Below are 144,179 nucleotides of genomic sequence, written 5' to 3'. Positions count from 1 at the left end.
ACATCAACTTTAGAGACACGATTTCTACTAACATTAGACCGATTAACACACTGGTTTATAGCAGTATTTAAAGCATAACAGGGACTTGTCTGATGTAGATCAGACTTTGTGGAAAGAAAACAAGGAAAATACGACTGAGACTGTGGTGAAACCAGCTGATATAACCCATCTTTAAGCACCCCTTGAAGCAGCACCTTCTTTGACACCTTGTCCTTCACCAAACAAAAACCAGCATAAAATTCGATTAGTATGTTGTTGTCATTTGTTAGTTTAGAAATACTAATCAAATTTTTGGCTATATCAGGAACCAACAGCATATCTTTCAGCACCAGTTTATTTCCTATTTTAGTGTTTAGAAAACCATTTCCAACATGTGAAATTCTAAGTTTATTACTGTTAGAATATTAGCTGTATATTAGGTGTAAAAGAATTAGGGTAACTTGTATTTAGTAGTTTCCTATTTTGTTGGTAGTTTCCTATTTCCTAGTCTCCTAGCTTTGTATATAAATATGTACTATTCTATGAAATAAACACACAATTCGAATCACTATTTACTACATGGTATCAGAACATTGTGATTCAAAATTCGAAATTCGAAATTAGGGTTCTGAAAAGAAAAAAAATTAGGGTTTGAGTTTAGGGTTGTTTTTTCGAAAATCCTATTTGGAGTGAACATTGTTTCTCACCGCCCACATAGGAGGACTGCCCAGCCGCCGATCTACCAACCCCCGAAGTCCGGTCGCCGGATTCCTCGCGCGTGGGGCTCACGCGCCGCCTGAAGCTTCTGCGCGTGGGGCTCACGCGCCGGCGCGTGGAGGCGCGTGTGACGGCGCCTTCGACGGCGTTCTGTTGCCGATTCTTCACTGGGTTCTTCTAAGCCCACTCGCATCTGTTCTAGGTTGTAATTCGGTATTTGTTTGTCTTCTTCGTGTTTGGGTGTTCATTCTTTGGTGTTCTTTTGTTCTTTTTCTCTGTCTTTGTGTTTGCTTTTGAGATTATGGCAGAGATAAGATCAGATTCAAAATCAGTTGTTGTTTCTGATGTTGTTCCCGTAATGTCTAAAATCACGGATCATAAGTTGATTGGTTCGAATTATTTGGAATGGAGTAAGACGATTCGGCTGTATTTGAGGAGTATTGACAAAGATGATCACTTGACTGACGATCCTCCTGAAGAAACAAACGATTCAAGGAAAATATGGCTCCGTGAGGATGCTCGCTTGTTCCTTCAAATTCGAAATTCTATCGATATTGAGGTAATTAGTTTGATTAATCATTGTGAATTGGTTAAAGAACTAATGGGTTACTTGGAGTTTTTGTATTCTGGCAAAGACAACATATCTCGCATATATGATGTTTGCAAAGCTTTTTATCGCGCGGAGAAACAAGATAAGTCTCTTATGAATTATTTTATGGATTTCAAGAAAACATATGAAGAACTTAATGTGCTATTACCGTTTAGTCCTGATGTAAAAGTTCAACAGCGCCAACGAGAACAGATGGCTATTATGAGTTTTCTTGCAGGACTCTCATCTGAATTTGACTCTGCAAAGTCACAAGTTCTCTTCGGTTACGATGTCTCCTCTTTACAAGATGTGTTTACTCGTGTTCTTCGCACAGAGACTACCTCTTCAACTCCTCTGAATAGCGCCTTGGTGAGTCGTAATAATTACGCACGGAAAGAAACTCTACTCCAAGTGGATTTAAAGGAGGTAATTCACAAGGACACCGATAACCGCACACCAAATTAGGGAGCATCATGTGCAATTATTGTAAGAAACCGAGCCACACCAAGTTTGAGTGTAGGAAGTTACAATTTAAGAATCGACAACAACACTCGCCAATATTGCAAGCACTAGTGATGCATCCGACAAATCGGTCCTTATTTCGCCGATGAATTTGCCAAGTTCTCAAGGTATCGTGAAACACTTAAGTCTTCATCTTCTTCGTCATCGCGATTGCCGATTCGGGTAACTCTAATGCTGCCTTCTTTCCAAATCCTCAAAATGGGTCATTGATTACGGTGCCACGGATCATATGACGGAGTAATTCCCGTCTCTTTTCCACTTTTCGGTCTCACGGTCCACTTCGTTGTCACCTTAGGCGATGGGTCAACGGCTTCGTTCTTGGATCCGGCACTATTGTTCCTACACCTATGCTATCTTTATCATCGGTCTTACATTTACCCGATTTGTCCTTTAATTTGCTTTACGTTAGTCAACTCACTCGTAATCTAAATTGTTGCATCTCATTCTTTCACGATCATTGTTTGTTTCAGGATCTTATGACGAAGAAGATTATTGGTAAAGGACATGAATCTGGTGGCTTGTATGTTCTTGACCCACTTCCGCCAACCGCTATTGCTTGTTCGAGTGTTGCTTCCGCTTTTGAGGCTCATTGTCGATTAGGTCATCCATCCCTTCCTTTGCTCAAGAACCGTGTCCCCAATATAGTAGTTTATCTTCGTTAGAATGTGAGTCATGTCGGTTTGCCAAACATCATCGTGTTAGTTTGATTCCACGTGTCAATAAACGTGCTAGTGTTCCTTTTGAGTTAGTTCATTCGATGTTTGGGGTCCTTCTCCTATTTTGTCTCAACTCGGATTCGGGTATTTTGTTACTTTTGTGGATGATCATTCTCGTTTAACTTGGTTATATTTAATGAAAAATCGTTACGAGTTGTTTTCTATATTCCGTGCTTTTTGTCGAGATTCAAACTCAATTTAATGTATCTATTCGTACTTTGAGAAGTGATAATGCCAAAGAGTATATGTCTGCTCAATTTCAATCTTATATGACCTCTAATGGCATGCTTCATGAAACTTCTTGTGTTGATACGGCACCTCGAATGGTGTTGCGAACGTAAAAACGGACATCTTCTTGAAGCGCACGTGCTCTCTTGTTTCAAATGAAAGTCCCTAAACCTTTTTGGGCCGATGCGGTTTCCACGGCATGCTTTCTTATTAATCGCATGCCCTCTTCTCGTTCTTAATGGTGAAATTCCATTTAAAATTCTTTTTCCTAATAAGTCATTATTTCCAGTTGCTCCGCGAGTATTTGGCAGTGTTTATTTTGCTCACGATGTCTGTCCATCTGTCACCAAATTAGACCCTAAGGCACTAAAGTGTGTCTTTCTTGGTTATTCTCGTCTTCAGAAAGGGTATAGGTGTTATTGTCCTGATCTCAACAAATATCTTGTGTCTATTGATGTTACTTTTGTAGAAAATACACCTTATTTTTCATCTTCCACTACTTCTACTAGTCAGGGGGAGGATAATGATTTGTTGGTTTATTCCGTCACATCCTATGCGCCCGCTCCATGTTACGCGGGTCTCTTGTTCCTTCACCTGCCTCGGTCGTCACCCCCACAATGTCTACACCTCCACCACCTCCACCACCTCCACCACCTCCACCACTCCCTCGGCCTCCTATAGTGTACACCAGGCACCCCCCTCCTCCACCTCCAGTTTCATGTCCTGCACCTGCATCTTCCTCATCAGATCCAAAACTCACAGATGATCTTCCCATTGCACTACGTAAAGGTAAACGTCAATGTACTTTTCCTATTACTTCTTTTGTGTCTTATAATCATCTCTCCTCTTCTTCTTGTTCTTTTATTGCTTCTCTTGATTCTATCACTATTCCTAAAACTGTTCGAGAAGCGATGTCTCATCGTGGTTGGCTTGCTGCAATGATAGAAGAGATGAATGCTTTGGTTGCGAATGGTACTTGGGTCTTGGTTGATTTACCTTCGGAAAACGAGGCCATCGGGTGTAAATGGGTGTTCACGGTTAAATTCAATCCGGACGGCACGCTTGCTCGCTTAAAGGCCCGTCTTGTTGCCAAGGGTTATGCTCAAACCTATGGAGGGGACTATTGTGATACTTTTTCTCCTCGTTGCTAAACTCACATCCGTTCGACCGTTCATTTCCATGGCAGCTACTCATCATTGGCCTTTGCATCAGCTTGATATTAAAAATGCTTTTCTTCATGGAGATCTTGAGGAAGAAGTATATATGGAGCAACCTCCTGGGTTTGTTGCTCAGGGGGAGTTAGGGCGAGTTTGTCATCTTCGCAAATCTTTATATGGATTGAAACAAAGCCCTCGTGCTTGGTTTGGTAAATTTAGTCGTTTGTTGAGAAGTTTGGTTTGTTGAAAAGTAAGTCGGATCATTCTGTGTTTTATAAAAGATCAACTCGTTGGTATCATTTTGTTAGTGGTGTATGTTGATGACATCGTTATTACTTGGAAATGATGCGAAGGCATCTCATCCCTTAAGTCTTTCATTCACACCCAGTTTAACACGAAAGATTTAGGGGAACTCAAGTATTTCTTGGGGATTGAAGTTACTCGGAGTAAACAAGGTATTTTTCTGTCTCAAAGAAAGTATGTACTTGATTTGCTAACTGAGACAGGGAAATTGGGATCAAAACCTTGCAATGCTCCAATGAATCCAAACTCGTGCATCTTACACGTGATGGGAAACCATTTGAAGATCCTGAGAAATATCGCAGGTTAGTTGGAAAGTTGAATTATTTAACTGTGACTCGTCCAGATATTGCATTTCCAGTTAGTGTTATCAGTCAGTTCATGTCTTCCCCAACAATTCATCATTGGGCAGCATTAGAACAAATTTTATGTTACTTAAAAGGAGCACCAGGACGAGGTATAGTTTACAAGGATCATGGACATACCCAGATTGAGTGTTTCTCGATGCAGTTGGGCGGGCTCCAAGGTAGATAGACGATCCACTTCGGGATATTGTGTATTTGTTGGGGGCAACTGGTCTCTTGGAAGAGTAAGAAACAAAATGTTGTATCTAGATCCAAAGGTCGAATCGAATATAGAGCTATGGCCCAGTCTGTGTGTGAGGTAATATGGATTTATCAGCTTTTGACTGAATTCGGGTTTAAGACTTCTATTCCAGCAAAATTATGGTGTGATAATCAAGCTGCTCTTCATATTGCCTCGAATCCCGTATTCCACGAGCGAACTAAGCACATTGAGATCGATTGTCATTTTGTTCGTGAGAAAATTCAACAAGGTCTGATCTCCACAGGATATGTGAAAACCGGAGAACAACTAGGAGATATTTTTACAAAAGCTTTGAATGGGGTGCGGATAGACTATCTTTGTAACAAGCTGGGCATGATTAACATCTATGCTCCAGCTTGAGGGGGAGTGTTAGAATATTAGCTGTATATTAGGTGTAAAAGAATTAGGGTAACTTGTATTTAGTAGTTTCCTATTTTGTTGGTAGTTTCCTATTTCCTAGTCTCCTAGCTTTGTATATAAATATGTACTATTCTATGAAATAAACACACAATTCGAATCACTATTTACTACAATTACCATTACCCACTGTGACCTTTCCTTTACCATTGTAGTCTTGTTTCTGACTCATGGTTGAAGCATCCGAAGTAATGTGATTGCTGGCTCCACTGTCGGCAAACCACGCGTCACTCTCCAATATCTCAGGGGTAGCAATGAAGGCATTGTGACTGTTTTGAGGTTGTTTGCTTAGAGGCTGAGAATTGTTGGGGTCAGAACCCATAAAACTTTCATCAAAGCGATTGTAACACACAGCAGCAGTATGTCCATACTTGCCACAAACTTGGCAAGTGGGTCTTGGACCATTTGTACGTCCTCTGCCTCGAGATCTTCCAGGATTACCACCTCTGCCAGAGTATCTACCTCCTCCTCCACTGTAGTTTTGATTTTGATGAGAGAAAACACCACGACCACGTCCAGAAGAGTGCCCTGAGTTGGTTTTCGCAGCCATGTTTGCTTGTGGAACAGCACCAGAGGCTTTGTTGTTTGAGTTCAAGGTCTGTAGTCTTTCGATTTTACTGTCAAAGCTGAGGAGAATATCCTGCAGCTCTTGCCAAGTTGTTTTGGGTCGAGCTTCGATTAGAACAACAATGGAAAGGTACTCAGCGTCAAGGCCCGATAGCACATTAGCCACAAGGTGTGCTTCGGGATAGGGGTCTCCAGCAAGCGCGAGTATGTCGGCTCAGTTCTTTTTCTATCTTAAGTATTCCGTCATGGGTGTCGATCCCTTTCGAACCGTCTGAATCAGAGTTCTGGTGTCGTCCATCTTCGATTTTGAGTATGGTCCATATAAGCTTTCCAGGTCACGCCACAAATCTGCAGCAGAGGCTGAGCCCATTACTTCGGTGGCTATGCTTTCTGTCATGGAGCTGTAAAGCCAGCCCATGAGCAATTGATCATTAATGATCCAGTGTTCGAATTCAGGGTTAACTTGTATGATTTCTCTGGAGACGCCATCGACAGTGACGGTTTCAGTTGGTAGAAATTCCAGAGGACATGGCTGAGTGCCATTTAAATGGCCATGGAGTCTGTGACCCCGAAGGATCGTGGAAACCATAGTCTTCCACAGGGTGTAGTTATTTCGATCGAGTTTTAGGGAAAAGGGCTGATTGAGGGTTGTGAGTGGAGGAAGATGTGTGTGTGTGTTTTGAGAAGACGAACCACCATTTATGTTGAATGTAGGTCCCTGGACTGCAGAGCTTTCTTCAGAAGCAGCAGTCGGAGCTGCGTTGTTTCCTCCATCTGGATTGGTATGGGTAGACATGGCACGGGCCTGGGAGCTCTGATACCAAGTTTAAATTTATGCAGGGATTGTATTTAGTAAATGCAGCTCAAGGAAATGGCTGCTCAGTATTTCATTTATATAGGAAAAGATGAATACAGAGAAAGGAGCCAAACGGCTCTATACAGCTGGACACAAATACAGAGAGAATATTCTAACAACCTTGATCCTATAATGATTACACAATCATAAATCCTAACAGAATTGTACAGGTCAGCAATCCTTGAGGAGAAGGAATTTGCACACGTGCTGATGCTGATGAAAAACAAGTTGCTGGTGCAGGATATAGAGCAGAGGTGCACTGTAGGTAATTTGCTATTCCTTAACAGATTATTGTGACATCTTCGATTTCTTATTTCTTATTTCTAACGTTGTCGAAGTAAATAAAGAGAAGAATTGGGTGTCCTTCTAAAACACAAGGACCTATTCCTATTGCGGCCGCCATGTCCACCTCTACCACCACACCTGATAATCAGGTCGCTTCCAATAAAGATGGGTCAACCCACAACCCCAATCGCCATTGCAGGTACCTTTGTTTTTTTTCTTTAACTTCTAACTATTAATTCAACTGCATTTCAATTCGTATTTTCATGGGTCTTTCTTATATGCTTGAATTAGAAATGGGGTTTCTTCCTCTCTTTCAATAATTTGGTTTCATCTCTTTTAAACTTAAAACTATTGCAAATGTTACCCTTTATCTGATTTGTTCTTTTTTTATTATTTGTTAATTCAAAATCATGTCTTTCCTTTTGTTTATGGTCTATGTATTCCTAAAATCTGGCTTCAGAATTTACAAAATTTCACGTGTTCTTGATTAGGTTTTTATATTAACTATCTGGAATTCTGCATAATACAATAAATTTTAACTAGAGGCTCAAAAATTTTGGTTGGCCACACCAAATAACTGTAATGTTATCCACTTTGCTAATGCATTAAAGTCTCTGATTTACAAGTCAAATCAAATTCAAATTATGAGAGAGAAAATTAATATTTTCCTTTTGTTCTTAAAAACAATCCAATCCTAATTCACTTGAAAAGCCTTTTCTTGATCCTTTGATATCATCAATACAATTTGAATCTCTTTAAGTATTTCTAATGTACTGACTATTATTTGCTTACAATTTTAGATATATATATAAATTGAAATTGTTTGAGTGCGTCCCGACTGTTTGAGTGCTGATTAAATACCTTAATTTATTTTTACAAATTTTCATTCATGAATTTTCTGACTAAATGATGAAATATTCAACTCATAAGTTTGGTCTTTAGGCCGATTTATCGTTTTGTTGTTGATTTTGTTATTGGGTTAGATAATTGGATAGGGAGGACCACTTTTTGTCACTCCTAAAAGGGTAATCTTTATGCATTTTTATATTAGAGGAGAATACACATATTGATGGGTGCTGTAGTTTTGACATATTGCCCTTCTTTTTTAGGAATAAAGATCTTGAATTTTGAGGCCATGCTTGGATAGAATATGTTAAAGAAAATAAAATTATTTTAGCTTTACTAAAAGAGAATTAAACCTTTTATTTACTTGGTCTGGTTTGTTACAAAAAAAAAATAAATTAATTAGTATTTTGATATTCATTTGTAGACATGTCTAATGCATTAAAGTCCTTTTGAATTGAATCACATCTAATCTCAGCTTTCATTTACATTCGTTTGTGTGATAGCAATTAACATAGGCAAACAAAAGTATGGTCCAGTGATGTTAAATGATGCTTACTTTGACTGTTTGTGACATAAACATGAAGTTCTTTTAACAAAGAAAATCAAAGAAAATATCTTTTAATCAATGAATCAAAATTTTGACACAGAGCACCCCTTTTTTCAGTTCAGTGTTGTGCTTAGATTTAAGGAAGAAAAAGCAACACATGATTATTTTTTCTTTTTTTTGGAAGCAGCTGCTGTAAATTGACCTTTGTATGGAATCAAAAACAAAAGCAGCTTTTGAAATTTCACATGGGTGATTAATTGATTTCAGGTGATTTTGGATGAAGCGATTACAAAACTTAACCCCGATTTCTTCTGGTTGGGTGGCGGCGAGGTTGATCTGAAGCTCGAGATTAGAACCTTTGAATTATTGACTGTGTGAAGCTTTCCATTGAACGCTAGCTTGGAATTGGTAAGCAACTTAAACTTTATTTCCTTATATTTTATAAATCCTAGAAGAGTTTGAATATCCTAGATATTCATTGATAGTGAAGTAAGTTTCGGGATTGCATGACTGCGGTTGGATGGGTGGTTATTTTTGTACTGTTAATTATTGTTTTGTTTGTTTGTATTATTGTTGATGTTTTATTAGATTAATTGCATGTCTAAACATGAATAACTCTTCTTCATTTAGTTTTTATTTTAATTATACTTTAAAAGTAATGATTAATATTTTTTTATCTTTTGTTTTACAGTTTAAGTCAGACGCTCCCTATAGTAACGAGGAGATCAATGCAGTACGGGATGAGTTGGCCGAATTTGTGAAGCCTTTGATTATAGATTAAGTACAAGGTTATTATTTTTGTTATAATACATGAGTGACAAGTCTTATGATTGCTGTTAACTTTTGCATATGTAATTAGTTTAATTTAGTTTACGATATACATGGAATATAAGTTTTAGGATCGATTATATTAATAATTTTTGTATTATGTGAGTAGTTAAAAGAATCGATTACTAATTTTATATAAGTTTTAAAAATGTTATTTTAACTTTTTTGTATTATGTATTTACTATTATATAGAATTTTTCTAAAATTTGATAATGCAGGTGGGGAAAATTGCATGAAAATTTACAATTTTCCCTTACCTACATTTGTGCTTCATTTTATAAGTGACGCAATAGGTAAATAAAAAAAAGTATTTTGACAATTGATATGACATTTTTGAACCGACATAATAAGTTTTTTGTGACAGTTTTAAAATGTCATGAAATATTTAGCGTTATTTTTTAACCGACGCATGAAATAAAATAGAAAAGTAAGTATTTAGCGTCAGTTTATAAATGTCAAAAATTATTTTTAGCATCGTTTTGAAAATGACGCTAATAGAAAACTATTTGCGACTACGGTATATACGTCGGTTTTATAAGCTGACGTAAATTCTTTAAGTGACACTAAAAACCGACATGAATTATACTTTTTGTAGTAGTGATGCATTCATAATAGTAGGTCTAGCTATAAAAGTTACGTAGCTTGGTCGAAAGACTATCTTATACCTGTTGAAAAATACTTGGTATACTTAACTTATTGTGTTTATTGATTAATGACAATGCTAAATTTATTATTTTTGTTTCATATACATAAACACAACCACCCACCAAGAAACTTCAGGAGCAAGACAAGCCTCTAAAGATTTACTCGATCCTCCAACACGGCCTCCAAAACACCCTGAGAGACTGAGTAAGCCAACAGGCTATGGTCGTTCTATCCAACCACGACAAACTATCTCAATCATTACCTTTTGGAACTCCATCAAAAGGTGGCCGAAGTCATCCATAATCCAATTCCAGGTTGCTTATGATCTATTTGGGGTTGATGATAGCTCTATTTGGCTTGTTTAAAAATGATATTCATGAATTGTGCACCATGTAATACTTAGGAGCCCAGCCGATTGGAGTGTTGTACAAGTATGATTTCTAACTCTTAATAATAAACTTGATAATGGTTTTTTGACAACGAAGATTATTACTTATGACTTTTTATCAAGTGCATGAAAGAAAGATTATTGGACATCAATGGTTTGAACAGAGTATATGAATTTTTAAATCCTAGTACAATTGCTACCTAAGCAAGGATTAATCGTAACCGTTGTCAAGCACTAGCCACTCGTATGACTAGGATGACCAATCTAGATAAATGGATTATTGGCCCATACAACAATTGGTATATATAGATTTAAAATAAATAATTTAGTATTTATAATAACTCTTCATAATATTTATTATTATGTATTAACAGTTTTATACATATTTGTTCGTGTAAGAAAATATTTCACTAGATGCCTTTACTCATCCAACCAAGTACGTAGACGGTGGCATACTTGGATTCAGGCAATGGCGACGTACCGAATGATTTGAAATTCATCATTTCCACGTAAGTTCTATATCCAACATCCCAATACGTAAGCGTGTTTTATATTTATAAATTTATATATGCTAACTTTACTTTTTGTGTGTAGATCGTTCACCATATACAATCAAATGATAAGACAGTCGGATAGAATTATCAAGTGGATAACTCCTATATGTCCTAAATAATCTGATGGTAAACAATGTGGATACTACATCATGAAATACATTAAAATTTTCATGACCGTAGAAGATCCAATACACGTATTGACACAATTGGTATAACAATTAATAAGTATTAATATAAATATTATTATTTATTTAATCGCATATGATAATAGTATACAAATGATGTACACTTTATTTATTTATAATTGGAATTTAACTTTTTTTTAATAAATAAATACAATTATTGACACAATCGGTATAACAATTACAGGATAGGTTGTCCACTTCGTACACAAATAATAAGATAAATGTTATGCGTGATCGGTGGATTCTTTACGTGAAAGCAAAAGCGGAGCGACAACAGTCATGTACATATCCAAAATGCTTGTATTTTACAATTCTTTCGAATTGTTCATACTGAAAGCGCATAGATGACATGGATTATTGTTGCTGATGATGAGCTGGATCAATTATGATGGTGTAATTCTGTCATGATAATTTAGGAGATATATTTGGCAACAATGCAAATTTATATATAGTTGTAAATCTTTGTAACCTGTGTGTGAGATTCAAACCACATTTGCTTGAGTGAAAATCGTGATTGTGTAAGGTAGAGTTTGAACTAGAGAGAGAAACTTTTTCTCATAATCTTTGAGAAGTTTGTAAAGATTCTTGTAACCTTGTCAACACTGATATCAATAAAGATATGGTTGCTGCTGTTCCAATTGAGATGTAGAGCATTGCACAAGTCTCCAACTCGTTAAACCTAGTGTTGTTGTCTTCTATTTTACTGCTTAATTCATTATCTTGAATTCTTGTGATCTCTTAGTATTTTGATTCTTTTTTGTATTGTGTGTTTGTTGGTAATGTAAACTATATAGTAAGTCATTAATTGTTCTGTTTCACACAACAAATATAATAATCATTACAATGTAATGGATTACAAAATTTAAAAAAAGAAAGCAAACAAAGTAATGAGAATTTTAATTACCATTACAATTTCTATTCTTATGAATCAAACATCCCCTAAGATTATGTTCCACTTCAATATATTCCACGAATACGTATTCAAAGCTCCAAAAGAGTTAAGAACACTAATTGCACTGAACAGATTTTGTTCTTAGCAGAATGTTTAACTGTCTAAAAAATATCAGTCACTTTATTCTTAACCTTACTAGGACCAGGTTGTTCTTCCTCTTGTATCACCTTCTCATCCACCTTAGCTTTAGGAACTCAAATCTTCCTTGTAATTGGTTTCTCAACCCCTATATTCTTCCTACACTTAGTTGATAAATGCCCAATAAATACATACCGATGACTTCCATTCATAAAGAAAACTCACTTTCATTACCTTTCATGTTCATTCTCAAACTCAATAACATTTAAACTTTATTTTTACTACATAAGAGATAAAAAAAAAAAAAATTATGCCAATCTAAATTAATGTAAATTCTAATAATAATTAGTTTCTTCTTTTAAAAGAATAAATAAATAGTTTATTATTAAATTTAATTATATTATATTATGTTATATTTTACATTTTTTATATTGGTGTTGTTTGGCGTAGCTTTTAAAATTAAAAATATATATATATATTCTTCTAGTAGTATCTGGATAAAAAATAAAAAGTTTTATATTAATTTAAAAATTCTTTTAGAAACAGTTAGGATTTGTAGTTTTTTCCAAAATACTTTTGAAAAGTTATTTTTAAAATTAAAATAATTTACATAATTCTTAATTTACGTACAAAAAGATCTTTTCTTAATAATATTCAAACACCTATGATTTTATTCAAATTCAAATTCACAAACAATCGAAATTAAGGATATCAATGACTAAAGGTCTTGTCTTTTGACATGAGTGTGGTGTGAGCATGAGTGTGAGTTTTTTCTCAGTTTTTCTTTGTTTGTGTCAGTTGTTTTTGCAAAAGGGAGAATCTGTATTTTTATATTTTTGTCTTTGTCATGGCTTCTAGCAGCACTTTACCACAAGACTTTGAAGATAGCTATTTGAATATCCAACTGGAAGAAGAAGAAGAAGAAGCTCTGTTATGTGATTTGGCAGAAGATGTGGGTCAGCCAATTGAAGACAAATGGTGTCTAGTGGGTAAATTCCTAACAAGCAGAGTCCTCGACTTTCTGTCCATGCAACACATAATGGCATCGCTATGGCAACCTGGAAAGGGTATGTTTGTGAAGGAACTTCAAACAAATTTGTATCTCTTTCAATTCTGCTATGAAGCCGATATTGAAAGGGTCATAGAGGGAAGTCCCTGGACTTTTAACAAGTTTCAGTTGGTTTTTGAACGATTGAAGAATGGAGAGGATCCTATGTTAGTGAAGCTCTGTCGTCTAGATATATGGGTGCAATTGCATAGCCTAAGACCTGGGTTTATGTCTGATTCTATAGTCCATCGAGTTGCTAATTACATCGGCACGTATGTCAAATCGGATCCTAAGAATTTTAATGGCATTTGGAGAAACTACTTGCGTGTCAGAGTTAGTATTAATGTTGAAAAACCTCTGAAGAGGAGAATGAAATTGAAGAAACCAGATGGTGATTGGTTGTGGATTGATTTCAAATATGAGTTCATTCCCACCTTTTGCTTTATATGTGGCATTATTGGCCATTCAGAGAGATTTTGCTCTCGACTCTATGATACTCCATTGGAACTAATTAAAAAGCCTTATGGATTGTGGATGAAAGCTGAACCCCGGAGAAAGAATAAACTGATCGGAGCTAGGTGGCTTCGAACCGGCACGGCGGCTGATGCTCAGTTTGTTGAGGGTGATGATAATGGCATTAATGCTTCTGTCATTAATCCCACAAGAAATCAGGGATTGAAGGATAAAAACAATGTTGTAGAAGTTGACTTTGCAATGGATAGCACGAATCAAGGGATTGGTCTTCACAAAGGAATAGCCATTGATCAAGGGATTGCTCTAATTAATGTTGATAAGGAGATATCTGAAGAAAACTTCCTTACTGAGTCCATGATTTTCATTGATTCCAAAAAAAGAAGGCTAGGACAGAATGGGAAACAATTAATGGAGGAGGATGAGGTGGAAGGAATTGTTCATGAGCTTGTTGGATCAAAAAACGGGTCTTTGGTGGGTCTTGGTTCTCAGGCCCACCTAGGATTATGAGTGTTCTGAGTTGGAATTGTCGTGGGCTGGTGTTAGGTTATAATTAGCCTATGTTCCGGGTCTTTAAAGTTAGCATTATCTCGTCTATTGGTGTCTTTTGGAGCAGTTTTATGCTTGATATTCATTGTTTCAGGTTCCCGGGGTGTTAAAGTATGAATTCAGTCATATGGCAAAAAATTGGGACAAACTTGGAAAAAATTGGAAAATTCGGCTCCAGACGCATCAGTAGTCGCGACCTCCAGAGAGCCAGGTCGCGACCCTTTTTCCTGGTCGCGACCCTGGTCGCGACTTCGAGAATTGGCAGAAACTCGGTTTTTCGAGTTTAGCCTGTAGTCGCAACCAGCTTAAATGCTACTCGCGACTTGGTACGGAAATCGCAGATTTGACCTAATTTTGATTTTTATCTCAATTGGAGGCACACTTCTCATCCCTATATAAGGAATACGACACTGAAGGTCAAGGCAAGCAGAAATAGACCTAAATAGTGGAGGCAAGTGGAGAGGAAGCTATCTTGAAGACCCGGAGCAATCTCACCTTCTAGTTTCTTTCTTTTACCTTTAATTTCTTCTTTATGTTTGTTTTTGTTTTTGAACTAATCATGGATGTTTTTAGAGTTATGTTGAACTAAATTTCCCAATAAGGGAGGATGATGAATGTTGTTTAAGTTTATGCCTAGTTAATAAATAATTGCCATTCCTTCATCTTATGTGTGAATACTATCTATATTTGTGTTTAAATCCATGTGCAAGCTTGATCACCTTTTACATGTTTAATGATCTCAATTCGAAATCTGAAAAGTGAGAATTGAGAATGCTAAAATTTGGATAGTCTAGGTTTTGATGTGAAACGAAAGTATTTACATAGCCTCAGTGACAAATAGATTATTGCTTAATGCTGATTTTGTGTTGATTTAATTAAGAAGTTAATTAGAGAAGATATTATTTAGAACCTAAAAGATCTGAAAAGAGTTAGGTTAATTTATAATCTGTCATTCACATTGAGATAAGGATAGCAATTAGGTATTAACATTGGTAGCTTATCAACAGGATTCACCTCCCTAACCTCTCATCTTGATTAATCATCGTTTATTTTCTTTTTAATTTTCTGAGTTATTTACTTTTTAAATTGCAAAATTATTATTTTACCAAATAGAATCATAAATATAGTTTAGTAGTACTTAATCCAATTCCCTGTAGTTCGACCTCACTTGTGTGAGATACTACTTGATTGCATAAACTTGCGTAATAAACATAAAATACGTAACAAGTTTTTGAACCTACGGGCCTTACAATTCCTTCAGGACCTTGTTGTCTAAAAGAGACCCAATTTTGTTTTCTTATGTGAGACTTTATGTAAAAAAGAAACGATAGAAAGACTTTGGGCCCAACTAAAATTTGATGGAGTAATTTCAGTCGATACTCAAGGTAGAAGTCGAGGAATAGAATTGCTTTGGAGGACTAAGGATGAGGTCACTTTGCTTGGTTATACTCATGACTATATTGATGTTCAAATTCAATCTGCTGAAGGAAACAAATGGCGTTTAACAGGCTGCTACGGAGAACCTAATCGAAGCCTCAGAGCTAGAACATGGAACTTGTTACGCACACTTTCAGTTGACAACAACATGCCATGGTGTGTTATTGGGGACTTAAATTGTAACACCCTAACTAGCATAGGCGTATTACGTGATTTTTAAACATACTGTGCAGCTCGTTGCTAATCAACGAGGTTTATGGAAATCGTGATTAATTAAAATTTTTGCTTTTTAATTAAACATATAAAATATTTATACAAAAATACTCGGGATCCCGATTACAAAACATTTACAAAAGTTCACTGACTATACAAAATACTTGTCGCCTAGCGACTAATTACAAAAATAGCCTTGCTGTCCCGAGGATCATACGCTCCAGGCTTAACCGCCCCAACATGTACAATCTTCATCGGCTCGCTCTCACGGTCCTTCAGCTTTAGCCTTGCCCTTACCTACACATAAACATAGCACTGTGAGTCGACAGACTCAGTAAGAAAAGCATCATCAAATATCATACATAAATCCGAAGTTATGATCAGACGCCCATACCCCTGACCATAACCCAAATTGCCGTGTCCCACACGATACTGAGTACTGAACGTTCATAAGACGGTACTATTGACAAGTAACAACCTATACTCGGTACACTGGTCATACTCTAGCTGCTAGTCATACTCTAGCCCATACCGATGTGTTACAGTATCAGCCTATACTCGGCACACTGGTCATACTCCAGCCTGTGCCGATGTGATACGTCAAATAATACAAAACCACCAACCCTAGTATCAGCCTATACTCGGTACACTGGTCATAATCCAGTTGCTAGTCCTACTCTAGCCTGTACCGATGTGATACAGTGTCAGCCTATACTCGGTACACTGGTCATACTCCAGCTGCTAGTCATACTCTAGCCTGTACCGATGTGACACAGTCGGATGGTTCGAAGCCTACATACATATCTGATGTAATCTAACAGGCTTCCTACATGCACGCTAAACATGTAATATATATGCATACTGTTATACTAATCTTACCTCAATTCCGAATTCAGGTGTGCCGGTCAACCTGACTGGAACGAACTGCAAGGCGGTTTACAGGCTCCTAAACCATAACAATCACAACACTATAAGTGATACGCTAAATCACTTCCCGGGGACTTAAACTAGGAACTAAAAGTTTCCTTATCAATAAAAAGCATGGCAATACCCCAAATAACATAAAAACGAGGAAATCTAGGGTTCTTGAAAATCACCCAACCGACAGACCGGTTGCACAACTGGAATTCCGGTTCTGGAAATTTCAGAACCCCATCCAGAATTCTGGATGCACAACCGGAATTCCGGTTCCTCGCAGGAAACATTCAAAAATTCATACATTGCTCAAATCAAATCCAATTCACCCCAAACCTTCCAGACCTGTTCTAAATACCCCAAAGAACATTTCTAAAGCATCTACACAGTCCAGAACACACAGATATCAAAAATGCCATTAAAGCTCCAAGCTTTGAGTTCAAAACTCAAACTTGGTTAAACAACCCTATCATGCATCAAACCTTGATTAAAATTACATATTCATGCATATAAAAACTGCAGAAACTGAACTCAAACACAATCAAACTTTGCAGCAGCTATTTTCACCTTTTCACTTAGAAAAACCATAGTTTTGAGCTAAAAACTACCAAGCTTGAATCAAAGCAAAAAACATGCATTTCAACCTATCTAATCCATTCAATTCAAGCATTATAATCCAAGAAACAACAACAACAATTAACAGCAGCAACAACATCAAAAACCATACATGCATTACTCATTTTTCATCATTTTCAACAAACTTAAAGAAGAAAAGTTTAGAAGCTAACCTAGCTTGATTAGAAACCCAAAAAGAGTTGAAATCACAAGGAAAAGTCCAAGGACCCTTGCTGCACAATGAGGCCGAAAGAGAGAGAGAGAGACTAGAGAGAAAATGGTTGATTTTTTCTTTTTCTAAATTTTTCTAACTTTTGAAAATAAAAGAAAATAGGAATAAATCCTTTATATTCAGCCAACATAGTACACATAAATCACATATTTTCCAATTATTAAGTCCACTAAAGAACAAAACATAAATGGGGCAAAATGACCATTTTGCCCCTCCACACTAAAATAGCATAAAGAGCACTAAAGGGGTATTTTGGGAAATTCTAAATTCCCGACCAATCCTGACATTCCCAATTCTAATAAACCGTCCCACAATACTAACATATTAAGTTGTGATTTTACTGAGCCAAACACTGAGTTCCATGTTACCGGGCACCGGAAATGCAAAATTATGAAAATCACTAAATGACAAATAATGCACTTCAGAATTCAATAATAACAGCATAATAATTATTTAAATAGATATAAATAATTTTTCATCATTAAACATAATTAACTGCTAATTTCCAAATTAAACTAAGCGGTCTTTACGACTATTCCCCCCTTAAAAGGATTTCGTCCCCGAAATCTAACCTAAATAACTCTGGATATTGAGCTCTCATATCTGACTCTAGCTCCCAGGTGGCTTCCTCCACCTTGCTGTTTCTCCAGAGTACTTTGACCAATGCTATGGTCTTATTCCGAAGGACTTTATCCTTTCTATCCAGGATCTGCACTGGCTGTTCTTCGTAGGTCATATCTGGCTGCAGTTCAAGGCTCTCATAACTGAGTATATGAGAGGGATCTGAAACGTATTTTCTCAACATAGAGACATGGAATACGTTGTGAATTGCTGATAAAGCTGGAGGCAATGCTAACCGGTATGCCACTTGACCTATCTTCTCGAGAATCTCGAAAGGTCCTGTAAATCGAGGGCATAACTTGCCTCTTTTCTCGAAATGTTTGATCCCCTTCATTGGAGATACCCGTGATAACAGATGGTCCCCTACTTGGAACTCAACATCTCTGCGTTTCGGATCTGCGTAACTTTTCTGTCTACTCTGTGAGGCAAGCAATCTAGCTTTTATTTTCTCTATTGCCTCATTGGTCCCCTGCACTGACTCCGGACCTAGGTATTTTCTCTCCCCTGTCTCATCCCAGTGGATGGGAGATCTACACTTCCTACCGTACAACAGTTCATAGGGAGCCATCCCTATTGTACTCTGATAACTATTGTTGTAAGAAAATTCTATCAACGGTAGATACTTATTCGAAGAGCCTTCAAAATCCATAACACAGGGTCGTAACATGTCCTCCAATATCTGGATTGTCCTTTCAGATTGACCATCTGTCTGAGGATGGAATGCTGTACTGAATTTTAATTTTGTACCCATTGCTCGTTGCAAACTTTGCCAAAACTTGGAGGTGAACTTTGGATCTCTATCCGAAACTATGGACTTCGGTACCCCGTGAAGTCTTACAATCTCTCTAACATACAATTCTGCCAACTGATCCACTGCAAAGGTTGTTCTAACAGGCAGAAAATGAGCAGATTTCGTGAATCGATCCACCACTACCCAGATGGAATCAAATAAGCCCGTGGTTCTAGGTAACCCGACCACGAAATCCATCGTGATATCTTCCCACTTCCATTCAGGTAGGGTTAAAGGCTGCAACAACCCTGCTGGTCTCTGATGTTCAGCCTTAATCTGCTGACAAGTGAGGCATCTTGATACGAATTCTACCAAATTCTTCTTCATACCGCTCCACCAGAAGTATGGTTTAAGATCTTGGTACATCTTAGTGGTGCCAGGATACAGAGAATAAGGGGTAGAATGAGCCTCTTCAAAGATTTCATTCCTGAGTTCCTCACTACTTGCGACACAAACCCTAGCTTTATACAAAAGCGAGCCGTTATCTGACACTGAGAAATCCCTGGCTTGACCAGCCGAAACTTCATCTCTGATTTTCACTAACTCTGGATCAGACATCTGAGCGGCTTTAATTCTTTCTAACAGATCAGATTGCAGCGTTAAGTTGTGAAGCTGACCTACCACAAACTCAATGGTGGATCTAACCATGTCCTCTGCTAACTGAGGTGAGATCTGAACCATGCTAGCCACTTGCCCGGGTCCCTTACTGCTCAGGGCATCGGCCACTACATTGGCCTTCCCAGGGTGATAAAGAATTTCACAGTCGTAATCTTTCACTAATTCTAACCAACGCTTGTGTCTCATATTCAAATCTTTCTGAGTAAAGAAATATTTGAGACTTTTATGGTCGGTATAAATTTCACACCTTTCTCTGTAAAGGTAATGTCGCCAGATCTTTAATGCAAAAACCACCGCGGCCAACTCTAGATCATGAGTCGGGTATCGCTGTTCATAATCCTTTAACTGACGGGAGGCATAAGCGATAACCCGATCGGCTTGCATCAGCACACACCCAAGACCCTGTCTGGATGCATCGCAATAAACTACAAATTTCTCGTTGTCTGAAGGCAAAGCTAGCACTGGGGCGGTAATCAATCTCTGTTTCAGCTCCTGAAAAACTAGCTTCGCACTTAACTGACCAGACAAACCGCTGATTCTTCTTTGTAAGTTCGGTTAAGGGTGTTGAAATCTTAGAAAACCCTTCCACGAACCTACGATAATACCCGGCTAAACCCAAGAAGCTTCTAATTTCTGTCACTGTCTTCGGTCTCGGCCAATCCCTGACGGATTCTATCTTCCCGGGATCCACCTTGATCCCATCTTTGCTAACGATGTGCCCTAAGAAGGACACTTGAGATAGCCAGAATTCACATTTCTTGAATTTGGGATAAAGCTTGTGTTCTCGAAGCCGTTGCAAAACCATCTGAAGATGTAACTCATGCTCCTCTTCTGACTGAGAGTACACAAGGAAGTCGTCGATAAACACAATCACACAGATATCGAGGAAATCCTTGAATACTCTATTCATCAAATCCATGAATGCTGCAGGAGCATTGGTTAGTCCAAACTACATAACCAAGAATTCGTAATGTCCATACCTAGTACGGAAAGCCGTCTTCGGAATGTCCTCCTCTCGGATTTTCAACTAATGATAACCCGATCGGAGATCAATCTTGGAAAAGACCGTCTTCCCCTGGAGTTGATCAAACAGATCATCGATTCTAGGTAGTGGATATTTATTCTTCACTGTTAGTTTGTTCAATTCTCTGTAATCGATACACATCCTCATAGTTCCATCTTTCTTCTTGACGAACAAAATCGGAGCTCCCCAGGGTGACACACTAGGCCGAATAAACCCGATATCAAGCAACCCCTGAAGCTGAATCTTTAATTCCTTAAGTTCAGCTGGAGCCATTCCATACGGAGCCTTGGAAACCGGTTCCACTCCTGGTGCCAGATCTATAACGAAATCAATCTCTCGCTGAGGTGGTAACCTTGGAAGTTCTTCGGGAAAAACATCTAGAAATCCCCGAACCACCTTGATGTCCTCTGGCGGAATGGTATCTGGCCGAGTGGTGTCCATCACCACGGCCAGAAACCCTAAACAACCGCCATGTAATAACTCCTTAGCTAACATGGCCGAAATCAGCGGGATCCGAGATCCCCGAACTGAACCAACAAACACAATTGGTTCTTCACTTTCCGGTTGGAAGATAACCATCTTTCTCTTGCAATCAATACTGGCTGAGTATTTCGATAGGAAATCCATTCTTAAAATAATATCGAAATCTACTAGGCTCATCTCTATCAAGTCAGTGCTTAACTCTCTGCGATCTATTCTGATCGGCATAGACCTAATCCACCTTTTAGAGATAACTAACTCTCCGCCAGGTAACAGGGTTCCAAACCCTGACTCATAACTATCAAACGGTCTACCCAACTTACTAAAGATCCTAGCTGCCACATAAGAATGTGTAGCCCCAGAATCAAACAGCACTGAGTAATATGAGTTATTAACCGAAAGCTGACCTGTTACAACTGAGGGGTTGGCATCTGCATCAGTCTGAGTGATGGCGAACACCCTAGCTGGAGTGGGTCTCGCCGGAGCCCTCGCTGCCTCTGATCGGAGCTGGGGACAATCCCTCTTGTAGTGTCCGGGCATGCCACACTAAAAGCATCCCTGACCTCTGCACTCACACTGATGGTGCCTTTTGCAACTAGGGCACTCAGGATAAGAAAACCGGGTCTCAGCACCACCCTGACGGCTGCCTCTACTCTGGTCCATGGCCGAACCACTACCTCCCTTGTTTTGCCCCGAGCCACCAGATGCAGTGGATGTTCTCCTCTTCTGGTCCATGGCCGAACCACTACCTCCCTTGCTAAAGCCTGATGCAGGAGGGGTAGGAGTCCTGCCACTCGCTGGAGTACTAGCCGACTCCGACATACATCCAACTGCGCCCTCAGCTCGCAGCGCCTTCTCCACCATCTCAGCATAGGTGGTCTTGTCATCGGTGGTGATCATAAGGTCATGTTTAATCTTCACATTTAATCCGTCCAGATACTTCTCCTTCTTGCTGAAATCGGTTGGCACAATTCCCGAGGCCAACCTTGCCAACCGATCAAACTGGGTTGTATACTCAGTCACGCTCATATTTTCCCGCTCGGTCAGGTGGGTGAACTCCTTCCTCTTGGCACTTCTAACTGCCTCGTTATAATACTTGGCATTGAAGAGTTCCTGGAACCTTTCCCAGGTCATGGTGGTGACATCGTGAATCTGAGACACCATGTCCCACCAGACTAGAGCGTCTTCTTGGAACTGGAAGGTGGCACACACCACTCTGTCATTTCCGGTGACACCCATAAAGTTCAGTATCTTGGTGATCACTGTTAGCCACTGTTCGGCTTTCATGACATCTGGACCTCCCAGAAAAACCGGAGGTGCTTGCTTCCGGAACCTTTCATACAAGAGTTCCATTCTGTTTGCCGCTGCTACTATTTCGGCCTGGGCAACAGGGGCGGGTGCCACTGGAACTTCTGGCACAGGCACTGTAGGAGCCCCCTGCTGCCTCAATCTCTATATCTCAAGATCTTGTTCCTCTATCCTAGCTTGCATTTCAGCAAACCTAGTTTCCCAATTCTGGGCTTCTTGCTCGGCTTGGGCAGCCTGGGCAGCCGGTTGGCGGGTTATCATCACCCCGACCACAAGCCCTGCCCCTGAGACCTCTACACGACCCCTAGCATGCGGGGGAAACTGGGCTCCCTGACCCTGATTTGACCGTACTGAGTTGCCCTGGCTCCTGGTATTCCGCCTGGCGTCCATCTAGTCTGAACCACCTGCGAAACCAAGAGTTGGCACGTCAGGTCATGATCAAAGAGAGCTTACTAATGCCGCTTAATTGGAAATTAAAAACATGCGCCTATTCTACTATCAGGCTACTAACATGCTTTCTATCAGGCTTTTCTTATTTCATAATAAATACTAAGCTACTAAATCAATAAAAGCTTACTGAACCGTAGAACGAGCTAACTGCTGATGATGATTGTACATGTCGTGACGATCTTCGGAAGACAACCTGGCTGCTCTGATACCAAATTGTAACACCCTAACTAGCATAGGCGTATTACGTGATTAATTAAAATTTTTGCTTTTTAATTAAACTTATAAAATATTTATACAAAAATACTCGGGATCCCGATTACAAAACATTTACAAAAGTTCACTTACTATACAAATACTTGTCGCCTAGCGACTAATTACAAAAATAGCCTTGCTGACCCGAGGATCGTACGCTCCGGGCCTAACCGCCCCGACATGTACAATCTTCATCGGCTCGCTCTCACGGTCCTTCAGCTTTAGCCTTGCCCTTACCTACACATAAACATAGCACTGTGAGTCGACAGACTCAGTAAGAAAAGCATCATCAAATATCATACATAAATCCCGAGTTATGATCAGACGCCCATACCCCTGACCATAACCCAAACTGTCGTGTCCCACACGATACTGAGTCCTGAACGTTCATAAGACGGTACTATTGACAAGTAAATGTACCATACTCGGTACCTTAATCGGTCATACTCTAGCTGCTAGTCATACTCTAGCCCATACCGATGTGTTACAGTATCAGCCTATACTCGGCACACTGGTCATACTCTAGCCTGTGCCGATGTGATACGTCAAATAGTACAGAACCACCAACCCTAGTATCAGCCTATACTCGGTACACTGGTCATACTCCAGTTGCTAGTCCTACTCTAGCCTGTACCGATGTGATACAGTGTCAGCCTATACTCGGTACACTGGTCATACTCCAGCTGCTAGTCATACTCTAGCCTGTACCGATGTGACACAGTCGGATTCGAAGCCAACATACATATCTGATGTAATCTAACAGGCTTCCTGTTGGAATTTATTTTAGCAGGATCTTAAATCTACTCACAAGTATGTTTATTAACACCCTAAATATGAACTTTCTAAAACAATGAAATAAACACATATAAAGTTTAGGAAACCTTACATTGGGTGCAGCGGAATATAATGACTCTTTCCGTTCAGATATCTAGCCCTTGATTCCTTTCTGTAGCAGAGCATTATCAATATCTGAACCTGGATCTCTTTCTCTGAATCTTTGATGCTGAAACCTCATTCTTGTTGAAAGTCTTTCTTCACGATCTTCCTCACTATGATTGAGGTATCACTTGCTATGTGTGGGCACTACTCATACACTAAGGATTTCGAAATATTGAAGAAGAAAAGAAGAGGGAAGTGGTTGCTAAAGATAGGGAGAGAGAGAGGCTCAGGTTTTTCTCTGAAGGAAAAATAGAAAATTTAAGTGTAATTTTCCTGAAGCCTTCACTATCTATTTATAGCATTCCACTAGGGTTAGGTTTGAATTATTTGGCATTAATATAATGAAAATATCAGTTTAAATTTCGTACAAAAGTGGCTTGCCCTATACTAGTGGATTTGGGCCTCACTTTTTGCAATTTTGCAGTTTTACCTTTTCTGCATCTGATTTTCTCAAAAACGCCAATTTTCTAATTCAACCATTTAAATGCCAATTCTAACTATTTAATAACTAAAGATAATTATTAAATAATATTGTCATTTATCATATTTATTAATTGAACCATACAAAGTATCATAATTAACAAATATGCCCCTAAAACTCTTTCTTTACAATTTCGCCCTTACTTAGTGAAAATTTCACAAATAGACATAGTCTAATTTGTGAATTATAATTGATTAATCAAAACCAATTACATGAGTCTTACAAGCAATATTATCTCAACTAGTGCGGGGACAATGGGTCTATATAATTGAGCTTCCAATAAGTAGATCAAGAATTTAGCACTAAAATTCACTAACTTATTAATTCTTCGTTGAATCCACGCATAGAACTTAGAATTGTACTCTCAGTATATAGAATGCTCTATATGTTCCACCATATAGACACATCATTAGTTATCCATTGTTATAATCCTAATTTGATCAATGATCCTCTATATGAATGATCTACACTGTAAAGGGATTAGATTACCGTTACACCCTACAATGTATTTATTCCTTAAAACACTTGACCCCGTATAAAGGATATTTCAGCTTATGTGAAATGAGTACTCCACCATTTATGTTCGTTTGGTCAAGCTCGAAGGAGATCATCCTTTGCTTACTATTCGCCAGATAGAAGCTATAGATTCCATGTTTATGTTAGCGCTCCCACTCAATTGCACTACCGTGTTCCCAAAATGTACGTATCTGTTGGGTTTTATGCCCCAAATAAAACTCATTTCATATAATCAGATTTACTTATTAATAAAGATCAGAAATAAAATTTTATGTTGCATGGTTCACATGATTTATTTCATGATTATATGTGTATATAATGTATGAATTCTTTTTAAGTCCAGAACATATGAGTTGGTTAAAGATTATAGTGTTGTCAGCACAGTGGAATATAATCTTTATTATATGTTCAAAAGTTGATTCCCTGATTTGTCAGAACACTGGATTTAGACTGACATGGTATAATCAGCGATAGGTATTCTTACACCTTGGAAAAGTGTTATGTCCTTTTCAGGACATTGGCAAAGTTTACCAGTATCGGATGTATGGAGTATACATCGGAAGGGACCGATATTGAACTTTGATTAGATATGTTAAAACTTACCATAATATCTATTCAATTCAATATCAACTGTTGATCCTAGATCACATGATCGAAATCCTGATATGGTTATGCTCAATTTCAAGAGTGTTACTCGTGTTCTTTGATTTGTTAGTTAAGCCCAGTTTTGTATCAGGGTAATACGTACATTTTGGGAACACGGTAATACAATTGAGTGGGGGAGCGCTAACATAAATATGGAATCTATAGCTTCTATTTGGCAAATAGAAGTAAAGGATGATTTCCTTCGAGCTTAACCAAACGAAGATAAATGGTAGAGATCTCATTTCACTTAGGTGAAATATCATTTATACAGGGTTAAGTGTTTTAAGGATAAAATACATTGTAGGGTGTTACGGTAATTTAATCCCTTTACAGTGTAAATCATCTATATAGAGGATCATTGATCACATTAGGGTTATAACAATGGATAACTAATGACGTGCCTATATCGTGGAACATATAGAGCGTTTCTATATGACTGAGAGTGCAATTCCAAGTTCTAAGTGTGGATTCAATGAGGAATTAATAAGTTAGGGAATTTACTTGGTAAATTCGGTTCGACTTATTGGAAGCTCGGTTATATAGACCCATGGTCCCCATACTAGTTGAGGCCATACTGCTTGTAAGACTCAGTTAATTGATTTTAATTAATCAATTATAATTCTAAAAGTTAGACTATGTCTACTTTATGAATTCTCACAGTTTAAGGATGAAATCGTAAAGAAAAGGGTTTCTAGGTTTAATTATTAATTAAGAGACTTTGTATGTCTAATTAATAATTATTTTAAATGACAATATTATTTAATAATCTATTTTAGTTATTAAATAATTAGTTTTGGCATTTAAATGATTAGAATTGGAAAAATGGCATTTTTGGAGAAATTGAAATAAAATTGAGGAAACTGCAAAATCCAAGTGAGGCCCATATTCCCTCTATGGCCGAGCACTCCCTTTGTGTTTCCCAATTATTATTTTAATTTTTTAATTGTCATGTAATTGCTAATCAAAGCCTAGCTATAATAGGAAAGTGGTGGATCACACTCAATAAGGAAGTTAATTGATTACACAGTAATTAAGGAAACTGTTTTGTTTGGAAAGTTGTGCTCTCCCTTCTCCCTATATAAAGCAACCTTGTTCTCTTCTCTTGCATGAATGATCAGCCACGAAATTAAGAGAGAAAAGAGAGAGAATTTTCGAAATCCTTGTGAGATGAGTAGTGCCCACACACATCAAGTGGTATCTCAATCATAGTATGGAAGACTATGGAATTTCTGCATCAAAGGAGGAGAAAAGAAGATCCAGGTTCAGATCTTGGTGATGCTCTGCTACAGAAAGGAATCAAGGGCTAGAGATCTGAACGGAAGGAGCCATATTATTCCGCTGCACCCACTGTAAGGTTTTCTAACTTTATATGTGTTTATTTTCATTGTTTTAGAATTCATATTAGGTTGTTAATCTAACATACTTGTTAGTAAATCTAGATCCTGGTAAAATAATTTCCAACAACTGGCACCAGAGCCATGGTAATGATTTACTTTCATGTAATATGAATTAAAACGATGATTGCATGTTTTTGTGTTGATTTGGATTGTTTCATGTTGGTTTATGTGCTTATGTGATGAATGTATGTGTTGTACGAAATTTTTCCATGAAATATAATTTTTCAATTTTTGAAAATATTTTATTTGGATTCCTTGTGAAAAATTAAGCAATTTTGTTTTTTACGGAACTCGATTCCGATAAAAATTGAGAAAGATATGATTTTTGGAAAATCGTGATTCAAGGCTGTCAAGGGTGGTGCTCATGCGCACCAGACCCTCGGATCAGCCTTCCCATCCGCGCGCGTAAGTCTGGGTGTGCACCCTGCATCCGCCCCATGACGACCCTGCAAACGCCGACGTTCCTCGGCGCCTTGGTCCCTGTCCGCGCGCGTAGAAGGCTGCGTGCAGCCTTCCTGGGCTGCACGTGCAGCCTTCCTGGGCTGCACGTGCAGCCTCCTGGGCAGTTTCCCAAAAAGTTGTGATTTTTGGGGTTTTTCCCCAAAAATCCAATTTTTTCATGGGATTGTTTCCCAAAATTCATTTTTCCAATTTTAAATATTTCTAAATTGAAAAGTTTCCAATTTTAAATATTTTCAATTTGGAATTTTTCTAATTTTAAATATTTCTATTTTGGATTGTTTCCAATTTTTAAATATTTCCTATTATGGTAGATTTAAAAATTTGTTAACTTCTTTAATATTTATTTGTTATTTAATTATAAGATTGGATATTTTGATATTTAAGATATTTTAAATTAAAAGATAACTTTGTCTTTTTATTTAAAATATTATATTAAAATTATCTTATATGACAAATTAAATAATTAATAAATTTGAAATTAACATAGATATTTTTATAGATATACTTACCATAATGTTTTTCAAATTCAAAAATTTGTTATTTTGTTAAATATTTAATTATTTATAAATTATAAGTTTAAAAATGATATTTTTTCTATATATATCATTTTTTCCTTATTAGAAATTTATAAATCATATCTTAAATATTTAAATAACATAGATATTTTTGTAAAGATTTGAATATTGCTTAATTTGAGATATTTTGACATATAATTATGGTAATTATTATTTAACCAAATCTATTTTAAAATTGGTTTATTTTATTAAATTATAAGATCTGAAAGTGATATTGGAGATTCTTTCCTTTTAAATCATTGATCTTATTAGATATTTAATTTAATTTGATTCAAATAAACCTAGATATTTTAAAATTAGTTTCCTTTATTTGGTTAGTTTAAGAATAATAATTTAATTATATTAATATCTTGTTTTCACATCTGTTACATGGACAATGTTTGTTTGTTTATATTGTTTATTCAAAACTTTTTTAACAAACCTATTATTTATCTGATCTAAATTGCTATGATTAACTTGTTGACAGATCCTATGATCTGATTTTAATCATAGTCCAATTGACGATAGATCTTATAAATAATTTGTAACAGGTAAATTTTGTACTTCTTTCATCTGTGTAAACCTAGTAACATGATAGGGTCCATCCAAATCATTTGACCTGTGTGAGCCTATATGTTTGCTTTTGGGCTTAGATACATATAGGGAGCCTATTTAAGTTTTTACTAAGTAAATGGACTAGGTTGCTAAAATAAATTTTGACATAAGGAAATTTATTTAGGCCCAATTAGATTTGGGCTTATTCAATGAATAACAATTGTTTATTTTAAGGTTAAATTCCTCTCTTTTGAGCCTTGTGTGAGAGTTGGGGGCCATAGAAGTGGGTACGACATACTGAACCCAGCTCCCCCTCACATAAACTACCCCAATTGTGAAGGCCCATTTGCCTTATTTAAATAATTGTATTAGGTTAATTATATTAGTCTAACCTAATTAAAATTGAATTAGCAACATAATTAACTTTTAAAATATATGAAATTTATTTTTCATGTAATATTTTAAAGTTAATTTTAGAAAAACACTTAGCCAATGATATATATTCTAGATAGTTATTTCTAGTACTAGTTATTATTTCTAATATTAAATAGGAAAATATCATTGATTGTGAAATTAATTGTCTCATAATTAATTTTGGTACAATCTAAGTTTAGAATATTTTCCTAGTATTAAACTAGAATTAATAATTAAGTTTCCTCTTTACTTAATTATTTATTTCTTGAATTTAATACATTTAATTAAATTGAAAATTTCAATATCTAAGTTGATTTTCATCATGATACTGAAATATTGTTATTTTCATGATATTTAATTAAAGTTGAAAATTATTTTGAGTTTGGAATTTTATTTCAGAATAACTTAAGTTTGAATAATTTTCAAAATATATTTTATTTTATTTTATTGATCATTTCTCAAAATTTCGAAATTGCATCACCTTGATGCAGAAATTTCGAATTTTATTTGAAAAATAGATTAAAGTTGAAAATTATTTATTTAATTTTGGACCAACTTAAATCATTAATTTTTTCATTTAATGGTTAATTAAAATAAATGAACTAAAATATATTATAATTAGAAATTGGATTAATTAGTCTACGAAAATCTAGATAGATATTATCTGTTTTGCTTGAAGTATTTTTCTAGTGTATTTAATTAAATAGAAAATTAATATTTAAGTTGATTTTTTTAATCATGATACTTAAATATTTGAAATTTTTCTTAGATAATTAATTAAATAGGGAAATTATATTTTTTGTTGAAAATTAATTTTTATTAATTTTGGGCCAACATAAAATTAGAGTAATTTTCCAAGATTTATTTTTATTTTATTTTAAAGCATTTTCGAAAATGCAATATATATTTATAGAAAGTTAAATTTGAAATGTAAATTAATTCAAATTAATTTTGAAACAACTTAAATTGAATAATTTTCTAAATATTTATGGAAATTATTACTAAGATGGAAATAATTCACGTTATTTATCAATCTAAGTATAATTTATAAATATTAAATTAAAATTTATATTTGGAATTTTTCATTCTAAATTGGAAATTTTAATTAAATAAATATATATTTAAAATAAATGTATTAAAATAAATATTAGAAGAAAATACAACCCTTCATTAAATAATGAGCTTTATTATTATAAGGATATTCGATCTCCATTGTTGGTTTTACATAGCTATTGTTTTAGTGAGTAATCCTCCCTAATGGAGGAACGTTCATTAGCAAGTTAGCATCGTTTAATCTCGAAAGATAAGTAATCTTGTAAGTTTTTTTTTATATAGTTTATGATCACCCTAATGGTGGCGACTATATAAGACTTGCAAGAATATGAAACAATGGTGGAAGCTCATAAAATAGAATAGCCTTGACTCTCGCCTAAACGGGACAACGCGGATTCAAATCTTGATCGAATAAAAGGTTGCTAGAATGTTTGACATTTTAGATGAGCTGACAACTCTATTCAATGAATGATAGCTTTGACTCTCGCCTAAATGGGACACTGATATCAGTTTGTTGAAAACCTTGGAAATTATTTAGGATTGTATGTTTTAGTATTTTCACTTGTCATTCCTACTTGCTATGTGCTTGATAATTTCTGAATTGTGTATGAATTTGTATTGAACCATGTTATTTTCTGTTATTAAATTGTAGTTTAATTTCGAATCTTCATTGTTGGTCTAACTTGATTTGTTTTTCTAATGAGATAAATCCCTAATGGATTTTCACCATTAGACTAACATAATAGTGTTAGATCTCGAAAGATAAATATTGTATATGCAACATCTAACTGTTCATCAATTGATGACACCTTAGATTAGTGTTTTACAATATGAAACAAGAAGATTATATAAACAAGATTACTTTGACTCTCGCTAATCGAAGCATCGTTGGATTCTTATTTAAAACGAAATTATCCTAATTCCTCTTAGCTTATTCATTTCAAATTAGCTTAAGACATATCATTGGATGAATGGTCTATAAATCATATAAAGTCTTATTTTCTCTTAAGAAATTAGATGACGCATATGATTATATTCCCCGAATTCTATCCCTAGATGATATAAATCCTCAATCTTAGATATCTCCTACTTGTATAGGCAAATCATAGTGTTGGATTAGTAGTGGTGGTCCAAGAAAGAATTACTAATTATATAGTTACACTTTCACAAGTGTTTCATAACCATTTTCTTTCAATGGATTCAAACTGTATGAGTTTAGTATTCTGTGACCAGAATCCACTTGCACTATTCTAAGAACTCTTTGATGTAACTAACTTAAGTCATCAAAAGATACAACCACATATTTTATAAATCTATGGCATTTGTATCTTGTTCATAGTGGTTTTGACAAGATCATTCTCTAGAAAGAGTTAATATGCCTATATCCACTGAAAGTAATTTCATCTCATTCGCAGATGGATGTACATTCAGGGGTGGATATGAGTTTTCATTGTATTCTTAAAATGATCACTCTAGATTTTACCTTACGCAAAAGAAATTTGAAATGTTTGAAAAATTCCATGAATTTCTAGCAATGGTGAAGGTAAGTGGTTAAAGATCTTGTGAACTGATAGGGGTGGAGGAAAAGTTAGTAGATATGCAGTTCAAAGATCATTAATTTGATTTTGAATAATATCCAAACTTACCTCCCCAGAAATTCGAGTTGCATATTGATGATTAGTTACTAGTCGTTGCCTAAATCCTTATATGGTAATTTCAGAATGATGTAATGGTTGTATACTTAATGTAAATCATTACTAGATTCATGGATGACCTAATCGAAATCTTAAGAAAAGCTAGAACTGCTAACCCTGGTTTGCATGTTTCTTAGCTATTCTAAGTGATTAGGGGTGGAGCATCCCATAGTCATTAGACAAGAAAATGTTTGTTTAAACAAATACTACTTTTCTAAGAAAATGACTAAGTCTGAAAATAAAGTAGCAAATAAAGGAGATATTTTTTTTTTCTTGATTCCAAAAGTGTTCTTTCATCTTATTTTATAAGATGATCCCACTGCCTCTGTTGTCTTAACACAACGGAAGAGGTCAATACCATTTAGTTTTCCTAGACATAATTCACGGTACCTTGTTGTAGTGGGAGAGTTTCTAGGAACTCACCTTCTTATAACTTGGAAGATACTAGTGATTAAAGTCCATTGTGAGTTTAAACAAGTAATGGATTGTTAAGATAAGAAACTAAGAAGAAAGCCAATAGAACTATGGTTTGATCCATTCACATGGAGTAACCTAAAGTTTTCTATTACAAGGACATGAAAGGAAATTTTTGTTAATGAGTCTATTCAATGGACTTAACAAAACTTCCTGTTCCTAGTATTATAGGTTTGAGTTTATCTAAACCTATGGCTTGTGGTAGACCTGGAAATTACTTACTCTAATGCAAGCAACTTCCTTTAGTAAGATGCTGGAGCATTTTCTTTCCAATGGAAATCTATAGAAGCTTCACAACTTCTTAGATATAGATTTTATTTATCTAAGGAAAAGTTTCAACTATTCCAGAGAAGATAAAGCCATGAAAGAATTTCTTAAATCAACAGTGAGAGGTCTCAGATATGCTTTAGTATGCCTTAGACCAGACACCTGCTGTTGAGTGGGAGTAATGAGTAAGTATCAGATTAATCCAGAGAGGAACATTGGAAGACAATCAAGTAAATCTTAAGATTAAGAAGAGGAACTATATGTTAGTCAATAAGGGTGTTTGTTTAAAACTCTTAGACTACACCACATCAGATTTCAAGACTTGCCTGTGTGCTAGAAAGTCTGCTGATGAGATGGTGATTACTTTGGGGGTGGAGAAGTGATTTTGGAGAAGTGTAAAAACCTATCTGAAATCTCTTGGTCTACCAGAAAGAGACTGAATGTTAAAAGTTGTAGGAAAGATACTTTTTCAGTCTAAGGAAAGTTCTATACATTTGTGGCAGTGTTCCAACTTGCCTTAACTACTAGGGTTACTTCCTGTATAACAAAAGAGTAGTTGCCCAAAAGTATAGAATCCAGTATCCCAAAAGAGTAGACATATAGAGAGGAATTTCACATTATCAAGGATTTTGTGATTAAGGAAGAGTAATGGTGGAGAAGAGGTTGTGTTTAATTCAACCTATCAGATCCTATTACGAGGACTATACTACTGTTACACTTGATTGGTATATCAAGGAGTTAATGATTATTTGAAATGCACTTTTTGTTTTATATTAGTGCAAGTGGGAGTTTGTTGGGTTTTATGCCCTAAATAAAACTCATTTCATATAATCAGATTTACTTATTAATAAAGATCAGAAATAACATTTTATGTTGCATGATTCACATGATTTATTTCATGATTATATGTGTATATAATGTATGAATTCTTTTTAAGTCCAGAACATATGAGTTGGTTAAAGATTATAGTGTTGTCAGCACAGTGGAATATAATCTTTATTATATGTTCAAAAGTTGATTCCCTGATTTGTCAGAACACTGGATTTAGACTGACATGGTATAATCAGCGATAGGTATTCTTACACCTTGGAAAAGTGTTATGTCCTTTCCAGGACATTGGCAAAGTTTACCAGTATCGGATGTATGGAGTATACATCGGAAGGGACCGATATTGAACTTTGATTAGATATGTTAAAACTTACCGTAATATCTATTCAATTCAATATCAACTGTTGATCCTAGATCACATGATCGAAATCCTGATATGGTTAGGCTCAATTTCAAGAGTGTTACTCGTGTTCTTTGATTTGTTAGTTAAGCCCAGTTTTGTATCAGGGTGATACGTACATTTTGGAAACACGGTAGTGCAATTGAGTGGGAGCGCTAACATAAATATGGAATCTATAGCTTCTATTTGGCAAATAGAAGTAAAGGATGATTTCCTTCGAGCTTAACCAAACGAAGATAAATGGTAGAGATCTCATTTCACTTAGGTGAAATATCATTTATACAGGGTTAAGTGTTTTAAGGATAAAATACATTGTAGGGTGTTACGGTAATTTAATCCCTTTACAGTGTAAATCATCTATATAGAGGATCATTGATCACATTAGGGTTATAACAATGGATAACTAATGACGTGTCTATATCGTGGAACATATAGAGCGTTTCTATATGACTGAGAGTGCAATTCCAAGTTCTAAGTGTGGATTCAATGAGGAATTAATAAGCTAGGGAATTTACTTGGTAAATTCGGTTCGACTTATTGGAAGCTCGGTTATATAGACCCATGGTCCCCATACTAGTTGAGGCCATACTGCTTGTAAGACTCAGTTAATTGATTTTAATTAATCAATTATAATTCTAAAAGTTAGACTATGTCTACTTTATGAATTCTCACAGTTTAAGGATGAAATCGTAAAGAAAAGGGTTTCTAGGTTTAATTATTAATTAAGAGACTTTGTATGTCTAATTAATAATTATTTTAAATGACAATATTATTTAATAATCTATTTTAGTTATTAAATAATTAGTTTTGGCATTTAAATGATTAGAATTCGAAAAATGGTATTTTTCGAGAAATTGAAATAAAATTGAGGAAACTGCAAAATCCAAGTGAGGCCCATATTCCCTCTATGGCCGAGCACTCCCTTTGTGTTTCCCAATTATTATTTTAATTTTTTAATTGTCATGTAATTGCTAATCAAAGCCTAGCTATAATAGGAAAGTGGTGGATCACACTAAATAAGGTAGTTAATTGATTACACAGTAATTAAGGAAACTGTTTTGTTTGGAAAGTTGTGCTCTCCCTTCTCCCTATATAAATTAACCTTGTTCTCTTCTCTTGCATGAATGATCAGCCACGAAATTAAGAGAGAAAAGAGAGAGAATTTTCGAAATCCTTGTGAGATGAGTAGTGCCCACACACATCAAGTGGTATCTCAATCATAGTATGGAAGACTATGGAATTTCTGCATCAAAGGAGGAGAAAAGAAGATCCAGGTTCAGATCTTGGTGATGCTCTGCTACAGAAAGGAATCAAGGGCTAGAGATCTGAACGGAAGGAGCCATATTATTCCGCTGCACCCACTGTAAGGTTTTCTAACTTTATATGTGTTTATTTTCATTGTTTTAGAATTCATATTAGGTTGTTAATCCAACATACTTGTTAGGAAATCTAGATCCTGGTAAAATAATTTCCAACAGTATCACCCTGACCTAAAAGTAGGCTTAACTAACAAATCAAAGAACACGAATAGCCTCCTGAGATTGAGCCTAATCATAACAGGATTAAGATCATTTGATCTAGGATCAACTAGGCGATATTGACTTGAATAGATATTACGGTAAGTTTAATAAATCTAAGTCAAAGTTCAATATCGGTCCCTTCCGATGCATACTCCATGCATCCAACCTGAGCTTTACTTTAACCAATGCTCTGGAAAGAACATAGCACTTCTCCAAATGCAAGTAAACTCTGTTGTAGATTATCATATCAGTAAAACCCTATGTCTCATAAATCTAGGAAACTTTATTCACATAGTCATGTTTACTTTCCAATGTGTTGACGGCACAATAAACAGAATCAAGTATGTGAAAAGGGTTTCAGATGAATTTATACATTATATACATATAATCATGAAATAAATCATGTGAACCATGCAACATTAAATGTTATTTCTGATCTATATTAATAAGTAAATCTGATTATATTGAAATGAGTTTTATTTAGGGCATAAAACCCAACAAACTCCCACTTGCACTAATATAAAACAAAAAAGTGCGTTTCAAATAATCTCAACACCTTGATATACAAATCAAGTGTAGTAGTAGTAAACTCCTCGTAATAGGATCTGAAAGGTTGAATTAACCACAACCTTTTCTCCACCATTACTCTTCCTTTAATCACAAAATCATTGATAATGTGAAATTCCTCTCTATATGTCTACTCTCTTGGGAAACTGGATTCTATACCTTTGGCAACTACTTTTGGTTAATCAGGAAATTAACACTATTAGTTTAAGGCAATTTGGAATGGTGCCAAAGATGTATAGAACTTTCCTTAGACTGAATAAGTACCTTTCCTGCAACCTTAACATTCAGTCCCTCTCTGGTAGACCTAGAGACTTCAGATAGGTTTTTACACTTCTCCAAAATCACTATTCCACCCCCAAAGTAACCACCATCTTATCAGAAAGATTTTCTAGCACAAAGGCAAATTTCGAAATCTGATGTGGTGTAGTCTAAGAGTTTTAAACACACTCTTATAGACTAACATATAGTTCCTCTTCTTAATCTTAGGATTTTTACTTGATTATCTTCCAATGTTCTTCTCTTGGATTAATCTGATACCTACTCATTACTTCCACTCAACAGCAGGTGTCTGGTCTAAGGCATACAAAAGCATATCTAAGACCTCTCACTATTGATATAAGAAATTCTTTCATGGCTTTATCTTTTCTGGAATAGTTGAGACTTTTCCTTAGATAAATAAAATCTATACCTAAGAAGTTGTGAAGCTTCTATAGATTGCCATTAGAAAGAAAATGCTTCAGCATCTTACTAAAGTAAGTTGCTTGCATTAGAGTAAGTAATTACCAGGTATACCACAAGCCATAGGTTTAGATAAACTCAAACCTATAATACTAGGAACAGAAAGTTTTGTTAAGTCCATTGAATGGACTTATTAACTAAAATTTCCTTTTATGTCCTTATTATAATAGAAAATTTTAGGTTATTCCATGTGAATGGATTAAACCATAGTTCTATTGGCTTTTCTTCTTAGTTTCTTATCTTGACAATCCATTACTTGTTTAAACTCACAATGGATTTTAATCACTAGTGTCTCCCAAGTCATAAGAAGGTGAGTTCCTAGAAACTCTCCCACTACGACGAGGTATCGTGAATTATGTCTAAGAAAACTAAATGGTATTGATCTCTTCGGTTGTGACAAGACACCAGAGGCAGTGGGATCATCATATATCAAATAAGATGATAGAACACTTTTGGAATCAAGAATTAAATATCTCCTTTATTTGCTACTTGTTTTCAGACTTAGTCATTATCTTAGAAAAATAGTATTTGTTTGAACAAACACTTTCTTATCTATTGACAATGGGATCGTCCACCCCTTATCACTTAGAATAGCTAACAAACCATGGTTAACAGTTCTAGCTTTTCTTAAGATTTTGATTAGGTCATCCATGAATCTAGTAATGATTCACATTAAGTATACAACCATTACATCATTCTGAAATTGTATTACCATAGAAGGAATTAGGCAACGACTATTAACTAATCATCATTATGCAACTCGACATTTCTGGGGAGGTAAGTTTGGATATAATTCAAAAATCAAATTAATGATCTTTGAACTGCATATCTAATTACTATTTCTCCACCCCTATCAGTTCGCAAGATCTTTAACCACTTACCTTAATGGTTTTAACCATTGCTAGAAATTTATGAAATTTTTCAAACATTTCAAATTTCTTGCTAAAAGGTATAATATAGAGTTATCGTTTTAAGAATACAACGAAAAACTCATATCCACCCCTGAATGTACATCCATCTGGGAATGAGATGAACTACTTTCAGTGGATATAGGCATATTAACTCTTTGCAGAGATTGATCTTGTCAAATCCACTATGAACAAGATACAAATGCCATAGATTAAAAAAAATGGTAATGTCTTTTGATGACATAGGTTTAGTTACATCAAAGAGTTCTTAGAATACTGCAAGTGGATCCTGGTCACAGAATACCTAACTCATATTCCATACAGTTTTAATCCATTAATATAAGATGGATATTAAACACTTGAGAAAGTGTAACTGTATTGTATTCTGGAATTAGAAATATAAGAAAATTTCTATTTGGAATCTAAAATTAAAGTCAAAGACTTAAATTTATACCAAATATAATGAGTAATTCTATCTTGGACCAGCACTACTAATACAAACTCTAAGTCAGATTTGCCCATACAAGTAGGAGATTTCTAAGATTGAGGATTTATATCAATTGGGAATAGAATTTCGGGATTATAATCATATGCGTCATTTAATTTCTTAAGAGAAAATATAATGACATGAAATGATTTATAGACCATTCATCCAATGATATATTATTGAGCTAATTCGAAATGAATAAGCTAAGAGGAATTAGGATAATTTCGTTTATAAATAAGAATCCAACGATGCTTCGATTAGCGAAAGACAAAGTAATCTTATTTATGTAATCTTCTTGTTTCATATTGTAAAAATACTAGTCTAAGGTGTCATCAATTGATGAACAGCTAGATCTTACACTATTATGTATGTCTAATGGTGAAAATCCATTAGGGATTTATCTCAGTAGAAAAACAAACATGTTAGACCAACAATGAAGATTCGAAATTAAACTACAACTTAATAACAGAAAATAACATGGTTCAATATAAATTCATACACAATTCAGAAATTATAAACATATAGCAAGTAGGAATGACTATTGAAAATACTAAAACATACAATCCTAAATAATTTCCAAGGTTTTCAACAAACTGATACAGTGTCCCGGTAGGCGAGAGTCAAAGTATCATTTATTGAATAGAGTTGTCAGCTCATCTAAAATAGAAACCATTCTAGCAACCTTTTATTCGATCAAAATAAGAATCCAACGTTGTCCCGGTAGGCGAGACTCAAGGTTATTCTTATTTTATGAGCTTCCAACATTGTTTCATGTTTTATGAGTTTATCTCTAAGTAGTCACCGTAGGGGAGAGTCTAAATAGAGACGAAAACTCACAAAACACTTATCAAATGAAATCTTACGGTGTTAAATGCGTTCAACGAATAACCATCCGTAGGGGGACGAAGTCTAGCGTCTCGAGGTTATATTGAAAACATTTAACTTTTGTAAGACCAACAATGGAGATCGAATATCTTAATAATAATCAAGCTCATTATTTAAAGTGAGTTGTATTTTCTTTGATTCTCTTTATTTAATTTATTTATTTTAAATATATATTTATTTAATTAAAATTTTCAATATAGAATGAAAAATTCTAAATATAAATTTTAATTTAATATTTATAAATTTTACTTAGATGGATATGAATATAACATGAATTATTTCCATCTTAGTAATAATTTCCAATAAATATTTAGAAAAATATTCAATTTAAGTTGTTACAAAATTAATTTAAATTAATTTACAACTCAAATTTAATTTTCTATAAATATATATTGCATTTCGAAAAATTAAAGTATTTCAGAATACAATTTTCGAAAATGCATGTTAAAATAAAAAATAAATCCTGGAAAAATTATTCTAATTTAATGTTGGCCCAAAATTAATTAATAAAATTAATTTACAACAAAAAATATAATTTTCCTATTTAATTAAATATATAAGAAAATTTTCAAATATTTAAGTATGATGATGAAAATCAACTTAAATATTAATTTATTATTTAATTAAATACACTAGAAAAATACTTTAAGCAAAAATATCACCTATCTAGATTTTCCTTTGACTAATTAATTCAATTTCTATTAATATATTTTAATTCATTTATTTTTTTAAATTAATCAATTAATGAAAAAATTATTGATTTAAGTTGGTCCAAAATTAAAATAAATAATTTAAAACTTTAATCTATTTTTCAAATAAAATTCGAAATTCCAACATTTAAGAAATGCAATTTCGAAATTTGATTAATAAAATAAAGAAAAATATATTTTGAAAATTATTTAAATTTAATTGAAAAAATAAATTTCAACTAAAATAATTTTCTATTTAATTAAGTGTCATGAAAAAGAAATATTTAAGTATCATGATGAAAATCAACTTAGATATTTAATTTTCAAATTAATTAAATGTATTAAATTCAAGAAATAAATAATTAAGTGTAGAAGGCTTAATTATTCATCTCTAGTTTAATACTAGGAAAAAATATACTTAAAATAATTTGTACCAAAATTAATTATTTAAATAATTAATTTCACAATGTATAATATTTTCCTATTTAATTTTAGAAATAATAAGTAGTCAAGAAATAACTATCTAGAAAATATCTTATTTGACTAAGTATCTTTTCCACAAAATTTGAAAAATATCTAATTTAAGTTGTATTAGAAAAAATCTAGAACTTAAATATTTTCAAATTTAAATTTAATTAAATATCAAAAATTAAGTTGTAACCACTTAATTCAAAAAAAATATTCTATTTTAAGTTAATATTCGAAAAGATATTAACTTAAAAAATATCTAAAGAATCTTAATAACCAATACCTAAAATTCCTCAACCTAATTTTGAAATTTGAAATTCAAAAGATATTCAGATTTAAGTTGGTTAGTTGGAGATAACTAAATATCAACTTAAATAGGAATATTTAATGAAAAATTTAAATTAAGCTCCAGAAAGAATCTAGATGGTTATAATTCTATATTTAATTAAATACAAGAAAATACATATAGTTTAGCTTAAAATAAAAAAATTCTTTAAACTATAATTTTCTTAAATTAATTTCAAAATAAATGAAATTAATTATGTTGCTAATCAATTTTATTAGGTTAAACTAGTTTAATTAACCTAGTACAGTTATTCATATCAGGCAAATGGGCCTTCACAATTAGGGTGGTTCATGTGAGGGGGTGCTGGGTTCAGTATGTCGTACCCACTACTATGGCTCCCAACTCTCACACAAGGCCCAAAAGAGAGGAATTTAACCTTAATAAGAACAACTGTTATTAATTGAATAGGCCCAAAAACTAAATGGGCCTAAATAAATTCTATCAAGAACTATGATAATTTATTTTAGCAACAGCAACCTATATGCATCTATAATAAAATTAAACACATAGGCTCACACAGGCACACTTTGGATGGGTCCTATCATGTTGCTAGGTCATACACATATGAAAGAAGATTGTAAATATACCTGTTACAAATTATTAACTTGACTAAGAGAGCCATCATATCATTAGATCTGGCGAAAGGTAACCATGGCTATTTGCAATCAAGTAATAATAGGTTTTGAAAACTTACACACAAGCTAAAACACATACTCCTGCAACAAGGTTAGCTGGATAGTTAGATGTAGGATTTATTTAATTTTAAATAAATAATTTCGAAAAAAAATAATTAATTAAATAAAAAAAATTTAATTTTTGAAAATTTAAAATAAAATTTGAAATATTCGAAATTTTAAAAAAATTAAATTTAAAATTAAACCTACAATTTTGAAAAATTAGGTTTCAACCAACCTAAATATCATTTCAAAATTTGCTAACTACTTTTAAAAATTAAATGTTATTTTATAAATAATAATTAAATAAAAAATTAAAAAAGATAAATGAATATCTTTTTCAAATTTTAAATGTAATTTAAATAAATAAAATAACAAAATTTAAAAGTTAGCAAAATATCTTATATCTATTTAAAATTACATGATTATAGGTATCTTATTTTAAATTTAAATAAGGTCAAATTATTTAAAAAAAAAAGATTTAATTTAAAAAATTTAAAATCTGACCTCAAATTTAAAAATAAATAAGATATAATCAAATTTAAAAATAAGATTGATAATTAAGCAAAAAAGATAGATACTAACTATTTTAAATTCAAATTACACTAATATCTTGAATTAAATTTAAAAAATATTAAATTAATTCATAATGATAATTAGAATTGAATTAGAAATAGTAATAGTATAAATATAGAACTACACAAAAAATCGGAAGTTAATTCCATGAAAAAGCATGAAAAATCGAAGAAAAACGAGAAAAAACATGATCGCAGGAAAATTTCAGCACAGCTCCGATTTTTTCGAATCTTCAAAAAATCATAACTAATTCAAATTAAATCGAAATTGAGTTCTGTTAAAAAGTAATTTGCTTAATTTTTTCCATACTATCTAATAAAAATAATTCCAGAAACAGAATCGTAATTATTTTTTACGAAAATTCACAAACATCAATCAATCATCAAATAACACTCAATACAACATGATACCATCCAAAAACAAACAAACAATCGTTTTAAAGTCCAAATTTCTTGCAAGTAAATCAATTACCATGGCTCTGAGGCCAGTTGTTGGAATTTATTTTACCAGGATCTTAGATCTACTCACAAGTATGTTTACACCCTAAATATGAACTTTCTAAAACAATGAGATAAACAAATATAAAGTTTAGGAAACCTTACATTGGGTGCAGCGGAATATAATGACTCCTTCCATTCAGATATCTAGCCTTGATTCCTTTCTGTAGCAGAGCATTATCAATATCTGAACCTGGATCTATTTCTCTGAATCTTTGATGCTGAAACCTCATTCTTGCTGAAAGTCTTTCTTCACGATCTTCCTCACTATGATTAAGGTATCACTTGCTATGTGTGGGCACTACTCATACACTAAGGATTTCGAAATATTGAAGAAGAAAAGAAGAGGGAAGTGGCTGCTAAAGATAGGGAGAGAGAGAGGCTCAGGTTTTTCTCTGAAGGAAAAATAGAAAATTTAAGTGTAATTTTCCTGAAGCCTTCACTATCTATTTATAGCATTCCACTAGGGTTAGGTTTGAATTATTTGGCATTAAAATAATGAAAATATCAGTTTAAATTTCCTACAAAAGTGGCTGGCCCTATACTAGTGGATTTGGGCCTCACTTTTTGCAATTTTGCAGTTTTACCTTTTACGCATACCGATTTTCTCAAAAACGCCAATTTTCTAATTCAACCATTTAAATGCCAATTCTAACTATTTAATAACTATAAATAATTATTAAATAATATTGTCATTTATCATATTTATTAATTGAACCATACAAAGTATCATAATTAACAAATATGCCCCTAAAACTCTTTCTTTACAATTTCGCCCTTACTTAGTGAAAATTTCACAAATAGACATAGTCTAATTTGTGAATTATAATTGATTAATCAAAACCATTTACATGAGTCTTACAAGCAATATTATCTCAACTAGTGCGGGGACAATGGGTCTATATAACTGAGCTTCCAATAAGTAGATCAAGAATTTAACACTAAAATTCACTAACTTATTAATTCTTCGTTGAATCCACGCATAGAACTTAGAATTGCACTCTCAGTATATAGAATGCTCTATATGTTCCACCATATAGACACATCATTAGTTATCCATTGTTATAATCCTAATTTGATCAATGATCCTCTATATGAATGATCTACACTGTAAAGAGATTAGATTACCGTTACACCCTACAATGTATTTATTCCTTAAAACACTTGACCCCGTATAAATGATATTTCAGCTTATGTGAAATGAGTAATCCACCATTTATGTTCGTTTGGTCAAGCTCGAAGGAGATCATCCTTTGCTTACTATTCGCCAGATAGAAGCTATAGATTCCATGTTTATGTTAGCGCTCCCACTCAATTGCACTACCGTGTTCCCAAAATGTACGTATCACCCTGACCTAAAAGTAGGCTTAACTAACAAATCAAAGAACACGAATAGCCTTTCAAGATTGAGCCTAATCATATCAGGATTAAGATCATTTGATCTAGGATCAACTAGGCGATATTGACTTGAATAGATATTACGGTAAGTTTAATAAATCTAAGTCAAAGTTCAATATCGGTCCCTTCCGATGCATACTCCATGCATCCAACCTGAGCTTTACTTTAACCAATGCTCTGGAAAGAACATAGCACTTCTCCAAATGCAAGTAAACTCTGTTGTAGATTATCATATCAGTAAAACCCTATGTCTGATAAATCTAGGAAACTTTATTCACATAGTCATGTTTACTTTCCAATGTGTTGACGGCACAATAAACAGAATCAAGTATGTGAAAAGGGTTTCAGATGAATTTATACATTATATTAATAAATCATGTGAACCATGCAACATTAAATGTTATTTCTGATCTATAATAATAAGTAAATCTGATTATATTGAAATGAGTTTTATTTAGGGCATAAAACCCAACACTTCCTACATGCACGCTAAACATGTAATATATATACATACTGTTATACTAATCTTACCTCAATTCTAAATTCAGGTGTGCCGGTTAACCTGACTGGAACGAACTGCGCGGCGGTTTACAGGCTCCTAAACCATAACAATCACAACACTATAAGTGATACGCTAAATCACTTCCCGGGGACTTAAACTAGGAACTAAAAGTTTCCCTATCGATAAAAAGCATGGCAATACCCCAAATAACATAAAAACGAGGAAATCTAGGGTTCTTGAAAATCACCCAACCGACAGACCGGTTGCACAACCGGAATTCCGGTTCTGGAAATTTCAGAACCCCATCCGGAATTCCGGATGCACAACCGGAATTCCAGTGCCTCGCAGGAAACATTCAAAAATTCATACATTGCTCAAATCAAATCCAATTCACCCCAAACCTTCCAGACCTGTTCTAAATACCCCAAAGAACATTTCTAAAGCATCTACACAGTCCAGAACACACAGATATCAAAAATACCATTAAAGCTCCAAGCTTTGAGTTCAAAACTCAAACTTGGTTAAACAACCCTATCATGCATCAAACCTTGATTAAAATTACATATTCATGCATATAAAAACTGCAGAAACTGAACTCAAACACAATCAAACTTTGCAGCAGCTATTTTCACCTTTTCACTTAGAAAAACCATAGTTTTGAGCTAAAAACTACCAAGCTTGAATCAAAGCAAACAACATGCATTTCAACCTATCTAATCCATTCAATTCAAGCATTATAATCCAAGAAATAACAACAACAATTAACAGCAGCAACAACATAAAAAACCATACATGCATTACTCATTTTTCATCATTTTCAACAAACTTAAAGAAGAAAAGATTAGAAGCTAACCTAGCTTGATTAGAAACCCAAAAAGAGTTGAAATCACAAGGAAAAATCCAAGGACCCTTGCTGCACAATGAGGCCGAAAGAGAGAGAGGGACTAGAGAGAAAATGGTTGATTTTTTCTTTTTCTAAATTTTTCTAACTTTTGAAAATAAAAGAAAATAGGCATAAATCCTTTATATTCAGCCAACATAGTACACATAAATCACATATTTTCCAATTATTAAGTCCACTAAAGAACAAAACATAAATGGGGCAAAATGACCATTTTGCCCCTCCACACTAAAATAGCATAAAGAGCACTAAAGGGGTATTTTGGGAAATTCTAAATTCCCGGCCAATCCCGACATTCCCAATGTCTAATAAACCGTCCCACAATACTAACATACTAAGTTGTGATTTTACTGAGCCAAACACCGAGTTCCATGTTACCGGGCACCGGAAATGCAAAATTATGAAAATCACTAAATGAAAAATAATGCATTTCAGAATTCAATAATAACAGCATAATAATTATTTAAATAGCTATAAATAATTTTCCATAATTAAACATAATTAACTGCTAATTTCCAAATTAAACTAAGCGGTCTTTACAAAAATAATGTAGTATCGCAGGTAGACAAGAGAGGAGGGTCCCCTTATCCAAATTGGCTCATTAACGGCTTCAACCAAGCGTTATTGGACTGTAGTCTATGCGATCTTCACCTCACTGGTTATCCTTATACGTGGGAGAAGGGGAGAGGCTCTTTGAATTGGATTGAAGCGAGATTGGATCGTGCACTAGTGTCGGATAGCTGGCTCACTATTTTCAACACTACGAAACTCTGAAATTTAGAGGTAACTAGCTCTGACCATAGCCCCATTTTACTCGAACCTACTGCTAGGAATTTCAATTCTGAAATTAAGCATTTTGAATTTGAGAATTCATGGCTTAGGGAACCTCTATGTGGTCAACACCTAGCCGAGTGGGGTAAGAATTATACTGGTATTTTTAAGCAACGAATTCATTACTGGAAAAAGCAAATTGCTCATTACAAAGGTGGCAGAGATGATACTTCGGTAGCAGCATTTAAGAATGCTGAGAAGGAGCTATTCGAGGTTTATGCTCAACGAGAGGTATTTTGGCACCAAAGATCAAAGAAACTTTGGCTTCATGAAGGAGACCATAACAGTAGGTTTTTTCACGCATGAGCAACAAATAGAAAACGAAATAACAATATCACTAGGTTGCAAAACTCAGCAGGGCAATGGTGTGACTGGAATTCGGGTTTGGTTCATGTTATTAAATGTTATTTTGAAGATTTATACTGTTCCTCAAGTGTCAATATTGCAGGCGTTATTTAGAATATTCCTTGTACTGTAACTTCTGCTCAAAATACCAGCTTGCTTGAGAATGTCACGGATGAAGAAATTAGAAAGGCCTCATTCCAAATGCATCCCGATAAGTCACCGGGACCCGATGGTATGACTCCCAGATTCTTTCAGAAGTGTTGGCACATAGTGAAGCATGATGTTTGCTCTCTTGTAAGGAAATTCTTCTTTGATGGTACAATTCCTACTGGTTTAAACACCACTCATATTGTTCTTATTCCTAAAAAGAAAAGCCCGAGTAAGATGGGGGATTTGAGACCTATTTCATTATGCAATGTTCTATACAAAATCATATCGAAAGTGTTATCTAATCGATTTAAAGTGGTGCTTCCCCATCTGATATCAGATACTCAGAGTGCTTTTGTCCCAGGCAGATATATGACAGACAACATTCTGATTTCTCATGAAGTCATGCATTACCTGAAGCGTAAAAGACGAGGCAAAGAAGGTTATATGGCCTTGAAGCTTGATTTCAGCAAGGCATATGATAGAGTCGAATGGTCGTTTCTTGAAGCGGTTTTGCTTAAAATGGGGTTCGATCCCAAGTGGGTTTATCTTGTGCTTCAATGTATTACTTCTGTGGAGTATAAGGTTATTCATAGTGGGTGGAATATTGGACCTATCATTCCATCAAGGGGCATTAGACAAGGTGACCCTTTGTCCTCTTACTTGTTTTTAATTTGTGCTGAATTTTCTCATCACTAATTAAAAGTTATGAGATTACACACCAGATTAAAGGCATTAGAGTTGCTAATGGTGTTCCTTTCATATCACACATGTTGTTTGCGAACGATAGTTATGTTTTTTGTCGAGCTAATGAAAATGACTCTGCCAAGGTACTTATCTTACTAAAGGACTTTGAAAGAGCTTCAAGACAGACGGTAAATTTCTCAAAATCTTCTGTGTTCTTTAGTGTAAACACTCAAAAAGCTGACCGTATACATATTTGTCAAAGAATGGGTATTGTGGAGGCAGATAATACTAGCCTTTCCTTGGGGCTAGCATGCATCATCAGTAGGAGCAAGAAGGCAGTGTTTGGTTTTCTCAAAGACAAGTTGTGTAAAAGAATCGAAAGTTGGGAAGGAAAATTCTTGTCAAAAGCTAGAAAAGAACTCTTACTCAAAACTGTGGCTCAAGCTCTACCTAATCATGCTATGTCAGTGTTTCTCTTGCCTTTGAACACTTGCAAATCCTTAGAGAGTGCTATGACTAACTACTGGTGGAGATCATCCAACAACAGCCGTGGTGTTTCTTGGATGAGTTGGAAAAAGCTGTGCAAGCATAAAAGTAAAGGAGGACTTGGATTTAAAGACTTAAGGGATTACAACCTTGCACTCCTTGGAAAACAAGCATGGAGGTTACTTGTTGCTGATAATGCTTTGGTCAGCAAAGTATTTAAGGCAAGATATTTTTCTTCTGGTTCTTTCTTGTCAGCTTCTCTTGGAAATAACCCCAGTTATGTGTGGAGAAGTATCTTTGAAACTAAGCAGCTCCTTATTGCTGGTGTGAGGAAAAGCATTGCAAGAGGATCTGAAACCTCCATCTTGGAAGACCCATGGCTCCCTGACAATGCTCATCCTTATGTTCGTACTGTTCACCCTGGCCCTGTGAATCAGAAGGTTTCCTCTTTAATGAGTATAGGCAGGCATCAATGGGATAAGGAGATTTTAGAGGACATGTTTGATGATAGGGACAGAAACTTGATTCTTAGCATTCCTCAGCCTCAAACTGTCCAGAAGGATTGTTGGACTTGGAGTAAGGAAAAGACTGGGATTTACACAGTTAAAAGTGCTTATAGAGGAATTGAAGATCATGAAATTGCTCCTGGTTTGCCTACTGGTTTACCTATTGATTTTCCTACTGGTTTGCCTACTGGTTTTTGGTCAGCATTTTGGAAAATTCATGTTCAGCCGAAAGTTCTGCAGTTTGGATGGAAAGCTCTAACTGGAACTTTAGCCACTAAAGTTCAACTCAACACTAAACATGTGCCTATCTCTAAGACATGTACTTTCTGCAACGTTGCAGATGAAACAATTCATCACATCTTGGTCGATTGTTCTTATGCCAGGTCCTGTTGGCATTTTTCCTCTGTCAACTTCATTCCAGCCTCTCATATGTTGTTCCATGATTGGTTTCAACATGCTATGAGCATTAACAACACAGGGCAAATTAGAGAAGCTTTAATGGTGGCTTGGGCAATATGCAATGCTCGTAATAAATTACTCTGGAATCAGAAAAGTTCAACAGCTTTAGATGTGGTTCTCTCAGCAAGATCTAATCTTTATCAATGGCAAAGTGCTCAACAAAATCGTTTTGATCCTCTTATATCTACTTTTGAGTTAGGTAAAGAGGAAGAGCATTGGACTAAACCGGTTAGGAATACGATAAAGGTAAATGTTGATGGAGCTGTCTTTGAAGCTTACAACTCTTTTGGTTTTGGTTACTTAGCCCGTGACACTTTGGGAGATATTATTGAAGTTGTTACTTCAAGTAAGATCGGTAGTGTTGCTCCCGAGATTGTTGAGCTAATTGGAATTAAGGAAGCCCTTAGTTGGATAAAAACTAAAAGATGGAGCTCTGTTGAAGTTGAAACCGATTGTCTCATGGCAGTTCAAGCTGTCCACAATAACATGTTTCTTCCGTTTACATTTGGGGTGTTGGTCCATGACTGTCAACATCTTCTTTCCGAATTACCTTTTGTTAATTTGTCTTTTTTTAAGCGTTCTCCTAATAAGGCCGCGCATTTCCTTGCGCGTAGCTCTTATTATATGTCAGATCGCACTTTTGATGCTAGAAATTCACCATCTGAGTTGGTGGAAATTGTAATGGTGACATTCATCATTAAGAAAGATTTGTAGTTTTTTCCAAAACACTTTTGAAAAGTTATTTTTAAATTTAAATAATATACATAATTCTTAATTTACTTACAAAAAGATCTTTTCTTAATAATGTCCAAACACATTAAAAAATATATTTTTTATTAAAAAAAGATATTAATATAATAGTTATCCAAATATTAAAAATAAGTCAAAGCTCATACCTTTTATATCTATTCTATATAAAGTGTGCCTATATAACAGAATTCTTGGTTTTATGAGAAATTCATAGGTGACTTTTTATTTATATTAAAAATAAAATGATTTATTACTAAAAATAAAATATATAATTTATGAGAAATTCATGGTTTAAAATATATAATTTGATATCTTAATTATTAATAAACAATACCATAAATATACATCTACCATCATATAAGAATTTTATTCTAAAACTATACGATCATAGATTAAGTGGTCAAGGTCCAAAGAAAAATAATAATTTCTTATAATTTGAAATCAAGACACGAAAAACAGAAACTAATTGAATAGGACTTTCTATTCAATTGAGGTGTCGACCATGCATGGTAAGCAAAAAGCTCTATATTATTATATATATATATATTGCTAAACAATTTTTCTATTTGTTTTTTTTTTTTGGCTCAATCATGTTATAATTGTTTGCCTTCACATTTGAATATATAAAATGTGGCGAATTCTTTGTTTATGAGAAATTATTGGGTGACTTATTTTTAAAATATTTTTTTACATATAAAATGTGGCTATGTAATAGAATTCTTAGTTTAATGTTATTATTTATTTTTCTGTCAAAATATTAACAGAATATTTTAATTAGAAAACGTTAATTATAATTGATTAATTTTAGCTAAATAATCCTATCAAAATTTAATCTAACAAATTTCTATCTCTAGAGCAAAATCCCTAGCCTCCAACACAACCTTTACCAGTTTATAACCTTAGTTATAATTTCTTAAGCTATATTTTATAATTTTAATTTTTATTTTAAAACTTAAAAAATACTAATGAAAACAACATGCTACATGCTATTATACAAAAATATTGCATTTATATATCCCACAATGTTTCAAAAATACTTTGAAAAGTTCATCTTGAATTAATTATTAATATGTAATAAAAGATATTAGTTATTATACTATTATTTCAAACAAAGGAAAGTTCTAGCGGTGCTTCTACTTTCTAATCATAAACCTCAATTTTGGCTTCTTTAACCAGCTACTACACACAAGTTATTTACTCTGAATTTATAACCATTTACAATTTTTTAACACTCAAAAAGTTACCGAGTTTGTTTTCTATAGCTCTACTTATTAAGGTAGAAAAATATTTTTAGTTTGACTCCATTCCGTTTATTAAATGAATTATTTTCAAGTTGACACATTAACTTAAAAATGACACAATAATGACCTACTACAAACTATACACTTATATTCATTCTATTTATTGAGAATCAAAACTTCAATCTTCTTCACTAGATTAGCCAAACACACACAATATTTGGACATAAACACAGGACACAATATTATAACTCAAACTCAGAAACACTTAGTCGAAACTTGAATAAATAATGCCACTCTTTTAAGTTTTAAGACTGTATATGACTAGGCAATTTTGGTTATTGTATTATCATTCCTGCTACATAGTTGATCATTTTTAGATTTTTGATGTGAAATTTCGTATTGTGAGCTTTTTAGAGTTTCTAATAGACTTCAATAAGTAATAGATTTATATAATTATACTTGGAATAAATTTTCATAATGTTGTTTGGTGGATTCCTATTTTGTTATTAGGTAACATAATATTTTTATTCGTTAGGTCTGTCAAAATTATTAAGTGAGAATGAATCAATTTAAAAACCTTTCACTATATTAAAAGGTGAGATTGATTTTAATATGAGCTTAATTATATTTAATTTTATTTTGTATATCTATTGTTTTATTTGAAAACAGGTGAATAAATGATTACACTATATATACAACAATTAAGGACATCACTCCAACTACAGAAAGTTGGAAGAATAAAATGAGAGTGTTAGAAAAATTTAAAAAGCGGACAAATAAGAGTTCACCACTCAAATATCAAAAGCTTAATGTTAGGAGACAAAAGGTATACAATCAGTTAATTTACTGTTGAAATTGTCAATACTTTACTAATAAATGTTATATTTTTTGAATTTTGCCTGTACTCGCGTTGCAACAAATTATTATTTCATAAATATTTTTTTCCTTAAAAATGAACACAGGGTAATGATGTTGAACCTAATCACTAATAATATTTTTTTTAATTTTTAATTGTATCACTTTTTAATAACGTAGAAAAAAACTAGCATAAAATTTAGTGGACGTACATCGCTAGTAACTTTTTACTAGCATATATATATATATATATCTAGCTATAAGTAAAAGCAAAAGTTTAGCCCAAACAATATTTCTTATTTAATTGATCATTTATTTATTTATTAAAAAAAAGTGTTTATTTGATGATGATTTATTTATTTATTAAAAAAAGAGTTAAATTCCAATTATTCCTTAAGAAATTTTAAAGTGATGAGATTATGTTTTATTTGAAAGAAAAGATAAAAAGATATTGCAATTTCAATGCTGAAAATATATTAGAACAATTATATTGTAATAATTAATTTGCCATAATAAGGGGAGACACAGGTAGCTACTAGCTAGCACCTTTATTAATTATCATGGATATATTAATGTATTGGAAGGGAATAATCAATAACCTCAAATTAATAATAAAAAAAAATCAATTTCATTTTAAGTAGCCTACTCATATTCAAGGCGAAATTACATAAAATGTAACTGTAAAACATAATTATTTCATGGACAGAAAGTGATATCATAATTAGGTCCTCCTCTGCATGTAAAAGTACTAGACTTATCATCATAAGCATAGCTATAAGCTTGAGGACACTGAGTCTTAAACATCTTAGAATAGTCTGTCGGCGGGCAAGTCTCCGGCGTCCCATATGCTCCGGTGCAGCAGTACTCAGGTTTGTTCAAAGCCAAACACGCGCTCTTGCAACCCACTACGCTCCCATCTGCTCCTTTCAACGTCAGCTCCGGCGGGCAAACGCTGTTCACATTCGCAGGACAGCTCGTGCTAGCGCACGAGCTCGACGGAACTAGCCCAACGGGCAAGTTGAAGCCGTCAACAAGACTTATGTCGTAGAAATCTTGGCCGCCATTTTCGGCCAGAGTGAGTTCCACTAAAGACGCCGGAGGAATTCCGCCAGCCCCGTTGCATGAAACCTTACCGGATCCGCAGTCGGCTGTTTCGCATGTGAATTTTCCGGTGGCATCGGTGGTACATCCGGATCGGGCCCAGAACCTGCCTGACCATCCTGCCGGAGCATCAATGGATTGTGTTGCGCCCGATGCTAATTCGAAACCTGTAGATGATAGTGGAGGCTTCCCTGCGCCGGTAAGGGTTCCGGGCCAGATGGTGAATGGACAGTTGTTTTTTATTGTGAATGTAGCTGATTGAGCCCCTATATTTATGCAAGACAAAGTTCAAAACTCTAGCTATATGAATTGATAAAATGTGCATACATAATATTTTAGGTTTACAATTATATAGTAGAAAAAAATTAGTATATATACAGAGAATAAAAATAAAGGACAATAGCTATATATACCGGACAAGAAAATCATGGCCAAGGCCAGACTGAACGAGAGTAGTGCAATGGTGTTCATGGCTGAGGACTGTATTATATCCTATATAATATAATTCTTAGATATATATATAGATTTTACTGATGTATTGGCTTACAAAATATATATGTTTCATCAAACTCTTTCTCTCTATATATATACACTAATGTATACCTTGCTGGCGTTCTTATCATTTTATATTTCCTTAAAGGGTAAGCAGTTACACTAAATTTAAAAATTAAAGAATATTAACAATAAATGGGTATAGCCATATATATAAAGTTTGATTTTCTTCCTAATATATAGAGAAATGTTAAAGTCGTATCTTATTGTGGCAAGTATTACTAAGTGATATAAAATTGTTATTGGTGTAATTTAATATCAAATTTTATCAGAATTATTTATGTTTCAGTTCATTTTAGTGCCGTTTAGTAATATTTTTTTTAATTAGTTTTCTGTTTTTAAAATTGAAAAAGTGAACATATTTTTCAAAAACATGTTTTATAAAACTGTTTTTACTTTTTAATTTTTTAATTGAGAATCAAAATTTTAAAAACAAAAAGAAATCACTTTCAATATTTTATTAAACAGTTTTTTTTCTCTTAATCAATATCTTGGACTTCGATCATGACTCAGACCCAAATCCCCCCACGGTCCTGAAGCTGAATCCGACCTCTCACTTGAACCCGAATACGACCCCGGACCTAGACCCGACGTAAATAAAATTAAAAAATGAAAATGAACTTTAGAGAACACACTTTTGTTTTCTGTTTTTCAAATTGAAAAAAATAAAAGTGGTTACAGAACGCATTTTTGTTTTTCAAAGGCAAAATTTTTAAAAACAAAAATTTTACTTTTATTTTGTAATTAAAAAATTAGAAAACAAAAGTGTTACCAAACGGCACCAAAGTAAAGTGATTTGCGAATAAAGTGGCCCACTTCTTAACTAGGGGCTCTTATTCTAAAGCTGATTGCATGATTAGTAATAAGGAGTCTGTTCCTACTAATTTATTGTTCTTACTTTTGAAGGACCTTTAATAAATGGAAGCAACTTTTTCCCGTTCAAAAAAAAAAAACTAATACTACTTACAAACATGTAAAGTTATATTATATTAAACAACTTATCTAATATATATTTTAAAACTTTATAGTGTTTGAAAAGTGTACTTGTTCTTTTACTTATATAGTATGACACACCAAATTAACTATTATACCATCTCAATATTAGCATATTCTTATTTCCTAGTATATCACTAGAAAGAATATGCATGTATGAAAATATGTAAGTTTAAAATTGGAATATTTTCATAAATACACAAAAATAATCGTTGACACTAGCTAAAAAATGATCAATACTGATTCGCTAGATTGATGAGATAAATAATAACTTAAGTAAATATTAAAGTGAAACACACAGAATTTATAATTCACTCTTCATGTCGCGTTGTTAATGGAACTACATCTACTTCGAATTTTTATTTCTGAAGAGAATTACAAGAGAATTGACTAAGAAAAGAGTTCAAATTTCTAGAGTGAGAGAGAGAGAGAGAGAGAGTAGAGAGAGATGCTCTGATCTTATGGACACTTTTAAGAATGTGAAAAATAAATTACTGAAGCTCATCTCATTTTATAAGGAATGAGGTCCTATTTAATAATAAAATAATACAACAAATATGAAAAAATTACTTTAGTCTGATCTTGGTCATTGATGATGATCTAATGGTTAAAATTGACTTTATATGTATTAGACCAAACACTTGCTGTTGAGTGAGAGTTATAAGTATGTATCAGTTTAAACCACGATAGGAATATTGAAAGACAATCAAATAAATCTTAAGATTGAAAGAGAACCTATATATTAGTCTATAAGAGTGATTTTTCGAAATGTTAACACTACACTGACTCAGATTTCTAGATTTACATTAATGCTAGAAAGTCTAAATCTTGGATGGTGATTACTCTAGGGGTGGAGTAGTGATCTTTAGAGAAGTGTAAAAATTTATTTGGATTCTCTAACTCTATCAGCGAGACTGACTATTAAAGTGGCGCAAAAGGCTACTAGATAGCCTAAGAAAATTTTATACGCCCTTTGGCATTATTTCAATCATGGATTAACTATTACTGTTACTTCTGATAATATAGATAGTTGCCAAACCATAAAGAATCTAATACCCTAAAAGGAGTAAACATATAGAAAGGAATTTCACAATATCAAAGATTTTGTGACTAAGGAGATGTAATGGTGGAGAAGGTTGATACTAAATACAACATATCAGATCCTATTACGAAGATAATACTACATATTATACTTGATTTGGACATCAAAATAATGAGATTAATTAAAATGCACATTTAGTTTTATATTAGTGCAAGTAGGAGTTTGTTGGGATTTTATGCCCTATAAATAAAATCCAATTAAATATAATTAGATTTACTAATTAATAAAAGATCAAAAATTATTTTATGTTGAATAGTTCACATGATTATAAGTTAGATGTATAAATTATATTAAATCCCGAAGATATAGTTATTTATGATTATAGTGTTGCCTACACAATGGAAAATAATCATGATTATATGCTTCAAACTTTTTAGTCTCACGATTTATCAGTGTACTGAATTTACACTGACATGATAATTAACGGTGTGGTTTACTTACACTTGTATAAGTAGAATGTCCTTTCCAGGGCGTTAGCAAAGTAAATTAATATCGGATGTATTGGCTATAGATAGGACTGGACCGATATTGACAGTGGAAAAGATATCATAAACTTACTATTATATCTTTTCTAAGTCAATGTTACTTAGTATATCTTCAGTCAATTGATCTCAATCTTGAGATGATTAACTTCTAGCTTAAATGTATTACATGTGTTCTTTGACTTGTTCGTTATAACTGACCATTAGGATCGACCCAATACTTACATCTTGGAAACATGGTAGTGTATTTGAGTGGGAGCGTTAATCATAGATATGGACATCTATAGCTTCTATGTCTATTAAAAGTTAAGAGATGGTTTTCTTGGAGCTTGACTTAACGTGATAAATGATAGAGCGCTCATTTCAGTAATTATATTAATTTAATAAAATATCATTTACAAGTAGTTAAGTGTTTTATGGATAAAATACTTTAAAGGGTAACATAGTAAATTTGTCCCTTCTCATTGTAAATTTTCTATAGAGGATCATTGATTGTTTAGATTCTAACAATGGATAATTCATAATGTATCTATATTTGGTATATAGAGCGTCCTATGTAATCAAGAGTGCAATTCTGAATCTATAGTGGAGTCAAGAAGAATTAATAAGCTATGAAATTTACTTGGTAAATTTTGAATCTACTTATTAGGATCTTGTTTATAGGCCCATGGTGCTACATTGTTTGAGATAATATCATCTTCTAGACTCAACTAATTGATTTAATAAGTCAATTAGAATTTGAAAGTAGCCTATGTTTTATTTGAGATTTTCACCAAGTTTAGGCAATTTTGAGAAGAAAAGAGAAATAGAGGTTTATTTATCAATTAAGATACTTTATGGGTCTAATTGATAAATTTATTTAAATTTTACTTATTTTGATAATTATTAAAATAAAATTAGTATTTAAATAATTAGATGAGATAAGTGGTAAAATATAAAAAGATACATTAGTTTCGTTAGTTATAATAAAGTGGTAAAAATGTAATTCTAAAGCCCATGAGGAATTTGGCCCTAGAGTTAGACTTCAGCCTAAGTCTATATTTTAAGCTCAATCTCATCTAACCTAGCCTTAAGTGAAGCCTATATAAACAAAGTGATGAGAAGAGAGAATTAACCTAAGTTTTCAATGTCAACCAACGATCTCTTCTCTTCTTTCTTCATTATTTTCGAAAATCACTAAGTCTCTCTCTCAAAAATATTTTTCCAAAGAGTATCAGCCCACAACTATTCTAGGTGATATTCAGGCCTTTGTGGAAGACTATGATGAACACAATCAAAGGAGGACAAGATCTACGTTCAGATCTTGATAATACTCTGCTACAGACAGGAATCAAGGGTTAGAGATCTAAACAGAAGGAGTCATATTATTCTGCTTTCATCACTGTAAATATTTCTTAATCCCTAATGTATTTATTTATTATTTTTTAGAAATTTCATATTTAGGATGTTAGATTATAGTTATATAATCAACATACATGTTAAAAAATCTAGATACTAGTAAAATAATTTTCAACAACAGGTATCAGAGCCATGGTAATGATTTGCTTTCATCAAACATTAATTTGAAACGATTATGTGTGCTTTTTGTGTTGATTTGGATGTGTTCATGATGGTTTATGTGATTTTGATGACTTTATGTAATAATCTAAAAATTTCTATGATTATTAATTTTGATTTGATTTGGAAATTATCTTAGATTAAATCCTTGTGAAAATTAAAGCATGCTTATTTTTACGGAGCTCGATTTCGATAAAATACGAGAAAGTTATGATGTTTTGAATTTTTGTTGCCATGGCTACCACGCACGTAGAAGGCTGCACGCAACCTGTTGCTCGGACGACAGGGTGCCTTTGCAGCCAAATTTTGATTTTTTTGTAATTTTTCATTCGAATTTCAATTTTTTTTTTTTCATTTTAAAACCCTATAATTCAGTATAAAATATTATTTTTAATATTTGAACCTAAATATCAATTTTAAAAATTAATAATATTTAATTCTTTTAATGGTTCATCATTAATTTTTGATATTTTGAATTTTGAAATAAAAAATAGCTATTTTATATTTAAATATGGTTAGATTTCAAAAAATTGTTTTTTTTTATTTAAGATTTTGAAAAAATTTTAATTTCTTAATTTTACAGATTATTTAATTATAAGATTAAAAAATTTAATGTTAGATATATTTTGAAATTAAAAGATATATTTATCCATTTAATTTAAATATTATATTATAAATTATCTTATATGATGAATTAAATAATAATAAATTTGAAATTAACTTTGAGTATAGATATCTTAATTATAATATTTCAATTTCATAAATTAGTTATTTCATTATATAATTTATTATTTTAAAATTATAAGTTGAAAAATAATATTTATAGAAATATATAATATCATTTCACTTATTAAAAATTTATAAATAATAAAATATATATTTAAATAACCTAAATATATTTATATAGGCAGCGGGGTATATAATCTTTGGAAGGTAAGGAATGATGTTTTATGGGAACAAAAGCTTTGGCAGATTATAACCACACAGTTCTAATGATTCAAAATGATTGTAAGATGAGATTAGGTTTGTTTTTTACCTTGTAAAATTTCTATTGAAGATATGAATTAGGTTGTAGCTTTGTAAGTAAGTAAGGGAGCATTGTACAGGGGGTATAGTCATTTACGAAAATTGAGATGTAATGGTGAAAATGTTTTAGTGCAATACAATGATCTTATTCATAAAAAAAAGAAAATGGGAATTTATAGTTATATTTGATTCAAAATTTACTTTTTTATTACCATATGACAAAATAAAGAAAATTAGGAAAATTAAAGTTTTTTTTTTCCAAAAATACGATAGAGAGACTTCTTTCCCAAAAAAATTTCTCCTTCTTGCAGAGCAAAACAAGTGAGTTGCTCTCTATCGTTGGCAACACTTCACCAGAAAATTAAGGGATGGAGATCTGAAATCATCAACAACCAACGATGTAGAAACTTTTTGCGATCTCCATGAACGCCGGCTAGGAACTTTGGGCTGATCTCCATTAACACCGGTAAGAAGTTTTGCTTAGATGTTCTGCCATGGCAACGAGATCACCGTGAGAAGATATCCATGAAGCCAACGAGAAAGAATCAACAATCTAGGGCGGAGATCTAGTAGAATCATCAAATATTATACGACTGAGAGAGGTCTCCTTGAATTTTCATACCCACACATTTTGGGTTTTCTTTCAAAAAAAATCTAATTTTTATGTAGTTTTTGGAATAAAAAAAATAAATTTGATGTTGTGTAGTGTGTTTTCTTCAATTATTTTGTTAATTATTTTTTGTCGTTTGGTTGATTTACATATATTTTTAGTATTTTTTTCTAATTTTCGAAAAATCTTGAAGGAAATTACTGCATTAAATTTCTGGGAAATATAATAAGAACAATGAGTATGTGTTAAAATTTCAATACAAAAATATGTTGCTTTCACGTTGTTTTTAAGTTTCATTTACGTTGTTTTTTCATCCTCCTGAAAATAAAAGTAAAATGTACAAGCGACTGAATAACAGCACAAATATAATGATCAATGTGATAGGAAGATATTGCAAATATGAAGAAAATTTATAAATACTCATGCAATAAAAACATCAGTAGTTGATTTTGAGTTGTTTTGTGTGTTTGGTATAATTATTTGTTAATCAATTAATATTTTTTTGATTGAAAACAACAAAAATAAAAACTACACAATATCTACAAAAGAATAATTAAGTTATTTTCATGTTAGTGTGAAGTTTTTTTTGTGTTTTTTTCGCAACATCTTATTTCAACTTGAAAATAATGTATAATATCAACTTATTTTCATGTTGTTGTAAAGTTTGTTATGAATCATACACTACACTAGTTGTTCAACAATTAAAAGAATATAGTTTCACATGTTAAAACAAAAACTTATCTTTATCTCTTACATCCAGACATGAAAAATAATAAGAGAACACATTATGTTAATTTTGAATCAAGTGGGGGTATTGATAGGAAGAGATTGTAGATATGAAGAAAATTACTTATATTTAGTAGTAACATTGTTTGTTGTTTTGCAGTTGTAAACACGTTGTTTAATTTTATTACTTTTTGAACATGTTGCTTTCACATTGTTTGTACGTTGAATTTCATATGTAAAGATTTGTAGATTCCTTAAATTATCAGCTGTTTTTATTATTTTTTACATCGTTGTTAAGCATTTGTTAACAATTTTAAAAACTACTAACAACTATTGTATCTTTGAAAAAAAAAAATTATAATTATACAAATACTTGATGTATAAATTGAAAATATAATAATAGATGTTTTTTAATGTACTAAAAGATATAACCAACTTAAAAAAATTATAATGTTTAATATCTCGTACAAGATATATATGAACTTAACTAGAGAAAAATTTTTAAAAAATATAAAAGCAAAGTTTCTTAAAAAATATTGCTCTTGTGCACAGACAACTAAAACGAAAGACACTTAATCATTAATTCATGCACAGTAACTTCACCCTTCTTGAAAGACTTTGAAACTTTTTCTTGTACACTTTTAATGTATGTAACTAACTTCATTCTCATCAACTTTGAAGTTCATCATCACTAGAAATCAAGTCCTCACTACAAAAAAAAAGGATATTCAGCTACCACAAATTTAGTAGCAAATAATACATATTTAGTAGCTATTAAACTTTTTGCTACTAACTTTTTTTGGTGGCTACTTCGTAGCTAATACTCCGTTGCTGAAAGTTTTTTGCTACCAAGACAATTTGTAGCAAATTTGCTACTAATATTTTTGTAGCAAAAAATATCTAATCTAGTAGCAAAATAATTACTTTGAAAGACTACTAAAACTTTTTTGCTACTACATTTTGGTAGCAAATCACTTTAAAATTGGTAACAAATACAACTTTAGTACTTAAAAATATAATAATTTTGCTACTGAAATTTTGTTGCAAAATAAATTTAAATTAAATTATATGTGATTTTCCAACCAAGTTTATATTTAATATTTAATTTTAATTATTCCATTAATGCAGAATTTCTAACTATATATTTATAGAATAATTAAAATAGCAAAACTCATTTTAATAGAATTAATAACTTATATATATATATATACAATTCAACTAGTAAATTGTTGATAATACAAAATCTCTAACATAATTCAAAATATATAACATACACAAATCTATAAAAATCTATTTATGAAGGCATATTTCATCTTAGGCATGAGGACAACGTTTCTTTTGACTAAACAAATATATCTTTCATCTTAGGTCTGCTGCATTATCTCGTGGCTATTTTTAGCAAACTATAATATACCATTTAATCAAAGCATTAGTGACACCCATCTGCTCTTGCTCTAAGATTTCCGCTTGATGACTATGTTGCTTTTTGCCATCTTGGGCTGTTAACTGGATGTTCTTGCCCACTTTGACACATCCTCCAACCTCACCAACTTTCCTGCATCCACAGTGAAAAGTTAATTCTAAGAGTGCTGAAAATTGGGGGTAATAAAAAAGGGAGCTAACAGAAGTAATTTGCATGCCGACAAACCACTTCTCATCGGGTACAAACAACTTCACATCAGATTTTAAGGGAAAAGGGGCCACAAAGGGTGCTAAATCTATCTATGGTTGATCCTCTTAATATACCTTCTATGATAATGTCTTATGTTGATAGTGATGCAGAAAGATAATTGTCTTCCTTTTCAAAAAACAACAGTTTCTGAGATTTCAAGGGTACTTCTTGTGCCCTGAACATGTAGCCGTTCAAGGCTCAGACTTACATACTCTTCCATGAAATATGGCATATGATGATCTTCCTGGAAAAAAACAAAAAAGTATCTCATAATCTGATTAGTACATAGAATAAGTCTATTTCTACAAGATTAGAGGAATTCGATAATGGAAAAAAGATTAAGAGAAAAAACAGAGAATTCTAAAAGAAACTTTAATCTAAACATCCATACTAAATGTATCAGCTAGCAACTTTATTACACAAAACAAATACTAGTATAAAAATGGATAGGCATCCTATTGTACTCCACGAATGGTACATCCAATTAATGTGACCAAGCTTAAAATTACAGTGAACAGTACAACACCAATTATATGAACAAGTGAAAAATCATGTCAGTATGTGAATTCAATTGTATTATTAACTGACAATTTTGGCCAAGTCAAGTTGTACAACACAAACGAAACAAAATTACTTGAAACAAACACATCACCCACAAGCAATGATCCCAAAAATGTTTTATAAAACATTAACAATTTTCATGATTATAAGCATACAACATCACATTCGCATAATTAAATTATTAATGAGGAATGACAATATAAGCACTGCTGCACAAACAAATAATGGAGTAAAGCAAAAATTACCATGCTTTTCAATAGATTTTGGCCAGTGCCATAGGCCTAGATGCGAGCTAGCACCCATACCACTCAGCACTCTGCAAATTATGCAGTTTCTCCCAGGCAGCTTAGCTTGCGTCTGCATGAGGTTATTCAATCAAGACTAGAAGAACGTGTAAATGAACTTGAGACAGCACTTCAGAACAGCCAAAGAAAAATACAAATGATAGAATCAGAACGTAGAAATTGGGGAGAGCTCTCAATCAGTCCACTAAAGTATCCCTCAATGCAAGAAAGTCCTGCTGCTAGAGAAGAATGTGAAAACATGTCTCAACCCTTTGTCATGGCTTTATCAGGGGAAGCTCTTGATGCTTACAATGAGGCTCGTGAAGAACTGGTGAAGATGAGCGACTCAGATGAAGAGGAAATACAGTTTTACTTTAATAATAGGAAATACAGTTTGAGCAAAAAAAAATAAGCCTATATATACAAAACCCACAAAAAGAAGAAAATCTATCATGACAACTAATACAATGGTAGAAATATCCAGCAACAGAATAGGGTTCTCTTCACTAGTATCGCCCCTAAACAAACAACTTAGTATCGAAAGGAACAATTATCATGAATTTCATCGTTCAAAAAATAAAAAATATAAAAAAGACATGTCATAATCAATTCATGAAATTGAAACTTATCATCTTTCTTAAAAAAAGCCCAATTAAAAATGTGGAGAATATATTTAAAAATCTATTAATCTATTTTTAAATTAAAAATTATACCTAAAAATAATTAAAGTGTAGAACATTTTAGTTATAAATTTACCAAAAATTTTGAGAATATTGAATTTAGTTTATCCAAAACTAAAAAATTAAAAAAAAAACGTATATACAACAAACAATCCGTATACACAGTAATTTAAATTTAAATTTCCAAAATGATAAGTGTCCCACAAAACAAGGTTACAAAATAAAAAAATTACAAATAAGTATTTCAAAAATTAAAATTTGAATTTGATTTTAAATATATACCGTGTATATACATTAATTTTTATCATCATTTTTTTTCATTACTCTATTCACAGTTAACGATATTCACTGTATTTTTTTTCTCTCAAAAGAAACTTAATTTACCTCAACTGTAATATCCCAGAAAATAAATAATATTTAAATGGACATATTTTATTAAATATGTAATTACTTGGGAAATGAAGTAGGATTATGATCTTACTTAGGTAATTGTTGAGCAATTAATTAATGAAATACGTTATTTTGGGCCCGGTAATTGTGGAAATTTAGCTATGTGGTTAGCAATGTCACGACATTAAATGAAAGAATTATTTTGAGAATATCCCGGATTAAGTTAAAATTTTATTAGAATGTCGGATTGGGGAATTAGTGAAATTGCCAAAAATGCCCCTGGATTTTAAATGGTTTAAGTTTAGTTAAGGAGGGGTATTATGGTCATTTTAAAGGTTTGATTTAATTCTCCTTTAGTTGATAATAAGCTGAAAATTTATTTGTTTTAAGGATTAATGAAAGTTGACTTTTCTTTTAAGGGTATGACATATATACTTAATGAGTAAGTAACCTCAAATGTCCACCTCTTCCTCTCCTTCTCGTGCAAGAGAGCACCAGCCAGCAAAGGGAAATTTCTTCACATTTCTTCTCTGAGTTTGAGTTGATTCTTCAATCTAAGATCAACCCTAACTACTGTCCTAATCTTTAAAGTAAGTTCTTGCTATTTTCCTTCTTGATTTCTAGTGGTTTTGAGTGAATTTTTGTTAGGGACTTAGGTATTTTTGGGGCTGTGAGATTAATTGGGATTAAAATAAGTTTTTAGGTTGTTTTCTAAGCTTGTTGAGTTTGAATTGATTAGAAGTAGGGGCTGTTCAGTTTGTTTTGGATTGAATGAAGCTTCATTTTCATTTGGATATATGATTTTGAGTACATGATTGAATTATGATTAAATGATGCATGAGATAAGTTGGAATAGTGGTATTGAACTGTTCTGGAAGTGCAAATTAGGTCTGTTATGGTTTTGGTTCGAGCTGGGGGAGAAAAACCAGAAATTTTACGGTACGACGACAGCGGTCGGCCAGGTTGGTTCGTCGTATCGAAGCCGGTCGACCGGTTACAGCAGGGGAAAATTTCTCGGGTTTTTCTCTGAACCGTGTTTAGCTCGGGGTTGAACCTAGTACCTGCCTTTGAATAATTTTGAGTTATTTAAATTATTATATACGTGGTGAGGCCTAAGTCTAATCGATTTTAAATTAGGGTTTTAATCCGGAATATTAAGTTAAGGTATTTATTATGTTTCAATTGTCGTGACATAGGACCGGGATTGCCTAGCTTGTTTTTCCACCCAGGTCGGCCATATTTTTGACTCCTGAATTAAGGTAAGAAAAGTGGTAAGCACCGTGTGTGGTTAAAAATCGATGAATGAATGGAGGTGGCCTTAATTATTATTATGATGTTGATTAAAGCTTATTAAGCCTAGGTTATTACCTAGGGTTGGAAACGGTTATTACCGTTATGAGTAATTACTCCTGAAACCGCGGTTAGGTTTCTTACTTATCGTTTGCTTTATCGGGCAACGATAGTGACATATTCAGCTCGTATGTAACGAGTGGTAAAAAGTGGTACTTTATTAAGTACCAGGAATGTGAGATGTTTAAGGGAATGCTTATTATTATCAAATAGTGAGTAAGCATAATGGCATGAGATTAAGTTGATAATCATTTTTTCTTTCAATTATTGTTTTGATCACTTTCTTGTTGAGTCTCTGTGACTCACTGGTGCTTTATGGTGCAGGTAAAGGAAAGGCTAAAGTCGAGCAACCATGAGTTTGTGGTCGCAGCAGCAATGTACATACCAGCCGTAGGCAGCCCAGTTTACAGGATGCTCTATTTTGATTGTATTTTGGAAAATATAAAGCTTATGTTGTAAAATACTTTGAAATCAGTTTGTAAATATTTTGAAAACAAGGGGGACCCCATAATTCATGTTACTTATCTTTTGTTAAACAGTTTAAAGGTTGAGTTTTAACTATCAAAAATTTAATTACCCACACTTTTAGTATAATTACATCTTATATAAGTATCGGTATTTTAAATAAAGTGCACACACGTGGCGTCCCTGTTGGACAGGGCGTTACAACATGGTATCAGAGCGCCAAGGTTTTTAGATCCTGAAGACTGGTTTGATATGTACATTGGCTGCAAGGACCTGATCGACTCATGGTTTAGTAAGCTTTAAGTTAAAAGATAGCTTGTTAATTTAATGATTACCTGATTATTTGAATTATGTTGATATCGGAATGGTGTGGGAAGAATTATAATATATGGAAATACTTATCAGCATTGTTATTACTTGGAATGTGATCGCAGGTCTATAGTTATGCACCCGAGGCGGACTGGTAAGGGTACCCGCGAGCTAGCTGGGCTCGGGGCTGCCGGTGAGGGTGAGAACCCTTTACCACCACCTAATTGGGAAGAGTTATATGCTGCTATGCAAGAAACTATTCGGCAGCAGGGTGAGCAAATCAGAGAATTAAGAGAGCAGCGAGCTCAGCCTGCTCTAAATCTTAATCCTGATCCTCCGGCACCTCTAGTGGTGCCACCGGATGCAGGGAATCGTTTGGAACCACTGTATGAGCGGTTCAGGAAGCAGAATCCGCCAGTGTTTGAGGGTGGTGCTGATCCACTCAAAGCGGAGCAATGGATGAATATGATAACATCCATTTTCGATTTTATGCGTGTTGAAGATAATGACCGGGTCAGGTGTGCTACCTATATGTTACGAGATGATGCCCGTATTTGGTGGGAGATTGTATCTCAGGGCCATGATCTGAATAATATGACCTGGGAAACTTTTCGGGCCTTATTTTTTGAGAAGTATTATAATGAGTCTATTAAGGCAGCAAAGGCAGAAGAGTTTATACGGTTAACTCAGGGTAGTATGACTGTGACAGAATATGCTACTAAGTTTGATCGATTAGCAAAGTTTGCCTCAGATGAGGTGGCCACTGAAGCTGCTAGAAAAGCAAAGTTTATACGGGGGCTGGATGAACACATCGCCCGGGATGTGATTGTTGCTTCTAAACAACCGGGGGTTGACCGAACTTATGCTCAAATAGTTGAGTTGGCCTTAGTTTCTGAGGGTGCAGAAGCTCAGATACGAAAGAAAAATATTGCCAGAAGAGATTCATGGAAACAAACAGCAGGTGCTGGTTTGGGTAGGGGTACTGATCTTGGTGACCGTAGGAAAAGACCTAGTGAATCATCAGCAGCAGGCCCAAACAAAAGATTCCAGGGTAACCAAGGTTTTCGTCGTAGTGGGAACGAAAACTGGCGGACTTTTCCTGAATGTCCGAGGTGTAAAAAGCATCACCTGGGCGAGTGTCAGGCTAGGGCCTGTTTCCACTGTGGAATGGTGGGTCACATGAAGAGAAATTGTCCACAATTGCTACGGCTAGAGCAAAAGAAGGATGATACACTCGCTCCTGCCCGAGTGTTTGCCCTGACTCAAGCTGAGGCTGATGCTGGTCCTTCTACTGTGACAGGTCAGCTTTCTGTTGCTGGTACTTTATTGACTGTGTTAATTGATTCTGGTGCGACGCATTCTTATATTTCAAGTAGAATAATTGAGAAGCTGAATAAACCTAGTGATGTGCTTTCTAGAGGTTTTGGAACCTTGTTGCCCTCTTGGGGAGTTGGTTATCTCCAGCAGGTGGGTTCGATCCCTTCCAGTGTTTGTGGAAGGAAGAGAGTTATCAGTTGATCTGATAGAATTAAATCTGAAGGATTTTGATGTTATTTTGGGGAGGGATTGGCTTGCTAAATACAACGCCACCATTGATTGTAAAAGAAAGATGGTGACTTTTCAGCCTGAGGGCGAGGACCCTTTTGTATTTGTGGGTAAGATGCAAGGATCTCAGATTCCCTTAATTTCATCCCTTAAGGCAAAGGATTTGCTGTGTGAGGGGTGCATTGGTTTCTTGGCAAGTGTTGTGGATATTTCCAGGGAACCACTAGCGGGACCGGAGCATGTCCCAGTAGTTCAAGAATTTCTGAATGTGTTCCCAGAAGAGTTACCAGGGTTGCCACCAAAACGTGAAATTGATTTTGAGATTGATTTAATACCAGGAGCTGAGCCTGTATCGAAAGCTCCCTACAGGATGGCACCTGCAGAGCTGAAAGAGTTAAAAGTTCAATTACAGGGGATGATGGATTTAAAATTTACTAGACCTAGTACTTCACCTTGGGGTGCACCAGTTTTGTTTGTGAAAAAGAAAGATGGAACATTACGAATGTGTATAGATTATCGGGAGTTAAACAAATTAACAGTGAAGAACAAGTACCCTCTGCCAAGAATAGATGATTTATTTGATCAGTTGCAGGGTAAAACTGTCTTTTCTAAGATTGATCTTCGATCTGGTTATCACCAACTGAGGATTCGAGAGGAGGATATTCCCAAGACAGCTTTTCGGACCCGGTATGGTCATTATGAATTCCTGGTAATGTCCTTCGGATTAACAAATGCCCCGGCAGCATTTATGGACTTGATGAACCGAGTGTTCAAAGATTTTCTAGATGATTTTGTTATTGTCTTTATCGATGATATTCTAATTTATTCAGACTCGGAAGAGACTCACGAAAGACATCTTCGAATGGTATTACAACGTCTCAGGGAGCATAAGTTGTATGCCAAGTTTAAGAAATGTGAATTCTGGTTACCTCAGGTGAGTTTCTTGGGGCATGTGGTGAGTAAAGATGGTATTTTAGTGGATCCGGTAAAGGTTGAAGCAGTGCGTGACTGGCCTCGACCTAAGTCAGCAACTGAAGTTAGAAGTTTCCTGGGGTTAGCAGGGTATTACCGGAGATTTGTTGAGGGCTTTGCAAAGATTTCTACGCCTTTAACTGAGTTGACCCGAAAGAATTGTAAGTTTGTTTGGACTGACAAGTGTGAAGGTAGTTTCCAGGAATTGAAGCAAAGGTTGATTACCGCTCCTGTGCTAACCTTACCAAAAGGTGATGAAAAGTTTGTGATTTATTGTGATGCATCCAAACAAGGGTTAGGTTGTGTTCTTATGCAGTCAGGGAAAGTGATTGCTTATGCATCCAGGCAATTGAAGGAGTATGAACAACGATATCCTACCCATGATATTGAATTAGTAGCGGTTGTCTTTGCACTAAAAGTTTGGCGTCACTATCTATACGGTGAGAAGTGTGAAATTTATACAGATCACAAAAGCCTCAAATACTTTTTCACTCAGAAGGATTTAAATATGAGGCAACGACAATGGTTAGAACTGGTCAAAGATTATGACTGCGAGATTCTCTACCACCCTGGTAAAGCAAATGTTGTAGCGGATGCTCTAAGTCGGAAAGGACCAGGGCAAGTTTGTGAACTAAAGGAAATCTCAGCAAAGTTGGCTGAGGATATGACGAGAGCGGGAATTGAATTTGTAATTGGAAAACTCGCTAATATCACCATTCAATCTAACCTATTGGAAAGAATTAGAGTAGCCCAACAAGGTGACCTTGAGCTACAGGGACATAAGGAGAAGTTAGAGGCTGGATTCGCAAGAGACTTTTCGTGCTTATCTGATGGGTTGTTGCGATACAAAAACAGAATCTGTGTACCGGTTGATAAAGAAATCAGACAAGAGATTCTTGATGAATCTTATACTACACCGTACTCCTTACACCCGGGAACAACCAAGATGTATCATGATGTGAAAGCTTTATACTGGTGGCCGGGTATGAAGAGGGATATTGTTGAATATGTGTCAAAATGCTTAACTTGTCAACAAATTAAAGCAGAACACCAAAGGCCGGCAGGTTTGCTTCAACCTCTAAAGATTCCTGAATGGATATGGGAAGACATCACCATGGATTTTGTGGTAGGATTGCCCAGAACAGTAGGGTATTATGATTCTATTTGGGTGATAGTGGATCGATATACGAAGTCTGCTCACTTTCTCCCGGTGAGGACAACGTATACAGTGGATCAATATGTTGATTTGTATATCAAGGAGATAGTTCGACTTCATGGTGCCCCAAAGTCGATAGTTTCCGATAGAGATCCAAAATTTACATCCAAATTCTGGGAAAGTTTACAGCAAGCAATGGGTACTAAGTTGAAATTCAGTACAGCTTTTCATCCTCAAACCGATGGTCAATCTGAAAGGACTATCCAAATACTTGAGGATATGTTGAGGGCATGTGTAATGGACTTTGAAGGTTCTTGGAACAAGTACCTACCTCTGATTGAGTTTTCTTATAACAATAGTTATCAGAGTACCATTGGTATGGCTCCGTATGAGATGCTTTATGGAAGGAAATGTCGATCACCTATTCATTGGGATGAGGCTGGTGAATGTAGGTATCTTGGACCTGAAGCTGTCCAAAGAACGAGCGAGGCTATTGAAAAGATTCGAGCTCGTATGCTTGCTTCCCAAAGTAGACAGAAAAGCTACGCAGATCCAAAGCGTAGAGATGTTGAATTCCAAGTTGGGGATTTTGTTTTTCTTCGGGTGTCCCCAATGAAGGGAATTCGAAGGTTCGGGAAGAAAGGAAAGTTGAGTCCCAGATTTATTGGTCCATTTGAGATTCTTGAGAAAGTAGGCCAGGTAGCTTATCGGTTGGCTCTACCTCCTGCTTTATCTGGGGTTCATAACGTGTTTCATGTCTCGATGCTTCGGAAATATGTATCTGATACAACTCATATCTTAAGTTATGAAGACATTGAGCTTCAAACCGACCTGTCGTATGAAGAACAACCAGTACAAATCTTAGACAGGAAAGAAAAGGTGTTGCGAAACAAGACTATTCCACTAGTCAAAGTGTTGTGGCGGAACAGCAAAGTTGAAGAAGCGACTTGGGAATTAGAGTCGCAGATGCGGGAGTTGTATCCCGAGCTTTTCAGGTAAATTTCGAGGACGAAATTCCTATAAGTGGGGGATAGTTGTAATATCCCAGAAAATAAATAATATTTAAATGGACATATTTTATTAAATATGTAATTACTTGGGAAATGAAGTAGGATTATGATCTTACTTAGGTAATTGTTGAGCAATTAATTAATGAAATACGTTATTTTGGGCCCGGTAATTGTGGAAATTTAGCTATGTGGTTAGCAATGTCACGACATTAAATGAAAGAATTATTTTGAGAATATCCCGGATTAAGTTAGAATTTTATTAGAATGTCGGATTGGGGAATTAGTGAAATTGCCAAAAATGCCCCTGGATTTTAAATGGTTTAAGTTTAGTTAAGGAGGGGTATTATGGTCATTTTAAAGGTTTGATTTAATTCTCCTTTAGTTGATAATAAGCTGAAAATTTATTTGTTTTAAGGATTAATGAAAGTTGACTTTTCTTTTAAGGGTATGACATATATACTTAATGAGTAAGTAACCTCAAATGTCCACCTCTTCCTCTCCTTCTCGTGCAAGAGAGCACCAGCCAGCAAAGGGAAATTTCTTCACATTTCTTCTCTGAGTTTGAGTTGATTCTTCAATCTAAGATCAACCCTAACTACTGTCCTAATCTTTAAAGTAAGTTCTTGCTATTTTCCTTCTTGATTTCTAGTGGTTTTGAGTGAATTTTTGTTAGGGACTTAGGTATTTTTGGGGCTGTGAGATTAATTGGGATTAAAATAAGTTTTTAGGTTGTTTCCTAAGCTTGTTGAGTTTGAATTGATTAGAAGTAAGGGCTGTTCAGTTTGTTTTGGATTGAATGAAGCTTCATTTTCATTTGGATATATGATTTTGAGTACATGATTGAATTATGATTAAATGATGCATGAGATAAGTTGGAATAGTGGTATTGAACTGTTCTGGAAGTGCAAGTTAGGTCTGTTATGGTTTTGGTTCGAGCTGGGGGAGAAAAACCAGAAATTTTACGGTACGACGACAGCGGTCGACCGGTTGGTTCTGCTGTATCAGAACCGGTCGACCGGTTACAGCAGGGAAAATTTCTCGGGTTTTTCTCTGAACCGTGTTTAGCTCGGGGTTGAACCTAGTACCTGCCTTTGAATAATTTTGAGTTATTTAAATTATTATATAGGTGGTGAGGCCTAAGTCTAATCGATTTTAAATTAGGGTTTTAATCCGGAATATTAAGTTAAGGTATTTATTATGTTTCAATTGTCGTGACATAGGACCGGGATTGCCTAGCTTGTTTTTCCACCCAGGTCGGCCATATTCTTGACTCCTGAATTAAGGTAAGAAAAGTGGTAAGCACCGTGTGTGGTTAAAAATCGATGAATGAATGGAGGTGGCCTTAATTATTATTATGATGTTGATTAAAGCTTATTAAGCCTAGGTTATTACCTAGGGTTGGAAACGGTTATTACCGTTATGAGTAATTACTCCTGAAATCGCGGTTAGGTTTCTTACTTATCGTTTGCTTTATCGGGCAACGATAGTGACATATTCAGCTCGTATGTAACGAGTGGTAAAAAGTGGTACTTTATTAAGTACCAGGAATGTGAGATGTTTAATGGAATGCTTATTATTATCAAATAGTGAGTAAGCATAATGGCATGAGATTAAGTTGATAATCATTTTTTCTTTCAATTATTGTTTTGATCACTTTCTTGCTGAGTCTCTGTGACTCACTGGTGCTTTATGGTGCAGGTAAAGGAAAGGCTAAAGTCGAGCAACCATGAGTTTGTGGTCGCAGCAGCAATGTACATACCAGCCGTAGGCAGCCCAGTTTACAGGATGCTCTATTTTGATTGTATTTTGGAAAATATAAAGCTTATGTTGTAAAATACTTTGAAATCAGTTTGTAAATATTTTGAAAACAAGGGGGACCCCATAATTCATGTTACTTATCTTTTGTTAAACAGTTTAAAGGTTGAGTTTTAACTATCAAAAATTTAATTACCCACACTTTTAGTATAATTACATCTTATATAAGTATCGGTATTTTAAATAAAGTGCACACACATGGCGTCCCTGTTGGACAGGGCGTTACATCAACAGTCTCAACAAATCTAAAGAGCAATTCAGTGCCATAGTTGTTAAGGTATGAGCTAAATGATATTTGATATATATCATGATTGACATTATAATCTTGCATTGATTAGATTGTTAATGAAAAAATCCCTTCAGGTGTTTCAATTGGTGAGGTGTTTCAAAGAATTTCAAAAAGGATACAAGGAGTCAGTACACACAAACAGGTTTGAATAAATTTCTATACTATTTCACTAAAACAATATGCATTGAAATCAACTAGGAAATATAGAATTGACTTGGATTAATTATCTTCGTTTTCGAATCTGTATAGTTGTTCTTTGTTGGGCTAATGAATTTACAATCTTCTAAATTAGAAATAACATGAACAGAGATAAAAATAAATATTAAAATCTGAATCATATTAAAATTTGAATCATATATTTAAATAAAACATGCCTCAATAAACAATTAACAATCATCATGAACCTTGGAAATTTTTCATCAATCAAGATACTAAAAATATATCTCAATAAAACTCAAAAGGATGATGGAAATATAATATTCTTACAGAGGAGAAGTATTCAGCTTCGTGATTAAGCCTATTAAACCCTCCAAATAATGAGTCGTCTGAATCCAATACAATCTGGATGAAAGAAAGAAAAAAGAAGTCAGAGCCACAGATCAACAAGGTTATATAGTTTATATAATTAAAGAGAAAGATCAAAAGATCATGTTAGAGTAAAAGAAAAAGGGAAAAAAATGTTATGAAGCCTTCCTCTCTGCCTTAAATACTCGGCTCTTTGTCTCCTTGCCTGATAATCATAGAAAGAGAACTTTTAGAAAATATGCATATAACACAAGCAACACAGTATCAACAAATAAAATGCAGATATAGATTGACAGTAGAACAAATTATTACTCTTTGTAGCCGATCTTCCAACTGATCCCTCATTCTCCGCCTCTCAATCTCACGTTGATGAGAGACAGACTTAGCAACACGATGCACCCACAGCCACTGTCCCCACCGCCAAATCTCTTGAACTCTCCATATTTCGTGCTGTCGTTCTTCGCCGAAGTCGAACAGAGCAGAACGAGCACTGCCTGAGGTGCCGTTCTTCGCCGAAGTCGAACAGAGCAGAACGAGAGGGATCGAACAGAGCAGAACGAGAGGGAGAGACTGAGATCGATTTTAGGGTTGATACTGAGATCGATTTTAGACTGAGAGCTGCCGTTCTTCGGCGAAGTCGAACAAAGGGAAATGTCGATCGAGCAGTTTAGGGTTGATACAGCTGCTCTTTGATATTGCGTATATTTGCAGCTGTATATACTCTTTTTTATTGTTATTATTATTATTATTATTATTATTATTATTATTATTAGCCTACCAAAATTAATTAAATGTAATCTATTTTAAAAAATATTTTTTTAACAAAAAATAAATTGAGTGACATTATTTTTAAAAAATATAATATGTTTTATTTTTAAATGACAAATGTAATTAATTACTAAAAAAATTAAAGTATCATAACTTTTAATTTTCAAAAATAGTAGCAATTAAGTATATATATCTGAAACAAAAATTAGTATTATATTCTTTATACTTAGTTGTGTAGCACTTATTTTTGAGTTGAAACTATATATAAACCATAAATTATCAATTATAAATATAAATATGAATTTATTTATACACTTCAACAATAAATAAGAAATATTAGATCGTCACTTTAGTTGTGCCAATAAAAAAATAGTAAAAGTGACTTTTTTGTTTTTAAAATTTTAATTTTCAATTAAAAATATTGAAAAGTAAAAACAGTTTTATAGAATATGTTTTTGAAAAATATTTTGACTTTTCTAATTTTAAAAACAGAAAAGTGATTAAAAAAGTGTTACCAAACGGCACCTATAATTATTAATAACTAAAGAATATTTGATAGGATTTTTTTACTTTTACACTTGAAAATAATTTTTTTTGTATCTTCACATAATTTCACATAGAAACCCTCATAGTAATTGAACAACCTAAATTGTAACAAAAATTCACATATAAACTACCAGAGCAACCCAAACAAAAAAATCATATTATTTATTATTATATTATTTTATATATTTTTTCAAATACAATATAGTATTTATCAAAATTATTAATATTAAATATTTTTTCTTGTAGTACAATTCATCGTGTTTATCGGAAGATAAAATAAAAAATGATAGATAAGAACTGGATTTTCCAAAAGGATAGATTATCGGAGGAGTTTTTCAATGGACTTAAAAATTTTCTCAAATTATCATCCTTTCACTTGAATGATGAAAATAAGATTCGATGTCCATGTGTTTCATGTATGAACTTATACTATTATGACTTGGAGACGATTGAGCGCCATATATTTGTAAGAGGATTTTATACAAAATATGTTTTATGGGAGTTCCACTGGGAAGATATCACAGAAATACACGAGGATGAAGAGAATGCAGAATCAATCGTTGAGGAAGACAACACATTATATGATAGTGATGATGAAGATGATGACGATATGATACCAGCATTAGAGGATTTAGCTAATCAATCTCATAGAAATAGTGAGTTTGTGAACCTTGGAGATTCAAATGGCGACAACAATGCAAGGAATTCATTACCTAACTTATTTGCTGAAGCTGAAAAGGAGTTGTACCCCGGATGCACAGTATTCTCGAGCTTAACATTTATTGTTAATCTAATGCACATTAAAGTGATGTGTGATTGGAGTAACAAATCATTTGATCTGTTGTTGGACTTACTTTGGAAAACATTTCCCAAAGACAATAAGATTCCACGGTCATATTACGAGGCTAAGAAGATGTTGCGTGATCTTGGTTTAAGATATGAAACCATTCATGTATGTAAGGACAATTGTGCTTTATTTTGGAAAGAGAATGAAAATGCTGAAAGATGTCCTGTATGTGATCATGAACGATACAAATTTCAAGGAACTAAAGGCAAGAAGATCCCATACAAAAAGATGCAATATTTTCCCATAACTCCACGTCTACAACGACTTTTTATGTCTCGCCATACATCAACTGATATGAGGTGGCATAAGGAAGAACGTGTTGATACTGATGGTGAACTTAGACACCCAGCTGATGCAGAAGTCTGGAAGGATTTCGATCGACAATATCCTAATTTTGCAAAAGAAACTAGAAATGTTAGGTTGGGATTTGCAACAGATGGATTCAATCCATTCGGTGATTTATCAAACGCACATAGTATGTGGCCAGTGTTGCTAATGCCATATAACATGCCTCCATGGAAATGTATGAAACGAGAATTCGTAATGATGGCATTACTAATTCCAGGACCCAGTGCTCAGGGCAAAGACATAGATGTCTTTTTACGACCTCTAATTGATGAGCTCAAGGTATTATGGGAAAATGGGGTGCGTACTTTTGATATTGTTGACCAAGAATATTTTACAATGCGTCTTTGCGGTATTATGGACGATTAATGATTTTCCGGCATATGGTACCGTATGCAGGTATAGCACTCAAGGGTATAAGGCTTGTCCTGTTTGTGAGGAAGACACATCTTCATTTCGAGTAAGAGGAAAAACATGTTTCATGGGTCATCGTCGATATTTGAGTCTGAACCACCAATGGCGCAAGGATAAAGAGTACGATGGCACAATTGAAAGACGTTCGGCTCCAAGAATTTTAACAGGAGATGAAATCTTGGACAAAGTAAAAGGTTTATGGAAATGTAGGCCAGGGAAAAATGATAAGATCATTAAGGAAGATAAGCAACAAATGAAGGATGCATCTTATGAAAACAAAACAAACTGGAGGCGAAAAAGTATTTTGTGGGAGTTAGAATACGGCCTAAGTTAAAACTAAGACATAATTTGGATGTGATGCATACTGAAAAAAATATATGTGAGAGTGTGGTCGGTACAATATTTAGTATCGATGGGAAGTCTAAGGATGCGAAAAGGCAAGACTTGATTTACAAGACTTAAATATTCTAAGCAAACCTACACATGAAAAAGAAAGGGAATAAATGGTTGAAACCAGTAGCATGTTATACACTATCGGCAAAGGAACGACAAGAATTTTGTACGTTCATAAAATTTGTAAAATTTCCTGATGGATATGCAGGAAATATTTCTCGAAATGTTAACATGAAAGATGGAAAATAATTTGGGTTGAAAAGCCATGATTGTGATATCTTACTGCAAAGGTTGTTACCTATTGGTTTAAGGCCATATTTGAATAAAAAGGTGATGGATGCAATTGCTGAGTTATCATTGTTCTTTAAAAAACTATGTGTGAGGACATTAAATGTGAAAGACTTAGATGAATTGGAAGAGGGCATTGTACTAACCTTATGTAAATTAGAAAGTATTTTTCCTCCTGCTTTCTTTGATGTGATGATTCATCTTGCGGTGCATTTGCCATTAGAAGCTAAGTTGGGAGGTCCAGTACAAATGCGATGGATGTATTCAATCGAAAGGTATCATAAAGTGTATTTTAGTTAAATTTGTATTATTCGATAATTGTTGAGTACAATATTTTAAAATTATACATTGAAAACATAATAAATTTCAGGGAATTAGGTCATTTAAAGAAATATGTAAAGAACAAAGCTCGACCTGAAGGTTGTATTGCTCAAGGATACATTATTACCGAGGCATTAAATTTTTGTTCCATGTATCTTCGTGGAATAGAGACACGATTTAATCGCCTTGATCGTAATTCTGAAAACCTTGGCTTCAGAAAAGAATCTACCTTGTCTATATTCAACATGCCTACAAGACCATTTGGCAAACAATCATTTGTCACACTAACTCAAGAGGAACGAAACCAAGTTCAATGGTACATTTTGAATAATTGTCCTGAGTTAGACACATACTTAACGTAAGTTAATTTGTTTTTCCTTCCCAAATATTATAATATTTATGTTTTAGCATAAAATTAATATTTCATAGTACTTGTTATGAAAACAGAGAACATAGATTATTCTTACAATCTCAAGGATTTTCCGACATTGACCAAGTACAAAAAAATGAATTTTCAAGATGGTTTGAAAATAAAGTAAGTATAAAATATAAATTAAAATATCTTATAACATAAATTTGTGTTTGCATCATAAAATGACAATATGAAATTTGAAATATTCACAGATAAAAAAAATGAACGAAACAACTTCGGTCAAGCGGTAGAAGATTTGTATGCAATTGCGGTGCAACTCGATTTGTTGGTTTGTTCATATGATGGTTGTATGGTTAATGGAGTTCGATATCATACAAAAAGTCGAGATGAAAAACGTACAACTCAAAATCATGGTGTTTTGGTTGAAGCAGAATATGAAGGAAAAATGTGTAATTTTTACGGCGTCATTGATGAAATTTGGGAAGTACACTACCTCTATTGGAATACAGTTGTATTGTTCAAATGTTCTTGGTACAATACCAATGGGAATAAAATGTATACTGAGTATCATTTTACTAGTATAAACATTAGCTCAAAATGGTTTGAAGATGAACCATTTGTTCTTGCTAATCAAGTATGTTCAGTCTTTTATTTAGATGATATTAAAAAAAAATAAAGATTGGAAAGTAGTGCAGAAAGTGAATCATCGCCACATTTGGGATATACCACCAAAGCCAGATCATGGTGAAGATGATGATGAAGATCCCACTATCATCGGTTCTGAAGCATATCAAGAAGAATTTTCGAATAATATTGATTTAAATTTTGATTCAACAATAAGTAATATCAATCTTATTCGGGATGATATCGAAGATATAGAATGTGATGATGGAGTATTTAGTGATATTCCAATAAATCACAATGATGATACAGAAGAAGAACCGTAACTTGATGATTCTGAAGATGTAATATTGAGTGATAAAACTAATTAGGTATAAAGTGCGTCAATTTTTTGTTTTTTTAATTTTTCAATATAAAAATTTGTTACATGCAATACTAATTAATTTGGTATTTTTCAGCTTTACAGTCATGTCAAATAAGAAGTCACGTGATCTACCATTAAGTCGTACAAGGTCATTTGGTCCAAAGAAGACACATAATAATGATTCAACATCTACAAAATCTCCACCTCCTGTGCCTTGTTCTCCAAATGAAGATTCAACAACACCATCTGATGATGAAATTCAAGAATTGTTAGGTACAACCGTTCATACATGCATGACTTAATTAAGATAATATATACATAAATATAGTTATATCACAAATTATATTGTAATTATGGACAGAATCAAAGAAGAACACCCGTGGCCCTACTCGTGGGGATGGAGTTAGACGTTCATCAAAAAATGATACAAGTAAGAAAATAATTTCTTATAGGAAAGGTGAACTTAGAGTGTATGGGCAAAATGCAACTATATTTGGAAACACTGTTGGTGTAAAAGTACGTCATCATGCTCCACTTCAGTATAGTGGTTGGGCCAAAATTCCTCCAGAAGATAAGAAAGCAGTATATGCTCGCATCATGGTATACATATTTATAGTACAATTTTTATGTACATAAAGCTATAATTTTATAATTCATTTAATAATTATCTTTTTTTTAGGACATCTTTGACATAGATTTTAAAAAAGATCCATACCTCGAAACTATTTGCAATCACTATTGTCAAGAGAGATATAGGGGCTACCGTAACAAATGCCACAGTAAATACAAATCTCTTATCAAGGAAGGTAAAAATGCATTAGAAAATCGACCTAAAAAGTTGGTGCTAACAGACGAAGACTGGGAATGGATGTGTAAAAACTGTTTTTCTAATGAAGAATGGAAGGTATCATAATATTTCTTCAATTTGTACACATTTAATACTTTTAAATTCTTAATACTGACATGAAATATGTTATGTAGAAAAAGTCACCGGAGTTCTAAAAATAGAGCAAAAGTTTCTTTTATGCATTCTGGTAGAACAAAATCCTTTATTCAATACTTACATGAAGAGGTAGTATTTTTTTTTCGTATAATAGCAGTAAAATATTATTATATTTTAATTTTATTTATTATTTAAATGTATTACAGAAATCAAAACAAAGCATAGGTGATGAAGTACAACAACAAACTATGAAGTGTGGAGAGATCGAAATGTTTCGAAAAACTCATTATACGATTGAGAATGGATGGATCAATGAAATAGCCAAGGAAAAATATGTATGTTAACTTTAAAAGTTAATAATTTTATTTAATCGTTTTTGTAAAAGTAATAAATCATTATTTTATTGTTATTGTAGAATGAAATGGTTGAGTTGCGACGAGACAAACTTATTCAATTTGAAGATGGCTTGCTACTAGTAGTTGATGAGGCTGCTATATATAGGCAGGTGTTAGGTGAAGGAAAATACGGTTGGTTACGAGGTTTAGGTCCTACACCTGGAAAAAAGATCTCAGTGGAATTATCATCCAAACATAAAGAGATTGAAGAAGAACGTTTGGACAAATTAGAGAAAATCATTGAAGATCTAAGGAAGGATCAAGATAATAATGTTGCAAGAATCGTTCAAGAGAATATGAAAATATTCTATGAATCACAACAAGGAAGATTATTAGAGGAACGATCATCAGAGTCACCAATCAGAATTCCATCAATGGTTTTATTAGAACATAAATTTACTCTCACATATTTTTTTTTCATGTCTTTAAAATAAATTATAACAATTTTTTTTTTGATTCAGGATAAACAAAATAGTTTTTTCACGCAACTGGAGCCAAGTAAAGAAAAAGATCAACCCTCATCTTCACAAAAACCCACTAAATCGTCCTCAAATTTAGAAGAAGTGCGAGATTCTCCAATTAAATTTGAGATTCCTAAGGACACTCCAAAGGGTGTAAAAGCTGCATTACTAGCTGTTCGATTTATAAAAGCTTCACACACTTTTTCCATGGTCATGGACCCAGAAATTTTGGATAATGATGAATATTTACATATTTCACCTATTGATGTAATTCATCTAGGCACTATGAAACGGATTGGAGCTGCTTGCATAGTATTTTACATTAGGTAAAAAATTTATCTTTAAATTACACTTAATGCACTAAATAATATTTTTTCCTTATTAATCTAATTGTAATATTTAGGATCTTACATGAAAAGTTGGTGAAGGCAAATCGAGCACAATATTTTCGTTTCTTTCATCCAATTTTAGCTTTGGATTCATGTCAAGCACAAAATGCAATGACAATGGCAGATCGCATGGAAGGAACAGAAGCAGGACAATTTTGGTTGCTTTCTGTTAATACTGGGTAAGAATTATTTAGTTAACTATTTATGTTATCAATATATTTGACTTACATATAATATTTTACTTTGGTGGTCAACAGAGACCATTGGATGCTAGCAATTATTGATGTATTGCGTGAAACATGTTATTGGCTTGACTCAATTGGATTACCCCCGCCTAATAAAATTAAATCTCTAATGGCAATGTAAGTTAAATAATATTATGGTTTAGTCTAATTTAATTTTTATTTTTTAAATTATTTTAATATTTCTTTTGTTTATTAGGACTTTTGATTACTACAATGCTTCCAGTAATAGGCAGCCAAAAAAGTCTGGCATTACATGGAAATCTATAAAAGTAAGTTGTAAAATAAAATTACATTAATATAACAATATAGTAATTATTCTATAAATTTTAAAATATTTATGTGTTTTTATTTCATAAATATGTGCAGTGTCCTCAACAAATATCGGATTTTGAGTGTGGATATTATGTAATGAGATACATGCGTGAATTTTGCATGAATTCTAGACCTATCAATTGGCTAACCACTCAAGTAAGTTATATATATATATATTTGGGGTATATACACTATGATAAAATATTTTTCTATTTTATTATAAATACTACTATATGAACTAATACTTACCTTACTCATTGCAGTGGAATGAGAAAAAAACTTATACAAAACAAGAAATTGATGAAATTCGTTTGGAGTGGGCTGACCAATTTTTAGAAGAAATTACAGAAGATGGAGTGCTTTAATTGAGTGATCACAATAAAAGAAACATTGTTATTGTGTTATGCAAACCTTTCAGTTTATTAATTTGTTTTAAGGTAGTAAGTGCTTGTTTTTTTTCCCTAAGATGCTTTTATCTATGTTGGTTTCTTTGAAATTTTTACTGAAGCTTATTAGAGGGTCCATCTAGTATCTTTGTTTCAACAAAGTTATATATATCCTATATGACTTATGTAGTTGTTTATTACATTATTTTTCTTTCAATTTTTTATATGGCGTTTATAATTTTTTAAATTTAGTTTATCTTGTTCATTTATTATAAATTTAATTATTTCTTTTTACCTTTCTTTAATATTAGAACAAAATATAATTTATATACATATTGTTTTTTAAGAAAATATAGATTAATTTTTTTAATTTGGAGCACAAGTACAGATTTAATTATGTTCTTATGTTTACTATTCTTACATATATAATATATTATATTCTACATTTATTAATTAGTAATACATATAAAACACTTTAACTAGAAATATTTATTTGCTAGTGTAAAAATATGATATAATTTAGTAGCAATAAATTTATAATTGCAATAAATTCTAATAATATACACAAAATGCATCAACTTTATATTTTACGCCAATATAAAATTTTAGCTACAAAAAATACTAGTAGCTAAAAGTATTCATATGCCACCAAAATTTTTAGTAACAAGCATATTTAGTGTCATTTTGATTAAAACTCATTTTGCTACTAAAATTTAGTAGCAAATTTTTATTTAGTGCTCAAAATGTTAGCTACCAAAGATAATTGTAGCTAAAAATATAAATTTGCTACTAAAATATTTGGTAGGAAACTCATATAGTATTTTTTTATTAGAACTTGCTACAAAATCATTTTGCTACGAAAATTTAGTAACTAATATTAATTAACTGCTACCAACTATATTTGGTAGCTAAAATTTTGTTGCTAAAAAGTTGGTTTCTTGTAGTGCTGTAGCAATTAAAACAACGTCAAAACAACATTAAACAAACTATAAAACAACTTTCTATTATAAAATATATATATTTTTTTTAAATGAATGAACTGCAGTCAGAGAATATTTCAAACAAGACAAATCAAAAAAATAAATAATAAACCTTGACATTATTTTTCTTTGGAAGCTTCAACTTATCAACAACATCAGAGGTCTTATCACCCACCTGAAAATATTAGGATGACAAAGTTAATAAAGCAATGAACTGATAAAAACACAATTAATAGTTATAAAAAACTGTAAGTATATCATGTACTGAACAACATCAAAACAACAAATATAACAACTAAAAAAATAAAATAATTGTAAAACTTAATACATATGCAACTAAAACAACTTCAAAAATTAAAATTCAAATACAATTGATAAATGTAAGACCTAACCTAATAATCTAAACTTTTTTTTTAAAAAAAAAATTAAGAACCCTAGAATAAGAACCGTGTAATAACTAAATGAAAACTAAAAAACAACTAATTAGAAACATAAAAAGTGAGAGACGTAAAACATTTAAGGTTGAACAATTCTTCTAACTGAATACATTAGAAAAAAAATAAGAATAAGAACCGTATAATAACTAAATTAAAACTAAAAAACAACTAATTAGAAACATAAAAAGTGAGAGACGTAAACCATTTAAGGTTGAACAATTCTTCTAACTGAATACATTAGAAAAAAAAATATAACAAAGTAAGTCTTTGAACCCAAACAAAGATAACCAAAACTAATGCACTATAATTTTTTAATTTGCAACCTCGTCATCATTTTCTCGCTATTCGCCCTGAAAGCCTCTTCAATGAATGATTTGGTGAAACAACAACAACAAAATAAATTAAAAGATGAAACAACGATAAAACAACTTATACACAATGTTAAATCAATATAGTTATTTAAAGTCTTTAGATAAAATTTCTAATTCATAAAATTATAAAAGTTAGAAAAATAACTTTGCCAACTGTTGAGATAATGGACATCAATAATAGCATTAAATTTTGAAGTTTAGATCATTTGAAAAAAAGTTAAAATCAAATCCAAAGGAGATTATTGAATAATAAAACTCTAAATTTGAGTTTTATACCTAACATTTAGATTTGAGCTTCGCCAACAAAAATAAATTAACTGAAATGCAGCAACAACAACAACAACAATAACAATAGCAACAATATAAATAAAAAGATCAAAGCAACTACAAAACAACTTATAAACAACAATAAATCAACATATTTATTTAAGATCTGAAGATAAAATTACTAATTCATTAAAATTCAGTTTTACAAACAATAATAATATCATGAAGAAGCTTAACTTAAAGATAAAAAAAATAGCACAATTGAAGATGCCCTCTTTCTTTAGGCTAATAAAGAATATTAACTATGTTAGGCATTTTGTCAAACACGTGGAAGGTATGGCCTTATATTCATATAAATAAAAAAACTCAACTTACAGAAGAAGAAAAAATTTCACAAAATTTATGGGCAAATGGGTGGAATCAACAATAAAGAATCACAGTACAATAATCTTATAAAACTTTCAAATCTAAATTTTTATATTGATGTAATTTGAAAAGAAAAGAAGAAGAAGAAGAAGAAAAAGAAAAGAACAACTTACAAATCAAAGCTTGAAACTATATCAATAGCAGCATAAAGAAGTTTGAAAGAGATAAAGATGATTTGACCAAGAGATGAATAAACTCACAGAGTGTCTCTTTCTCCCTAGACTGCGGCGTAGGAAGGTTAAGAAGAGGTTCAACATGGCAAGAAGGGCTGGAGACGAGAGGGATGGAGACATGAAGGGGATGGATGTGAGATGGAAGGGTGGAGATGGCCACCACTTCAAATAGATATATGTGAATAGAAGAGGAAGAAAGAAAAATAACACTTTTCTTATAATTGTAATTAGTAAACTTTATAATAGTATTAGAGAAAATTTTAAAATGTAAAAATGTAAAAAAAAAAAAAAAGAGAGAGAGAAAGCAAGTATAAATGTTAAATATTGGTAAAAAAAAGTCACTTGGTGTAAAAATCCTAAAAAAATTGTAGAAGTTTGAAAAGGCTTAAAATGGAGATATTTTAATATATATTTTTAAAAAATTATCGCTTATTTATTATTTTATTCATAAAATAATACTTTCTAAAGCATATCCATTTTTAAAATTTGTTTATTTTATTATTTTAATATTATTAAATTAAAAGATTAGAGAATGATATAGAATATCATGATTAGTTATACCAAATCATTTAAATTATTAGACATTTAATTTAATTTAATAAAATAATCCTAATAATACCTAGGAATTTTAATTATAGTTCAATTTTAAAATTTTGAAAAAGATGTTTTAAGTTTTTTTAACAACTTTAATTTTTCAAAATTTATAGTCTATTATTAAATGATAATTTTAATAATATAATTATAAAATATCTCAATTCAAAATTGTTACATATTCTTTTGTTTAATAATTTTTTTTTAATAAACTTATTATTTAATTAATTTAAATGACTATGATTAACTTGTTAATGGATCTAATAATCCAAATTAATCATAGTTAATTGTTAATAAATCAATGTTTTCACATTTCTTTCATTTGTGTCATAAACCTGGTAACATGATATGGCTCATCCAAATTGATGTTTACATGAGCCTATATGCTTGCTACTATATTGGGCTTAGATGCATATAGGAGCCCATTTAACTTTAGATATTTAAATGGACTAGATTGCTAAAAATAAAATAAGTAGAAATTACATGAAATATGGGATTTTTTTATTGTTTTTTTTATGGCATAATAAATTAATACCTTTGGTGTATGGATTTTGTGTTTTGTTTATTTTTCTGTAAGTTTTTTGTATGCCATACTTTTGTAAATAAAAATTATTTTACCATATTTTAATGTTTTTTCGCTTTGTTTATTTTTATTTTAAAATATATTGAAATAAGTCTCAAAAAGCTACTACAGATTCTGTTTTGCATGAAGCTAGTGACTTGACCAAAGTAGTTTATTCTTATTTGAAATGCACTTTTATTTTATATTAGTGCAAGTGGGAGTTTGTTTTGGGTTTTGTGCCGAAAATAAAACTCATTTCAATATAATCAGATTTACTAATTAATAAAAGATCAGAAATCATTTTATGTTGCATGGTTAACATGATTTATGTCATGATTATGTTTAATGTATAAATTCTATTAAGTCTGGAACGTATACATATATTTGTTCATGATTATAGTGTCGTCAGTACAGTGGAATATAATCATGATTATATGTTCAACAGTTTAATTCTCATGATTTGTCAGCTCACTGGATTTAGACTGATGTGATAATTAGCGATAAGGTATACTTACACCTTAGATAAGTGGTATGTCCTTTCCAGGGCATTGGCAAAGTTTACCAGTATCGGATGTATGAAGTATACATTGGAAGGGACCGATATTGATCTTAGATAAGATATCATAAACTTAGCGTTATATCTTTCTAAGTCAATATTAATGGTTGATCTTAGGTCTATGTATCTTAATCCTGGTATAGTTAGGTTCAATTTAGTTGTATTATTTATGTTCTTCAAGTTGTTTGTGAAAGCTAACAAATGGTTCTGGCGGATATTTACATCTTGGGAACGTGGTAGTTCAATTGAGTGGGAGCTCTGATCAAAGATATAGAATCTATAGCTTCTATAAGATATTAGTTTACTGAAGTATCATTTATAGGTAGCTAAGTGTTTTAAGGATAAAATATATTAAATGGTAGAACAGTAAATGTGTCCCTATTCAATGTAGATCATCTATAGAGGATCTATGACTACTTTAGGATTGTAACAATGGATAATCATAACGTATCTATATTGTGGTACATATAGAGCATTCTATATAATTGAGAGTGCTATTCAATTCCAAATCTATAGTGACGCAAGGCGGAATTAATAAGTTAGAGAATTTACTTTGTAAATTCTAGATCTACTTATTGAAAGATCTGTTACATAGGCCCATGGTCCCCTTACTAGTTAAGATAATACTGCTTGCAGACTTAGTCAATTGATTTTAATTAATCAATTATAATTCTAAAATTAGACTATGTCTTATTTATGAATTTTCACTAAGCAAGGGCTTAATTATGAAGAAAAGAGGTTTTGGGGTCAATTTATTAATTAAGAGACTTTGTATGGTCTAATTAATAAATAATATTAATGACAATTTTATTTAATAATTAATTATAATTATTAAATAAATAGTTTTGGCATTATAGGATTGAATTGGAAAATATAGTATTATTGAAAGAAGAATAAGTGGTTGAAATAAAGTGGCAAAATTGTAACTAGAAAGTGGTCATTTTCAGTGGCCGGCCTTATGTGTATTTTTGCCCAATATTTTATTCATTTTTAATCCATATAATTCATCCCTAAGCCCTAGTTGAAATACTATAAAAGGAACATGATTCTCTCACTCATCCACTTTTGATAATTGAACTATTGCCTTCAACCTAGATGAGATAGTTCCTTCTATAGTGATTTTAGCCTCCTTCATTGCTCTTTACCTATTGAACCCTTAGTGATAGAGTGTCATGCCCAGACATAGAAAGTCAAGTACTCAATCATAGTGGGTAAGACGGTGGTAACCAAACCCGAAAGAGATAAAGAGATCCATGCTCAGATCTTGATATTACTCTGCGACAAAATGGAACAAGGGTTAGAGATCTGAGCGAAAGGAGTCATTATATTCTGTTGCAACCAATGTAAGGTTTTCTAAACTCTTATGTGTTTAATTTTATTATTTTAGAGATATTCATATTTAGGATGTTAATCAACATACTTGTTAGTAAATCTAGATCTTGATAAAATATTCCCAACAAGTATGCTAGTATCGAACATTAATCTGGGATCGATATTGATCTTGGTAAAGATATTATAATCTTACCGTTGTATCTTTTTAAGTCAATATCACTGGTTGATCTTAGATTAAAAGATCTTAATCCTGATATGGTTAGGTTCGATCTCTAGAGTGTTATTTATGTTCTTAGAGTTGTTAGTTAAAGCCTACCAATTGGTTTGGGTAACACATACATCTTGAGAACATGATAGTACAATTTAGTGGGAGAGCTAATCATAGATACGAAATCTATAGCTTCCATCTGGACATAGAAGTGAAATGATGATTTCCTTTGAGCTTGGCTTAATAGAGATAAATGGAAGAGCTCTTATTTTAGTGATCATATTAGTTTACTGAAATATAATTTATAGGAAGTTAAGTGTTTTTTTTTTTTTTTTTTTTGATAAATCAAGGATATGTATTGCACAAACAAAATTTACAATCTAAGAGCACCCCAAAAAGAGGCCTCAATCTATACAGATTTTTTTTTTCACTGCTGTATGTTTTTTTTTCTGCTGTATGTTTTTTCTTTTAAATGCTTTACACCAGATTTCTACACCAGAATTTTCCCTACTGCTGTATGAATTTTCCTTTTCCAAAAGCTTTACAACAGAGCACTAAGATGATTATAGAGCACAAAACCATTCTCTATCAACACTTGACAGTTTCTTTGGCAGAAAACTTTGAACCCGAGTCCTAATACTCCATTTCACCTCTGCAATCAATCGAGTATTGTCAATTTGAACCCCCTGCCACAGCACAGCATTCCTCATTTTCCAAGCATTATACACCATTGCTGCAATTGCAGCACTATAGACAGCTTTTTTAAATCTTGATACCTTTGCCCTACCAATCCATTTAACTAGATGCCGGATGTTGAAAGTGGCAGCATTCCATTTCAGCCAAGACTTGATCTCAATCAAGCATTGCTTGGTGAACCTGCATTCAAAAAACAAATGCTGTATAGATTCATTGCATTCAGTACACAGATTGCAAGTCTCTTGAAGCTTGATACCCATTTTCAGTAGTCGGTCCTTGGTTTTCAGCTTATTCAGCATCACAAGCCAAAGTATCAAAGAATGCTTGGGTGTATTCAACCTTGACCAGACTTCTTTGCTCCAATGTAATTTCGGGATTGGAGAGCTGAACATTTTGTAACCTGCCTTGATAGCATATTTCTCCCTGCAAAAATCAGCAACAACATTCAAGGATGAAATCTGGTTTTTCAGAGCTACAAGCCTCTTCCAATACCAGCTCGAATGGATAGAGGCATTGTAACTCCACCAGCTTTGACCTTTAATGTATACACTATTCACCCATCGCAGCCATAAGCTCTCTTGATTGTTCGAAATTGCCCAAATATACTTGGACATAGCAGCCTTATTCCAAGTTTCAAGTTTAGCAATGCCTAAACCCCCAGTAGCTTTAGGTTGGCAAATCTTGTCCCAGGCCACAGCACCTGCTCCATGAAACAAAGCCTGGCCTTTCCATAAGAAAGCTCGACAAATAGCTTCTATGGAATTTAGAATTCTTTTGGGCATGATTATGATCTGACTCCAGTACGCCTGAATAGTAATCAAAACTGAGTTGATAAGTGTTGTTCTCCCAGCGAAAGATAGGTTCCTTGAACTCCAGGATCTGATTCTTGCTGTCATTTTCTCCACTAATATCTCACTTTCTTTCCTGGATATCTTCTTAGCACAAATTGGAACTCCCAAGTATGTGAAAGGAAGATCATGTCTCTGATAGCCTGAGAGATGCAAAATTCTATCCACATATTCATGTTGCATGTTACAACAATAGACAGCAGTTTTAGAGGCATTAGGTTGCAAACCTGATGTTAGTGAAAATAGCTTTAAAGCTTGTAGCATATATAGTACACTTTTGGGATCACCATGACTGAACAGTAGAATGTCATCTGCAAAAGCCAAATGGTTCAATTTGAGACTCAAACATCGGTCATGAAATTGAAAGTCTTCCTTCTCTCCAATCTTCCCCATCAGTCTAGAAAAGTATTCCATACCCAGTACAAACAATAAAGGAGACATGGGATCTCCTTGTCGAAGTCCTCTCCTAGATTCAAAGAAACCATGAAGGGACCCATTGAACATAAGAGAAAACTTTGGGGTAGAGACACAATTCATTATGAGCTGAATAAAAGTGTTGGGGAAGTTGAGACCAACCAGAACCTCCTCTAGAAATTCCCACTCAACTGTGTCATAGGCTTTTTGAAGGTCAACTTTGATCATACAACTTGGCTTATTGGCTTTCCTGCAGTAATGTCTCACTAGATCTTGGCAAATCATGATATTGTGTCCTATGAATCTTCCTTTAATAAATCCCCCTTGTGATTGGGAAATTATCTCAGGAAGGATGTTGCTAATTCTAGAGCTCAACAGCTTTGTTGCAATCTTATAAATAACATTGCAACAAGCAATTGGCCTAAAATCTTTAACAGTGTTAGGACTTTTGCATTTAGGAACCAGAGTAATGATCGTAGAATTGATTTCTTTAAGAATATTACCTGACTCCAAGAAAGCAATCACTGCTTCACTGATTTCCCCACCAATGAGATCCCAATTGTCTTGAAAGAAGCTACTTGAGAACCCATCCGGACCTGGCGATTTATTTCCAGGTATACTAAAGGCTGCTTTCTTTACTTCTTCACTAGTAAATCTTAGAGTAAGATCAGTTATCTGCTTCTTTGTGAGTACAGGGCCCCTTGCCATTATTCTAGGATCTACTCTCCTTCTCTGTTCCATTTTTGTCCCCAGTAATCCTGTATAGTACTCCAAAAATGCCTCCGTGATTAACTCTGGTTCATGGACTCTGTTACCATCCAATCTTTCAATGGATAGAATACGATTTTGCCTCTGCCTTTGCTTAATGCAAGCATGGAACAGCGCAGTGTTACAATCCCCATGCTGAATCCAATCAGCTTTAGATTTCTGTTGCAAGAAGGATGTGTAGTCACCCTGAACTTTGAGCAGTTTTCCCCGAGCTTCCTTCTCCTGAAAGTGTAGTTCACTATTCATAGGCTGTATGTGCAACTGGTTTTGAATCATATCCAGATCATTCTTGGCTCTTAAAACCGCAGCTTGGATGTCCGAGAAACCTTCCTTGTTGATTTCTCTAAGCCTCATTTTGAATTGTTTCATCTTAGCCACTACTATATACATTTTTGATCCTTCCCCTGGTTGTTGCCATACTTCTTTTAACTCAGTTTCATACTTCGGATGGGATTTCCACATCTTGAAGTATTTAAAAGGCTTCTTCCCACTAACCATATTAGGATAAAGAGTTAGAATTGCTGGTGTATGATCAAATAAGCCTTCGTTAAGGAATACCGCTTCAGCAAGATCATATTTATTAATCCAAGATTGGTTGGCCATAATTCTATCTATCTTCGAAAAAATTCGATCATCCCCATGTTGCTTGTTTGACCAAGTGAAGAAGTTCCCACTTGCTTTTACATCTTCCATCTGGCAAGTATTGACACATTGTAAGAATTCTGTGTCCGGATGAGTCTTAACCCGATGCCCTATTCTCTCCTCTTTGGCAAGTATATCATTGAAATCCCCCATTAACACCCACTGCTCATTTGTATTCAGTTCACATAAATCCTTCCATAAAACTCTTCTTTCATTCCTATTGTTTGATGCATACACTATAGTCAGAAGACTATTGAATCCTTCAGTTGTTGACAACCTCAGATGCATTAGCTGGCTAGTGCATTTAAGGATGTCAACAGTAAATCTATCAGGATTCCAAGCAATAACAATCTTACCTCCAGCATGCCAAGCTATATTGGATGAAAAACACCAATTTACAAACACATTCGAGTATAAGGCTCCAAGTTTCGAAGCCTTAACTCTTGTTTCGAGAAGACCAACAAACTCAACTTTCTGAGAATTGATAAATTGCTTTATCATTTGTTGTTTTTGTTGACTGTTGGCTCCCCGAACATTCCATGCTAACAGTTTATCCATTAGACAGAGAGGGCTCTCCCCCCCCTCCTGTCTTGTACAAATTAGTCCCCTGACCAAACTCATTAGCATCAGATATCAATCCCTCTTCCTCAAGCACTTGGAACATGTTTCCCACTTCAGCATGTATATTCACCTCAGTCCCAGCAGTATTCTTCACTGTAGTTTCTCTATTACCATTGTTCTTCTTAGATTGCACTTTGGTAAAGCCTTCCTCATCTACCTGAGGCTGTTGTCTTTTGTCATTTTTAACTATCCATTTCTGCTTCCCGTGGCTAGTCTTCTTACACTCTGTAGCATCGTGCCCAACTCCTGCACAATGTGTGCACGAGATAGGCTTCCATTCATACTTAATCCCCACCGAAACATTCATATTAAACTCATTCTCAAATTCTAGCAAATCTGGCAGCTTCTGATCCATTTGAACCTCAACTAATATTCTCGGGTAATTCAATCTTTCTCTATCTCTAGTTACACTATCCACCATTATCGGATTTCCAACCTGAGCTACAATCTTGAAGAGTGATTTCTGTCCCCAATATTTCAAATCAAGTTCCTCCAGCTGCACCCAAACTGGAACCTTCTGTACATCTTCTTTCTTATAGTTTTCATTAGGATTCCATGGCTTCATTATCACTGGCCTTCTATTAAAAAAAATGTATCCACCATTTAAGACCTGATCCCTGTCCTCAAGAGAGTGAAATCGGATAATAAAAATACCATAAGACAACATTTTCACTCTATCGACTTTCCCCTGCCAAATTCTATGCACAAATCCATCCAAAACATGAAGAGGGGGATTTACTCCTAAAACATAGCACACTAAGGATGTTTTCCAAAATTGAATTTCATCTTCAATGTCTTCCATGGTAATCCTAACTTTGTTCACTGTCTGATTAACATGCTTAAAAGAATTCTCAAGATTCCTCACTACAGTATTAGAACGCAGAATAGGGGGAATTGATTTCTTACCAGCTGCAATATCACTGTTACATTGGTGATTTGCCTGAATGAAGTGGGCGAAATCAGAACGAACCTCTTCCTGCCTCTTAATCGCATCCAGAGAAGATTTGGGAGAGAGTGGTTGAAATATGTCGATTGGAGCATCATCATCTTCTCGCGCATCTTCATCCGAAAGCTCCAGGGCTTCAATTTCAGCAAGTCTTTCAATCGAACCAGCCTGTACCGCCTCCGATATCTCCTTCTTTCCAGCTTTCTTTGAGAGTTTCATTGCAGATTTAGGTTTTCCAAGTTTCTTGGATCTTGTTTTAGCCATGGCATCAGCTGAGACAGCTGCAAGAGCAGAACCGAGAAAAACCTTGAAGTTAAGTGTTTTAAGGATAAAATAAAATACATTGACGGTGGAACAACAAATTTATCCTTACTCGATGTAAATCATCTACAGAAGATGATTATTAGGATTCAAACGATGGATAATTCATAGCGTATCTATATCATGGAACACATAGAGCGTTCTATATAATGAAGAGTGCAATTCCGAATCTATAGTACCGCAAGGAGGAATTAATATGTTAGAGAATTTACTTAGTAAATTCTAGATCTGCTTATTGGAAGCTTGGTTATATAGGCCCATGGTCCCCACACTAGTTAAGATAATATTGTTTGAAAGACTGTTAATTGGTTTTAATTAATCAATTATAATTCTAAAATTAGACTGTCTTATTTATGAATTTTTACTAAGCAAGGGCTTAATTGTGAAGAAAATAGATTTTATGATTTATTTGTTAATTAAAAGACTTTATTAAGTCTAATTAATAAATAAGTTAAATGACAATTTTATTTGATATTAATTATAATTATTAAATCAAACAATTGATGTATTCGAAGCAAGCTGGGTTTGTTAGTCTCTTAGAAACAAAGGTTCAGAATAAGAATATGGGAACTTTATATACCGGCGTCTTCCAAGGTTGGTGTTTTTCAAACAATAATCCTTGGTTAGACAAAGGAAGAATAATTATAGCTTGGCAACCAAATGTCTATTCTATAGATATTAAATATTGCTCTAGCCAAATAATGCACTGTTATGTGCAATCACAGCAACAAGAAGGGAAGTTCTTTGTGTCACTGATTTATGCTTTTAATAATGAGAAAAAGAGAGAAGAATTATGGGCAGATCTAGAGGAGTTGGCAAAGAAAATAAGTGAGACATGGATTCTAATGGGAGACTTCAACGAGATAATGAATGGAGATGAAAGAATAGGAAGAAGGGCTCAATGCAATCCATCTCAGAGACTTCAAGATTGTATGGAGAATTGTAATATGGCTGATCTGAAGTATTCAGGGTCCTTCTACACATGGAACAACAAGCAAAAGCCTGAAGAGAGAATTTTTTCCAAAATAGATAGAGCAATGGTCAATTCACATTAGATCAATGCTTTTCCTTGTTCTGAAGTTATTTTCTTACCTGAATTAAGCTTCGACCATAGTCCTATCTTGGTGACTATCTATGAAGATAGGTCTTGTGGGAGGAAGCCATTTAGGTATTTCAACATGTGGAAAAAAGCTCATGAGTATGATAACTTGGTAACTAAGGCCTGGAAGGAAGATATCACAGGGACAAAAATATACTGTATAGTGCAGAAACTAAAAAGAGTGAAGATGGTGCTGAAACACATAAACAAAACTAGCTTTACAGACATACAAAAGACAATGCTTACAACACAGGAAGCCTTGGCTGAGTTGCAAGCTAAATTGAATAAGGAGCCACAGAATGTGGAACTTATGAACCAAGAGCAGGAACTAAGAAGTAAATTTGCGGAAGTTAGTAAGGCCTTTTCTAGCTTCATGGCACAAAAAGCTAAGGTGAGTTGGGCTAAATATGGTGATGAAAATTCACACATTTTCCATGCTTCTTTAAAATTGAGAAGGATTCAAAACAGGATTTTCTCGATTGAGGATGAACATGGAAATTGGTGTGACAATCCAGAAACAGTTCAACATGCCTTCTTAGACTATTACCAAAAGCTATTGGGGACTACAATACCTGCCAGAATGAAAGTTGTTCAAGCAATTGTGGATTTGGGTCCTAAGGTAACAAGCTCTCACAAAGACATTCTATTGGCTGATTACACAAGGAAGGAAGTAGAAGAAGCTATTTTTGCTATTGATAGGGATAAAGCCCCTGGTCCAGATGGGTATGGAAGTGCTTTTTTCCAAGACAATTGGAAACTTGTAGGGGATGAGTTAGTAGAGGCAGTATTATCTTTTTTAAATTCTGCGAAAATTTTAAAAGAGATTAATACTACCCCTACTACTCTAATCCCAAAATCAAAATGTCCCAAGAGTGTAGTGGATTTTAGACCAATCTCATGCTGCAATGTTATATACAAAACAGCCACTAAAATTCTATGCAATAGACTGAGGGGAATCCTTCCTGATCTCATTGCTGCGAATTAAGGAGGCTTCACACATGGGAGATTCATTGCGCATAATGTGCTAGTGTGCCAAAACTTGGTAAGACTATATGGGAGGAAAAATTGCAAACCGAGTTGCATGATCAAGATTGACTTAAGGAAGGCGTATGACACTATAGAATGGGGATTCATAGAAGAGATGATGAAGGCACTTGGCTTCCCTAGTAAGTTGATCTCTCTTATACTGGAATGCATATGCACACCTAAATTATCTTTGCTCTTAAATGGCTCTATGTGTGGCTTTTTTAACACTAAGAGATGATTAAGGTAAGGTGACCCCATGTCCCCCTTACTTTTTAGATTGGGAATGGAGTATCTTTCGAGAATTTTTACAAAGGTGGGAGAGTGGCCTGGTTTTAAATTTCATGATAAATGTGGCCAAATTAAGTTGAATCACACGTGCTTTGCGGATGAATTGCTAGTTTTCTGCAATGGTGACTTCATATCCATAATGCTTTTGCTTAAAGGCCTAAAATTACTCTCATCTACATCGGGATTAATGCCAAATGACCAGAAAACAGCTATATACTGCTCGGGAATGGCTGATTTTGAAGTTAATAGGGTCCTGGAAGCATCAAATTTCAAGAGAAGTTCCTTGCCATTTCGTTACCTGGGTGTGCCGATTTGCTCAAGGAAAATTTCTAGAGCAGAATGTCAATGTTTACTAGAGAAGATGACTAGCAGAATCAGGTGTTGGAGTTCAAAAAATCTATCTTACATGGGCAGAGTTACCTTGATAAATTCGGTTTTGTTGGCTATACATACATATTGGGCTCAGCTTTTTATCTTGCCCAAGAAACTCTCGAATGACATTGAGGCAACTTGCAGATCTTTTCTATGGAAGGGTACTCAAGAGGGGACTGGACCAGGGCTTGTGGCATGGGAATACATATGTAGACCCAAATCTACTGGCGGTTTGGGGCTTCGCAACATACAACAATGAAATGTGGCAGCTTTGGGGAGATATGTTTGGGACATAGCAAGCAAAAAGGATTTCCTTTTTGTAAAATGGATACACATGGTTTATTTGAAGGATCACAACTGGTGGAGCTACACTGCTCCACAAGATTGCAGCTGGTCATGGAAGAAAATAGTTGCAGTTAAAGATAAATTTCAGCAAAGAATGGATATGGAGGGCTTCCTAAAATAGAGGTATCGGGTAAAACAGGGCTATCATGATCTATTTCCTGAACATCCTAAACTTCCATGGTGTAATCTAGTTTGGGATAGGCTCATTATTCCCAAGCATAGATTTATATTATAGCTAGTGTTTTGGAAAAGGCTGAACACAAAGGAGAGAGTAAGCAGACTTAATCAGAGCATTGTGTCCTGTGTGGCAGGGAAGATGAAACCAATGAACATTTATTTTTTAAATGTGATTATAGTACAAGATGTCTGCAGCAAATTAAAAGGTTCCTGCAATGGAACACAACAACAGATGACATTACAAAACTGCTGCAAGCCTACCACCAAACGAAGAGATTTAATGCAGCAAGGAAAAGCATGGTGAACACAGTCATTGCAAGCCTTGTGTATCACATATGGAAGGCCAGGAATGAAGCTTTATGGAACCAACAACTCTGGCTTACCTCCACGGCTCTACAGAAAAGTAAGCAACTTAGCTTGCTGAGAATTAAAGTTTTCGCACCCAGAAAAGCAAAGGATGAAGACATAGATTGGATTATGAGAACATAAATTGTATATGATCAAAGTTAGTGATAGAAATAGATTTTGTTGAAGTGCAAAATGCTGTGATGTAATGTTTGGTTTGAGCAATAAAATTCTTATTCATCAAAAAAAAAATTATAATTATTAAATAAATAGTTTTGACATTTAAAGGATTAAAATTGAAAATATGACATTTGTGAAAGAAAGGATAAATTGTTGAATAAAATGGTAAAATTCTAATTTAGTGGGGCCCATCTTATGGCTGGTCACTTAAGGGTAAGTTTAGCCAATTTTTATCAATTTTGTAATGTCATATAATTTAAATCTAACCCTAGGAGAAATCCTATAATAGGAATAAGATGGTTCTCATTCATCCAATCCAACCTAAGTTTACCTAGTTTTCATTCTCTGTCAGACAACTAGAAAACTTAATAACCTCCTTCTATAGAATTTGAATCTCCTTCTCTTCTTCTTCATAATTTTGAGCCTTATAGTGAAAGAGTGCGTGCCTACCCATAGCAAGTCTAGTACTCAATCATAGTGTGTAAGACTGTGAAGAATCCAACAACTGAAGGAGAATCGGGCTCCGATCATGATAATACTTTGCAACATAAAGGAACAAGGGTTAGAGATCTGAGTGGAATGAGACATATTATTTCACTGCAATCAATGTAAGGTTTCTTTAACTTTATATGTGCTTAAATTATATTGTTTTAGAGAATTCATACTTAGGGTGTTAAACAACATACATGTTAGGAAATCTAGATTCTGATAAAATCATCCCCAACAATTATATGATGATATATATTTGCTTTTTTAATGTGCGTACCTGATTTTGTGATCTTTTGGAGAAAATTGTTGTTGAATATTTATTGTTCTGTATAATCAATTTTTATACCAACTTATCTTCATGATCTGTTTTCTTGTCTAAGCATTCATGATTGATTTTTTTTTTTTTGAAGTTTTTGTTTCTAAAGAAGACGATCGGGAAGAATTGTTGAGGTCACCGTAGCTGGAGAAGATGATTGGAGTTTTTTGTTTTCTCCTTGAATTCTCTTGCAAAATGTACTTTTGGATTCAAACTATTCTCCATGTAATATGATGATCATGAATGAATAAAGTGGCTGTAAGTTTTGTTATCTTTCATGTGTTCATTTGAATTCATCTTCAAGTTCTTGTTCAGCATTTTCTAGTTTATGGTTTCTTCCATTTGCTGGTTTTGTTTTGGGATCGATCTTGCTATTGTTAGTTGATTAAAAATGTGAATTAAGGGTGAGTTTTTCACAACAAATGGTATCAGAGCAAGGTTTTAAAATCCGCATTCAAACCTCCAAGATTGATCTTCAAACATCAAGAAACTGTTGAAACTACATGTCTACTGGAAGATTCAAGGTGGACAAGTTTAATGGAACAAATGATTTCAGTTTATGGAGGATTAAGATGAAAGCCTTCCTTGTGCATCAAGGAATTCATGAAGCTCTTGATGAAGAGGCTATGAAATTTATTGAAGATAAGAAGAAGAAGCTAGAAATCGAACTAAAGGCACTCAATGCCATTCTTCTTAGTCTTGGGGATGAGATACTTAAGAGAAGTGTTTGATGAAGAGAAGGCACTTGGGTTGTGGAACAAACATTCTTCAATTTACATGAAGAAATCACTAGCCAACAAACTGTTCCTCAAGAAGAGATTATATACTCTTAATATGGATGAAACCAGAGAGTTGAGGAATCATCGTGATGATTTCAACAAGATTATCGTAGATCTTAATAATCTTGGTGTCAAAATAGATGATGAAGACCAGGCCATAATACTCCTTAGTTCCCTTCCCAAAATTTATGAACATTTTGTTGATACCATCTTTAATGTTAAGTACACTCTCACCATGACTAAAGTGAAGGGTGCATTCAAATCAAAAGAAATTCAAAAGAAAGGTGATAAGGGTGGGAATAGCAATGGGGAGGGACTGCTGATTGTGAATGGAAAATTTTCCAAGAACTACAAGGGAAATCAAAATCATCACTAGGCTAATCAGTCTAGAACTGGTGCAAAGGGTCCAATTGGGGGATCTAGTTCAAGAGGCAACACTGGAAAACAATGCTTCTACCATAAAAGGAGGGATATTTTAGAGAAGAATGTCTGGCTTTGAAAGCAAAACTAAAGAGAGACAATCAACAATCAAGAACCAAGAATCATGGAGAAGTTGATCTTGCAGATGGATGTGAGACAGCTGATGTTCTGGTGGCATAAAGTTCTGACTCTGGTGGAGAATGGGTGCATGACTCAGGGTACTCATTTCACATGACAACAAACAGGGAACTACTCAGCTATTTTTTTAGAAGAACACAATGGAACAATGCTTTTAAGCAATAACAAGGCATGCGCAATTCAGGAAATTGGCACAGTCATGATTAAAAATCATGATGGAAAACTTCAAACCCTGCAACAAGTCAGGTTTGTCCCTGAACACAAAAGAAACATAATGTCTATTGGAATGTTTAACAAGTCTAGTTACTCAGTCAAGATTGAACGTGGAGTGATGATAATGGGTCAGGGATCTCAAGATCTTATCAAAGGTCAACTAAACAATGGCCTTTATTTTCTAGATGGTAAAATAGTCATTGGAAGTGCAGCACTTGCTGTACATAACCCTGTAACAAGCCAAAGTAGACTTTGGCATCTTAGACTTGGACATGTAAGCCAAAGGGGACTGGAAGAATTGAACAAACAAGGGTTATGTTCAAGGAGAAATTACAAGAAAGGCTAGAATTTTGTGATGAATGTGTGCTTGGGAAGGCCTGCAGGGTAAAATTCAGTAAAGGAGAACACAACCATAGAGAAACTAGCGTATGTACACTCATACTCTTGGGGACCATCAAGAATTCCAACCATGGGAGGAGCACACTATTTCATGAGCATTACAGATGATTTCAGCAGGAAGGTATGGGTATACTTGTTGAAGAATAAGAATCAAGCCTTAGATACCTTCATATAGTGGAGAAAGCTTCTAGAGAACCAAATTGTTAACAAGCTCAAAGTACTGAGGACATATAATGGCTTGGAGTATTGCTCAGGAGAATTCAAGGTGTTTTGTGCTCAAGAAGGTATTTTCAAGCACAAAACAGTGGTGAACACACCATAACAAAATGGCATTGCAAAAATAATGAATAGGACATTGTTAGAGAGGGTCAGATGCATGCTTGTAGGTACTGGTTTGGAAAGACCATTTTGGGCAGAAGCCCTTAAGACTGCATGCTATTTGATAAACAGATGCCTCTCAATGCCAAAAAATTTTAAGACACCTTAAGAGGTGTGGACAGGGAAGCCACCTAGCTTTGAACACTTCAAAGTATATGGTTGCACAACCTATGTGTGTATCAAACAAGATAAGTTGAAGCCAAGGGCTCTAAGGTGTTTGTTTCTAGGATATCCAGAGGGAGTCAAGGGCTACAAATTATGGAGCCTTGAACCAGGGCACAAGAAATGCTTGATAAGCAGAGATGTTGTGTTTAAGGAAGAGGAAATGACCATGAAAACCAAGGTAATTCCTGAAACTATTCAAACAACATAGCAAGAACAAAGGAAGATTGAGGTGGACCTCACACCAATCACGTGACAACTCTTCACAGTTAGAGGATACAATTGAGGATGATAGTGGTCAAGGTGATCTAATCAGCTACTAGCTAGCAAAAGGCAGTGTAAGAAGAGAAAGCAGACCACCAAATAGGTTTGGTTATGTTAACTTTATCGCCTATGCATTAACTATAGTAGAGGAGATGGATAGCCCTGAATCAACCAGCTATCAAGAAGAAGTTAATGGGAAAGATGGAACAACTTGGTTACAAGCTATAGATGAAGAGAAAACATCTCTAATGAAGAACAAGACCTGGATAATGGTCAAAAAATTAGAGGGATGCAAATTGGTAGGCTGCAAGTAGATTTTCAAACACAAAGCAGGAATTCTTGGTGTTGAATCCACCAGATTCAAAGCAAGGTTGGTTGCAAAGGGATTGATTTACATTGAAAGAAGGTGTAGATTTTAATGAGATATTCTCACTAGTGGTCAAACAAGTCTCAATCAGGGCAATAAGGGCCAAAGCAGCTAAACTCAACTTAGAAGTTGATCAAATGGATACTGCTTTCTTACATAGAGAACTTCAGGAGCAAGTCTACATGGAGGTTCCAGAATGGTTTGATAAAGAATATGCAGGCCAAGTTTGCTTGCTCAAGAAATCACTCTATGAGCTCAAGCAAGCTCCAAGGCAGAAGAATCTCATATTTGACTCTTACATGACGAAGATAGTGTTGGCTTTGTAACCTAAATAAAACTCTATTTTAATGTAATCTCTATCATTTCATTATCAATAAAGAGATAGAAGTATTTTCATCACTTATTTAATGTGTCATTTGGTTCATGTTATCATTTATATGTTTATTTAGTTTATAAATTCATCCAAACCCTTATCACATTAATGTTCTTGTTTATTATGTCATCAGCACAGTGGAAAGTAATCAAGATTGTGTAATTAAATATATATTCCTAGATTTATTAGTACACAGGGTTTAACTGATATGATAATCTACAACATAGTTTAATTGCACCTTAGATAAGTGTCATGTCCTTTCCAGGGCATTGGTTAAAGTAAAGCTTGGGTTGGATGCATGGAGTATGCATTGGAAGGGACCGATATTGAACTTGGATTAGATATGATCTTAATATCTATTCAATTCAATATCACCTAGTTGATCCTAGATCAAATGATCTTAATCCTGACATGGTTAGGTTCGATCTCAAGAGTATTATTCATGTTCTGTGATTTGTTAGTTAAGCCTACTTTTTGGTTAGGGTGATACGTACATTTTGAGAACATGGTAGTGCAATTGAGTGGGAGCGCTAATCATAGATATGGAATCTATAGCTTCTATCTAGACATAGAAGTGAAATGATGATTTCCTTCGAGCTTGGCTAAACAAAGATAAATGGTTGAGTACTCATTTCAGTGATTATGTTAGTTCACTGAAATATCATTTATAGGTGGATAAGTGCTTTAAGGATAAAATACATTGAATGGTGTAACGGTAAATTAATCCATATACAATGTAGATCATCTATAGAGGATCATTAATTATTGGGATTATAACAATGGATAACGAATAGCGTATGTATATCGTGGAACATATAGAGCGTTCTACATAACTGAGAGTGCAATTCCAAGTTCTATGGTGGATGCAATGAGGAATTAATAAGTTAGTAAATTTACTTGGTAAATTCTAGATCTACTTATTAAAAGCTCGGATATATAGGCCCATGGTCCCATACTAGCTGAGACAATACTACTTCTAAGACTCAGTTAATTGATTTTAATTAATCAATTATAATTCTAAAATTACCCTATGTCTAGTTTATGAATTTTCACTAAGCTAGGGCTTAATTGTGAAGAAAAGAGATTCTAGGGTTTATTTGTTAATTAAGAGACTTTGTTAAGTCTAATTAATGAATATATTAAATGGCAATATTATTTAATAATTATTTTTAGTTATTAAATAATTAGAATTGACATTTAAGTGGTTAAATTAGAAAAATGACATTTTTGAGAAAATAAGATGAAAAATAAGAAAAATAGAAAAATTACAAAGTGGGGCCCACAATCCATGGCCGGCCACTTAGGAAGGATTTTGCCACTTTATTTTTTCATTATTTTAATGCTAAGTAAATCTAACCTAACCCTAAGTGGTTTCCTATAAATATGTAGTGATGCCTAAAGGAAAAAGATGATGCAACTCATTCCTTCAGTAAAAATTTGAGCCACCTTCACTTACCCTATTCGAAAGCTTCTCTCTCTCTTCCTCTCTTCAAAACAGAAGCCATATAGTGAAAAGAGTGAGTGCCCACACGCATCAAGTGGTACTCAATCATAGTGTGTAAGGCTGTGAAGAATCCAGTTTCAAGAGAAGGAGATTCGGACTCAGATCTTGGTGATACCCTGCTACAGAAAGGATACAAGAGTTAGAGATCTGAGTGGAATGAGACATTATATTCCGCTACAACCACTGTAAGGTTCTTGAGACTTTATATGTGTTTATTTCATATCGTTTTAGAAGTTCATGTTTAGGATGTTAATAACATACTTGTTAGTAAATCTAGATCCTGGTAAAATAATTCCAACAGATAGGATTCATCAAAAGTAAGTATGATGCCCGTGTCTATTTCAAAGATCACATTTACTTATTACTATATGTTGATGATATCCTAATAAAAAGGAGAAATCAAAGTTAAATGATCTCAAGATAAAACTAAACGAAGACTTTGAATTGAAAGACCTTGGAAAGGCCAAAAGAATTCTAAGAATTAAACATACACAGACCTACTCAAACATGTATCACTTTATCACAAAGAAACTACCTGCAAAAGGTCCTAGACAAATTTGGTATGAACAAATGCAAGCCAGTTGCTAGTCGCATTGCTCAGCATTTCAAACTATCAGCATCTCAGTCTCTAAACAATGAAACTGAGAGAACCAAGATGACCAAAATCCCATATGCAAACTGTGTTGGGAGCCTCATGTACTCCATGGTATGCACCAGACCAGATTTGGCACATGCCATGAATGTTCTTAGTAGATACATCTCAAATCTAGGTACAGAATATTGGGAAGCATTAAAATGGATTATGAGGTATGTGAAAGGTACACTAAACACATGCATTTTGTTCAACTGTGAATACCAACACAAAGAAGAAGTCACTGTCTATATTGACTCAGACTTTGCTGCAAATATAGACACTAGAAGAAGTTGTACAGGCTATGTGTTCACTGTGCTGCGAGGATGTGTAAGTTGAAAGTCTAACCTGTAGAAAGTTGTTGCATTGTCATCCACGAAATTTGAATATATGGCTGCAACTCAAGCTGTTAAGTGTTAGGTTATAATTAACCTATATTTCGGGTCTTTAAAGTTAGCATTATCTCGTCTATTGGTGTCTTTTGGAGCAGTTTTACGCTTGATTTTCATTATTTCAGGTTCTCGGGGTGTTAAAGTTCGAATTCAGTCAAATGGCGAAAAACTGGGACAAACTTGGAAAAAATTGGAAAATTCGGTTCCAGAAGCATCAGTAGTCGCGACCTCCAGAGAGCCAGGTCGCGACCCTTTTTCCTGGTCGCGACCTTGGTCGCGACTTCGTGAGTTTGGCAGAAACTCGGTTTTTCGAGTTTTGCCTGTAGTCGCGACCAGCTTAAATGCTAGTCGCGACTAGGTAAGGAAATCGCAGATTTGACCTAATTTTGATTTTTCACTCAATTGGAGGCACACCACTCATCCCTATATAAGGAATACGACATTGAAGGTCAGAAACCAAGCAAAAACAGACCTAATAGTGGAGGCAAGTGGAGAGGAAGCTATCTTGAAGACCCGGAGCGATACCACCTTCTAGTTTCTTTCTTTTACCCTTTGAATTCTTCTTTATGTTTGTTTTTATTTCTGAATTAATCATGAATGTTTTTAGAGTTATTATGAACTAAATTTCTCAATAAGGGAGGATGATGAATGTTGTTTAAGTTTATGCCTAGTTAATAAATAATTGCCATTCCTTCATCTTATGTGTGAATATTATCTTTATTTGTGTTTAATTTCATGTGCAAGCTTGATCACCTTTTACATGTTCTATGATCCTAATTCGAAATCTGAAAAGTGAGAATTGGGAATGCTAAAATTGGGATAGTCTAGGTTCTGATGTAAAACGAAAGTATTTACATAGCCTCAGTGACTAATAGATTATTGCTTAATGTTGATTTTGTGTTGATCTAGTTAAGAAATTAATTAGAGAGCATATTATTTAGAACCTAAAAGATCTGAAAAGAGTTAGGTTAATTTATAATCTGTCTTTCACATTGAGATAAGGATAGCAATTAGGTATTAACGTAGGTAGCTTATCAACAGCATTCACCTCCCTAATCTCTCATCTTGATTAATCTTCGTTTATTTTCTCTTTAATTTTTGAGTTATTTACTTTTAAAATTGCACACTTATTATTTTACCAAATAGAATCATAAGTATAGTTTAGTAGTACTTAATCCAATTCCCTGTGGGTCGACCTCACTTGCGTGAGATACTACTTGATACGTACACTTGCGTAATAAACAGAATTTTCGTAACAAGTTTTTGGCGCCGTTGCCGGGGAATTGTTTAAAGATTAATATTACACAAAATTATACTAACTTCTACTTTGGTATATTTTCTCTTGCTGATTTTTCTAACCTTTTTCTTGCAATATTTTCGTGATCTATTTCAGGAATCATAAGTGTATGCGCCGTCAAGGACAAGCTGTGATATTACCAGTTGATCCCGAAATCGAGAAAACTTGTAGGAGAAACCGAAAGAACAAGAGGCAAGAGGGAGTTTCAACAGAATCGAAACTTCGTACATCATGGCCGCCAATGCCGCAAACAATGGAGGCAATAACGGTAACAATGGTGGCGCAGTAGAAGATCAAGCTAATGGCCGCAGCTTGAGAGATTACATTCTCCCTACTCTGACGGGAGTGCAGTCGTGTATCAGGCCACCGGTAGTGGATGCAAATAACTTTGAGATCAAACCTGCCATACTTCAGATGGTGCAGTCTTCAGTTCAGTTTGGTGGCCTCCCTTCTGAAGATCCTAATCTGCATCTCTCTAACTTCATGGAACTTTGTGAAACCTTTAAAGTTAATGGAGTTAGTGATGATGCTATTCGAGTGAGACTGTTCCCATTCTCTCTTAGAGAACGAGCCAAGAGTTGGCTAAACTCCTTGCCACCCAACTCTATCGCCACCTGGAATGATCTGGCAACGAAATTCTTGTCAAAGTTCTTTCCTCCAGCCAAGTCTGCAAAGCTTAGAGGAGAAATTAATAACTTCTGCCAACAAGATAATGAATCTCTCCATGAGGCTTGGGAGAGGTTTAAAGATCTGATCAGAAAGTGCCCTCACCATGGTATAGAGAAGTGGATGCTGGTCCACAACTTCTACAATGGGTTGGTAGGAAACACAAGAACTTTAATAGATGCTGCAGCTGGAGGAGCCTTTATGAGGAAGAGTGCTAATGAGGCTTATGATCTATTGGAGGAGATGGCTCTAAACAATCAACAGTGGCCAACTGAAAGGAGTCAATCAAAGAAGGTAGCTGGTGTGTTAGAGGTTGATGCCATCACAAAGTTGACAGCACAGGTTGAGGCATTGACAAAGATAATTGCAGGGCAAGCTAAACAAGCCCAAGTTGTGTGTGAGTTATGTGGGGGAAGCCATCACTTTTCAGAATGCCAAGCTGATGTGGATGATTTGCCAATGGATGAAGCTAAAGCCATTGGAAACTATTCACAGAACAACAACAACAACTATGGCTTCAACCAGGGTAATAACCGAAGAAACAGTGGGTTCTATCAGCAACGAAATCAGAACCAGAATCAAAATCAACAGTTTAATCAGCAACAAACTTCTGGTGGAAATTCTAGTTTGCAGACAGATTTACTGCTTCAATTCATGACTGAAACTAGATCTTCAATCAAAGACCTGCAGACACAGATGGGCCAACTAGCAACTCAAGTAGCAACCCGTCCTCAAGGGAATTTGCCTAGCACAACTGAAGTAAACCCTAAGGAAAACTGCAAAGCAATTACCCTGAGAAGCGGTAAAAATTATGATGGTCCTGAAATGCCACAACTAGTGAATGGAGAAAAGGAGAATGAAGAGCAACCGATGTCAACCCCAACACCCACTTCAACGAAGGCTACTGATAGCCAAACACAACCACAGCAGTCTCCACCAACTAATAGTGATCACCATGTAAATATACCATACCCTCAAAGGCTTACAAAGTCAAGCTTAGACAAGCAGTTCACCAAATTCCTAGAAGTGTTCAAAAGACTTCACATTAACATTCCCTTTGCTGAAGCTTTAGAGCAGATGCCAAGTTATGTGAAGTTTATGAAGGAAATCTTGTCAAAGAAGAAAAAGATGGAGGATTATGAGACAGTTGCTCTAACTGAAGAGTGCAGCGCCATCCTACAGAAGAAACTCCCTCCTAAACTCAGAGATCCAGGGAGTTTCACTATTCCTTGTACTATAGGAAAAATTGAGGGAATAAATGCACTTTGTGACTTGGGAGCTAGCATTAACTTGATGCCTCTATCGGTGTTTAAAAGACTGCAGTTGGGTGAAGCAAAGCCAACAACAGTAACTCTCCCATTGGCGGACCGATCACTAGCCCATCCTAGAGGAGTCATTGAGGATGTGTTAGTTAAGGTTGACAAGTTCATCTTTCCAACTGACTTCATCGTTTTGGATATGGAAGAAGATAGTAATGTCCCAATTATTCTTGGGAGACCATTCTTGGCAACTGGCCAAGCCTTAATCGATGTTCAGAAGGGTGAATTAAAGCTGAGAGTCCAAGGAGAAGAAGTGGTCTTTAATGTGCTAAAGGCTATGACGTACCCAAAGGCAAGTGATAACTGTTTCTTCATTGACTTGATTGATGAAATGGTGAGTGAGAAAAAGCTGCTAGATGATCCTCTTGAACTAAGTCTAACTGAAGATGAATTGACGGAGCAAGAAGGACAAGAGGTCATGGGGTATGTGAAGTGGCTTGATTCCTATGGGCCTTTGAACAGAAGATATTTTGAGGAATTGGGAGCAGTTCCAAAAGAGCTAAAGCCATCTACTGAAAAGCCTCCAGAACTTGAATTGAAGTTGCTTCCTAGTCACTTGAGGTATGAGTTTTTGGGTCAAGATAAAAAGCTGCCAGTTATTGTTTTAGCTTCTCTCTCTGATGTGGAAACTGATAGACTTTTGAGGGTACTCCGAGCTTATAACAAGGCCATCGCTTGGACACTAGGTGATGTTAAAGGAATCAGTCCTTCAACAGTGATGCATCGAATTCTCATGGAAGACAATGCCAAACCAACTATTGATGCTCAACGAAGACTCAATCCACCCATGAAAGAAGTAGTCAGAAAAGAAGTAGTTAAGTGGTTGGATGCTGGAGTGGCTTATCCTATTTCAGATAGTAAGTGGGTTAGCCCGGTGCAAGTGGTCCCGAAGAAAGGTGGAATGACGGTGATCAAGAATGAAAAGAATGAGTTGATTCCTACAAGAACGATCCTTTGGTTGGAGGATCTGCATCGATTATAGGAAACTCAACAAGGCAACAAGAAAAGATCACTTCCCTTTGCCCTTCATTGATCAAATGCTAGACAGATTAGCGGGGAAAGAATATTACTGTTTTCTTGATGGATATTCTGGATACCACCAGATAGCTATAGCACCTGAAGATCAGGAGAAGACTACTTTCACATGTCCCTATGGTACCTTTGCTTTCAGAAGAATGCCCTTCGGCTTGTGCAACGCCCCTGCCACTTTCCAAAGGTGTATGATGGCTATCTTTTCAGATTTGATTGAATCTTGTATTGAAATTTTTATGGATGATTTCTCAGTGTTTGGTTCTTCCTTTGATCATCGTTTGGAAAATCTGGAAAAAGTACTAACAAGGTGCGAGAAGTCTAACTTGGTGTTAAACTGGGAGAAGTGCCACTTTATGGTAACAGAAGGAATTGTTCTTGGGCACAAAATTTCAAAGGCGGGAATTGAGGTGGATAAGGCAAAGGTTTCAACAATAGAAAATTTGCCACCTCCAGTTTCTGTAAAAGGAGTGAGGAGTTTCCTGAGACATGCTGGCTTCTACCGCAGATTTATCAAGGACTTCTCTAAAATCTCAAAACCTTTATCGAGCTTACTTGTAAATGGAGTTCCATTTGAGTTCGGAGAAGATTGTTTAAAAGCTTTCAAGATTTTAAAGGAGAAATTGATTACAGCACCGATAGTAACTTCACCAAATTGGGAACTGCCGTTTGAGTTGATGTGTGATGCTAGTGACTATGCCATTGGAGCGGTTCTGGGTCAGAGAGTTGACAGAGTATTCCACACAATCTACTATGCTAGTAGAACTCTGAATGATGCTCAATTAAACTACGCCACTACAGAGAAAGAAATGCTGGCAATAATGTTTGCTTGTGACAAATTTCGACCCTACCTAATTGGAAATAAGGTAATTGTCTACACAGATCATTCAGCAATCAAATACCTTATGACCAAGAAGGATGCAAAACCAAGACTGATTCGGTGGGTACTTTTACTTCAAGAGTTCGACTTAGAGATAAAAGATAAAAAGGGCACCGAGAACCTGGTAGCAGACCACTTGTCAAGATTAGAGCTGCAAGAGAGTCAGAATACAAAGGAGGTACAAATAAATGAGCAATTTCCTGATGAACAACTCTTTAGTGTGAGGGAGAACCTGATGGTACCGTGGTACGCTGACTATGTTAATTTCTTGGCTGCAAAAATAACTCCACCCGAGCTTTCGCGTCAACAATTGAAGAAATTCTTTTCTGAGGTGAAACATTACTATTGGGAAGAACCAATCCTCTACAAGCACTGCGCTGATCAGATCATAAGGAGATGTGTGCCTGAAGAGGAGATGTATTCTATCCTAAATCACTGTCATGCTTTACCATGTGGGGGACATTTTAGTGGAAATAGAACAGCTGCAAAGGTGTTGCAAAGTGGATTCTTTTGGCCAACACTATTCAAGGATGCTACTACTTTTGTAAAGGCATGTGATCGTTGTCAACGAACAGGTAATATCTCAAGAAGAAACGAGATGCCTTTAACATGAATTTTAGAAGTTGAATTGTTTGATGTATGGGGAATAGACTTTATGGGTCCTTTTCCTTCATCCTTTAGCAATCAGTACATTCTTTTGGCTGTTGATTATGTGTCTAAATGGGTCGAAGCTTCAGCTACACCTCAAAATGATGGAAAGACAGTTCTCCGCTTCTTACAAAAGAACATTTTTACTCGGTTTGGTACTCCTCGAGCAATAGTAAGCGATGAAGGGAGCCACTTCTGTAACAAGCAGTTTGAAGCACTTCTTTCAAGATATGGTATCCGACATCGAACTGCTTTACCATACCATCCCCAAAGTAATGGCCAAGCTGAAATCTCTAACCGAGAGATTAAGATGATTCTAGAGAAAACAGTGCAAAGATCAAGGAAAGATTGGTCAATTAAGTTAGATGACGCACTGTGGGCATACAGAACAGCTTTCAAAACACCGATTGGCATGTCCCCATATCGGTTGGTGTTTGGAAAGGCTTGTCATTTACCGGTGGAGTTAGAGCATAGAGCTTTTTGGGCCATGAAGACTCTTAACATGGAACTAAAAGTCATAGGGGAGAAAAGGCATTACGGTTTGAATGAGCTAGATGAGTTTCGGAACGAAGCCTATGAAAACGCAAAAATATACAAGGAGAGAACTAAAAAGTGGCATGATCAAGGTCTAATACGGAAAGAGTTTCAACCAGGGCAGCAAGTGTTACTCTTTAATTCAAGGCTGAAACTGTTTCCTGGAAAGTTGAAATCAAGATGGTCGGGACCATTTACGGTGGTCAAGGTGTTTCCTTATGGAGCGGTGGAGTTAAAAGGTGAAAGTCCAACAACTTTCAAAGTCAATGGACAGCGTTTAAAGCTCTACTTGGGAGGTCAGTTTGACCAAGCCAAGTCCGCCATGATCTTGGCGCCACTTTGAAGTGCAAGGCTCAGCGTCTAGCTGTATGACGATAAACACAGCGCTTCTGGGAGGCAACCCAAGTATTATTTTTCGTTAGACTTTTGATTATGTTTTAGTCTGCTTTAATATTGTTAGTATTTTCAATTTTTAGATTAGTACCAGACATTATTTCTTTTTAATTGAATCGTGAAAAGCGTGAAAAAAAAAATTATTTTCGACCTGAAGCCCAGTAGTCGCGACTAGCCTTAAGCCTAGTCGCGACCTATTTTCCAAGTCGCGACCTCAGTCGCGACTTGCTGATTTTCCAGAAAGGCCTGAATTTTCATCGTTAGCTAGTCGCGACTAGCCTTAGGCCAAGTCGCGACTTGCTCACCAGAATTTCTATAAATTCACACTTTCCCCCTCATTCAACCCTACACAAACCAAATTCGAATTTCAAATCCTCTCAGCCGACCCTACCCTATTTTCATCTCAAAAATTCAATTTTTCATCTCCAATCTTCAATCTTTTCATCTTTTCTCAAATTCCTTAAACCCAATCTAATCAAAAACCCAATTTCACTCAACAATCTACACATATCATCAAAACCCACACCAAAAAAATAACCCAAATCCAAAAATCAACATTGTTTTCACCTTCAACCTCAAGCTTTCAAGAACATTCAACAATGGAGGTGGAGTAAAGCTTTTTTTTTCGGGTTGTAAGTATCACTTTCTTCATTCTTTCAAGAATTTGATTAATTACTTTTAGATTTTGAGTGATATAAATGTGTGTGGTGCAAAAATATTGATGATATTGGGTTTGTTATTATTGTATTGTGGTATTGAGTGTTTGGGAATGTTGTTTGAGTGAATTTTTATTTTTGGGATAGAGAAAATTTAAGGGGAGGTGCTGCCCAATTTTTCTTAGAAAAAAAAAAGTTTTTTTAAAAAAAAAAAAAAAATTCGAAAAAAAAAAATTTGAAAAAAAAAGAAAAAAATGGCACCAAAGAGGACTAGGAATGTTGAGGAAGGTTCGTCTTCAAACCCACCACCAACGGGTTTTGATAGAACCCGCTTTGGCAGTATCGAGGCTCACAATCGCTTCGTAAGGTTGAAGAATAGAGCTTATATTGAAGATCGGGGTATTGAATTCCCGGAAAATCCATTGAGGCGCCAACCTCGGTTTGAAACGATTAGAGCGCAAATTGAGAGGATGAAGTGGGGAAGCTTTGTGGATACTCGGGGTCGGGCTAATGTTACTATGGCTTGTGAATTCCTTGCGAATTGGCCCGACCGCCGGAATGGGGAAGTGAAGGTGCGTGGAAAGAAAGTTCCCGCCACTGCTGACGCATTCAATGTGATGTTCTCTGTCCCAGATTACACTAGGGAGGAACAACGCCTCCGAATTATTGAGGAGGAAGAGCAGTTTGATATGGTGGATGTCGCAGAGACAGTAGGATTTCCTGGGTTGAGGTTCCATGACAATGATGGCACCGAGGGGTCGCCCAATATTCTATACCGGTGTGAGCTGAACCCGGTGGCAAAAACATGGTTGTACTTTGTGAGTGCTCGGTTAGTGCCCAACAAGCATTTTTCCGATGTCCAAATGGATCGCCTAAAATATGTGTACGCCATAATGAAGGGGTACAACATTAACATTGGACAAGTCATAAGGCAAAGCATTGACCAAATCGTGCAAGGAGCCACGGGAGGTGGTTTTGGTTTGGCGGGAGTTATTACAGAACTCTGCGGGGCATATGAAGTTCCCCAGTTAGAGTTTGACAACACGGTGTTGCCACTTCGCAAGATGGACATCGCCTTTGTCAACAGGCTGAAAGAGCCACACCCTATGGTCAGCCACCACCTGATGCACCGCAAGGGCGTAGGCGGCAACGTGAGCCTAGTGTTGAAGAAGAAGAAGAGGAGCAACCACTACAATTGCCTGGGCCCATCGATCCTATAACACAATACACTCATGCACAGCTGAGTTATATAATTCAGCAGAACAACCACATGCAACAATACATGGTGCAGAGGAGTATCTATGATGAGGGACAAGTTCAGCAACTCAACTCTTTCATCAACAGAATGAACATTGGGATTGATGACCCGAACTACTTGGCACAACCTCCTCGATTCTATCCCTATGACCAGCCGCCACCACACAACCCTTTCTGAAAGGGTCTCAGGTAAGTTTCTTCTCTCTGCATATTACTGTATACATTGGGACAATGTAATATTTAGTTTGGGGGGAGAGACTTAAAAATTTTAAATTCTGCACTTTAATTTTTGCATTTTAATTTTCTGTTTTAGTTTTTTGTTTTAGTCAAGGAATGGCAATAAGCTTGATGATAGTTGTATACTGCTGATTAGTGTGATGTGATCTGAAACTGTAAAATAACTGTGTGCTTGATTTTGTTAACTCTTTGGATTAGTTTGGATGCTTAGAAACCTGTGTTTTTCTGCAAATACTCAAGTTGTGAAAATTGTTATAACTGTTTTACTATGGTTTGTGGTAAGATTGACAGGATAGCTTAGAACTTGCATGTTTATTCTTTTGAGGCGAAATCCTTGATAGTGTTCAATTGGAATATGACTTAGGCATTTGTTGGATAGTTTGAGCCTTTCAAGCCTACCATAATGTGTATCCCTAGTTACCCTTTTGAGCCTTAACCTGTTGTGTTTTCACCCACTGATTTGAAATTTTGCAACCACACTATTAATCTTTATTCTCACCATGATTATCCATGATATCATAAGCTATATGATTAGTTTGGGGTAAAAGAAACATTTACTGTGACGAAATAGTGAGAGGGAGAAAAATTTGTGTAAGATTGAGAAGAAAGAAGAGAAAAAATGTGTAATTCAATGTCACTGAAGAAAAAAAAAAGAAAAGAAAAAAACACATTGAAAAAAAAGTAAAGAATATGATTTCAGTGATGTTGGGAAAAAATATATCTTCTCTCAATCTTGGTAAACTTGGGAACAGTATGGGTTTTAGAAAAAGAAAAGTAAAAAGCTTGGGGGTTCTGTTTGTGTGCTTATGATATCTTGAGCCAAAATTGTCTCTTGCCTATCCCTGAATATCTGAGCCATATTACCTAAGCCTTGAAAAGACCTAATGATTCCAAAGAATACTGTCAACATTAGTGGAGAAAGGTAAGCATGCAAGCTTATGAGTTATCGGGCTGTGAAACTAATGGAAAGAGTAAAACTTTTATAACAATGTTTCATATTTGAGTAGATTGTTGCAGTTGTACATAGTGTTATTAATTGAGCATCCGAGTTAATTGTTAGAGTTAGTAGGATCAAAATTCTAGTTTATGCAAGGAAGAAAACAGAGCATGAGTCAGCAGCGTAGTGATTATCTGATAGCGTAGTTAGTTTTTTTTTATCTTACTCGGGGGCGAGTAAGAATCTAGTTTGGGGGATTTTGTTAGGTTATAATTAACCTATATTTCGGGTCTTTAAAGTTAGCATTATCTCGTCTATTGGTGTCTTTTGGAGCAATTTTACGCTTGATTTTCATTATTTCAGGTTCCCGGGGTGTTAAAGTTCGAATTCAGTCAAATGGCGAAAAACTGGGACAAACTTGGAAAAAATTGGAAAATTCGGTTCCGGAAGCATCAGTAGTCGCGACCTCCAGAGAGCCAGGTCGCGACCCTTTTTCCTGGTCGCGACCTTGGTCGCGACTTCGTGAGTTTGGCAGAAACTCAGTTTTTCGAGTTTTGCCTGTAGTCGCGACCAGCTTAAATGCTAGTCGCGACTAGGTACAGAAATCGCAGATTTGACCTAATTTTGATTTTTCACTCAATTGGAGGCACACCACTCATCCCTATATAAGGAATACGACATTGAAGGTCAGAAACCAAGCAAAAACAGACCTAATAGTGGAGGCAAGTGGAGAGGAAGCTATCTTGAAGACCCGGAGCGATACCACCTTCTAGTTTCTTTCTTTTACCCTTTGAATTCTTCTTTATGTTTGTTTTTATTTCTGAATTAATCATGAATGTTTTTAGAGTTATTATGAACTAAATTTCCCAATAAGGGAGGATGATGAATGTTGTTTAAGTTTATGCCTAGTTAATAAATAATTGTCATTCCTTCATCTTATGTGTGAATATTATCTTTATTTGTGTTTAATTTCATGTGCAAGCTTGATCACCTTTTACATGTTCTATGATCCTAATTCGAAATCTGAAAAGTGAGAATTGGGAATGCTAAAATTTGGATAGTCTAGGTTCTGATGTAAAACGAAAGTATTTACATAGCCTCAGTGACTAATAGATTATTGCTTAATGCTGATTTTGTGTTGATCTAGTTAAGAAATTAATTAGAGAACATATTATTTAGAACCTAAAAGATCTGAAAAGAGTTAGGTTAATTTATAATCTGTCTTTCACATTGAGATAAGGATAGCAATTAGGTATTAACGTAGGTAGCTTATCAACAGGATTCACCTCCCTAATCTCTCATCTTGATTAATCATCGTTTATTTTCTCTTTAATTTCTGAGTTATTTACTTTTAAAATTGCACACTTATTATTTTACCAAATAGAATCATAAGTATAGTTTAGTAGTACTTAATCCAATTCCCTGTGGGTCGACCTCACTTGTGTGAGATACTACTTGATACGTACACTTGCGTAATAAACAGAATTTTCGTAACATTAAGAAGGCTATCTGGTTAAAATGAAATGAATTGGGATTCAACTCAGACGACATTACTGTCCATTGTGACAACCAAGGTGCTTTACATCTCATGAAGAATCTAATGTTTTATGAGAGGTCAAAACACATTGACATCAAGCTACATTTCATCAAAGATGTAGTGATGGAAAAACAGGTTTAGGTAAGGAAAATTTGTACTCATGATAACCCTGTTGACATTTTCACAAAAAGTTCAACTAAAGACAAATTTATCCACTGTTTGAACCTCTTGAGCATTGCAAGAGTATGATCAACTCTGTCAATACTGATCAGGTAGTGAACAAGTGAATCAAATTAGGTGGATTTGTGGTAGATTTGACTCACTTTTCTCCCTGCCACATCAGTTGCTTCCTAATCCTAGTTGGCAAAACTGTTAGTTAAAATAGTTGGAGCTGAAACCAGTCGAAACAAGCTTCAGCATCCAACATAAAATGTAGCCATTCACCACTGATCGTGCAAGATTTTTAATTCATTTGTACACTATTTTTCAAACAATAAGCATAGAGAAATTTAGAGTTGAGAGAGTTGGGAGGGATGTTAAAGTCATCGTTATGTCTTTTAATTGAGGGGACTCAAGATCGTGCAAAATGTACATTTAGATTCAAGCTACTCTCCGTGTAATATGATGATCATGAATGAATAAAGTGGTTGTAAGTTTTGTTATCTTTCATGTGTTTATTTTTCATGTGTTCATTTAAATTCATCTTCTAGTTGTTGTTCAACTTTTTTTAGTTTATGATTTCTTAAATTTACTAGTTTTGTTTTGGGATCGATCTTGCTACTGTTAGTTGATTAACAGTGTGAATTAAGGGTGAGTTTTTTACCATAAAAAGTGACACTTAGATAATTGCAATAGTCTTGAATTAATTCTATTTTAAGTTTAAATTTATGTGAATAGCCTTTAGATATGATGTTGATCAATCTAACATACCTAGTATTTATTAAAATCTTGGATCACCTTATGTGTTAAATACAAAGTAATATCAAATGTATTTTTCATAATCTTGTTGATACATTTCTCATTTTCTTGTTCGCTAATTTCTACTAAATTTTAGTTTTACCGCTATAAAAGAATAAATTGAGAAACAAATATTTTCATGTGAGTGAGTTGACCAACTGAGGCAAGGTATAGTGTGGCTAAGTATAGTGTCTGTATAATTTTTTATGATTTTTAGTTAGAACTTGAGGTACTTCTATTGTGTAATAAATTAAAATTTTTAGGATTAAAAGCAGCCAGTTATTATCTTGTAATGATAAAAAATATGTTTTTTTTAATCTTTTTACAAAGTTTAACTACACAAATCTTATACATTATTTTACGTGTGTGTATTTTTTAAAAGTTTTGTTCAGTTATGTGATAATATTGACATAAAAATTATTTTTTGTTATTTTATTTGTGGTTATTGTAGTCTGAAAATTGAGCAACAAGAATAAAGATACATATTTTTAGATTAAGTAAATTTTGTTTTTTGTAATTTTTATAGGATGAGGACAGTCATCCTATTAGTGTCGTTTCTATACCGACACTAAAGGAACTTTAAGTGTCGATTATAAAACAACACAAAAACTCAATAGTGTTGGTTCTAAACTGACACTAAAGGAAAAAGACATATATGTATACTTGAAGTGTTGGTTTAGAACTGACACCAAAACTCAATAGTGTCCGTTTATAACCGACACCGAAACTTTAATCTTTTATCTCGGTGGAATAGGTGTCGCTTCATAGGACTGACACTAAAAGTGTAAGTGGAAGTTTAAAACTGACAATAGAAGTGTAGTTTGTAGTAGTGTATGTCTCATTTTTCAGTTTATTTAGACCTAGGGAAAACGTAGAGTTTCCCTTTCTTCATTCCTCATGACTCGGGAAATTTATTTGTAAAGACCGCTTAGTTTAATTTGAAAATTAGCAGTTAATCATGTTTAATTATGAAAAATTATTTATAGCTATTTAAATAATTATTATACTGTTATTATTGAATTCAGAGGTGCATTTTTTATGTCATTTAGTAGTTTTCATAATTTTGCATTTCCGGTGCCCGGTAACATGGAACTTGGTGTTTGGCTTAGTAAAATCACAACTTAGAATGTTAGTAGTTTGGGACGGTTTATTAGACATTGGGAATGTCGGGAATGGCCAGGAATTTAGATTTTCCCAAAATACCCCTTTAGTGTTATTTATGTGATTTTAGTATGAAGGGGCAAAATGGTCATTTTGCCCCATTGTTAGTTTGTCTTTTGTGGCTTAATAATTGAGTAATATGTGTTTTATTTTATTAAGTTTCTGCTGAAATAAGTGGGTTAGGTGGCATTTCTCTCATTTTTCAAAACTTAGAAAAAAAAATAGAAAATTTCAAAACTCTCTCTCTTTTCCTCTCTCTTTTCGGCCTCTTGGTGCAGCAAGGGACTTGGGATTTTTTCCTTGTGATTTCATTCCTCTTTGGTGTTCAATTCAAGCTAGGTTAGCTTCTAAGCTTTTCTTCTTTAAATTTGGTGAATTTTGATGAAAATAGTGTAATGCATGCATGATAAATTGATGTTGTTGCTGCTATGATTTTGCTGTTAATTTCTGAGATTTAAACATGTTCATTTGAGGTTAATTAAGCTACTTGTGGTGCTTGATAGTTAGGTTGTTTAAAGTTATGAATTTTCTATGCAAAAGCTTGAGTTTTCAAAGAGAAATTGTGTGAATTGTTGCTGTAGTTGTTGCATGAGTTAGGTTTTAGTTTCTGCAGTTTTTATATGCTTGAATATGAGTTTGAATCATGGTTTGATGCTTGTTGAAGAGCTTTAGCCAAGTTTGAGTTTGAAACTCAAAGCTTGGAGCTCACATGACACTTTTTGTTTCTGTGCAATCTGGGTGAGTTTGTTGCTTTGGAAATGTTATTTGGGTTCTATAGAACAGGTCTGGAAGGTTTGAGGTTGTTTGGATTAGATTTGAGCATTGTGTGAATTTTTGAAAATCTGCCTGCGAGGAACCGGAATTCCGGTTGTGCATCCGGAATTCCGGATGGGGTTCTGAAAATTCCCAGAACCGGAATTCCGGTTGGACAACCGGTCTACCGGTTGGGGAAATTTCAGGGACCCTAGTTTTCCTCAATTTTATGTTATTTGGGGTATTGCCATGCTTTTTATCGATAGGGAAACTTTTAGTTCCTAGTTTAAGTCCCCGGAAAGTGATTTAGCGTATCACTTATAGTGTTGTGATTTTTATGGTTTAGGAGCACATCGTAATCCGCGCGCGGAATAGTTCCAGTCAGGTTGACCGGCACACTTGAATTCGGAATCCAGGTAAGATTAGTATAACAGTATGCATATGTAGATTACATGTTTAGCGTGCATGTAGGAAGCCTGTTAGATTACATTAGATATGTATGTTGGCTTCGAACCATCCAACTGTGTCACGTCGGTATAGGCTGGAGTATGACCAGCAGCCGGAGTATGACCGGTTCGACCGATTAGGCTGACACTGTATCACGTCGGTACAGGCTGGAGTATGACCAGCAGCCGGAGTATGACCGGTTTGACAGATTAGTCTGATACTTAGGTTGGTGGTTCCGTACTATTTGACGTATCACGTCGGTACAGGCTGGAGTATGAACAGCAGCCGGAGTATGACCGGTTCGACCAATTAGGCTGATAACGTAACACGTCGGTACAGGCTGGAGTATGACCAGCAGTCGAAGTATGACCGGTTCGACCGATTAGGCTGTTACTTGTAAATAGTACCGTCCCTATGAACGTTCAGAACTCAGTACTGTGTTGGACACGGCAGTTAGGGGGACTCAGTATCGTGTTGGACACGGCAGTTAGGGTTATGGTCAAGGGTATGGGCGTCTGATCATGACCGGGATTTATGTATGAGTATTATTATGCTTTTCTTACTGAGTCTGTCGACTCACAGTGCTATGTTTATGTGTAGGTAAGGGCAAGGCTAGAGCTGATGGACCGTGAACGAGCCTATGAAGATTGTACATGTCGGGGCGGTTAGGCCTGGAGCGTACGATCATCGGGACTGCAAGGCTATTTTTGTAATTAGTCGCTAGGCGACAAGTATTTTGTATAGACAGTAAACTTTTGTAAATGGTTTTGTAATCGGGATCCTGAGTCTTTTGTATAAATATTTTACAAGTTTAATTAAAAAGCAAAAATTTTAATTAATCACGTTTTCCATAAATCTCGTTGATTAGCAACGAGCTGCACATGTTTAAAAATCACGTAATACGCCTATGCTAGTTAGGGTGTTACATTATTATACACCTTGATTCTCTCCTTGAATAACAGTAATTATTTATATTCAATTGCATTTGAAGAAACTATCCAAAAATATTCTATTCTTGGAAAGAAACAGATGTCTTCTAGAAACATATCTTCATGACATGTGTCAGTGAGCTTCTCTTTTTGGAGGATAATGAAAGGGGTGAGCAATGACCATGAGAAGTGGTTACTACTAACATATGGTGTATTTGGGGGAGTCTTGCCACTAGTGAAGAGGCACAACTCATGTGTCAACTCTATGTAGCTCCCTTTTGGCGGAACTTTGACGAACCTTGAAATTGGAAGCCTAATCAGGCAGTCAATCTTGTAACCTAATTTTATGACTAAAAATATCAGAGTTGTCATATGACTATTAAACAAACTTATATCTGTCTTGAAAAGATCTTTTGAATGCAATTTGAATCACGTTATTTGGATAATAATTAAGTGAGTTATGACTATTTTACTGAAGGGTTGCAAGCAGTGTTTACAAATTCTTGTTCTATGCGCGCATTACCATCTTCTTCACTAAAAATATGACACTGCTCATGAATACTTGGTTCTTAACACCATGGGTATATTTTAACAAGTTTCTAATCGTGATACATATTTTCTTGGTTTTGGGCCTCAAAACATTGTAAAACTCTAATATGGGAATAGTGGCCAAAAAGATGGCATTGGTTGCCTATAGCACTCATCCACCACTTGGTTATGTCTCATGTTGTAAAAACATATTTGACCAACTTCCTTTCTCTCTTTCTCTTTAGGGGAGCAATGTAATTATTTTTGCCAAAAAAGAATGGCACTGCTTGTGTGACATACATCTCCACCTTTGAGTGACTTCTTTCACATTTTTATGTTTTTTGATGTTGGAGAAACACACTTTGCCAGTTTTCCTTTTGCCACTCTTCTTGGGCAAGCAATGCATGCATGCATCTTTTTAGTGAAAAAGATGGCAGTTTTCTCACATAGCATTCTTGGGGGATACTTTTGTGTTTTGACTCTATGTTCAAGTTTTGGTCGATCTCTTTGTATTTTAAGGTACTCTTAGCTTGTAGACTCTTTTAGGGGAGTAGCTATTTTATTTTTTTGCCAAAATTAAGTATAATAACTACCGTCAATCGATACACTTAATTCAAATCCATAAGCTCAGGATACACTCTGCTATAGAAATCTGGTGACAACGAAACAAATCAACCCTCTCCCCACCTAAGTTTCTTCAACAGAAATGTAGGATTTTTTTGGCCGCCAACACTTTCGAGTTTTTAATTAATTACTAAAATGAAAGAAAAAAAAAACAAATAGAGATTCGGCAACTCTCTCTTTTCTTCAAGTGTTTGTAATTAAGAAAAAAAAAATAAAGCATTTAAGTAAGACTTTTGTAATTTGTTGTATTCAATACTAATTTTACAATCAAACATCACGTCTTTCTAGTTTATAGAACAAACAAAAAAAGAGAAACTTTATTGATATTATTACAAGGCTTTTGAATGTGGAGCATCCTCAACAACATTTCCTATAGCTTATTTTTTTTATTCTTCCCTTTTTTTCTTGTCATTTTTATTTAATAATACATATGATATAGAGTGTATTTCTCACATCATGGGCAGAAAGTGATAAGATAGTTAGGTCCACCGGAGCAAGTAAAAGTGCTGGTCTTATCATCATAAGCATAGCTGTAAGCCTGAGGGCATTGTTGCTCGAAGTAGTTAGCGGACTCACTAGGAGTACACGTGTCTGGAGAATCATAAGCTCCTCTACAACAGTCTTGGTCCATATTATACTTGGCGCAAGAGCTGAGGCACCCAACGACGTCGTCTCCGGATTTGTACTGTAGATCAGCTGGGCAACCGTCGTTTAGGTTGTTTGGGCACGTTGACTCCTGGCAATCCCCATTACCACCTTCTGGCCTAACCGAAACCGGTAAGTTGAACCCGTCCACGTTGCTGACGTCGTAGAAATCTTGTCCACCGTTTTCTGCAACGGTTATTTCGACCAGAGTTGTTGGAGGGACTCCGCCTGCACCATTACACTCCACCGTACCAGAGGCACAGTCTCCGCTAGCGCACGCGAACCTGCCGGATGAGTCAGTGGAGCAACCATCTCGACCCCAGAAGCGCCCCGACCATGGTCCGGCTGGGATTTCGATGGACTGGCTGGCTCCTGATGCTAACTCGAAACCAGTGGTTGAGAGTTGTGAACTTCCGCTGCCGGATTGGGTTGCTGGCCAGATGGTTCTTCCGCAGTTGTTTTGAATGTTGACGGTAGCTGCATTCGTCCCTGTTTATATACCAATGTTTTTATTTTTTATTAAACATTTGAATAAATTGTAACATCATTTAGTGTACAATGTAATTATATGGACTTAAAAAACACATATATAAAAACTCTTGATAATTTAAAAAGGGTAAATACTATTTTGGACCCTGTGTTTTGCAAAAGTTATAGATTGGACCCTGTGTTTTGTTAAATGACAAAATGGACCCTGTATTTTCTAAAATAGTAAAAATAGGACCCTGAGTTTAATTTTTGACAACTTTTTTTAATACAACCAACTTGAAGACAATACTTAATACGGACAGATACAAAAAATGTAAACAGTTTTGTCATAGCACTTTTAGATCGGATTATAATTAAACTTTATTTTGACAAAAAATCAATTTAGGGTCCTATTTGTACTATTTTAGAAAATACAGGGTCCATTTTGTCATTTAACAAAATACAGGGTCCAATTGGCAACTTTTGTAAAACAGAAGGTCCAAAATGGTATTTACCCATTTAAAAATACTAAAATCAGGATATAAAATATTTATTAAGTGTTGGGTCCAAGGGGTACCCAGTTTTGTACAAATGGGTGAGGACACACACTTGACCCACCACACATGCGCGCCGTCCGATTCGAGTCGGGTTGGTTGGTGTGGTGTGACACTATATTATTTTTAAGCTCAAGTGGCCATAGGTGGGTGTGTGTCTTGGAGGTCCTGGGTTCGAGTCCCAAAACATGTTGTAATATATAAACGGTTAAATCAAAAAAAAAAAAATTTATTAAGTGTCACTCATGTTACCTACTGATCACCATTAATTAATTATAAGATAATAATATAATTAAAAATAATTTCTTCAAAAGAATAAATAAATGTGCCAAACAACTTTATATATATGTATATATATATAAATATATATATATTTTTTTTTAATAATAGGTACTAGAATAGTTCATACTTTTGTATGTTACTAGTGCGAGACATCCGCAGTTATATACATCGAATTAATATTTAAAATATAGGTGAATGCATAAACTTTAATTATTTTAATTTTTTTTTCTTTCATTTAGATGAATATATATTTATATTTTATGATTGTTGATCCATATATAAATATACAAATTACATACCGTGACCAAGAATTATTTATTTATTTTTAAAAAATTAATGAGGATTTAGATATATTGTAATTAACGAAAAAAATTGTCAAGTTTGTATTCACAAAATTAGACATACAAATTTATGTAATATTAATATTGAGTATTTATATTGTTAAATAAAAATATTAATTAATTTATACCAGGTATAAATTCAATTTTTTTTTTTTTTAATTATACCACTATTTAACCTTATTTATACTGTAATATGTATGATGGTTTTAAGAATGTAATAGTTTAGGAATTTTATTTAACCTTATTTTGTAGTACTGTAATATAAGGTGCTTTATTGGTTTAGGTCGTGAACTCCAACTGATGTCTCTTATGAGGTGTTGTCCATTGTAATAGTTAAAGTTTGACACTACAATAAAAAGGTTCTACGGGCATGACAAAAGTAGTGCCTAGAAGTTCTTCTTTTCGTGCCCATCATCCTATTGGCATGACATGTCGTGCTTATTTTATATATTTTTAAAAAAAGATGAATATGTAGTTAAATAATTCGTTATGTGCTATTTTCTTAGTTATAGAGCTACAAATAAAACTCAAGTATATGTTCCACCAAGGCTGGCTCAAGTATATATAGCAGCTTGAATTATTGCATAAGGTTTCTTCAATTAAAATGCTTTATTTTTTATCATCCTTTTATATATATAATATAATAGGAGAATTATTGCATATATTATTTTTTTTAACTTTTTTTTTTTTAAATTTACGGTTTGGAATTCTAAAGTGGTTACAGTGCTAGTTGCAACAGGAGTTTCTATACCATTTTTTGTTGCAATTTAGGTTGCAGTGCTAGTTGCAATAGGAATTTTTATGTAGAGTTCTGTAAAAATACAAAAAAAAAAAAAAAAAAAAAAAAAAAAACTGTTTTGAACTATAAAAATAAAAAAGCCCCTATAATATATATTATTTTATAATGTATAATATACATTCATAATAGTAAATATACACTTATTAACACTTAAAAACCTAATAAAATCTTGTGTCCTAATACAAATAACTTTAAAATTATTGCCTATTTTAGAATTTATAATTTTTTTTTTCTGAAAATTAAATTATATGAATTATTGATTGATAATTTTTTTTTTTTAATAAATGACGTAATCTTAATTTTTTGCCCTAAACTCCTGAACCACTTTGACCGGCCGCCCTAGTTTCACCTCTCAATGTAAATTTTGATAATAACTAAATTTGTACTACTTTTAAGAAGTTGGATAATTATACATGAGTTAAGAGGAGAGTATAGGAGTGAAAAATATAAATTTTTATTCTTCTACTATTAATTTGGACGTATTAAAAAAAGGTATAAATTTAATTATCTCATATAATAATATATAATCGGTAAATAGTATTTGTAAAAGTTATTAATTAGACTTTCTCTGTTCTGTTAAATGATAAAATAGACTCTATAATTTTCAAAATAGCTAGTAAAAATAGGACTCTGAGTTCAATTTTCAATAATTTTATTTTTTAATATAACCAATTATCAACTATAAGATAATTTTTAACACGAACAGATACAGAAAATGTAACCAGTTTTTTCATAACATCTCTAGATCAGATTATTATTAAGTTTTATTTTAACAAAAAATCAATTTAGACTCCTATTTGTATAATTTTAAAAAATACAGGATCTATTTTATTATTTAACAAAATAGAGGGTCCAATTAGTAACTTTTGCAAATTACAAAGTCCAAAATAATATTTACTCATATATAATTGTTGTCCAAAAAATAATTACTATTACTATATTTTCCGAGAAATAAAATCAATAAGTTTGAACTAAAGTAAAAAAGAAGTTAGTTTAACCAAACAAATATGCCTAATTTAAATATTTTACTTTAATTTTAAATCAATTATTTTAATTTAATTTTAAATCATTTTTATTTATTTTTCATTTCTAAAGTTTATGAATTAATTTGTTTTTTATTTTTGGACAAATCAATGTTTGTCTAGGCAAAATTAATTTCTTATATTTTTTTTTTTTGACGTGGTAAATAAGGTAATTATATTGTTCATTCAAACAATTTACAATCTGCCAATTTTTTGGCCTGCACAGTAACAAAACCACCTGAGACTAAATTGCAGTTCCAATCTCTATCAGTTTGACTAATTAATTTTATCATTTTTAATAGAGTTCTTTTGAAATAGTTTAAATTATTTAAAATATATTTTAAATGATTTGAAAATTGAGTTGATTGTTGATAGTTTTTATTTTAATTTAAAGATAATTAGTTTATAAATATAAATAAATTTGAGTTTTATTTTTTTCGAAAAATTTAATTTTGCTTTTGAACACTAAAAAACTTTTTCGTTTATTTTTTATTTTTTTTAAAAGAGAGAGTTCTAAATAATTTTAAAAATAATTGTATTGGAATTGTAGTGATTTTTCTTTGATATTATATAATTAATAGAAAATTAGAATTTTTAAATTATCTTTAATTTCAATTAAAAAAAAAAGCACAATTTAGTATTGGTTATTAAAGTTTAGGCACAACAAAGCTAATTATTCATCATCATTATGTTTAAGGAAACATTATTAATATGGCTTATATATTTTTTCATGTGCACAATTATGTTGGTGATTCTATAATGCAACTCCCAAAAAAGGGTATATTGATGTACTTTTTATTTATGTCGGCACTTAGGAAAAAAAAAATTAGTACAAATATACGTTATATTTATTTAATACATCTTGCAAAATAAATTTTGAATAATTTACATTATAGCTAGAAAATAGCGTTCAATCAGCCTATTTTACACACTTATAAAATAAAAGAGTCAGTCGTGACTATTTGAGCCTTATTTTTTACATGTTAATTTTTTTTAAATTTTTCAAAATTTTGCAACATATTTTTAATAATTACAACATATATACACAACAATAAAAAAAAATTAGACTAAATATTTTTTAATGAGGAATCATATAGGGGTGCACTGATTCACCTCTTCTAGGAGGGTATACGTAGGATTTTCTTAATAAGTTTTTGGACAAAAAATTTAATTATTCTAAAATAAAATATTGTAATTATAAATAAATCTATCTACAAAGTTAATTACCTGCAGCAAAGATTAAAGCTAGGGCGACAGTAAAGAAGATTACTATTTGAATCTTCATTGTGGCTGATCGAACTTTTCAATACTATATAATATACTTAATTTGATGATATACGTGAACGTTTTAGGTTACTACAATATAATATTATACATATATATATTTATATATAATTTTTACAAAAACTTGCTAATACAATTTGATTGAATTGGGTGGTTTTGTTATAAATTTATAGCTAGCTAGGCTTGAGGTTTGGTACACAGCAGTAATATGTATAATTCATATGCATGGTGGCTCTATAGACTGAAGAAAATTATACAATATTTTACGTGTTGGATACATTAATCTGATATATAGTCAAATCAACATTATTTTATTTAGAAATTCGTACGTATAGCTAAATCACAAATCTTAGGCCATCTCCAACCCACATCTATATAGTGTAGTTTCACACTATATTTACTCTAATGAGAACTAAAACTATACTCATAAATTGATTTGTCTACGGTGTCTCACCAAATTTAATTTGGTGGACCACGGTAGATCACACTATTTTTTTAAAAAAAAGTTTTTAATAATTAAATAATACTGTTAAGAAAAAAAAATTAAATAATTATATATATTTAGTATTAAAATATTTTTATTATATTAATAAAATAATAAAATTTAGTGTAAATTTTAGTGTTGTGGTTGGAATTGAAAAAAAAAATTAGTGTTAAAATAGTAATTTTTTAATGTTAATTTAACACTAAATTTAAATTTCTCCAAAGACGGTTATGATTGATCATTTAGAAAAGTTCATACGACATCCATTGTAATATTGTTAGCATTATATTCTGACCACTTCAACTGTACTAATTTGAACAGTGGATAATTATTGTAATAAAAGATACAGATTTTAGTCATGCACAACATGATATGGGTACGTACGTACGTACTTATTTTAATTATTACATTGTTTTTATCACCGTATACTTTGTTATTGATCCTCAATAGATAGCTTAAAGAATAATAATATAATTATATAAACCCTACACCAGAAGAGTAAATTTTACTATACTCAAATTACACTCTTAACGACTGCATATATACCTAATTTACTATTTATAATATGCTATTATATTACATAATATTATATATTAAATTGTATTACATATCATACTTAAATATAATATTATGTTTAATATTAAATTATATATGTATATATATAATATATGTGGATATATATAATTAAAAATTTAACATATACTATTATATAAAAATATAATATATAGCATAACCTAATATATAATACTATACGTACAATATACAATACGATCTAATGTGATATACCAAATGAACTATTTGAGCATATATTAAAATGGCGCAAGATGTACCTTTTAGGACCTGTTAGTACACCGTGTTGTATTGTATTATATCATATATTATAGCCTTATATGTATTATATTATATTGTATTGTATTAATATTATTTAATACAATACTATATTTAGTATTGTTGACTGAGAAATCTCGACACAGACCCCTAAGCCAAACCGGCTTGCTAATTGACAAAAATGAGAGATATGAGTGTAAATAAAGAGACAACAATTTGTAGTAGTTCACTCCCTGTATCGCGACAGTAATAGAGCTATGTCTACTTTGAGTTTCTTTATTCTCACTAGATATATAATAGAAAAATTATTAATTCTAGACGCTCTAATTTTTTTTTTTTTTTTGTCAATCAATGAATTTCATTACTCCAAATATCAATTTACAACCTATTTAGCATCTTCAATGACGACCTGATGAACAATCTATACATTTTCCTATAAAAGCAATTCAATTTTCTTTGGTAGATACACATAGTATAACTACAATCTCAAAAACCATTCTTCATCCGCCGGCTGCACTTTCTTTGGCCAAGTGCAGGAAATTCGGTTCTTCACAACAGCTTTGATCAAGTTTGCTACTTGTTCTGGTGTTTGATAGATGTCCTGAATTCCACAATATATCATTGCGATTCTTCAACAGGTGGTACACGAGTGCAGCAACTGTAGCAGTATACACAACTTTTTTAAACTTGCTGGTCTTTGTTCTTTCTAGCCACCTTATCAATCTAATAAGAGCTAAAGTTTCAACATTCCATCCCAGGCATGACTTCACATAGGAAAGGCAAAGAAAAGAGAAGGGGCAGGAGAAGAAAAGATGTTCTGAAGTTTCAGTTTGCTTCTTGCAAAGCAAACAGAAATCTTCATCAATAATCTTAAATTTATGTAACCTTTCTCTTGTTCTAAGTCTATTCGGTATAGCTATCCATAAGCAAAAGCTATGTCTAGGTATATTCAACCTATTCCATACCTCATGGCTCTAATAAACTTTAGGTAGAGTGGGGCAAAAAGTCTTGTAGCCATTGGATATTCTATATTTAGCTGCAGCAAACTGTTGTATATCCACGGTAGCTTTAACTTGATTTTTGACAGCAATCAATTTCCTCCAATACCAGCTTGCTTGCGTTGGAGCTTAGTAATCCCACCAGTTCTCATCTTTGATGTATACACAGTGAACCCATCTGATCCATAGGTTGTCTTCTTTGTTCGCAATTGCCCATACATACTTTGTCATTGCTGCAATGTTCGACTCTGCAATCTTCTTCAAACCAATCCCCCCTGCTACTTTTGGTTGACATACATAATCCCAGGCAATTGGTCTAGAGCCCTGTGTCACATGATGACCTTTCCATAAGTAAGCTCTGCATATAGCTTCAATATCTCTAATTGACCTCTTTGGCAACGCCATGATCTGACTCCAATAAGAATGGATTGACATTAGTAAAGAGTTTACAAGAATAGCCCTTCCAACTAAGGACAGATTCCTGGAGCTCCATACTTTGATTCGGGCTGTCATTTTGTCTGCTAATACCATACATTCTTTCCTTGATATTCGTTTAGCACGGATAGGAATACCTAAATATTTGAAAGGTACCTCCTTCTTGCTAAACCCTGAGCAATCAATAATACGCTGCACATCATACTCATCCATGCCACAACAGTATAAAGCTGATTTATTAGGGTTCGGATTCAAACCTGAAGAGACTGAGAAGAGCTCTAACCCTTGAAGTATATAGTAAATACTCTTGTAATCACCATGACAAAAGAGTATGACATCATCACCAAACATCAAGTGGTTCAATTTTAATTCAGCACATCTATCATGAAATTTGAAATCAGGTTTGGCTCCTATCTTCATCATTATTCCTTAGAGGTACTCCATACTGTTGGAAATTATTTTACCAGGATCTAGATTTACTAACAAGTATGTTTGATTAACATCCTAATATGAATTCTAAAACAATGAAAATAAACACATATAAAGTTAAGAAAACCTTACAGTGGGTGCAGCGGAATATTATGACTCCTTCCATTCAGATCTCTAGCCCTTGATTCCTTTCTGTAGCAGAGCATAATCAAGATCTGAATCTGGATCTTCTTTTCTCCTTCTTTGATGCAGAATTTCCATAGTCTTACATACTATGATTGAGATACCACTTGATGTGTGTGGGCACTACTCATTCACTCATGGTAATTTCGAAGAACAGAGAAGAAAAGAGAGAGAGTGGCGGCTTGCCAGTGTTTGAGAAAATAATCAGTAAAAGTGTTTATCAAACCTGAAGCCTTTATCTTCTATTTATAGAATACCACATAGGGTTAAACTTGAATTATTTGGCATTTAAAAATGGAAAATAAAATGAGAAATAGAGGTAAAGGTGGCCGGCCATGTATTGAGGAAACAAGCCTTCCACTTTTCCAACTTTCCTATTTCATCATTTCTAGTTTCCCATTTTCTCAAAGATTGCCAATTCTCTCTTTCAACTATATAAATGTCAAATCTAATTATTTAATAACTATAATTAATTATTAAATATATATTATCATTTATTTTATTTATTAATAAAACTAATCAAAGTTTCCCAATTAATAAATATACCCTTTAAACTCTCTATTTACTGTTTTACCCTTGCTTAGTGAAAATTCATAAAGCATACATAGTCTAACTTTTAGAATTTTAATTGATTAATTAAAATCAATTAACTGAGTCTTACAAGCAGTATGGTCTCAACTAGTATGGGGACCATGGGTCTACATAACCGAGCTAATAAGTCGAACCGAATTTACCAAGTAAATTCCCTAACTTATTAATTCCTCATTGAATCCACACTTAGAACTTGGAATTGCACTCTCAGTCATATAGAACGCTCTATATGTTCCATGATATAGACACGTCATTAGTTATCCATTGTTATAACCCTAATGTGATCAATGATTCTCTCTATAGATGATTTACACTGTAGAGAGATTAAATTACCGTAACACCCTACAGTGTATTTTATCCTTAAAACACTTAAACCTGTATAAATGATATTTCAGCTAAGTGAAATGAGATCTTCACCATTTATTTTCGTTTGGTTAAGCTCGAAGGAAATCATCCTTTACTTTCTATTCGCCAGATAGAAGCTATAGATTCCATATTTATGTTAGCACTCCCACTCAATTGCACTACCGTGTTCCTAAAATGCACGTATCACCCTGACCCAAAAGTAGGCTTAACTAACAAATCAAAGAACACGGATAACACTCTTGAGATTGAACCTAACCATATCAGGATTAAGATCATTTGATCTAGGATCAACAGGTGATATTGAATTGAATAGATAATACGGTAAGTTTTAATATATCTAATCAAAGTTCAATATCGGTCCCTTCCGATGTATACTCCATACATCCGATACTGGTATAAACTTTGCCAATGTCCTGGAAAGGACATAACACTTTTCCAAGGTGTAAGAATACCTCTCGCTGATTATACCATGTCAGTCTAAATCCAGTGTTCTGACAAATCAGGGAATAAACTTTTGAACATATAATTAAGATTATATTCCACTGTGCTGACAACACTATAATCTTTAACAAACTCATATGTTCTGGACTTAAAAAGAATTCATACATTATATACACATATAATCATGAAATAAATCATGTGAACCATGCAACATAAAATGTTATTTCTGATCTTTATTAATAAGTAAATCTGATTATATGAAATGAGTTTTATTTAAGGCATAAAACCCAACAAACTCCCACTTGCACTAATATAAAATAAAAAGTGCATTTCAAATAATCATTAACACCTTAATATACCAATCAAGTGTAATAGTAGTAAACTCCTCGTAATAGGATCTGACAGGTTGAATTAAACACAACCTCTTCTCCACCATTACTCTTCCTTAATCACAAAATCCTTGATAATGTGAAATTCCTCTCTATATGTCTACTCTTTTGGGATACTGGATTCTATACTTTTGGAAACTACTTCTTGGTTATTCCAAAGTAACCCTAGTAGTTAAGGCAGGTTGGAACGGTGCCACAAAAGTATAGAACTTTCCTTAGACTGAATAAGTATCTTTCCTGCAACTTTTAACATTCAGTCTCTCTCTGGTAGACTAAGAGATTTCAGATAGGTTTTTACACTTTTCCAAAATCACTACTCCACCCCCAAAGTAATCACCATCTCATTAGCAGACTTTCTAGCACACATGCAAGTCTCGAAATCTGATGTGGTGTAGTCTAAGAGTTTCAAAACCACCCTTATTGACTAACATATAGTTCCTCTTCTTTATCTTAAAATTTATTTGATTATCTTCCAATGTTCCTCTCCTGGATTAATCTGATACTCATTACTCCCACTCAACAGCAGTTGTCTGGTCTAAGGCATACTAAAGCATATCTGAGACCTCTCACTGTTGATTTAAAAAATTCTTTCATGGCTTTATCTTCTCTGGAATAGTTGAGACTTTTCCTTAGATAAATAAAATCTATATCTAAGAAGTTGTGAAGCTTCTATAGATTTCCATTGGAAAGAAAATGCATCAGCATCTCATGCTTGCATTAGAGTAAGTAATTACCAGGTATACCACAAGCCATAGGTTTAGATAAACTCAAACCTATAATACTAGGAACAGGAAGTTTTGTTAAGTCCATTGAATAGATTTATTAACGAAAATTTACTTTCATGTCCTTGTAATAGAAAACTTTGGGTTACTCCATGTGAATGGATCAAACCATAGTTCTATTGGCTTTCTTCTTAGTTTCTTATCTTGACAATCCATTACTTGTTTAAACTCACAATGGATTTTAATCACTAGTATCTTCCAAGTCATGAGAAGGTAAAGTTCCTAGAAACTCTCCGACTACGACAAGGTACCGTGAATTATGTCTAAGAAAACTAAATGGTATTGCCCTCTTCGGTTGTGTTAAGACAACAGAGGCAGTGGGATCATCTTGTAACGAATAAGCTGATAGAACACTTATGGAATCAAGAAAAAATATCTCCTTTATTTGCTACTTTATTTTCAGACTTAGTTATTCTCTTAGAAAAGTAGTATTTGTTTAAACAAACACTTTCTTATCTAATGACTATGGGATGATCCACCCCTAATCACTTAGAATAGCTAACAAACATGCAAACCAGGGTTAGCAGTTCTAGCTTTTCTTAAGATTTCGATTAGGTCATCCATGAATCTAGTAATGATTTACATTAAGTATACAACCATGGCATCATTCTGAAATTTTATTACCATAGAAGGATTTAGGCAACGACTAGTAACTAATCATCAATATGCAACTCGAATTTCTGGGGAGGTAAGTTTGGATATAATTCAAAAATCAAATTAATGATCTTTGAACTGCATATCTACTAACTTTTTCTCCACCCCTATCAGTTCGCAAGATCTTTAACCACTTACCATTGTTAGAAATTCATGAAATTTTTCAAACATTCCAAATTTCTTTTGCATAAGGTAAAATCTAGAGTGATCGTTTTAAGAATATAACGAAAACTCATATCCACCCCTGAATGTACATCCATCTGCGAATGAGATGAAATTACTTTCAGTGGATATAGGCATATTAACTCTTCGCAGAGAATGATCTTGTCAAAACCACTATGAACAAAATACAAATGCCATAGATTTATAAAATATGTGGTTGTATCTTTTAATGACTTAAATTTAGCTACATCAAAGAGTTCTTAGAATAGTGCAAGTGGTTCTGATCACAGAATACTAAACTCATACAGTTTGAATCCATTGAAAGAAAATGTTTATGAAACACTTGTGAAAGTGTAACTGTATAATTAGTAATTCTTTCTTGGACTACCACTACTAATCTAATTCTATGATTTGCCTATACAAGTAGGAGATTTCTAAGATTGAGGATTTATATCATTTTAGGATAGAATTTCGGGAATATAATCATATGCGTCATTTAATTTCTTAAGAGAAAATATACAATGACTTTATATGATTTATAGACCATTCATCCAATGATATGTCATTAAGCTGATTCGAAATGAATAAGCTAAGAGGAATTAGGATAATTTCGTTTTAAATAAGAATCCAACGATGCTCCGATTAGCAAGAGTCAAAGTAATCTTATTTATATAATCTTCTTGTTTCATATTGTAAAATACTAGTCTAAGGTGTCATCAATTGATGAACAGCTAGATGTTGCATATACAATATTTATCTTTCGAGATATAACACTATTATGTTAGTCTAATGGTGAAAATCCATTAGGGATTTATCTCATTAGAAAAACAAGCCAAGTTAGACCAACAATGAAGATTCGAAATTAAACTACAATCTAATAACAGAAAATAACATGGTTCAATACAAATTCATACATAATTCAGAAATTATGAAGCATATAGCAAGTAGGAATGACAATTGAAAATACTAAAACATACAATCCTAAATAATTTCCAAGGTTTTCAACAAACTGATATCAGTGTCCCGTTTAGGCGAGAGTCAAAGCTACCATTCATTGAATAGAGTTGTCAGCTCATCTAAAATGATCAACATTCTAGCAACCTTTTATTCAATCAAGATTGAAATCCGCGTTGTCCCGTTTAGGCGAGAGTCAAGGCTATTCTATCTTATGAGCTTCCACCATTGTTTCATATTCTTGCAAGTCTTATACAGTCGCCACCATTAGGGTGATCATAAACTATATAAAAAACTTACAAGATTACTTATCTTTCGAGATTAAACGGTGCTAACTTGCTAATGAACGTTCCTCCATTAGGGAGGATTACTCACTAAAACAATAGCTATGTAAAACCAACAATGGAGATCGAATTTCCTAATAATAATAAAGCTCATTATTTAATGAATGTTGTATTTTCTTCTAATATTTATTTTAATCAATTTATTTTAAATATATATTTATTTAATTAAAATTTCCAATTTAGAATGAAAAATTCCAAATATAAATTTTAATTTAATATTTATAAATTATACTTAGATGGATATGAAAATAATATGAATTATTTCCATCTTAGTAATAATTTCCATAAATATTTAGAAAATTATTCAATTTAAGTTGTTTCAAAATTAATTTACAACTCAAATTTAATTTTCTATAAATATATATTGCATTTTCGAAAAATGAAGTGTATAAGAATACAACTTTCGAAAATGCTTTAAAATAAAATAAAAATAAATCCTGGAAAATTACTCTAATTTTATGTTGGCCCAAAATTAATAAAAATTAATTTTCAACAAAAAATATAATTTTCCTATTTAATTAAATATCAAAGAAAAATTTCAAATATTTAAGTATCATGATTAAAAATCAAATTAAATATTAATTTTCTATTTAATTAAATACACTATAAAAATACTTCAAGCAAAACAGATAATATCTATCTAGACTTTCATAGACTAATTAATTCAATTTCTCATTATTATATATTTTAGTTCATTTATTTTAATTAATCATTTAATGAAAAATAATTGATTTAAGTTGGTCCAAAATTAAATAATTAATTTTCAACTTTAATCTATTTTTCAAATAAAATTCGAAATTTCTACATTAAAGAAATGTAATTTCGAAATTTTGGGAAATGATTAATAAAATAAAATAAAATATATTTTGAAAATTATTCAGTTTTAAGTCATTCTGAAATAAGATTCCAAACTTAAGATAATTTTCAACTTTAATTAAATAACATGAAAATAATAATATTTAAGTATCATGATGAAAATCAACTTAGATATTGAAATTTTCAATTTAATTAAATGTATTAAATTCAAGAAATAAATAATTAAGTATAGAGGAAACTTAATTATTAATTCTACTTTAATACTAGGAAAATATACTAAACTTAGATTGTACCAAAATTAATTATGAAACAATTAATTTTACAATCAATGATATTTTCTTATTTAATATTAGAAATAATAATTAGTACTAGAAATAACTATCTAGAATATATATCATTAACTAAGTGTTTTTCTAAAATTAACTTTAAAATATTAAAGTGAAAAATAAATTTCATATATTTTAAAAGTTAATTATGTTGCTAATTCAATTTTAATTAGGTTAGACTAATATAATTAACCTAGTACAATTATTTAAATAAGGCAAATGGGCCTTCACAATTGGGGTAGTTCATGTGAGGGGGAGCTGGGTTCAGTATGTCGTACCCACTTCTATTGGCCCCCAACTCTCACACAAGGCCCAAAAGAGAGGAATTTAACCTTTAAATAAACAATTGGTATTCATTGAATAAGCCCAAATCTAATTGGACCTAAATAAATTTCCTTATGTCAAATTTATTTTAGCAACCTAGTCCATTTACTTAGTAAAAACTTAAATGGGCTTCCTATATGCATCTAAGTCCAAAAGCAAACATATAGGCTCACACAGGTCAAATGATTTGGATGGGCCCTATCATGTTACTAGATTTACACAGATGAAAGAAGTACAAAATTTACCTGCTACAAATTATTTATAAGATCTATCGTCAATTGGACTATGATTAAAATCAGATCATTGGATTTGTCAACAAGTTAATCATAGCAATTTAGATCAGATAAATAATAGGTTTGTTAAAAAAAGTTTTGAATAAACAATATAAATAAACAAACATTGTCCATGTAACAGATGTGAAATAAGATATTAATATAATTAAATTATTATTCTTAAACTAACCAAATAAAGGAAACTAATTTTAAAATATCTAGGTTTATTTGAATCAAATTAAATTAAATATCTAATAAGATATTTGATTTGAAAGGAAAGAATCTTCAATATCACTTCCAGATTTTATAATTTAATAAAATAAACCAATTTTAAAATAGATTTGGTTGGATAATTATTATTTTAGGAATAAAATAATAAATGAATAATAATTACCATAATTATATGTCAAAATATCTCAAATTAAGCAATATTCATATCTCTACAAAGATATCTATGTTATTTAAATATTTAAGATATGATTTATAAATTTCCAATAAGAAAAAAAATGATATATATATAGAAAAAATATCATTTTTATACTTATAATTTATAAATAATTAAATATTTAACAAAATAACAAATTTTTGAATTTGAAAACATTATGGTAAGTATATCTATAAAAATATCTATGTTAATTTCAAATTTATTAATTATTTAATTTGTCATATAAGATAATTTTAATATAATATTTTAAATAAAAAGAAAAAGTTATCTTTTAATTTAAAATATCTTAAATATCAAAATATCTAATCTTATAATTAAATAATAAATAAATATTGAAGAAGTTAACAAATTTTTAAATTTGACCATAATAGGAAATATTTAAAATTGGAAACATTCCAAAAAATGAAATATTTAAAATTGGAAAAATTCCAAATTAAAAATATTTAAAATTGGAAACATTTCAATTTAGAAATATTTAAAATTGGAAAAATGAATTTTGGGAAACAATCCCATGAAAAAAAAAATGGATTTTTGGGAAAAAATTCCAAAAATCGCAACTTTAGGGGAAAGTAGCCCAAGAGACTACATCTGCAGCCCAGGAGGGGCTGCTAGCAGCCTAGACGCGCGTGGAACAGGGGAGGCTGCAGCGTCAGGTGTGCGAAAAACCCCGGCGCATGCAGCATGTTCGTGGGCGGAGGTGCAGGGTGCACACGAGCGTGTCACGCGCGCGCAATTGAGCACCCATGCATACCCGAAATCTCAATTTTCCAAAATTCATAACTTTTTCAATTTTTATTGGAATCAATTTCTGTAAAAAACAAAATTGCTTAATTTTTCACAAGGAATCCAAATAAAATATTTTCAAAAATCGAAAAAATATTTTTCATGGAAAAAGGTACTGTACAACATATACATTCATCAAACAACACATAAACCAACATGATGTTGGGTTTTATGCCCTAAATAAAACTCATTTCAATATAATCAGATTTACTTATTAATATAGATCCGAAATAACATTTAATGTTGCATGGTTCACATGATTTATTTCATGATTATATGTACATAATGTATGAATTTATCTGAAACCCTTTTCACATACTTGATCCTGTTTATTGTGCCGTCAACACATTGGAAAGTAAACATGACTATGTGAATAAAGTTTCCTAGATTTATCAGACATAGAGTTTTACTGATATGATAATCTACAACAGAGTTTACTTGCATTTGGAGAAGTATTATGTTCTTTCCAGAGCATTGGTTAAAGTAAAGCTCAGGTTGGATGCATGGAGTATGCATCGGAAGGGACCGATATTGAACTTTGACTAAGATTTATTAAACTTACCGTAATATCTATTCAAGTCAATATCGCCTAGTTGATCCTAGATCAAATGATCTTAATCCTGATATGATTAGGCTCAATCTCGAGAGGCTATTCGTGTTCTTTGATTTGTTAGTTAAGCCTACTTTTAGGTCAGGGTGATGCGTACATTTTGGGAACTCGGTAGTACAATTGAGTGGGAGCGCTATCATAAACATGGAATCTATAGCTTCTATCTGGCGAATAGTAAGCAAAGGATGATCTCTTCGAGCTTGACCAAACGAACATAAATGGTGGAGTACTCATTTCACATAAGCTGAAATATCATTTATACGGGGTCAAGTGTTTTAAGGAATAAATACATTGTAGGGTGTAATGGTAATTTAATCCCTTTACAGTGTAGATCATTCATATAGAGGATCATTGATCGCATTAGGATTATAACAATGGATAACTAATGATGTGTCTATATGGTGGAACATATAGAGCATTCTATATAACTGAGAGTGCAATTCTAAGTTCTATGCGTAGATTCAACAAAAATTTAATAAGTTAGTGAATTTTAGTAATAAATTCTTGATCTACTTATTGGAAGCTCGGTTATATAGACCCATGGTCCCCACACTAGTTGAGATAATATTGCTTGTAAGACTCATGTAATTGGTTTTGATTAAGCAATTATAATTCTCAAATTAGACTATGTCTATTTGTGAATTTTTCACTAAGTAAGGGCGAAATTGTAAAGAAAGAGTTTTAGGGGCATATTTGTTAATTATGATACTTTCTATGGTTCAATTAATAAATATGAGAAATGACAATATTATTTAATAATTATTTATAGTTATTAAATAGTTAGAATTGGCATTTAAATGGTTGAATTAGAAAATTGGCGTTTTTGAGAAAATCAGATGCAGAAAAGATAAAACTGCAAAATTGCAAAAAGTGAGGCCCAAATCCACTAAGTAGGGCCGGCCACTTTTGTAGGAAATTTAAACTGATATTTTTCATTATTTTAATGCCAAATAATTCAAACCTAACCCTAGTGGAATGCTATAAATAGATAGTGAAGGCTTCAGGAAAAACACACTTTTCTTCTGACACTTCTGATTGAGAAAAAACTGAGCCTCTCTCTCTCTCCCTATCTTTGGCCGAACCCACTCTCTCTCTCTTCCTCATTCAATATTTCGAAATTCTTAGTGTATGAGTAGTGCCCACACACAGCAAGTGATACCTCAATCATAGTGAGAAAGATCGTGAAGAAAGACTTTCAGCAAGAAGGAGGTTTCAGCATCAAAGATTCAGAGAAAGAGATCCAGGTTCAGATATTGATAATGCTCTGCTACAGAAAGGAATCAAGGGCTACATATCTGAACGGAAGGAGTCATATTATTCCGCTGCACCCAATGTAAGGTTTCCTAAACTTTACATGTGTTTATTTCATCGTTTTAGAAAGTTCATATTTAGGGTGTTAATCAACATACTTGTGAGTAGATCTAAGATCTTGGTAAAATAAATTCCAACAACTGGTATCAAAGCCATGGTAATTGATTTACTTGCAAGAAATTTGGACTTTAAAACGATTGTTTGTTTGTTTTTGGATGGTATCATGTTGTATTGAGTGTTATTTGATGATTGATTGGTGTTTGTGAATTTTCGTTAAAAATAATTGAATATCTGTTTCTGGAACTTTTTTTATTGGATAGTATGGAAAAAATTAAGCAAGTTACTTTTTTACAGAACTCAATTTCGATTTAATTTGAATTAGTTATGATTTTTTGAAGATTCGAAAAAATCGGGGTTGTGCTGAAATTTTCCTGCGATCGCGAAAACTGTCCGTACAGCTCACAATTTTTTCGTTTTTCTTCGATTTTTCATGCTTTTTCATGGAATTAACTTTCGATTTTTTGTGTAGTCCTATATTTATACTATTACTATTCTTAATTCAATTCTAATTATCATTATGAATTAATTTTAATATTTTTTAAATTTAATTCAAGATATTAGTGTAATTTGAACTTAAAATAGTTAGTATCTTTTTTTTTTTTTTTGCTTAATTATCTATCTTATTTTTAAATTTGATTATATCTTATCTTATTTTTAAATTTAAGGTCAGATTTTAAATTTTTAAATTAAATCTTTTTTTAAATAATTTGACCTTATTTAAATTTAAAATAAGATAACTATAATCATGTAATTTTAAATAGATATAAGATATTTTGCTAACTTTTAAATTTTGTTATTTTATTTATTTAAATTACATTTAAAATCTGAAAAAGATATTTATTTATCTTTTTTAATTTTTTATTTAATTTTTATTTATAAAATAACATTTAAATTTTAAAAGTAGTTAGCAAATTTTGAAATGATATTTAGGTTGGTTGAAACCTAATTTTTCAAAATTGTAGGTTTAATTTTAAATTTAATTTTTTTAAAAAAATTTTGAATTTTTCAAATTTTTTAAAATTTTCGAAAATTATTTTTTATTTAATTAATTATTTCGAAATTAATAATTTAATTTAAAAATTAAATAAATCCTACATCCAACTATCCAGCTAACCTTGTTGCAGGAGTATGTGTTTTAGCTTGTGTGTAAGTTTTCAAAACCTATTATTACTTGATTGCAAATAGCCATGGTTACCTTTTGCCAGATCTATTGATCTGATGACTCCCTTGGTCAAGATAATAATTTGTAACAGGTATATTTACAATCTTCTTTCATCTGTGTATGACCTAGCAACATGATAGGACCCATCCAAAGTGTGCCTGTGTGAGCCTATGTGTTTAATTTCATTATAGATGCATATAGGTTGCTGTTGCTAAATAAAATGTCATAGTTCTTGATAGATTTTATTTAGGCCCATTTAGTTTTTGGGCTTAGTCAATTAATAACAGTTGTTCATTTTAAGGTTAAATTCCTCTCTTTTGGGCCTTGTGTGAGAGTTGGGAGCCATAGTAGTGGGTATGACATACTGAACCCAGCACCCCCTCACATGAACCACCCCAATTGTGAAGGCCCATTTGCCTGATTTGAATGACTGTACTAGGTTAATTAAACTAGTTTAACCTAATAAAATTGATTAGCAACATAATTAATTTCATTTATTTTGAAATTAATTTAAGAAAATTATAGTTTAAAGAATTTTTTATTCTAAGCTAAACTATATGTATTTTCTTGTATTTAATTAAATATAGAATTATAACCATCTAGATTCTTTCTGAAGCTTAATTTAAATTTTTCATTAAATATTCCTATTTAAGTTGATATTTAGTTATCTACAACTAACCAACTTAAATCTGAATATCTTTTGGATTTAAAATTTCAAAATTAAGTTGAGGAATTTTAGGCATTGGTTATTAAGATTCTTTAAGATATTTTTTAAGTTAATATCTTTTCGAATATTAACTTAAAATGGAATATTTTAGATATTTTTTAGGTTAATATCTTTTCGAATATTAACTTAAAATGGAATATTTTTAAATTAAGTGGTTACAACTTAATTTTTGATATTTAATTAAATTTAAATTTGAAAATATTTAAGTTCTAGATTTTTTCTAATACAACTTAAATTAGATATTTTTTCAAATTTTGTGGAAAAGATACTTAGTCAAATAAGATATTTTCTAGATAGTTATTTCTAGACTACTTATTATTTCTAATATTAAATAGGAAAATATTATACATTGTGAAATTAATTATTTTAAATAATTAATTTTGGTACAATTTATTTTAAGTATATTTTTTCCTAGTATTAAACTAGAGATTAATAATTAAGCCTTCTCTACACTTAATTATTTATTTCTTGAATTTAATACATTTAATTAATTTGAAAATTAAATATCTAAGTTGATTTTCATCATGACACTTAAATATTTCTTTTTCATGACACTTAATTAAATAGAAAATTATTTTTAGTTGAAATTTATTTTTTCAACTAAATTTAAATAATTTTCAAAATATATTTTTTCTTTATTTTATTAATCAAATTTCGAAATTGCATTTCTTAAATGCTGGAATTTCGAATTTTATTTGAAAAATAGATTAAAGTTGTAAATTATTTATTTTAATTTTTGACCAACTTAAATCAATAATTTTTTCATTTAATGATTAATTAAAATAAATTGAATTAAAGTATATTATTAGAAATTGAATTAATTAGTCAAAGGAAAATCTAGATAGATGATATTTTTGCTTGAAGTATTTTTCTAGTGTATTTAATTAAATAGAAAATTAATATTTAAGTTGATTTTCATCATCATACTTAAATATTTGAAATTTTTCTTATATATTTAATTAACTAGGAAAATTATATTTTTTGTTGTAAATTAATTTCATTAATTAATTTTGGGCCAACATTAAATTAGAATAATTTTTCCAGGATTAATTTTTTTATTTTAACATGCATTTTCGAAAATTGTGTCCTAGAATACTTTAATTTTTCGAAATGCAATATATATTTATAGAAAATTAAATTTGAGTTGTAAATTAATTTAAATTAATTTTGTAACAACTTAAATTGAATATTTTTCTAAATATTTATTAGAAATTATTACTAAGATGGAAATAATTCATGTTATTTTCATATCCATCTAAGTAAAATTTATAAATATTAAATTAAAATTTATATTTAGAATTTTTCATTCTAAATTGGAAATTTTAAATAAATATATATTTAAAATAAATAAATTAAATAAAGAGAATCAAAGAAAATACAACTCACTTTAAATAATAAGCTTGATTATTATTAAGATATTCGATCTCCATTGTTGGTCTTACAAAAGTTAAATGTTTTCAATATAACCTCGAGACGCTAGACTTCGTCCCCCTATGGATGGTTATTCGTTGAACGCATTTAACACCGTAAGATTTCATTTGATAAGTGTTTTGTGAGTTTTCGTCTCTATTTAGACTCTCCCCTACGGTGACTACTTAGAGATAAACTCATAAAACATGAAACAATGGTGGAAGCTCATAAAATAAGAATAACCTTGACTCTCGCCTACCGGACAACGTTGGATTCTTATTTTGATCGAATAAAAGGTTGCTAGAATGGTTTCTATTTTAGATGAGCTGACAACTCTATTCAATAAATGATACTTTGACTCTCGCCTACCGGGACACTGTATCAGTTTGTTGAAAACCTTGGAAATTATTTAGGATTGTATGTTTTAGTATTTTCACTTGTCATTCCTACTTGCTATATGTTTATAATTTCTGAATTGTGTATGAATTTATATTGAACCATGCTATTTTCTGTTATTAAGTTGTAGTTTAATTTCAAATCTTCATTGTTGGTCTAACATGTTTGTTTTTCTAATGAGATAAATCCCTAATGGATTTTCACCATTAGACATACATAATAGTGTAAGATCTCGAAAGATAAATATTGTATATGCAACATCTAGCTGTTCATCAATTGATGACACCTTAGACTAGTATTTTTTCAATATGAAACAAGAAGATTACATAAATAAGATTACTTTGTCTTTTGCTAATCGAAGCATCATTGGATTCTTATTTATAAACGAAATTATCCTAATTCCTCTTAGCTTATTCATTTCGAATTAGCTTAATAATATATCATTGGATGAATGGTCTATAAATCATTTCATGTCATTATATTTTCTCTTAAGAAATTAAATGACGCATATGATTATAATCCCGAAATTCTATTCCCAATTAATATAAATCCTCAATCTTAGAAATCTCCTACTTGTATGGGCAAATCTGGCTTAGAGTTTGTATTAGTAGTGCTGGTCTAAGATAGAATTACTCATTATATTTGGTATAAATTTAAGTCTTTGACTTTAATTTTAGATTCCAAATAGAAATTTTCTTATATTTCTAATTCCAGAATACAATACAGTTACACTTTCTCAAGTGTTTAATATCCATCTTCTATTAATGGATTAAAACTGTATGGAATATGAGTTAGGTATTGTGTGACCAGGATCCACTTGCAGTATTCTAAGAACTCTTTGATGTAACTAAACCTATGTCATCAATAGACACTACCACATTTTTTTTAATCTATGGCATTTGTATCTTGTTCATAGTGGATTTGACAAGATCAATCTCTGCAAAGAGTTAATATGCCTATATCCACTGAAAGTAGTTCATCTCATTCGCAAATGGATGTACATTCAGGGGTGGATATGAGTTTTTCATTGTATTCTTAAAACGATAACTCTAGATTATACCTTTTAGCAAAGAAATTTGAAATGTTTGAAAATTTTCATTAATTTCTAGCAATGGTTAAAACCATTAAGGTAAGTGGTTAAAGATCTTGCGAACTGATAAGGGGTGGAGAAATAGTTAGTAGATATGCAGTTCAAAGATCATTAACTTGATTTTTGAATTATATCCAAACTTACCTCCCCAGAAATTTTGAGTTGCATATTGATGATTAGTTACTAGTCGTTGCCTAAATCCTTCTATGGTAATACAATTTTAGAATGATGTAATGGTTGGGTTTTTAATGTAAATCATTACTAGATTCATAGATGACCTAATCAAAATCTTAAGAAAAGCTAGAACTGTTGACCATGGTTTGTTAGCTATTCTAAGTGATTAGGGGTGGACCATCCCATTGTCAATAGATAAGAAAGTGTTTGTTCAAACAAATACTACTTTTCTAAGATAATGACTAAGTCTGAAAACAAGTAGCAAATAAAGGAGATATTTAATTCTTGATTCCAAAAGTGTTCTATCATCTTATTTGATATATGATGATCCCACTGCCTCTGTTGTCTTGTCACAACCGAAGAGATCAATACCATTTAGTTTTCTTCGACATAATTCACGGTACCTCGTCGTAGTGGGAGAGTTTCTAGGAACTCACCTTCTTATGACTTGGGAGACACTAGTGATTAAAATTCATTCTGAGTTTAAACAAGTAATGGATTGTCAAGATAAGAAACTAAGAAGAAAAGCCAATAGAACTATGGTTTAATCCATTCACATGGAATAACCTAAAGTTTTCTATTACAAGGACATAAAAGGAAATTTTAGTTAATAAGTCTATTCTATGGACTTAACAAACTTCCTGTTCCTATTATTATAGGTTTGAGTTTATCTAAACCTATGGCTTGTGGTATACCTGGTAATTACTTACTCTAATGCAAGCAACTTACTTTAGTAAGATGCTGAAGCATTTTCTTTCTAATGGCAATCTATAGAGGCTTCACAACTTCTTAGGTATAGATTTTATTTATCTAAGGAAAAGTCTTAACTATTCCAGAAAAGATAAAGCCATGAAAGAATTTCTTAAATCAACAGTGAGAGGTCTTAGATATGCTTTTGTATGCCTTAGACCAGACACCTGCTGTTGAGTGGGAGTAATGAGTTGGTATCAGATTAATCCAAAAGAAGAACATTGGAAGACAATCAAGTAAATCCTAAGATTAAGAAGAGGAACTATATGTTAGTCTATAAGAGTGTGTTTAAAACTCTTAGACTACACTACATCATATTTCGAAATTTGCCTTTGTGCTAAAAAATCTTTCTGATAAGATGGTGGTTACTCTGGGGGTGGAATAGTGATTTTGGAGAAGTGTAAAAACCTATCTGAAGTCTCTAGGTCTACTAGAGAGAGACTGAATGTTAAAGCTATAGGAAAGGTACTTATTCAGTCTAAGGAAAGTTCTATACATCTTTGGCACCATTCCAAATTGCCTTAAACTACTAGTGTTAATTTCCTGATTAAACATAAGTAGTTGCCAAAGGTATAGAATCCAGTATCCCAAGAGAGTAGACATATAGAGAGGAATTTCACATTATCAATGATTTTGTGATTTAAGGAAGAGTAATGGTGGAGAAAAGGTTGTGTTTAATTCAACCTTTCAGATCCTATTACGAGGAGTTTACTACTACTACACTTGATTTGTACATCAAGGTGTTGAGATTATTTGAAACGCACTTTTTGTTT

General features: G+C 33.3%; 4 protein-coding genes, 1 long non-coding RNA gene and 1 other non-coding gene across 6 annotated transcripts; 2 read left to right on the top strand and 4 right to left on the bottom strand.

Moving 5' to 3' along the window:
• Window positions 1-51,698: 51,698 nt before the first annotated feature.
• Window positions 51,699-52,833, bottom strand: LOC115711238 (thaumatin-like protein 1). Its single transcript, XM_030639569.2, has 2 exons — window positions 52,642-52,833; window positions 51,699-52,494 (listed from the first exon to the last, which is right to left on the bottom strand). Exons 1-2 carry the CDS (start codon window positions 52,697-52,699, stop codon window positions 51,824-51,826), a joined length of 729 nt encoding a protein of 242 aa, XP_030495429.1. The 5' UTR covers window positions 52,700-52,833; the 3' UTR covers window positions 51,699-51,823.
• Window positions 52,834-73,896: 21,063 nt separating this feature from the next.
• On the top strand, window positions 73,897-75,174 carry LOC133035944 (uncharacterized). Its single transcript, XM_061112393.1, has one exon. It carries the CDS (start codon window positions 73,897-73,899, stop codon window positions 75,172-75,174), a length of 1,278 nt encoding a protein of 425 aa, XP_060968376.1.
• A 3,769-nt stretch (window positions 75,175-78,943) lies between these two features.
• Window positions 78,944-80,689, top strand: LOC115710652 (uncharacterized). The gene is made up of 7 exons (XM_061112392.1): window positions 78,944-79,294; window positions 79,379-79,704; window positions 79,782-79,946; window positions 80,025-80,129; window positions 80,209-80,281; window positions 80,379-80,480; window positions 80,588-80,689. Exons 1-7 carry the CDS (start codon window positions 78,944-78,946, stop codon window positions 80,687-80,689), a joined length of 1,224 nt encoding a protein of 407 aa, XP_060968375.1.
• Window positions 80,690-81,694: 1,005 nt separating this feature from the next.
• Window positions 81,695-83,599, bottom strand: LOC115711546 (uncharacterized). The gene is made up of 2 exons (XR_004010538.2): window positions 83,305-83,599; window positions 81,695-81,865 (listed from the first exon to the last, which is right to left on the bottom strand). It is a non-coding gene; the product is annotated as an uncharacterized LOC115711546 (long non-coding RNA).
• Window positions 83,600-104,495: 20,896 nt separating this feature from the next.
• LOC115711774 (small nucleolar RNA R71) lies at window positions 104,496-104,602 on the bottom strand. Its single transcript, XR_004010650.2, has one exon. It is a non-coding gene; the product is annotated as a small nucleolar RNA R71 (small nucleolar RNA).
• Window positions 104,603-119,534: 14,932 nt separating this feature from the next.
• On the bottom strand, window positions 119,535-124,832 carry LOC115710182 (thaumatin-like protein 1b). The gene is made up of 2 exons (XM_030638525.2): window positions 124,654-124,832; window positions 119,535-120,449 (listed from the first exon to the last, which is right to left on the bottom strand). The coding sequence occupies exons 1-2, from the start codon at window positions 124,709-124,711 to the stop codon at window positions 119,770-119,772; spliced, it is 738 nt and encodes a 245-aa protein (XP_030494385.1). The 5' UTR covers window positions 124,712-124,832; the 3' UTR covers window positions 119,535-119,769.
• Window positions 124,833-144,179: the final 19,347 nt, after the last annotated feature.

Source organism: Cannabis sativa, chromosome 3 (genome assembly GCF_029168945.1).
Source record: "Cannabis sativa cultivar Pink pepper isolate KNU-18-1 chromosome 3, ASM2916894v1, whole genome shotgun sequence".
Classification (NCBI taxonomy): domain Eukaryota; kingdom Viridiplantae; phylum Streptophyta; class Magnoliopsida; order Rosales; family Cannabaceae; genus Cannabis; species Cannabis sativa.
The sequence above is the reverse complement of the archived record's forward strand: the minus strand, read 5'-3'. Positions and strand labels throughout refer to the sequence as shown.

What these genes read in the sequence shown, in the direction of transcription:
- LOC115710182 (XM_030638525.2), bottom strand. Translation starts at nt 124,711, where the DNA reads ATGAAGATTCAAATAGTAATCTTCTTTACTGTCGCCCTAGCTTTAATC. An exon ending in AGCTTTAATCTTTGCTGCAG is followed by an intron (nt 120,450 to 124,653) that starts GTAATTAACTTT and finishes GTATATAAACAG; the next exon opens with GGACGAATGCAGCTACCGTC.
- LOC115710652 (XM_061112392.1), top strand. Translation starts at nt 78,944, where the DNA reads ATGGTTGAGTTGCGACGAGACAAACTTATTCAATTTGAAGATGGCTTG. An exon ending in CAATCAGAATTCCATCAATG is followed by an intron (nt 79,295 to 79,378) that starts GTTTTATTAGAA and finishes TTTTTGATTCAG; the next exon opens with GATAAACAAAATAGTTTTTT. An exon ending in TTGCTTTCTGTTAATACTGG is followed by an intron (nt 79,947 to 80,024) that starts GTAAGAATTATT and finishes GGTGGTCAACAG; the next exon opens with AGACCATTGGATGCTAGCAA.
- LOC115711238 (XM_030639569.2), bottom strand. Translation starts at nt 52,699, where the DNA reads ATGAACACCATTGCACTACTCTCGTTCAGTCTGGCCTTGGCCATGATT. An exon ending in GGCCATGATTTTCTTGTCCG is followed by an intron (nt 52,495 to 52,641) that starts GTATATATAGCT and finishes GCATAAATATAG; the next exon opens with GGGCTCAATCAGCTACATTC.
- LOC133035944 (XM_061112393.1), top strand. Translation starts at nt 73,897, where the DNA reads ATGATAGATAAGAACTGGATTTTCCAAAAGGATAGATTATCGGAGGAG.